Source organism: Urocitellus parryii, chromosome X (assembly GCF_045843805.1).
Source record: "Urocitellus parryii isolate mUroPar1 chromosome X, mUroPar1.hap1, whole genome shotgun sequence".
Lineage (NCBI taxonomy): Eukaryota > Metazoa > Chordata > Mammalia > Rodentia > Sciuridae > Urocitellus > Urocitellus parryii.
The window spans coordinates 68,345,952-68,490,130 of NC_135547.1; the positions used below are offsets into that span (position 1 = coordinate 68,345,952).

The 144,179-nt window shown below is 38.9% G+C and overlaps 2 protein-coding genes and 2 pseudogenes across 3 annotated transcripts; 3 read left to right on the forward strand and 1 right to left on the reverse strand.

Moving 5' to 3' along the window:
• Nucleotides 1-5,561: 5,561 nt before the first annotated feature.
• On the forward strand, nt 5,562-15,252 carry Taf9b (TATA-box binding protein associated factor 9b). 2 transcript variants are annotated; one of them, XM_026410329.2, is made up of 8 exons: nt 5,562-5,657; nt 6,288-6,369; nt 6,855-6,991; nt 7,072-7,206; nt 8,032-8,107; nt 10,743-10,823; nt 11,493-11,603; nt 12,522-15,252. In XM_026410329.2, the coding sequence occupies exons 1-8, from the start codon at nt 5,607-5,609 to the stop codon at nt 12,683-12,685; spliced, it is 837 nt and encodes a 278-aa protein (XP_026266114.1). In that variant the 5' UTR covers nt 5,562-5,606; the 3' UTR covers nt 12,686-15,252. The 2 variants fall into 2 exon arrangements, with proteins under 2 accessions (XP_026266114.1, XP_026266115.1); XM_026410330.1 differs by lacking the exon at nt 12,522-15,252 and adding an exon at nt 11,797-12,507.
• Nucleotides 15,253-16,965: 1,713 nt separating this feature from the next.
• On the reverse strand, nt 16,966-40,522 carry Pgk1 (phosphoglycerate kinase 1). The gene is made up of 11 exons (XM_026410327.2): nt 40,349-40,522; nt 34,182-34,232; nt 28,411-28,566; nt 28,150-28,294; nt 25,123-25,226; nt 24,224-24,343; nt 20,117-20,231; nt 19,707-19,886; nt 18,162-18,339; nt 17,805-17,903; nt 16,966-17,440 (listed from the first exon to the last, which is right to left on the reverse strand). The coding sequence occupies exons 1-11, from the start codon at nt 40,411-40,413 to the stop codon at nt 17,400-17,402; spliced, it is 1,254 nt and encodes a 417-aa protein (XP_026266112.1). The 5' UTR covers nt 40,414-40,522; the 3' UTR covers nt 16,966-17,399.
• A 25,613-nt stretch (nt 40,523-66,135) lies between these two features.
• On the forward strand, nt 66,136-67,169 carry LOC113197833 (lysophosphatidic acid receptor 1 pseudogene; annotated as a pseudogene).
• A 50,258-nt stretch (nt 67,170-117,427) lies between these two features.
• Nucleotides 117,428-134,356, forward strand: LOC113197816 (bone morphogenetic protein 15-like; annotated as a pseudogene).
• Nucleotides 134,357-144,179: the final 9,823 nt, after the last annotated feature.

Genomic DNA, 144,179 nt, shown 5'->3' on the forward strand with positions numbered 1-144,179 from the left:
TTTCTTTCTTTCTTTTTTTTTTTTTTTCAGTGCTGGGGATAGAACAGGATTCAGGGGCTTGTGCAAGCTAGGCAATCAATCACTCTACCACTAGGCCACATTCAAAGCCTCATTCTTTTTTTCTTATAGTCAAACCTTCCTCTGCTTCCCTATTATAAAGTCATCTGTGATTACATTTAGGGTCCATGTAGATAATATCAAATAATCTCTTTAACTTAATCATATCTGCAAAGTTCCTTTGCTATATAAGGTTAACATTCACAGGCTCCCAGGAGTAGAACATGGACATTTTTTCTCATTGAACAAGCTAGGCTTATTATTCATTGTAGCAAGAGAGAATATGCACCCTGGGGGAACTACTGGACATCTCAGAGGGCATTAGAAGATCTAAAAAAGAAACTATTATTAGAATGTGAGGACAACTTGCTGGGCATATGCGTGTAATCCCATCGATTTGGGAGGCTGAGGCAGTAGGATTGCAAGTTTGAGGAAAGCCTCAGAAACTTAGCAAGGCCCTAAGCAACTTGGCAAGACACCATTTCAAAATAAAACAATTATAAAATTATTGAGGATGTAGCTCAGTGCTAAACCACTCCTGGGTTCAATCCCCAATACAAGGAAGGAAGGAAGGAAGGAAGGAAGGACAACTTTGATTGTGTATCATAATAAATCTCATCTACAGGGAAGGCAGGTTTTCAAGGATAAAGGTGTAATTGGTAATATAGCAGTCACTCATAGTATCTGAGCAAGAGTTGTGTTTGATATTTTATAGGTCATAGTGACCTTGTTTTTGTCTGTGCTTAGACAAAGTTATAAAGAGGTCTTGGTATGTCTCAATTGTTCATACTACCAGAGTGACTTTGTCTGATATTGGTGTTCCTTGAGAGTCTGTAAAAGGGAATAACATGACCTAACTTTGCACCAGGCAAGCTACTAACAACACTGAGGACTAGCTGTGTTAGACCATTTCCTGAATGTCAGAGCATACTTTTTTGTCAGTTACTTCATTTGACCCAAGGCAGATGAAGTCAGGCCAGAAAACTTCAATCCATGTTAATCAGATTTTCACCATTGCCAAAATTTTGCTGATCAAAATGAGATGAATACCAATTAGGATACTTTGCCAAACTAACACAGGCCATTATCAGAAACAAAATGACTATTGGTCTATGTTATGGTATGGATTTTGAAACCCACCCCAAAGAGCATATGTGTTAGGGAATGTAACATTGCTGAGAGGTGAAAATATTAGACTATGAGAGCTATAACTTCATCAGTGGATTAATCCATTTGATGGATCAATAATTTGAATGGACTGCTGGTTGTTTTAATTGTTTTATTTTGTTTTAATTATTTTATTTGGAGACGTTGTCTTGCCAAGTTGTTTAGGGCCTTGCTAAGTTGCTGAGGCATGGCTAGAGGAAGTAGGTCAGTGGAGGTATGCCCGTGTGACCTACAGCTTGTTTCTAGCTCCTCAACTAGTTTTCTACTTGCCAGGTGACAAGAGCTGACTAGCTCTTCCTCTGTCTCACCCTTTGGGCCTAGAGCAATGGAGTCAGCCAATAATGGACCGAGCCTCTGAAACAATGAGTCCAAAATTAAGCTTTTGTCCTCTAAGTTGTTCTTTTTTAAAAATATTTCTCTTTAGTTGTAGATGGACACAATAATTTTATTTTACTTATTTATTTTTATGTGGTGCTGAGGATCAAACCCAGTGCCCCCCACATTCTTACCAGGTATTTTGGTCACAGTGCTGAAAAGCTGGCTAACACAGTCCTTCTAACAAACATCAAAGCCAGAGGGCCTCAATTATAAACTCCAGGCATCTAAAGGGTATCCTAGAATCCAGGTGGGTCTCTCTTATAGAGTCAAATTTTTGTTTTTTTGTTGTGTTTGTTTGTTTGTGACTAGTTACACAGTGTTATACTTGTTCTGTGGTATTTATTTACGTCAAACACAAATTTGTTTGACTATTCAAGAGGAAATCAAGGGCTATATGACTTGATGAATTGTACTAGTTTTTAAAATTATTATTATTGTAGATAATGGATTTAGACTAGCTTGTTGGACTTCCAGAGAAGAAATAGTGTCATATATGACATCTGCTAAGGTCAGAGACAAACTTAGAACCACTTTTTTAGTTGTATTATTCTCACTGAGGGAACCGCAGTTCATAACGTTCATATGAAAAGGAAATCAGTTATTTCTCTTGAAAGTTCTCCCAAATAACTTGTGCTTGCTCCATTTCAAAGGGGTTCTGGGTATCATTCTCAGAAAAAAATGATTTACTGGATCAATAGTAGGTGTAAATTGTTGGGAGCTGCTCTGGAAATATACATCCTTAAGTCCTGAACAATTATTGCACCCCACAATAACTTGGGCTTTACCTCCACTCGGATAATGAGGTGTGACTCCAAGCATAGGCATTACATGGTGGGGTCGAGGTTACACCCACCGTTCCTTTGTAATCTTACCCCTTGCCCCCCCCCATTTTTTTGATAGAATGTTCTAAGAAACAGTATCCCCCAATAAAGCCAACTCCAGAACATGTGCTCCTTCTCTCTCCTCAGCCTCTCACCCCCTTGTGGGAGCCTGAGGTTGGGAGCCAGGGAAGCCATCCTGAAGCTCATAGAAAAAGGTATTCCATGTCTGCATGGTCTTTTGGTGTCACCCCAAATTCACAGGAATGACTTTGGTTCAGTTGCCCATGCTGGATGGGGGCAGCATTAAATATCTGAAAATCTCAAACAAATACTTCAAGTACACAGGATAAGCTACTGTGCAGCAGACAAGCATAAGCTTGATGTCCCTATAAGAAGCTGTATCCTGGTAAAGTGCCAATTGTACTAGGACTATAAGTACCATTCAGTGTGATAAAAATAAGCTAATTTTGTGTCCCACTACTGGATGCTTATATATTTTTTAAAATTTTTAGTTGTAGATGGACATGATAATTTTATTTTATTTATTTATTTTTTATGTGATGCCGAGGATCAAACTAAGTGCCTCACATATGCTAGGCAAGCACTCTAGCATTGAGCCACAATTCCAGCCCTGGATGCTTGTAAGTTTATGTTGTCTTAACATCCACTTTAAATGCATGTTTAGTTTTCTCATGTCAGAGGTAGGGCTCAATTGCACTCGCAGATTACAGTTTCCAGTTCTATGCTATATTTCAATGGTTCAAGTCAAAGGACAGATATAAAAACTTAAAGCATCTCTAAGACTGGGTTCCTCACTATCTTACTCATTCAGCTGTGAACTTAGAATTATCCACACCTTTACCCTTTACCCATACCTTTACACTGCTACTTCCCCTGCTTTCTCTCCAGGCCTGTGCTCCCTAACCACGGTGAAACCATCCTATAGGTCCCACCCACACAGATGGGACCCTTGCAAAAATCCCTTTTCCTCCCACATATGATTTAATTAGTCTTAAAATTAATCAGCAATAATTGGAACTGTTAAGGAATCCTGTTATGTTTAGATAACAGTATTTACATAACAGAAAAGTAAATAATACAAAATCTGATGCTGAAAAATTACTTTCAAATAACAACATGAGTGCAATGACTTTTTATTATATTATGGGGTTTCCCACCTTGTATAGCTGTATTCCTGTTTGGCTGTCTAAATGTTGGTGACCCTAAGAGTTTAGTACAATTCAGTCAGTTGAAGAAGATATAAACTATTTGCAAATCATACAGACAAAAAACATAAACAGTGATGCCTTCTGAGAAAGTCAAATGGGTGGATGAAACAGGTGAGGGAGGATTCTTTTTCCCTTTATTTTTAATTTTGTACCTTGTATATATAGTACCTATTTAAAAGGAATTGTTGGATTTTTTTTTTTTTTTTTTTTTTTTTTTTTTTTTTACAGAGGTCTGGCATGGTTAGAAGGCAGTAAAGTGTTCCCACTGGAAACAATGTATTGAGACACGTGGTTCTTGGGGGACCTGCTCAAAGTTCAAGATGGCTACCTGGTGGGCGGATGAGTCGGACGAGTCTGATGAGGTAAATTGCTCCCCCAAACTGAAGGGCCCACTAAACCCAGGAAATCAGAGGGGGAGAGGAAGACAGAAAGAGAGATGCTATTGGGGGGGGCGGTTAAGGAAAACAATATTTTTTATTTATAAATAAGAGATCGCTCCGGTTGTATGAGGAATGTGGGGGGGGGGCTCCTATTTTAGGGTCCTCTTTCTGTAATCTTAGTAAGGCAGTTGTTTAAGACTTGTTAGCATGATATATCTGGAGGGAGATGCAGAGAAACAGATGTGTAACTTTGGGAGGTCGCCACAACATGACTTACTGCTAAATTACATGTGGCTTGTGAGGGAAAGCAGCAACATGGCTACCTGCTCCTTTTCCGGTCTGAGGCGGTCATGGTGCCTTATCCTGAAATGGAGGATGCTAGGGCATTGGTGGATACAGGAGTAAAATGGAGTTCTCTGAGCTATTCTAAGTCAGAAATGGTTAGCTGATGTTTGTCCTTTTAAAATAACTCGGGCTGGATGACTGGTTCTCAACAAATTCGCAAGGGTTCTTCTAAGAATTGGGGGTGTGGAGGAGGTGGGCAATCGGTAAGGCAAGGAAGGTCCCTGTGTGGGCTTCCTTGGGGACAGAGCTACTCTGACCAAGAGATAAGTTTCTAGGGGCTTCAGTGAGATAAGTAGTTAAAGATTTTTTTAGCTCTCACAAGCCTGTAATTCTAGCCACTCCAGAGGCTGAGGCAGGAGGATCCAAAGTTCAAGGTAAGCCTGAGCAATTTAGCAAGACTTTGATTCAAAATTAAAAAAAAAAAAAAAAAAATTAAAATGGCTGGGGATGGAGCCCAGTAGTAAAGCACCCTTGGGTTACATCCCCAGTACCTTAAAAAAAAAAAAAAAAAAAAAAAGGTTTTAGCTTTCCATCAATGTGCAACAAGAAATGACCAAAGTCCCACTGACCAAAGTCCTGGGTGTGGAGAACAGGTTATTGGATAGGGCTGCCAGACTTAGCAAACGAAAGGCCAGGGTACCAAATTAAATTGGTATGTCAGATCAACAGTAAATAATTGTGTACTCTAAGTATGGCTCATGCAATATTTGGGGCATACTTATGCTAAAGTAGATCCCAAGTGTATTGGTTGTCGAATGTAACTGAGTGTTCTGCTTGACCGGGCATTCCTAACAGTGAGGCAGGTGAGGGAAGGGCCTCTGCAGTAATTTTGGGATCTGGAAGGAGCCAGGTTGGTAGTGCAGGGTGTGAGGAAGGACCTCAGAGGGCAACCCACTCGGTGTGCTTTGCCAGTGGACAACGTTGGAAGCTTCTAGGCTCTTCTGTATTATTTAGCTCCCGGTAGGGAAGGGCTACCAGGGAAAGGCTTACCCTCCTCTTCCAAACCTCCGAGGCGGCCCCGACTCTTTGGGGCGCCGGCGCGCAGTGCGGATAGCCTCTGGGAGAGCCAGGTTTCCCATGGGCCGCACAGGCCAGGAGTAGCAGCTGTGAAACAGCCACAGGCCCGCCAGCCTGCGCGGTAACCCCGCCTTCCGCCCCTACAGAGGTGGAGCCTGAGCGAGGAGTCCTCGAGCTGCCCTCTCTCCCCGGATGACGAGAGCCTGGATAACATGGAGTCGGGCAAGATGGCGCCTCCCAAGAACGCTCCTAGAGATGCCTTGGTAAGTGCGAAGGATGAGAGGCGAGGCGTGAAGCCTGGCGAGGCCCTTGAACTGTGAGGCAGACCCAGACTGAGGGCTAGGGGGTGGGCTCGCGCGCCTGCTTCAGCCCAGCTAAGGCAACCAGGTGGAGGGGGCGATGGGGGTTTGCCTTGGCCCCAGGGGCGCTCTCCTTCAGCTCCTGCGTAGCCCCTCCAAAGGGTCGTGGTTCAACCAAGTGCGCGGCCGGGCCGCCACGCTTTGTCTCCTGGGCCTCGGGGCCACCGCCGTCACCACCTCGCCTAGTCCCGTCGTCCCATCTATAAGCCCTTACTCTTAGCGTCCAGCGTTCTGATGCTAGCTTCCCCCACCGCTCCATCTGAAAATGACAACCAGCTGGAGCCACCCAACCTCTGCTGGAAAAGCCAACGCCGACCTTTTTCTTTTGTCAGCCCTGCCAAAAACAAAAAGTTTTCAGCTAGAGCATATAACTGATCTGGTGTGATCACTGACACTTGGGAAGACAAGGAGAAGTAGGAGTTTGGAGCCCAGAGAATGGGAACATTGTCGCATAAATACAAACAACTACCTTCAGTTCAGCCTTGATTTCCAATACCTAGATTTTGCATCTGGCATTTTTATTTGAATCCACAGGTGATGGCACAGATCTTGAAGGATATGGGAATCACAGAGTATGAACCAAGAGTTATAAATCAAATGCTGGAATTTGCTTTCCGTAAGTTAAAACCCAAAACTTGCCAAATATGTGAATTTGAAAAATAAATCACTTTATTATAAGAATATTTTCAACCAACTTATATTGAGTTATTAATATAAAAATAACTAAAATGCTGGGTGTGTTGGCACACGACTGTAAGCCCAGATACTTGTCAGGCTGAAACAGGAGGATCACAACCTCAGCAACTTAGCTAGACCCTGTCTCAAAATAAAAAGGGATGGGAATGTACCTCAGTGACAGAGCCATTTGTGAAGCCCTGGGTTCACTCAATACTGCAAATAAGTAAATCAATCATTAAAAAGGAGCTCAAGCTAGGAGTAGTAGTATTTACATTGTAATATCTGTTTAAAAATTTATCCTATGTGTAGAACAATTAGCCATTAAAATCTAAATTCATACACTTTCCAGAAATTAGTGGGAACTAAGACAAGTTGCCATTAAGCTGTCTTCATGTACTTAAGAAAAAAATTTTGTTCTTAAAGGATATGTGACTACAATTCTGGATGATGCAAAAATTTATTCAAGCCATGCTAAGAAACCTAATGTTGATGCAGATGATGTGAGACTGGCAATCCAGTGTCGTGCAGACCAATCGTTTACCTCTCCTCCCCCGAGAGATGTGAGCAAATGTTTATTTCAAGTTATTTTTACTTAGAAGTTTTTAAATTGTAGTTCTAAATGAAGATATTTTTTCTTTAGTTTTTGCTGGATATTGCAAGACAGAAAAATCAAACACCTTTGCCACTGATTAAGCCATATTCAGGACCTAGGTTGCCACCTGATAGATACTGCTTAACAGCTCCAAACTACAGACTGAAGTCCTTAATTAAAAAGGTAAGAACTTTTAGTCAACTTTGCTTTTTAACAAGGTGGGATACAGGGGGGGGTGGGGATGTTGCTCAGTGGCAGAGCACTTGTCTAGAAAGAGTGAGCCCCTGGAAAGTGGAATATGATAGGAGAATTTGTAAAAAGCAAATTCGTATAGGTAACAAAGCTAATTAAAGGTTAAGATAATTTACTATTATCTTAAAACACTTTTAGAGCTAGAAGGAACTTTAGTGTTCATCTAATCCAGAAAGACATTTTTTATATCAGGAAACTGTGCCTAGACTTATTTATGGGATCAGTTTCAAAGCTAGGAATGATTACCAGGTCTCATAACTACTCATCTTTACACTATACCATAGTTTTTTAGTGAGGTCTAATAACAGAGTAAATGTTGTACTATCATAAATTAGGCCTGCTTTCTGAAATATGACCTAAGGCTGTCCCACTACTGAAATTAGTTCTCTACACATTTGGCTGCCTTTGTTTCTGAAATATTGCTATAAGAGAATTTTATTTCTTTTGCTGTTAAGACATTGACTAGTGAAGATTAAAAATCACAAGGAAGTTAGCTGTTATCCCCATTCAGATAAGACTCTAAGCACTACAGAGAATTAAGAGTCATAATTATGTTTACATAGATATGTACATGTATATACATTTGTGAAAACTCGATATTAAATATTGGATTTTAGAACACTAATAGAATAAGACATTCTTGTCATGGATTATCCACTAATAAATCACATTAATAATTGTAGTTTCACTCTTGGTTAAGTCTCCATATCAAATCTTAACAACATTGAAACTAACTTGTGTTTAAATCCCCTCTAGGGGTCAAACCAAGGAAGACTAGTTCCACGGTTAAGTGTTGGTACTGTTAGTAGCAGACCTACTACTCCTACTATAGGTGAGTAAAAGGGGGAAATGGCTTTTCTGGCTTGTAAAGTGCCTTAGCACTTGGTTTTGAACTGTAATCCAAGTAAAAATGTGACTCAAAATTCCCATGTGTATGTTGCCATTCATAATTGTACTCATCTTCTGACAAACCTATAAACATACTTTACTTCATTTTAAAATGAGAAAGCCACAAGGTTTGTCTGATCCCATAAGAGTATAAAATTCCATGTGTATAAAATTGGACATTGCCCAACACTATTGTTGGTATAAACTATGATACCAGAAACAGGAGTTTACTCTTATGCTGTGGTATTTCCATTTCCTATACAAATACAAATGTACTGATCATCCTTTATTGGTTGTCCTATAGTGGTACTCAGTGAGAGCTCCATCAATCTGTGTGCCCTATATTCTTTTTGGTAGATTTCCATCATACTTTGAACATTTCTTTCTTTCTAACACAAGATGTTCAAAGCCCATCTTATAGTTTGCTGTCAGATCTAGAATCAGCTACTTTTCCAAAGAGACTTGGTTCCTTTTAGTGAAGAATGGTATTTGAAAATCATTAATTTTTTAATATCATTATTTAGATGAGGAAAACAAATAACATAATTAGGTTCCCATGTTTTTGTTTTCAAATATCCTAATTATTTAAGTATTTTCAGAAAAATCTCCTTTCCCAATTTCATGGTTCTCATTGCTTATAACTTGTGTCCTAAAGTTATCATATAATTCTAGTGTAAGCAATTTGATTTTTGAGGTATGAACCATCTCTTGTTCTCCAAATTCACATTTCACCATTTTAAAACCAGTCTGGTATAGAATCAGGTGTACACTTCTGAATACCTACATATGACCTTTGTGGTAGAAATTTGCATGTACCGTCTGCATAACTTTTTGATCATATACTTATCTATGGATACACATGTATTTATTTTTAATTGTTTTGATGGGGAGTCCTCTAACTCCTGGGCTCATGGCATCCCCCTGATTCTGTCTCCTAAGTAGCTGGTACTACAGGAGCATACTACTTCACTTGACAATACTAATATTTTTATCTTGATACCAGGGATTGAACTCAGAGGCTCTTAAACACCGAGCCACACCCCCAGCCTTTTTATTTTGAGACATTGTTTTGCTGAGTTGCATAGGACCTCACTAACTTGCTGAGGCTGAATTTGAACTTGCAATCCTCCTGCCTCAGCCTCCCAAGCCACTGGGATTATAGGCATGCACCACCACACCCAGCAACAATACTAATATTTTAAACCCCCTAGAATGTGGTAATCAATTACATGTCATGCAAGGTAACCAACTTCAGGTCTCAATTGTAGTCATTTCTTGTACTGCTTTATTTTTTTTCCAGATCTGTAGTGAGGGTGCTACTCAAACTATTATTAAAGATGCATGTTTTAATCTTAAAAATTATTTGCATAAACATTAAGGCTTATACATCTAATCTATTCAGTTCTAAAGCCTAAATTTCAATTCCTTAAGATAATCACCAGGAAAACATCAACCAACTATAAATTTTTTCTTGACAAAATATACTACTTCATTAAGCTTCAAATTCTCTGGACTACGTAATATGAGAAAACTTGCCTAAAAATGGAGCTATATCAGGAAGATCTCACTTTCTGTTTGGGAAAGAAATCACTGGAACCCAGATTTCTGGATACCTTTGGACTTTCTTCTCCCACTTAGACATTCTTCCTCTTTGTCCCTAGAGATGATGCTAGTTATACTGTCTTTAGCAGCTCTCACCCTGGGTAGACCGCTGGTCACAGAGGGATATATGGGAAGCCTGCATCACCAAAGGAAAACATTAGAAACAGACACACTTCCACAAATTTATTTTTTGAGAGGGCATTGTCCACATAGATATTAAATCTTGTGAGGCTGGAGTTGGAGCTCAGTGGTAGACCACTTGCCTCACAAGTGTGAGGCACTGGGTTCGATACCAGCACCACATAAAAACAAAGTCACTGAATTCATACACAACTAAAAAAATACTTAAAATATTAAATATTGCAAAACCATTCATTAAGCAAACATTTGTTGAATACCTGTTAGGAAAAAGGCACAAGAGCCACATGCTCACCAGGATAAAAAATGTTAGCCAAGACTTCTATGCTAGTGAATGAAATAAGATACTAATATGACTCCTATGACACATGAGGGAAATTACAGAGGCAAGAGGTAAAACTTCTTGCCCACCTGGGGACCCAAGGTATGTATTTAATCAACCTCTTTTTATTAAGTGCATGTTGATTTACTTTCATGGGCAAGTAGACATCTAATTCTCAGCAAGTGAGACATTAAAAATCACACCTAGGATTGGGGTTGTGGCTCAGTGGTAGAGTGCTTTCCTAGCACATGTGAGGCACTAGGTTAGATTCACAGCACCACATATAAATAAATAAAATAAAGATCTATTAACAATATACATATAAAAATAAATAACACCTAAAGTAATTTATACAGAAAATTTGAGTCTTCATTCTGGTAAGCTCTACTTCATGGCTTCATTAGCTAAAATTTAGTATTTACTGTATACTAGATGCTGTTTGCAGAGTTTTACATGGATTATCTTACTTAATTGTCAGAATTTTATGAATTTAAATACAGTTCTCTCCATTTTACAGATGAGAAAACAGAGGTGCAGAAGAACTTGCCCAAGGAAAACCAGCTTGTAGGTGATAGAGCCTGGATTCAATCTCAAGCAGGTAGGCTCCATAACTTGAGTTTTTCTTTTCTTTGTTGGGGATGGGGTAGAGTACTGAGGACTTAACCCAGGGGTACTTTTACCACTGAGCCACATCCCCAGTCCTATTCATTTATTTATTTAGAGACAGGATCTAAGTTGCTGAAGCTGGCCTCAAACTTGGCAATTCTCCTACCTCAGCCTCCTATGCTGCTGGGATTATAGGCTTGTGCCAGCACGCCCAGCTCCAGAGCTCTACATTCTTTACTACTATACTATTCTGAATTTGGAGTTGTGAGCTATACTCCAAGTCCAATTTTATAGCATCTATACAAGTTTGTAAGCTTTTTAAAAATTACTTTGCTTTTATCCCAGCAACTTGGGAGACTGGGACAGAAGTATCACAAAGTTCAAGGCCAGTCTGGGCAACTTATGGAGACTCTTTCTCAAAATTAAAAAAAAATAAATAAAGGGCTGGGGCTGTTGTAGCTCAGTGTTCAAGCATCCATGGGTCCAATTCCCAGAACCACAATTTTTTCAAATAAAAATCACTTTGCTCTTGTTTCTAATGATACCTTCTCACTTTACCCTAGTTCTCTGTGCTTTGAAGGTAGTCTAAGTTAAGGAGTATAGAATATTTGTCTGAAAAATAACTCATCTAACTAACAAGATCTGTTGATTGTAACTACAGCAACCCCACAAACAGTGTCTGTCCCAAATAAAGTTGCAACTCCAGCGTCAGTGACAAGCCAAAGATTTACGGTGCAGATTCCACCTTCTCAGTCCACTCCTCTCAAACCAGGTAACACGATTGGGTGGGGGTCAGAATTCATGAATAATTGCAATTAAAGAACAGTTTGTGTTCCTGTGGCAAGAAATAAACTGATATAATATCAACAGGAAGTTGGCAGTAATGCTGTAAATCAGCATTCTTCAGAGATGGTGTATGAATCCTCTAAAATTGAATGAAGTTTTCCCTGTGTATACATTTTCAGGGGGAGGGGAGAGTATTCCACATGCTTATCAAGAATCTCAAAAGAATACAATGAAGTAAAAACCGTCAGCATCCACAAATCTAAGGCATCCTCAGGGACAAGCATTTATAGTAAAAGCTCAAAATGATAAAACTTAGTAAACTGAGTATGTGTGTGATCCAGAATGCAAATATAAATTCAAATGAAAATTGTTTTACTCGCTTCATAAAATATAGATTGTTTGGAATAATATAATTCTGATATAGCATAGTTTACTAATATGTATGTTGAGATTTCACATCCTTTGAACCCTAACTACATAAATAAACAACTTACATAAAATATTGGCCTGTAAGAGAAGCATGTTTCCTTGCCTTAAACATAGGCCTGTACTATTTTTCATGACCAATTCAATGTACTAATTGAAATTTAATGTAGTAAAAATAAAACATTTTAACTTTGCATTAGATACATTTTAGTAGATTTAATCTTTATGTATACACAGATCAAAAGCTCACATTGTACCCTTATCACATACTATTTGCCAATGAAAAATAAAATATTTTAAAAATTTAATTCAACTCAAAATGCAGTATAAATTACCTGTTTCTTCTGTGATGTAGTTGCACTCCATGCTACTGAAATTTCTATTAGAATTACATTCAGCTTTGTTGTGTACTTTTGACTGTATATTTTGGATTCTGGGTAATTCATGGTTTGTGGGGGGGTTTCTTTTTTGTTTACAGTTCCTGCAACAACTGCAGTTCAAAATGTTCTGATTAATCCTTCAATGATTGGGCCCAAAAATATTCTTATTACCACCAACATGGTTTCATCACAGAACATAGGCAATGAATCAAACCCAATGAAGAGGAAACATGAAGATGATGATGACAATGATACTATGTAAAGGGTAGAGTTTAGTCTACATCCATTTAAGAAGTGTGTAGTTGGTTTTCAGCTGATATACTGTACTAGAACATTGTAGATCTTAACATCTTTTTTCTTAGAAAACTTAAATGTAGCTGCAGTATTTTTCACATTAATTCAAACTGTTAGATTTCTTTAAGAGTACAAATGTTTTTCAATTAGGCTTAAAGTAAAAAGTACTTGTTTTTTAATAGTTCCATTAATGCTTAGTCCTACCACAGCAATTCTATTTTTGGAAGCAGTTTTCTGCTATTATTGACAGCAGCACTTACATTTCAGTTTCTACAGCCTGGTCAGTGGACTAATCTATTAATTTCTAACTTGCATTTAAAGTTCTACTTTGTTTTATAAGATAAAATAGTCACTTTAATTGTCACTAACTTTTTTGACCAAGTCTATTTAGAAAACATTTTTGGAAAGATGAATGTATTTAAGGTTTTTCTTGGTTTTCCCTAACTTCCCATCCCAACTCCCTCTCTAGATCCCCCACAGGCTTAGGTTCATCCCATTACTCTTAAATGTAGAAGGTCATAACTGGAATTTTCAAAATATCATTCCTGATAATACAGGTCATTTTCATGTTTTTAAAACATGCACGATGTTCTATGGTTCACTTGAACCTGCAGTTTTGCAGTTGCTCTTTTTCACTCCATACTAGAAAAACTAGGTTTTATCCCTTGCCTTTCATATCTTTGGAGCTTTAGTCTGCTTGAAAGGTAGTTGGGGGGTCATTTACATTCAGTCATATTCCAAGTTGATAACTCTACCATATTTCACATTTTAAAATTTAAAAGAGATGGTATAGCTTAAAATCTGCCTTGAGAAGTAATTTACACTGGACCTAGATGAACCACTGAAGAGCAAGTGTTTTATTCGTACCACATACATATATGTTTTGGTCACTACTGCTCGAGTCCTCCTATTGGTATAATTCAGATCATTTTTATAGCTTGTTGCTAAGGATTTCACACATGAGATGGGATCAGACTTGAAAGTAGAATATAATGGTTCTCCTCCTTTTCTGTTAAGGCCAAGGAAAACAAATTAGTGTCATGTTACTTGCATTTAGGTGCACTGTGTACAGGTTTCCCAGTAATATTGCTAAACACCTCCCCGTATTTTCCATTTATACACATAAAAGTCTTACTGGGAAAGATCACAAAGCTTTTGAGAATAAAAACAGACCTGTTTGGTTTCAGTTTGACATGTATGACATGGAAATATTTAGGCAGAATTTTCTGAAATAAATCTTCATATCATAATCTAAGCATTTGTAGCCAAGGATCCTCAAAACTTAATCGTAAGTTTCATCTTAGGATGGTGCTTGATACATCTAAGAAATAGTCCAGAAACAGGGAAGAAATGTCTTATCAGTTTGAATGTTTAGGCATATTAGAGAAAGGTGATATAAAAACTTACGAAAATGGATCTGATCAACATCATAGGAGAGAAATTTTCATTATATAGCATGGATATCATTACTTGAATGTTCTCAGGGAGGCAGCATGTCGGAAGGCCCAAGTTCTAGTCCTGGCTCCATCATTTACCAACTGTGTGACCTCTGAGCCTTGTTCTCATTAGTAATAGAAAATAACACCTACCCTGCCTACCTCACAGGGATGTTGTGAGGGTTTAATTGGTGTATGTGAAAGTTCTTTCAAAATTGTAAAATGCTATATATCTATAAGGAATTATTATTAATGTATTTGTCCCGAGGTTATTAATAAAAATTTAAGCTTAAAGCAATCTTCTATTTCTGACTAAAGGCATTCAAAGAAAATGAGTAAGGCTAATTGAGGGTCAAAAACTAACGTTTATTTAATGGCTGAATTATTATATTCAGGAAATTGCTAGCTTTTGACTTTTCATAATAAAGCAAAATGAAAATGAATGTTAATAATATAGGTTTAAAACTCACCTGGCACAGGGGCACACATCTATAATCCCATTGACTTGGGAGGCTGAGGCTGGAGGATCGCAAGTTTGAGATCAGCCTAAAACTTAGGCCCTAAGCAACTAAATAAGACCCTGTCTCAAAATAAAAAATAAAAAGGGCTAGGAATGAAGGTCAGTCAAGACTGTATCCGTGGGTTCAGTCTCTAATACAAAAAATATATATTTAAAAAATTAACATGCTGGGACTTTGGGGGTAATCTATACATATAATTGAGGTTACATCCTGAGTGTTCATTCACTTAACAGGTCACCCACCATTCATATTTTATATATGTACATACACACATGAATATGCTCTTCAAATGCATTAAGTAGCTGTGAACTGAACAAATTAGTTTTAAAGCCAGTAAGGAACTAAGGTAGGATGCTATCTCCTTTCTTTGTACCCTTTTTGTTCACATGCAAACCCCTGTGCTAGAGGGAAATTTGGGACATGAGAAGGAAAGCAGGAAACACTGAGCTAGAGAATATATTTCAATTCCTCATTTATAACATGTTCCCCCCCATATGAAGACATACATATGTGTTGTTAAATAGTGAATTTCATTTGGGCTGGGGTTGTAGCTCAGTGGCAGAGCACTTGCCTTGCACATGTGAGGCACTGGGTTCGATCCTCAGCACCTTGTAAAAATAAACAAAGATATTAAGTCACGTATAATTAAAAAAAAATTTTTAAAAAGTGAATTTAGTGGGCTGGGGCTGTAGGTCAGTGGCAGAGCACTTGCCTAGCATGTGCGTGGTCTGGGTTCGATCCTCAGCACCACTTAAAAATAAATAAAATAAAGATACTGTGTTCAACTACAACTAAAAAATAAAAAAAAAAATAATGTAAAAAAATAATTTTTAAAAAAGTGAATTTAGCACTTAAAATATCTTTGCAGTTATTTTCATCAGTAGTGCATAATTTTATATTAAACCAGAAAGCATATCCTCATATTATTCTACTTCATATGCTCATAAGTTGTACATTATCCACTATCTTGACTAAGTTATGAATTCCTTCAGGACATAAATGCTAGCTCACATTTCCTTCTACCATAAGCTAAGCATGTAGCAGGTACACAGATATTTAAAACTGGAGTTTCCTCAGTCTGGATTAAAAACAATCAATGAGGCATGATCTGAAAGTAGATTCTAATAGGAAGTACTTAAGAGATTACCAAGGATTGGATAGATGGATGATGCTGGCAATCATAGTCTATATCTTGGGCCTATGGGTATTTATTGTATATTTCATTCCATTTCTCTGTGTACTTGAAATAATAAAATATTGGAGAAAAGATAATCAATAGGAAATAACAGTGATCAGTTTGCTAAAGTTCTACCCCAGCTGTAACATTAATTTGCTAGACCTGTAGGTGGTATCTTTAGGTCTCATCTACAAATACAGGACTAGAATTCCTGAGCTCAAACCAGAGGGCACCCAAGTACAACAACACAGCAACAGCTATATAGCAAACCTAGAGGGTAGCCAGTACAAACTGGAGTAAAAACACCAAGAACTTCAGCAGGATGTCTCCAGTAAAAATTACGATTATCTGTATGTTTGAAACATTAATACTTCCAGCAGATTTGGGAATGAATCAGTGATACAGATACATAGGAAAAGAGAAAAAAAATAAAGACATTAACTTCCAAGACAATAAAAATTACATAAGTATGGGGCTGGGGCTCTGTGCTGGAGCGCTTGCCTAGCACATGTGAGGTGCTAGGTTCGATCCTCCACATAAAAATAAATATATAAAGATATTGTGTCTAACTACAACTAAAAATATTTTTAAAAATCACATAAGTAAATATAGCATACTACATAGTTAAGCAGAACAATATTTAAAATCATACTGTAAACTTTAATCTGTGATAAAACTATACTGTAAGAATGAAGTAGTAGGTTATGTGGAACAGAGGATATATGTTAAATCTTCAATGGTATGAAATTAATAGGTACCTTTTAAAAAAAAAATTCCAAGAAGCTCACAGGATGTTAATTAGAAACATGGAGGCAAATAACTAGAAAAACAGTGGTCACCTCTGGCAAATGGGAATCACATATGGGAGGAGTAAGCTGAGGCTCTATTTGCTGCAGTAAAACCTTGACTGTTTACATTATGACTGTGTCAAACTGATAAAAATTTAAAATAAAAACACAGTGTAATTCTTCAATAAGGAGTAGGCATTCATCTAATCCCCCCACCTCCCCACTGCTGCCATCCCATTCCTTACATTTAGAAATGTAGATATTTGGTCCCTTCAAGTTTCTATTCTTACCCTTCCTAACAAAGTATGACAGGAAAAAAATTCCAGTTTCAATGGACATGTTTATTGATCATTTAATAGTTCATCAATTGCTTCTCCCTAAAACTGGAATTTCATCTTGTTTCCATGCCGAGTAGTGAATAGTGACAAGCTAATCAAAATAAGCTACTTCAAAAAGAGAACTAAGCTAACACAGCTCACTTTGTTTTAACAGGCAAAATATAAATAGATGCACTCTAGAATGCACAATGGTTTAGTCACCAAGAAATTTAAATGAGATCTTGAAGAATATAAGCAAATCCAGGGTGCAGTAAAGATGAGCTGAGATGCTGTGCAACTGTTTAAGGGTTCCTGGTGCTACCTCTCTTGGCCACTAGCTGAACCTTGATGTGCGGGGAGGTTTTAGCTAATGCCAAGTGGAGACGCGAAAAATGCTAAGATGACTTAGGGGCCGTGCACAGGAACCAAAAGGCAGGAAAGTACTAAACATTGCTGAGAGCATCCACCCCAGGAAGGACTTTACCTGTTTTTGAGAGAGCACATACACATAGACAGCATTACTATAGGGCCAACTAAGCCAGATATGCCCCCTTCTCTCTTCCCAATAACACATCAGCTATTCTTTAAGATAATATAGCCAGGAGTTGGGCAACTTTTGCATTTTGTGTCCCAAGTCTACTAGAATGTGACATGTTTAAGAACAAGTTCCTATCTGCCCCTCCCCTCCTCAAAAGGATGCAAGAGCTTTATCTGAAGTTCTCCATTTGTACTGCCCAGCTAATAATGACTGCTAATGACAGTACTAGCTGTTAAATTTCTTTATTCCATTCTACCCACTTCTCCCCACCCTACCCCTAAATAAGCCAAAATAAAAGGAAGAACCTCACCTTCCAGGAGCTCCAAACTAGCACCACCACCAGTGCTCACATGGCTGACTTTATCCTCTGTGTTCCATTTGGCACAGCAAGTGGCAGTGTCTCCACCACCTGTTGAATGAAAGCCAGATGAAAAGGGAAAGTAGAAGAAAAAAGTTGAATGGCACCAAAACTATAAGGCAACTCAAAAGTAACTGGTGAACTCTGAACTCTTTCATTAAGATGCTCCTACATGAACTATGCACCCATTTGGCTCAAGATTCACCTAACACCATGAGGCCCAGGAATAGTCAACGATCCCCCTCTACCTTCCTCTGATTAGAATTCTGCCAGTTCACCTTAGTATTAGCTATGTAAAGGACACCTTACCTATGATAGTGATGCAGCCCCTGGCAGTGGCTTTCACCACCTCGTCCATGAGTGCTTTGGTTCCCCGGGCAAAAGCTTCCCATTCAAAGACACCCACAGGTCCATTCCATACAATTTGCTTAGCCCGACCAACAGCCTCAGCATACTTCTTGCTGCTCTCAGGGCCACAGTCCAAGCCCTGAGGGATAGAATTAAAAGAGAAGTTGAGCTGCCAAGGAAAGTTACTTTAAAGAACAAATACCACCTTCATCAAGATCAAACAAGGCTAAACACCAGAGTTTCTTGTAGAACCAAAGGCAGTCTTTAAAATTATAAATGTATTTATGACCTTTGACTCAAAAGTTCTACTTTATAAAAGATCAAGAGAAAACTTCAAGTTATTTAATACAGGCATTTTTGACCATTCTATGTAGGACAATCAAGAACAAGATGAGTGGGTCTCAACCTGGGTCAAACCTGCCTCTCCACAAGGAACATGCAGCAATGTCTGGAGACATTTCTAAAGATAAATACCTCACAATGCAACAACAGACCTCCATAACAAAAATGGAGATGTCAATAATGTTGAAATTGAGAAATAATGAACTAGATCAGTAGTTCTCAAACTCTGGCATGCATCAGAATCACCGTAGACTTTGTTCATACACAAACTTTTGGGCCCTACTCCCAGACTTCCAGGGTTTCAGATTCAGTGGTTATGGAGTAAAGCTCAATAATTTACATTTTTCTTTTTTTAAATTATTAATTTGCTAATAAAGCTTTATTTTATTTGTTTATATGTGGTGCTGAGAATCGAACCCAGTGCCTCACACATGCCAGGCTGAGCCATAGCCCCAGCCCTCAGTTTTTCAACAAATTCCAAAAATGATGCCTATACTGCTGGTCTTGGGGCCACACTGAGAAATGATGAACCCAAAGGCCTCACACCAAGAAGTAACACCCAAAAGCCTAACAAAAGAAAAATGACTTAGCAAACGGGCATGTCAATGAGACAATGTTATACAGCTGTCAAAATAATATGTGGAAAACACAATGATCAACTATTTAGTCTTTTTTTCATATTAGTCTTTAATGCATGTTTTTCATTGTGAATAGTATACTTCTATTATCTTCATGATTTCATGTGAAGTTTTCTTATACAGGTTTCTAGGTAGCAACGTACTTCAGAATAGCCCAAACCATGAAAGAATACAGCAGTGTCTCCAACACATAGTAAGTCCTTAAACATTACTTAGATGAAAAAGAAACATTCGTGCTTCATCTCATTACTGATAAAGACAGCAGAAATCTGATACCACTGCTTTCACCCCATGAGTTCTCCCACAAAAAATGCCTTACTGCAACATCTGGAACCCAACTCCTAGTGTTTTAAAATGTTTGTTGGAGAGCTGGGGTTGTAGCTCAGTGGTAGAGCACTTGCCTAGCAAGTACGAGTTCATGGGTTTAATCCCAGTACTACCAAAAAAAAAAAAAAAAAAAAAAATGTTAGTTGGTTGGCTAGATGACACAAAAAAGTTTCTGTTCACTCATACTGAAGTGACTCACCATCCAGCCAGCAGGTATTCCAGAGGCCACAGTGGCCTGGCCAGTCTTGGCATTCTCATCAAACTTGTCAGCAGTGACAAAATCAACAGGCAAAGTAATCTTCACACCATTCTTCTCAGCTTTGGACATAAGGTCTTTGACAATCTTGGATCCCTCTTCATCAAACAGAGAAGTGCCAATCTATACAAGGGGGCAAAGATGATGAACATTAGCCTCTATACTAAGAACATGACTGCTTCACAGCAACCAGATATGATAAGAGATAAAGGAACAATTGCAAAAAGAAAAACAACTTGCTAAGATAAAAATAGGAGTTTTTAGGGAGAGTTCATATCAAGCTGGTTTTTTTTTTAATTTAGATAAGTGTGATTATAATGAACAGCTACTTCACACTGGCATTGGTTTCCTACCTCCATGTTGTTGAGCACCTTAAGGAAGGTAAAAGCCATTCCACCACCAATAATCATCTCATTCACTTTGTCCAGCATATTATTGATCAACTGGATCTTGTCTGCAACTTTAGCTCTAGAAGAGAAAGAAAACCACCAAAAGAACAATCAACTAGAGAAGTAATAATATAATGGAGCCTGACATTTTATGCTAAGGCAGGAACAAAAAAAAATGTCCCAAAGTGACCAAGTACTGCATAACTTTGCCCTGTATTTCTCCAATCCAAAAGCCTAATCCATTTTGAAGAAACCTTTGAAGATATGACATCAAATCAAAAAGGGGCTTAGAAAACCTACTCCTTGGCTGAAGGTATAGCTCATCAGTACAGTACTTGCCTAGCATTCACAAGGCCCTAGGTTAATCCTTAGCACCACAAAAAGGAAAAGAAAACCTATCCTTATCTAAAGAAAGCATGGATTCCACATATACCCCCTCAAAATTCACAGGATCCAGACTGCCAACTGTATCTGCTAATCATGAAATCCCTGCATCTACTCAGAACTGTCTTAATTCTAGAGCAGGGGATAAGACTGCACAAACATATACTGAACAAAAATAGATATTTCTAGTCTCAATTCGCACCCCATACTCAATTGCTGGGGACAATTGCTTTATAGCATTTTTCTGCTGAACTGCTTAATTCAACACCTTCACTGAACACCTAGTCTGTGCAAAGCAGTATCCTAGGTGTTTAAGAAACATTAGTGGGCAAAACAAAGATTCCTGCCCTTTTGAAGCTTATTTTGCAATGGAGGAAAATAAAACATATGTACCTCTTACCTCCCTGTGAGAGAAAAAAATATCCTAAGTAAGAGATACAAAGCAATAGCTAGCTAGCCTTCCATAAACATTTCAATACATTTAAATCCCACTTAAATGGCCAAATCACTTTAGGACTATTTCCCTCTTCATTCAATAAACAAGATGATGCCTACCCTGGGAGAGATCTTATAGTACAAAACAACACTGATACAGGGGAATGGATGCCAAGAGGCTGTTTACTTCATTTGTACAGACTGGTCACTACTAAAGAAAAGAATGGATTACTTGTTTAAAATGTGTATACACACACACTCCTGAACTTGCATCCAATAAAGGCACCGTAAGTTGAAAATATACTACGCTGAAAATTCATTTAATGGATGGAACTAGAGAACGTCATGTTAAGTGAAATAAGCCAATCTCAACCAAAGGCCAAATGTTTTCTCTGATAAGTGGATGCTGATCCACAGTGGGGAGGGGATAGGAAAGAATGAAGGAACTTTGTATTGGAGAGAGGGGAATAAGGGGAGTGGAGGAGGTGTGGGGATGGGAAGGACAGTAAAATGAGACAGACATCATTACCCTATACTCGTGTGATTACACTACTGGTGTGACTCTACACCATGTACAACCAGAGGAATGAGAAACTGTGCTCCATTTGTGTACAATGTGTCAAAATGCATTCTACTGTCATGTATAACTAATTAGAACATTAAAAAAAAAAAAAAAAGAAGAAGGGAGACCAGGAGGAGAGGGAAAGGGGAGGTATTGGGGAATTAAATGGATCAAATTATACTGTTTCATTGTGTGCATATATGAATAATATTATACCAAATCCCACTGTAAGAATAATGCACCAATGAAAACGGGGGAAAACAGAAAAAAAAAAACATTTAATGCACTTAACCTGATGAACACCACAGCTTAGCCGTACATTACACTAGAGTTATACACTGTTTACCCTCATGACTGTATGACTGGCTGGGAGGTGCAACTCACTGTCCCTTCTAGCTTCTCATTCTTCTCAAGGAATACTTTCTTTGAGAAGAATTTCAAGAAATTCTTTCAAGAAATACTTGTACTGCACATAACTAGCCCAAGAAAAGACCGAAATTCAAAGTAGTTTCTACTGATCATGTATCATCTTCACACCATCTTGGCATCACTGCATACAGAAAATACATGCTCATCTCTAAGGGATAGTATATAGCTCAAATGTCCCTGTTTCTTGAACACATTGTTGGGATGAAAGTAAGAAGAGGACTATTATAGAATAAATGATCCTTAACAAAGTAATTTATGTATAATATATGGCAGTTATTTAAAAGAAAATTCCTAGTTGGGTGTAGTGGCACATGGCTATAATCCCAGCTATTATGGAGACTGAGGCAGGAGGATCTCAAGTTCAAAACCAGCCACAGAACTTAGCAAGACCCTGTTACAAAATAAAAAATAGCTGGAGAGCTGGGGATATAGCTCAGTTGATAGAGTGCTTGCCTCACATGCATGCACAAGGCCCTGGGTTCAATCCCCAGCACCACACACACACAAAAAAGCTGGGAATGTAGCTCAATGGTAGAAGTGTCCTTGGCTTCAACCCCAAGTACTGATGGGGGGAAAAAACATCCTGACCAAAATGGGGTTCACAGATAAAACAAGATTGCCCAAAATGTCAATTAACTTGTTAAAGCAGTGTAACAGATACCCAGGGGTTTATTATACAGGACATGTTTCCACAGTGAAGAATTTTTTAATGTAAAAATTTTCCAGAAATTATTAATTGCCTAGGAAGACTACACTATTAAGAAATGTGGCAAAATTTTCCATATTAGCTTCACCAAAACAGCTACAGTAGCACTCCCTTATTCAGTTTCACTTCCCTGTGGTCAACCACAATCCAAAAGTATTAAATGGAAAATTCCAGAAATAAATAACTCATAAGTTTTAAATAACAATATGTATATTGCTATAATTCTTCTATTTCATTACTGTTATTAATCTCCCAATGTGCCCAATTTATAAATTAAACTTTATCATAGGCACATAGCAAAAATATCTATCTATCTATCTGATTTCAAGCATACACTGGGAACAAAAACCTAACCATAACCACTAGGTGGCACTCTTCTTATTACAAGTCTACAGAAAGTCTACAAAGCCACACAGCTCAAATCCTCATTTTCAGGAAAATCAAAAAACTGAGCCTGATCTTCATAATCCAGTGAAGAGGGGCAATGATTCCAGTAATTTACCTTTTTACAGGAACAACACTACAACCTGAATCCCCCTGGATGATTTTTAGGACCCTGAAACTGGGCTCATAAAGCCTAGAGAGCAACTACCTGAAGTTGACAGCCAACTCCAGAGTCAATTTTCATCAGGAAATGCTGACTGTGTCCAGTCCCATGGGGGCAAAAAAACCCTGCTCACAGAAGGGTCATATTCCTGTAACCATAGAGAGGCTGCAACCTAACAGCCATGCCAAATGACACAAAGCTATCTCATCCAAGCAGTCCCAGCCCCTTTTCCCTACTTTATCATCTAAAATGTATTCTCTCAACTATCCATTCTGAAATTTCTAATCTTTACTAAGCATGAGAATCTCACTATCCACATGCTGCCTTTCCCCCTAGGAACAAACATAAAATAGGTACATAATGTGTACAAATGAAGTCTAAATGATATAAAGACATAATACTGAACACACAGGAGCAGGTTTTCCTAGTTATTCCCAGCCAGGTTGTATGTAAGAGCTTCATAAAAAACTTCAAAATTACAGATGAGCACTTTGGCAGATTTTTCCCTATTCTTCCCTCCACAACCATTTTCTACCCTTCTCCAACCTGTCCCAGGAGGCGGACCTGCACGAACCACATCAAGGGACTCCCTTACCTCTGGCCTCCAGTTGAGTTTCAGCAATTGGTGGTGGGTATGGATGCAGCATCAGGAGATTGAAGGGAGATCACAGTATTTATTTCCCTGGGGTCCTTTTCTTCCAGATATTCATCTTTCCCTTGAATAAACACTACCATTCTAACTGGAAGGCTCTTCCACATAACTCCCCTCTCTGTATTCCCTTCTTTGTCCTTTCAGGCCTAGGGATGGTGATGACTATTGCTAGCCCAATTATTATACTGTCCTTTTCTGGTGTCCCTAAATCTACCATCACTTCTATAGACAGTCCCTTTATTAAATTCTCCACAATTACTCAGCATGACTATGCTATCTGACAATAAACTACCTAAGTTATGGCCTACTGCCACACAAATACTACTTAAAGCATAATCCAAAAGTGTTTTTCATACCCGCCTAAGATGGCCAGGAAAGGTCGCTCTGGGCTCTCCAAGGCCTTGGCAAAATAGTTCAACTCCTTCTTCATCAAAAAACCACCAGCCTTCTGTGGAAGATTGACTCCCACCATGGAGCTAGAAAAGACCAAAGACAATCAAATTCTCATAAAACTCTACCATTTCTCCCAGTCCTAGGAGCCAGCTCCTCATCACTAAAATGCTTTTCTCATTCTGAGTCTCCAAGAAATCATGATTTTCATCCTGAAACTGCAACAAAAAACACTTAGGTACATGATAAGGTTTTTGACTAATAAACAGGGTCAAACCGAAAGAGTAAAAAGCAATGAACTTAGGTAGACTCTAAGATACCCAAAGTAATAGTCTTCAGCAGGCAAAGGGCTGAATTACAATATACAATAAGCTGGGTGCCATAGTGCACACCTGTAATCCCAACAGCTCAGAGGCTGAGGCAGGAGGATTACCAAGTTCAAAGCCAGCCTCAGCAACTCAGCAAGACCTTGTCTCATAATAAAAACCAGCTGGGAATGTGGTTCAGTAGTCAAAGCCCCTCTGGGTTCAATCCCAGATACCCCCAAAAGAGATATTATACAATAAGTAATCAACAAGTTGATAAGAATGTTAAGATTCTGATCTGGAAACATTCCCAAAGTAATATCCATTAGAAAGAGAAACCTTTTCCTAAAGCTACATAAAACACACTTGACAATTCCCAACGTTTTTACCTTTGTTTCCTCTCTAGATCAGGAAGAGCCACAATAGTGGCTCCAATTAGAGATAGAAATTGAAACAGTCACAATACAATGCAGAAATACTTAAAAGCAACCTCGAGTTTGAGCTGCTCAAGTAAACAAGAAAGCTGCTCTCAGCTCAGTATCCAACAAGGCCCTTGGTACCTGTGAGCTCGATGGGCAGTGCCGAAAGCATCATTCACATAGACATCCCCTAGTTTGGAAAGTGACGCTCGGAAAGCTTCTACTTTAGCTGGTTCAGCTTTAATCTGCAAAGAAAAATGACTACTGTGATGAAAAGCCAACACAGGAAGTGCTTATGGCTCCAAAGACAAATAACTGTAAAAGCATTTCATACCACTGAGGGTCCTCTTGAACATCTCTAAAGACCTTGAATAGGTGGGACGGCAAATTTTTAACAGAATTGTTTCTTTCTCCCAAATATTCCAGGTCCTTTTGTTATTTCTTCATGATCCTGTACTCCCTCACCTTCCCTCAAAATTACAAACCTAATACTCTTGAACCATGGCTTAACTTTTAAATCATTTGAAGCTAACCGCATCCCACTGGTCTCTCTTCAACCTATAGGTCAAGATTCTGACTGTTCTTCCCTTTCCTTATGCTAACTCATTTTCTTATTTTAATATATTCTCCTTGTGAAAGTATTATACTTGACTCAAGTTTCTGACTACCAAGGCCCTTCTGCAAAGGCAAAGTGGCCCTCATACATATCCCTCATAAAAGCAACAAGGAAAGGTTGGGACAGAGATGATAAATTAAATATGACAATAGAAAAATACCTCAGAGACATTTTGTTGGTGTAAAAGGAGGTATTTTACAACCTTCCCTCAAAGTTATGCATCTGAGAAATCAAGACATACACTTCTATGAAGAGAGAGGGGAAAAAAGTAGAAAAGAAATGAAACACAAGTGCAAGGTATCAGCTCACCATCCAGGGCTCCCCCAAAGGAGACAGAAACAGAATGGCAGGAGGAGCAAAATAAAATCTCTGGCAGGCATCTAAGCAAGGATACACAGGAAGTATGCCAGATGAAGAGGGACATGGCACAGAATAGTACACAGCACAGAACAGATGTTTATTTTAGTAACTGCCCACTCCCATTTTGTATGTATCAAGAGGTGAAGGAGGCCACCACAAAGAATGGCATTTTCCACTATGACCCAAAGAATCACAGAGCCATGAACACTAAAATTACAGACTGTGGAGCCCCTAAAACCTCTTCAGGATGGAAAGCCATCTACCATTGGTAAATGGAAGATGATAAATGAAGTAATGGTTAATTATGCTCAAACATCAGAAGACTTGGGTTCTAGGACTAGCTCTTACATTAATTTACTGTATAACCATTGGGAAATTACTCTCTGTCCTTCAACTATTCCTATTAACCAAAAAGGCATTCCATTTTAAGAGCTCTTTAAGGAGCCACTAGGTGCAGTGGCCCACACCTGTAATCCCAGTGTCTAAGGAGGGTAAGACAGAAGGGTTGCAAGTTTAAGGCCAGCCACAGCAATTTAGTGAAGCCCTTAGCAACTCAGTGAAACCCTGTCTCAAAATAAAACTAAAAAGGACCAGAGACATACCTCAGTAGCTCAGTGGTAAAGTGCCCCTGGGTTAAACCCCAGTACTACTACTACTACTACTATTACTACTACTACTACTACTACTACTACTAATAATAATAATATAAGAAAAATGGGATAAATCGAAGTCTCTCCACAAAAAAGTGCCATAGGAACAAACGATAATAATCATAACTCATTCCTCATTTTAAATTTGCCAATAACTAGAAGGAAGATAATGTTCATTCTGAAAGATCAATGTGGTTATACTGGATAAAATAAAAATTTTAGGTACTCACTGTATTCTTATATCCAGTTTGAACTTACCACCAGGCTCCTGAAATTTCAGGTATTTAAAGCCATCAGACACTATATGCCAAGTGAATTAACTACTAAAACATAAATCACGGAATAGCATAAGCACTTCATCATATAATAAAACATTTTGCCCAATTTGCCAGTTTGCCTCCCACCATTTCTAAGCCCTAGAGTTTGTGCATCTTGGGTTTCAGTTTAAAAGGGCACCAAATTTTAGGTCAGCATTTGACTCCTAGTACTTTATCAAGACTGTGCCAAAGGCAGGATAAGGCAAAACCTGTGCTGTGCTGCTAAGAAAAGAAACTGCTTGAAAGCAGTCACTCCCAATGACCTTAAGAAATGTCAGAAGTCGAAAGGGGACTGAGATACCAGCCTCAGAGCATGTGTTCTCAGATGCTAAAGACCAGCAGAATGGAAGAAAGTACTAAAAACTGCCTTCAGCTTCCCTTCTAGTGAATCAAATTCAAAATCATGCTCAAACATCCACAAGACGGGGATCCTAATTAAAATCAGATATATTTCATACTTGTATAAATAAATCAAAATAGATTCTACTGTCATGTATGACTAGAAAGAATAAAGAAAAAAATCATGCTCAAAGATCATTTAATAATAGAATTCTGGTTGTCAAGTCATAGTAACGTGTTTTGTGGGTTATCTATGGCTACTTTTGCATGACAATGGTAGAGCCCAGCAGAGCCAACAGAGACTATATGGCCTTTATGACTGACTGTAAGACCTACAAAGCCTAAAATATTTACTATCTAGCCACTTCAGAAAGTTTGCTGATCTAATGACCTTAGCTACAAAGTCCATCAATAGCACCATTAACTTAGTCAAATGACCACCTTTCTGAAACTTAATATTTTTTCCTGAGACTTTTCCTGAAATGAGGATAAAGCCTATACCCCCTTATCTTAAAGATGGATTCAAGGAAAATGTTTTATAGTTCTTCGAAAAATACCTTAAATCCAAGGTAATATCACCATGATCATCAAATTCACTGAATAATCTTATACCCCAAGAATGTTCACATATATTTCAAAACCATTTGAGTACCAGAAGGACTTCTGGAATGCTGGTAATATTCTATCCTTGAGCCAGGTGGTAGTTACAAAGATGCATTTATTTTGTGATAATTCATCAAGTTGTGTTTTTGTGCATTCTTACTTGTATTTTATACTTCAATGAGAAAGTGTCTACGAAAAAATACAAGCTTCTTGTATTCTTCCATCATAGTCTCTTCCAGATTCAGGACCTTATCTTCAATAATGTCAAAATCACAGGACCTACCTTGTTCCCAGAAGCATCTTTTCCCTTCCCTTCTTCCTCAACATGAAAGCGAAGATTCTCCAGCAGGATAACAGACCCAGCTGGTGGATTGGCACAAGTTTTCTCTACTTCTGGGCCCACACAGTCCTTCAAGAACAGAACATCCCTAGGGGGAACAACAGATGAAGTCACTTAAGCAGTCTGAAAATCAAAAACCAGTAACAACATGCCTGACAATCTGTCCTCCTATATACTCAACCAGCACCAGAGCCTGGCACTTACTTGCCCAGCAAGGATTTTAGTTCTGCAGCAACTGGTTCTAAGGAGTACTTGTCAGGCATGGGAACACCATCAGGCCGGCCGAGGTGGCTCATAAGGACAACTGACTTGGCTCCATTGTCCAAGCAGAATTTGATGCTTGGGACAGCAGCCTTAATCCTGAAAAAATAAAATAAAATAAATACATATAGTTGACAAAGCAATGTTATTCCTAGGGATTACTGGGACATGCTTTATTCATGACTTAAAAAACCTAAAGCCCCTTTACTTTTCCAAGTTCCTTCAAATGTACTGTCAGCAAATCAGTGGTATCCCTCAAATTTGTGTCAGGGGAAGAAGTTAAATATGATGCAAATATTCCACCTAGGATTGTAGCGTCATCACGGATGTGCCCCTTGTGCAGAAAAGAGTTAGCAAAGCAAGCCTGAAAATTCTATCTACAGGAGGACCTGCTTGGAAGGTTGACCCTTGGCAGGTGTCTAGGCACTTGGCTTTCAAAATGTTCTCTAAGCTCTCTAACTGGCAAGGCTGTTCACTGTTCCTAAACTGCATAAACAAGGTAATTTATGTTGAACATCTGCTCCCATCTAGAAGTCTAAAATTTGGGTGGTTGCTAGGCAAAGGGTACCTATGTAACCTGCTCCCCTGAGTGTAAAGTCAAAGGAAATGCAATCAGCATACAAAAGAGATCTTTGCATATCCATGTTTACTGCAGCACTATTCACTATAGCTTAGATAGGGTAATCAATCAGTCAAGATCCCCACAACGGATGAATGGGTAAAGAAAAAAATTCACACACACACACACACACACACATCATGTGTATATATACACACAAGGAAGTATTTTAAAATATTTTTTAGTTGTCAATGGACCTTTATCTTATTTATTTATATGTGGTGCTGAGAACTGAACCCAATGTCCCACACATGCTAAGCAAGTGCTCTACCACTGAGACACCCCAGCCCCGCAAGGAAGTATTATTCAGCCATAAAGAATGAAATTCTATCATTTTCAACAAAATGGATGGAACTAGAAAATATCATATTAAATGAAACCAGAAAGACAAGTACTGTGTGTTCTCTCTCATATGTGGTATCTAAACAAAGTCATCTTTAAAGTGGAATGGTGATTATTAAAGATTGGGAAGGGTGGGAAAGGTCAGAAAAGGGTGATTGGATTTGATCAGTGCACTTTGTATGCATGTATGGAAATATTACACTGAATCCCATTAATACATACAACTGATATGTAGTTGTGAAAATAAACAAAAAAATAATGGGATGAGAGTCTAATAGACTTCTTAGGACAAAATCACTGCACGCAATCACTACACTCTTCACTGTAGAGAAAGGAGCCCATTTAATATGTCCCCTCATGGTATGTTGGAAGCCTGTGCCATGGAAATCTCCAGACTCCTCCTGTGTCTTTTCCCTTTGCTGATTTTGTCATGTATCCTTTCACATTAATAAAGTCTGGACATAAGAACAATTATATGCCAAGTCCTGTGAGTCCTAGAAACTCACTATGGAATACATAGGTGTTTTTGGAGACTTCTGAAAACACCACTCTTAAGTGATGATAAAAGACATAATGTTTCAAATCCTGAAACCACAAAGGATATTTGGGAAAAAAATAACAAATATGTAGCAAGTTTTCTGCATCCATTATAGATACTAAATCACTTTTTATATACACAAGATAAACACATTATATAGAAATTGATTTCTATAATGTATTACATTTATTATATTATAATTTAATCAAAAAATTGGGACTGAGCTGGCACAGTGGCACATGCCTGTAACCTCAGCTACTTGGAAGGCTGAGGCAGGATTATCACAAGTTTGAGAGGTCAGCCTGGACAACTCAGTAAGACCCTGTCTCAAAATAAAAAAAAAAAAGTGCTGGGGATGTAGATCAATGGTAGAGTATTTACCTAGCATAAGCAAGGCCTTGAGTTCAATTCCAAGTACCAAAAAAAAATTGGGGCTGGGAACACAGCTCAGTTGTAGAGCATGTGCTTAGCATGCAGGAGGCCCTGGGTTCAGTCCCCACCATCAAAAACAGTAACAATAATAAAAAACTCCCTTTAAGCATTTTTTACTTTGAATTAAACTCAGAGGTGTTTTTTTTTTTTTTAAGAGAGAGAGAGAGAGAGAGAGAATTTTTTTTTAATATTTATTTATTAGTTTTCGGCAGACACAACATCTTTGTTTGTAGTGCTGAGGATTGAACCCGGGCCGCACGCATGCCAGGCGAGCGCGCTACCACTTGAGCCACATCCCCAGCCCAAACTCAGAGGTGTTTTAACCACTAAGCTACACCCCCAGTTCCTTTTATTTTTTTGAGATAAGGCCTTGTTAAGTTGCTAACATCTCACTTAGTTGCTGAGGGTGGCCTTGAATTTATCATCTTCCTGCCTCAGCCTCAGAAATTGCTGGAATTACAAATGTGCACCACCTTGCCCAGCTTCCTTCAAACATTTACTAAATGGTTCTTTTGTGCCAGTCACATCATTCTAGGTGCAAAGAATATAAAAGTTAAAAAAAACAAAAACAAAAAAACAGCCAAAACAGGAGGTGAAACAGGAGGATTTCTAGTTCAAGGCCGGCCTGCGCAACTTAGCAAGACCCCGTCTCAAAAATGTAGCTCAGTGTGGTAAAGCACCCCTGGGATCAACCCCCAGTACCAAAATAAATAAATAAAAATTAGAATAAACAATCTCTATTCTCATGTAAGTAGAATCCTAACACAGGAAGAGAAAATAAACTATCTGGAATAGTCTTATAAAACTATATGTAATTATTGGTATTAAAAATCCTTCTCTTGCATAGATATTTTACAAGAGAAGTCAATTAACCTAAAACTTTGATTTCTTTAAAAAAGAAGAACTCCAAATTCTTCAAATTAAAAAAAAAATAGAGGAGAGAGAAAAATCACTTTCTTAGGATGATTTTTTTTTTAGTTTTTATTTGTGCGTATGTGCAAAAACATGCAGACAATGTATGTATGTATGTGTAATTTATCAGATCATGTTAAGAGTTATAGAGAAAGTAAAGCAATGAAGGCAGATAAAAGAATGAAGAATAACAGTAGAGGGCTGGAGCTGTAGCTCAGTGGCAGAGCACTTGGCTAGCATGTGTGAGACACTGGGTTTGATCCTTAGCACCACATTAAAAAAAAAAAAACTAAACAAATAAAGGCTTTAAGAAAAAAATTTTTTAAGAATTAAAAAAAAGAACAGTGGAGATTTTATGTAGGCTGACAAGGGAAAATGTGATAAAGTTGATCAAAGAAGGGAATGATGAAACAAAAAAGTAATGTTTCTAAAATATTTTATGCTATGTAACAGATACAGAAACTTTCTTATATAAAAATAAACTGTATCATGTATAAAGTTTGCCCAATGAAATCAATAAATTTGGGCCGGGGTTGTGACTCAGCAGTAGAGCACTCGCCTAGCATGTGCGAGGCATTGGGTTTGATCTTCAGCACCACATAAAAACAAATAAAATAAAGGTATTGTATCCACCTACAACTAATGCACCCAGACATGTTTCTATGCTTTTATTCATTAAATACTTTAACAGGTAAATATGGAATCTTTTCTATATAACGCAGGATAATGAAAATCAAGACCAGTCAAAAGGGATGAGGATCAGTAGAAGAGTGCTTGCCTAGCATGCTCGAGGTCTTGGGTTGAACAACCAGCATCACAAAAAGGGGGGTGATTGGAGTTGCGGTGTACAAAGATCTTATTGCCATGATAATGCAGGGACGTTTCTCATAAAATGCCAGGTCCTATCTATTCTTGGACTAATACCTGAAAATATTCTGGTTCTAGACCTACGCTGTCCAATATGGTATCCATTAGTAATTAGCCAATAGCTATTATGGAGCCTACTGACTACTAGAAATGACACTAGTCCACACTGAAATGTCCTATATATGTGTAAAATACATGCTGGATTTTAAAGTCAGCATAAAAATGTTAACTGTCCTTTAATTAATTTTATAGTGATTACATACTGGAATAATTATTTTAGACTTACTGAATTGAATAAAATATGGCTTACATTACATTTCTTTTAGATAACACTGGTCTTGAGAAGCAACTTTCAAGCTCAAGCTTTCATTTAAAATTTAAAATAAAAGCAGTACTATTACTTAAAACTTCTGCTTCTGAAAGGAAGACTTACACTACTGGTAAGATTGTAAATTAGTACAACCACACAAAAGAATAAGAGTGGAACCACAATATGACCCAATTATACTATTCCTTGGTATTTAGCCTAAAGAATTAAAGTCATCATACTATAAAATGCATACATTTATAGCAAATAATTCACAAAAGCCAAATTGTGGAACCAGCCTAGCTATTAATCAATAGATGAATGGATAAACAAAATGTGGTATATATACACAATGGAGTTTTACTCAGCCATAAAAAAAAATGAGTCAATGGCACATGCCTGTAATCCCAGTGGCTTGGGAGACTAAGGCAAAAGGGCTGTAAGTTCAAGGCCAACCTCAACAACTTAGCAAGGCTCTAAGCAACCTAGTAAGACCTTGTCTCAAAATAAAAAGCAAAAAAGGTTGGGGATGTGTCTCAGTAGTTAGGTGGCCCCAGATTCAATTCCTAGTACCAAAGAGAAAAAGAAAATTGAAATTATGGTATTTGCTGGAAAATGGATAGAACTTGAGTACATTGTATCTAATGAACTCAGATGATCAAGGGTACTATGTTTTCTCTCTCATGTGGTAGCTAGAAAGGAAAAAGGGGAAAACAACAGTGTGAGGGAGAATCTCAGAAAAATCAAAGGGAAATCAGTGGAAGAAAAGAAAGGAACCAAGTATAGGGAGGAGGGGAGGAAAAGGGTAAATACTAAGGAATGATATAACAACAAATCCCACCACTGTGTACAATTATGCTGAACTGGTAAAAAAAAAAATGTAGACATTTTCTAAAAATAAAAAAAAAAATAAAAAATAAACAGCTTCTGTCTGAATCTAGGATCCAAGACACTGAAACAGCTAAACTGACTGAAAATATTACTGTTGAAGTCTTTTGCTTTGTTTTTTAAAAGCAAAAACAAATCAAAGCCAGTCATGGCAATGCATACCTATAATCCCAGTTACTCAGGAGGCTAAGGCTAGTTATTGAATTACCGCCCAACCTGGGCAACACAGCAAGACCATGTCTCAGAAATAAATTAAAAATAAAAGTAAAAATGAATCAAAATTCTCAAAACTGACTTTTTAAAGCTATCTGGAATAGTCTTATAAAACTATACGTAAGCTTAATAATTATTGGTATTAAAAATCCTTCTCTTGCATAGTTGAACAACTCAAATTCTTCAAATTAAAAAAAAAAGGAGAGAGAAAAATCACTTTCTTAGGATGATTTTTTTCAGTTTGTATTTTCTCATAAATTTAGAATGTTTCAGGGGCTGGGGTTGTGGCTCAGTGGTAGAGTGCTTGCCTATCACATGTGAAGCACTGGGTTTGATCCTCAGCACATCATAAAAAAATAAATAAATAAACTTATTATGTCCATCTACAACTAAAAATGTTTTTTAAAATTTAGAATGTTTCAATTCTTACATTCTCTTAAGAAAGCAAACCAGATGATAGATTGAAAGAAACCAAAATCATGGCTTAAGTTACTATAATTTTACAATATGAAAGGTAAACCATTTTATCCTATATATTCACACCAACATACATCTTAAACCCAGCCCAGATTTAGGATTTAGATTTAGAACATTACCTCTGATTGTTCGTTATCTGGTTATTCTTCATAGGAACATTGAAGTCCACTCTAAAAAAGAAACAAAAATTTCAGTTTCAGAACCAAGATCAACTTACTGTTCTCTCAAGATCAGGAGCAGCACTTTTACTGAGCCAGTTAAGTAAGCCAGAAGTTCAAACCTCACCTTCAAAATAATCAGAGGTGGGGGCTGGGGATATAGCTCAGTTGGTAGAATGCTAGCCTCGCATGCCCAAGAATTTGGGTTTAATCCCCAGTTACACACACACACACAAAAAAAACAGGGGCATTAAAAGTCAAGATAATAATTAGGCACTGGGATAGAATACCAGAGGGGGCTTCTGGTAATGTTCTACTTCTTTTTGACCTGAGTGATCATACAAATGTGCATACTTTAAAAAAATTCAAAAAATAAAGCCTAACTTAAATTATAAGAACTAGGAAAAAATTAATTAGAAGAATAAAACACATTAACCGATTAAAAACAGAAGGGAGATCAGTAGAGTAGAAGGGGATCATGAGTAGGGAAAGGGGAAATACAAAACAATGAAACGGAGCGAATTATGTTATATGTATATATAAATGTTGCAATGAACCCCAATATTATATATAATCATAATGTATTAATTTTAAAAATAATAAAAATTAAAATAAATTGGTGCACACCTGTGATCCCAGCAACTCTGGAGGCTGGGACAGGAGGATCTCAAGTTTGAGACCAGCCTCAGCAACTTAGCAAGAACTGGTCTCAACATAAAACAGGGGTAGGGGGCACTGAGGATGTAGCTGAGGGACACAGTGCCCCTAGATTCTACACCATTACTGGAAAAAAACACACACATCAAAAGAATATCATTGCCTGGTGGAGGTCACAAATACCTATAATCCCAGTGACTTGGGAGGCTAAGGCAGGAGGATCACAAATTTGAGACCAACTACAGCAACTTAGCAATACCCTCCCTGTCTCAAAATATAAAAATAAAAAGGTTGGGTGGGGGTCTGGGGCTGTAGCCCAGTGATAGAATGCTTGCCTAGCACATGTGAGGCACTGTGTTTGATCCTCAGCACCACATAAAAAAAGGTATTGTGTCCATCTACAACTAAAACAAATATTTTTAAAAGGGCTGGGTATGTAGCTTAGTGGTCAAGCACCTCTGGTTCAATCCCTGGTACTGAAAAATTAATCAAAAAAAAAAAAAAAAAAGACTATCATTCTTTTTGGAGAAAGCCTGCAGCCTTAAGACTAGGAAGAAACCCAGGGTCAAGTACCAAGCTCAGACAGTATCCTTCAGAACAGACAATACAAAAAGCCTGAAAGGAGGGCTGAAGTCAAAGCTCAGTGGCAGAGCATTTGCCTAGCATGTATGAGGCACTGGGTTCAATCTCAGCACTGCATATAAGTAAATAAATTAAATAAAGGTCCACTGACAACAACAAATTTTTTTTAAAAAGCCTGAAAGGATGAGACATGCCTTAGCCCACCTGACAGATCATTAGAAGGAATTAGCCACATGTCACAAGCTAATAATGTATCACAATCTTTCCCTTCTAACCTAACAGATCACTGCTTTACCATTTTTAAGAACCAATTCGGAACTCCCTGGAACCTCAGCCTATTTCTATGTGACTGAAAGCAATAATGTATGGCATTTTTAAAGTTGTCATCGGACCTTTATTTTATTTATATATGGTGCTGAGGATTGAACCAGGGCCTCATACATGCGAGGCATGCGCTCTACCACTAAGCCATAAACTCAGCCCTATATCACCCATTTTTAAGGTCTGTTTTGCCCACAAAGATCATTATTTGTTTTCTTATCTGTAGAATGGGAATGATAGACTTTACCTCACAGTCATTAAGAGAATTAAATTTGTAAAGTGCTTATAGAGTATCTAGCACAGTTATGTGCCACAAAAGTGTTATATGTTAATGCTTGTCCAAATTGTAATTCTGTGATTTGGAAGACAGAACCAACCAGCATTACTAAAAAAAAAACTTGCTAAGGGACTATAGAAAAGTATGAAATAGTCAAGAAAATTGCTGCTGCCCTTGATCATAAAACTCCATCTTTTTCTTCTTCCCTTTGCACCACCTGCTTCCTCTCAACAGCTGAGAGCTGGGAGATGACCACAAAATCCTTCAGAACTAGTGAGAAAACCACCACATTTTCTATATGTCCTAGGCCTGAGCCCCTATCTACCTCAGGAATAGCGGCCTTTCCAAAGGTAAAATGAGGGAAATAGTTCTATATTCAATCATTCTGAAGAAAGCCTTCAAAACTAAAAGGCAATAAGTATGCCTCTAACCAAAGAAATATACTCTGCTTAGTTTCAGGCCACTTGATTCTGATTCTAAGCATCTTCTTTAAATATCTTGAACAAGGCCCTTGCCAGCCTCAAAGTACATTCCAAAGAGAATCAAGTATCCCATTACAGTGGGTCATTTTCCCTGTTGCAGCCTCCCAGAAAGGCAAGACCTGCAAGAGGGTGAGCACAAGCTATCCATTGCATTGCTCCTCCCTACTCCTAGAACCTTACAGGAAGGAATGCCTTTGGGCAGAAATATCCAAGAATCTGTCTCATCTATCGATGTTGCCATGGCATCAGCTCACTGATGAAAATTGGATTTGTACTCTCCCCTCACTGCCCTCATCATCTCCTACACTTTCAGCAACTCTGCTTTCAACTTCTCTTCTTAGGACTCCCAACACAGTAACTGCTCTTGCCTACACATTCTACTTGTTCCATTTTATGTAAACTCTGCACCCCTTCCTTTTGCACTTTGCTGAAACATTCCCAAGCTTTGCCTCAGGAACAAATTCAGATATCACTGCATGAATATCAGAATGGCTAAAATTTAAAAAATGAGATATCCACTGCTGCTGAGGATGCATAGATTACTTGTACACTGTTGGTAAGAATGTAAAATGGTGCAGCAGTTGTGGAAAACAATCTGGCAATTCCCTCAAAAAGGTTAAATGCAATTTATGAGCATATCTCAATTGTAGAGTACTTGCATGCCATGTGTGAGGCCCTGGGTTCAATCCCCAACACAGAAAAAAGGGAGGGGAGTTAAATACAACCCAGAAATTCCACTCCTAAGCATTTACCCTACAGTAATTACAGCACACGTCCATACTTACTTCATTTGTAATAGCCCCAAATTGGAAACAACTCAAATGTCCTTCAATGAATTAATGTTTAAATAAATTATGATACAGTCATACCATGGAAAACTACTCAGCAATACCAAGGAATGGCCTATTGATATATGTGACAAATTGAATAAATCATGATGAAATCATACTGAGTGGAAAAGTCAATCCCCAAAAGTTACATACTATGTAATTCCATTTATATATTTGGTACCAGGTATTGAACAACAGAGCCACATCCCCACCCCTTTTGTATTTCATTTAGGGACAAGTTGCTTATTTTGCTAAACTGCTAAGGCTGGCTTTGAACTCATGTCCTCCTGCCTCAGCCTCCAGAGCCACTGGGATAACAGGTGTGCACCACCTCACCCAGCTATATAACTTCTTTTAATATATGTTTTTAGTTATTGATCACTGTCCCTGACTAGAAAATTGGGGTATTATAGCTGTTTTGGAGCCTTTTCTTCTCCTGCTCTTGAGTTTTTTTCTCTCTTTCCTCTGCATCAGGGCTGTTGCTTAACAAGTTACAACAAGTTAGAGAAAACCAGTGAGGTTTAAAAAACAGGAGGAAACAAGGAAAGGGGAAATGCTTTACAAGCAAGCAAAGGATGACTGGCAACCTATGAGAGAAAAGAAAGGAAATGAGATTGCAAAAAATAAGAAGGAAACTTACTCAAAGAGGCTGTAAAGTCAATGGGAGTCCTAAAAAACTGATGTAGAACCTGATAATTAACCAGTCAGGTTTCCCCCAACAAAATGGCTGATTTCCCTTGGCAATTCAAACCAGGGGACCATCAGACAAATCAGCAAACACCACAGTTCCCTTCCACAGGACAAAGGAAAGGAGACAAGTGAAGCAGCCACTACACAGGAGGCCCCATTTCTGAAACACTGCCAGCCACCACCACATAAAGGCACTGAAACAAAAAGGAATTGAGCTGAGTATGCAGGGCTGCCTGGGCTTTTCTAAAATAATAATCCCACAATGTGACTCTCTGTTCAAAAAAGATACAGGGAACAAAGTAACTTCCTGTCTTCAGCCTAAATAAATACAATTTATAGTGGGAAATATATTGACTGTAACCTTCAGCAGACAAAAGGTCTATTTTAACCTGTCCTTAGTCATTATGTTCAAGTATGTAGAGGATCTGATTGGTAGCCAAAGAGACCCAAATTATAGTCCTGGCTCTGCCACAAATTTGCTAGTTCAGTAACCTTGAACAGGTCATCTTCCATCAGCAAAATAGGACTAGCCAATCAATTCAAGGCTCAGGGTTAGAAATCTGTGTTAAATGAAATTTTACTGGGTGCAGAGGCAGAAAAGACATTTTTTTGCACCTCCTGTGCTCCCACGTGCAACCAGCCCAATTAATTCGTCAAGCCAGTTTCCCTACAAAGAGGAGATAAAGCTCCTTACTGCCTTTATAGCAAGGTGACTAGCACAATGACCCATTCCTTGAAAAAGTCAGCCTTAAGCACTGTGGAAATGAGAAAAAATGATTAAAACCCAAGATCTTGTTGTAGGCCAATGTCCACCTGACCTGTTCTCCAGTGGGACTATCCCCTTTGCTTAGGATGATGGTAGAAGGTCCAGAGAGAATCTTTATCTAATACTGTGGCTTATCTAATAATGGCTGCTGTGCCCAGATTACAAAGGCCTATACCACTTGGGGAAATATGGACATCAGGTATTTCTCATGGACATTCCTATTGGGTTCTGTCTATCTCCATAGCAAGGCAAAGAAGGCAATCTGCAAACTACTCCTGGCCAAAATGAAATGAGAAGGGGAGAGCTACATTAATTTTTAGTTCTCTAGTTCATAAATGCCTTCATGTTTAAAGCAGTTACTCCCCTACTGCCTTATGCATTCCTTAATATCCAAAAGATGGCCTCACTTAACTGGCCCACGTTGTAAAGGGGACTAAATCACACCATTCACATACCTGCCCATCAACTAACCACTTCCCTAAAAGGTCAGGGCTGCCCAAGGCAATCAATGGAAATTCTTATGGCCCTTTAAAAATATCACCTTTGAATCTTGTTAGGGTACATGAACAGTCAAGTTCATCAATTATATACCTAACCATCCTCATACACTTTATTCCTGGCATGCAGAAATATATCATAAATTACAAAAAGGATACATAAATGTAAAGTTCCATACACCATGCTAGTAATTCTGGCAGATGAGGGAGAAGCCATGTTGGTAAATGACCACGATTCCACATGCGCAGAGTAAGAGACCCCCACGTGCTTGGGGAGGCTTACTCACTTCTAATATCCTGCTTCTCTACCCACATGGCAGAATGAGGTTGGAGGATAGCAAGTACGAAGAGCCACACCCTGCGCTACCATTACCCAGTATGTGTCACAATCCTGATGCAAACCCCTTGGCCCGAAGTCCAACGACACGGTAGAGCAGCAGAGGCTTGTTACATAAACTCTGCAGGGCCTCATCGGTGCGCCCCATCCTCTCACCCTCAATTCTTTAGGAGGTTTCCACAGTTGAACATTTAAAGAAACATCCTGAGAAACATATTCTTTTGTGCAAGGAGCTTTAAAATGAGGGTAATTTTTCATTTGTCTGGCAAGGTCTAGAATGGTGGGGGAAGGGAAATTACCCAAATGACCTTTCAAGGTCCCTTTCTTGGGGCCTAAACATTTGGGGGCTAAGAATTAGGTCCCATTCGCCAATGAAGGGCTGTAAGTGCATTTCAGGAGCAAGAAAGGGGCAAAACAGGTCCCGGCAATCTGAGCCCTTTCTTGGTAGGATCTATTCCCAAAAGGTGACTACAGCCGCTTCCTGGACTAAAAGAAATACGGTTAGGAACCCACAAACTCCGGCACAGCCTCAGCCCCAATGGAGGGCAGCCTCGTCCTGCAAACCTAAGACCCCAGGGATCCCGCTGAATGGTGAAAGAAACTTTGGGCAGATGGGAAAGCAAATCCGCCCGGGGCCAACAAGGCTGCGGCAGAACCTAGCGGGCTCGCAGGCAGATTTATAAAATTACCTCATAATGACCCTCTTCCCTTTAACGTCCAGCTTGTCCAGAGTCAGCTTGTTAGACAGCGACATTTTGGCAATAAGGCGAGGGCGAGAGGTCGGAGACTGAGAGAAGGATAACGCGACCGACTTGCTGTCCAGACGCGTGCAGAATGCTGAGCACCTCGCCCACCGGGAGCGCGCCCGCACCGCCCCCCGACGCCCCGCCTCCCGCACCGCCCCTTCCCGGCCGCGGCTCAGGGCGCGCCAAGCAGAGCGGCCACTATTGGCCGCGGCCCAAAGGGGCCGGCTCGCTGCCATTGCTCCGAGGCGCTGTCCGTCTTCGAGGGTACTGGTGGGACGTGCGGCTTCCATTTGTCACGTCCGGCACGCTGCGAGCTGCGGGGAACCTTCCTGACTAGGGGCGGAGCGAGAGGCGGCATCCAGCGACCTGCAGGTAGGGCGGAAGGGAGCTGCGTCTTGCTACGACTTGGACGTGGAAAGTTTGAGAGGCCCGTAGCTTCTGCAGTCGCGGTTCAGGAGCCACACCCAAAGTATCTGTGGCGCTGCTTTAGTCCTAGGCTGCCTTACGAAAAGCGCTCACCCCCACCCGTGGAATTCTCAGCAGAATGCCACCTCCTTTTGAAAACATGGTGTCCAGGCTTCCCAAAATGGGTTTCTGCTACGTAAGGCCTTACTTAATCCCGAGACCTTTCAGAAGTCAAAAGAGACCCAGATCCTCCCCGCCCACCCCACCGTTTTTTTTTTTTTAAGAGAGAGAGAGAGAGAGAATTTTTAATATTTATTTTTTAGTTCTTGGCGGACACAACATCTTTGTTGGTATGTGGTGCTGAGGATCGAACCCGGGCCGCACGCATGCCAGGCCAGCGCGCTACCGCTTGAGCCACATCCCCAGCCCCGAATTATTATTTTTTTTACAGAGAGAGAGAGAGAGAGAAGAGAGAGAATTTTTTTAATATTTATTTTTTCATTTTTGATGGACACAACATATTCTATTTTATTTTTATGTGGTGCTGAGGATCGAACCCAGCACCCCGCGCATGCCACATCCCCAGCCCCCCACCGTTTTTTAAGAATTAAAAAAAATACAATGTAATTATTCTATGTGTTACATTTTTAATGCTAATGGCAAGCACACACACATTGCATTTTTTCATGAATTAGCTAATTTAATGCTCCCAAACTCAGTAGTAGATACTGTCATCATCATTTTACAGATGAAGTAATTGATACACAAAGAAGTTTATTGACTTGCTTAGGATTTCAGAGCTTAGTAGATTCAAGCCTAGGCAATCTGGATCTAGAATCTGTACACTTAACATTATATATGCTCTTGCTAGGGACTATGTATTCAGTGTTGAGCATGTTTACAGAGTTAGTACGAATGAAATAACTTGAATATGAAACAAATTTTTTTCTATATGTGGTGCTCGATGTCCATATAAAATATAGGAGCATAAACTGGGAATAATGCCATATACCATAATTTCTGCAACTCAGGAGACTGAGGTAGAAGGATTATAAGTTTGAGGCCAGTCTGATAAACCTACCAAGACCCTGTCTCAAATTTTAAAAAATAAAAATAAAAGAGCTAAGGATATAACTCAGTGGTAGAGTGCCCCTGGGTTCGATCCCCAGTACTGTAAGAAAATGTAGGAACATAGTAATTCGCAGTGCACTGATATTAATACACAATTATGTCTGATAATGACACATAAATTTAAAGTTATAAGATAAACATCAATTTCTTTGAATCCTGTCACTGTGTATTATGAGAAACTTCCTTGGGAAATGACTGCTTGAAGTTACTTCCAAATAAGTCTACATTTGAGGTTTGATTGGGCCTCCTGGCCATCCTGTGGTCTGTTGTGAATACATTGAGCACTTATTTCATTCCACCTGGGTTAGTATTATAATGGAATGAATTGTTTTTGGATAAGGTAGAATTGAAAAGGACAATTCAGCAAGGAAACAGAACAAGGATACGATCTGACAGCCTGGAATTAACAATTCTTCTTAATTATGGAACACTTGCTATTTGCTGAGAGCTGAACATACATGACTTACTCCTCACAATAGCTTTATGAAGTAGGCACTATTATATCCCCATTTTATGGATAATTATATTGACGCTCATAAAGATCAGGATGCTTCATCCACTACTGATCTGAAGCAGCAGCAGAGATGCAAAGATCCTAAGATAGGAAAGAGCCTGGGACAATACAGAAATTCCAGTGTTGCTAGAAAATAGTGGAGGAGAAAAGATGTCTAAAATTGTGTGAGTGAGGCAACTGCCAAAAGGGACCAAATCATACATACATGATGAAATATTAATCAGCTATAGAGAAGAATAAAATCATGGCATTTGTGGGTTAATGGATGGCACTGGAGAATATCATGCTAAATGAAATAAGCAATCCTAAAAAAACACAGCTGAATGTTCTGATTTGTGGATGCTAACCCAAAACAAGGGAGGTTAGGGAGGGAAATAATAAAAATCCATTGGATTAGACAAAGGGAAATGAAGGAAAGCAGGGGAATAGGAAAGAGTAGAATTAATTGGACATAATTTTCCTAGACTTGTATATACAATCAGGGTAACTCCACATCATATATGACCACAAGTGTGGGAACCTAAGTGGAATAAGTTATACTCTATGTATGTATATTCTGTCAAAATATATTCTACTGTCATGTACAACTAATTTTTTTAAATGAAGAAAAAAAGACAAAACAATAGTCACCTAAGGAGAACAAAAAAAAAAAAAAACAAGAAAAGAAAAAAGGAGGGGGGCGCAGATCCCTTGGAATTTATAATCATGTTAAAGATATGACTTTTTAAAGCTATAATTTCTCCCCTAAGAGAAATGGGAAACCATGTGTTGCAGTCACTATTGCCTACCCAATAGCCATTTCCCACCCATTTGCTACCTTTCTTGCTAGCAGAAATCTGACTTGAGTATTGGGGTAATGCATATGCTCAAGGAAGATAGACTTATCTGTCAGCCCCAAGGGGTGAATCTCAATTAATTTCAACTAAGCATGGTACTCCTATCTCCCTTTGTCACAGATTGGTCTGAGAATGGGCATTGATCCAATTTGGGTCAATAAGATAAAGGGAAGTCTACTGACACATCTGGAAAAAAAACCTTTATTCTCTGATAAAAGAAAAAACATAGAAGAGCAAAACTTTTATATTCTTTTGCCCTTGGCCACTGCTTCTTGCTTGAGATACTATTCTATGTGAAAATTATATTTAGAGTTTTTGATGGCTTTAATGTCCAGCCAGGCATGGTGGCACACACACCCTGCGTTCCAAGCTACTGGGAAGGCTAAGGCAAGAAGAAGATCCCAAGTTCAAGGTGATTCTGGGCAACTTAGTGAAATCGTGTCTCAAACAAATAAATTAATGAAATAAAAATATGTTATATTTGATACCTCTCTTTTGTTTTTTCAGTATTAGGGATCAAACCCAGGGTCTCACCCATGCTAGGCAAGAGATCTAACACTGAACTATATCTCCAGCCCTTTTTTAAAAAAAATTTTGAGTCTAGATCTCACTAAGTTGCTCAGGCTGTCCTCAAACTTTCGATTATCCTACATTAGCCTCCCCAGTACCTGGGATTACAAACTTACACCATAGCTGCCCAGTTTGATACCCATACTCCTTTCAAAAGGTGGACCCTAGTTCTATTCCCCTTTAGTGTGGGCTATACATAGTTGGCTCTCTTATGCTTAGTTAAATATGGTAGAAGTAACTATGGATGACTTCCAAGAGTAGGCCATAAAAGTCATTGTGGATTCCTCCTTGCTTTCTGTATCTTTTACTCTGGGGAAGGCCAGCTGCCATATCATGGGGACACTCTAACAGCTTTATAGAGAAGCCTACATGGTAAGGAGGTAAGCCTCCTGCAAGTAGCTATTTAAATGATCCATCATGAAAATGGATCCTCCAGTCCCAGTCAGGCTTCCAGATGTCTGCAACCCTGGCCAACATGCCAACCACAGTCTCATGAGCCACCATGAGCCAGAACCATGGAGCTTAGCTATTCCCAAATTTCTGACCCACATAAAGTATAAAATAATAAAGGTTTGTTGTTTTGAGGTATTTTGTTACTCAGCAATAGATAATTAATATGAAGTTCCAACAATGATTTTGACACTTTAAGGGTAAATAATCACCCAAACATCAAGAATTGAAGAGTGGACCTATAGAACAAAACTGAGCCCCTGATGACATCAGTGATCTACTGATGTAACCAACTTTCTGTTTGTAGCTGAAAGCATCTTGTTACCCAGTTGAAGTGATTTAAGTGAGAGATGTTTACATTTTAAAAATAAATTCTCAGGGGAATTTAACTTCTGGTAACCTTGGATTATCTAGTCCAATTAGGACTAATCCTCCTACTGAGAAAGAATAGAAAAACTGGATACAAAGCATTTGTTTGAGGTACTGGATAACTACCAAGGACAGTGAAGCATAAAAGATTGAGGAAGAAAAGAAGTCTGTATTTGAGGTTGTTTATCCCACAAGGGCATCTGCCAATTGCAGAAGAAGTAACTGAGAGGCTGAAAAGATAAGGATGGCTTTGGTGAGATTCATAGGACTTCAGAGACCACCAAGGAGAAGGGGATCTGACAAACCCCAGAAGTTACTCTGAAAGGCAACACCTTCTGAATAAAGATAAATAGGAAATAGAGAAGCCCTCATGAGAAATAAAGCACAGATTCTTCTCATCCAAATCCATGATCAAATAAAATTATTTTAATTTTATTAAAAATAAAATTTTTAATACCCCCCACATAGTAGTGAGGGTGGTCAGACGACAATTGTGGAGTATTTTCCTTAAACTAACTTAGCATGATTTTTCTTTGAAATAGGTCCTTCTATGACAAGGATGGAAGCTTAGTCTAGTACAGAATTAACATTTTGACCAAAGGAAAGAGTCTTTGTCAAGTTACAGTTATCTGAAGACTTGACAGAGACTAGAGGATCTACTTCTAAGATAGTACCCACATAGCTGTTGACAAGAGATGTCATTTGTTTTTTTGTTTTGTTTTGTTTTGGTACTGGGGAATTGAGCTCAGGGGCATTCAACCACTGAGCCACATCCCCAGCCCTATTTTGCATTTTATTTAAGAAACAGGGTCTCACTGAGTTGATTACGGCCTCACTTTTGCTGAGGTTGGCTTTGAAGTAGTGATCCTCCTGTCTCAGCCTCCTGAGCTGCTGGGATTACAGGCATGTGCCACCACGCCTGGCTTAGAGATGTCAATTTCTTACCATGTGTTCATCTCCATGAGACTTAGTATTATCATGATATGACAGCTGGCTTTCCATTCATTTCCAGAATGAATGATCCAAGACATAGAACAAGAAAGAAGCTACAAGCCGGATGCAATGGCACACACACCTGTAATCCTAGCAGCTCAGGAGGCTGAGGCAGGAGGATCGTGAGTTCAAAGCCAACCGCAGCAAAAGCAAGGTGCTAAGCAACTCATTGAGATTCTGTCTCTAAATAAAATACAAAATAGGGCTGGGGATGTGGCTCAGTGGTCAAGTGCCTCTGAGTTCAATCCCTGGGGGGAAAAAAAGCTACAATATCTTTTATGACCTATTTTAAGATGTCACACAACATCATTTCAGTCATATTTTATTCATCAGATATACTTATCCTTAAGTCTAGTCCACACTTGGGAGGGGTATGTGGTTTCACCTCTTGAAGGAAAATGTATGAAAAATTTTGTGGACTTTTTAAAAGTTTTTAATTTTTTCCTATGTAAAACCACATACACTTTTCCTGGCTCTTCTTTTGCTGAAGACTAGGCCAGATGGTGTCTGACATCACATATTCCTTAGTTCATGAAGAGATGCATGTAACTGAGGAATAATGAAAAGAGTAGATTTCTTCCACTCTGAAGATTGCCTATACTTCTACCCATGTCTTGCCTATGCTAATATTTTTTATGGAATTATAAAAATTTGCAATAAGTAGAAATCCTGAAAGTCTCACATATACAAACAACTACCTTCTATACTATAAAAATGCCTTTGAAGGCTTCTAGCTTCTATTTGAGTGTTCAATGATGAATGGCTACATTAAAGGGCACTTAGTTACATTGTTAGATAAATATAATTATTAGGAAATGTTTATATTAAAGAGCTGTAATTAGCAAAATCCCAGATGTTGGAAACTCTATAGAATGAGCTAGTTCTTTCAATAAATGGCAAGAAAAGGAAGAGATGGGTGAACCTATAGATTTAAAGAAACAAGAGACATTTCAAACAAGTACAATGAGTGGTCCTTGTTAGAATTCATACAAACCAACTGTAAACACATATGTACATATGCATACACATTTATGGAACAACCTGAAAATTTTGAACAAGAACTTACTAGATATTTGTTGGTCGTATGGTATTTGATAAAAATTTCTAGATATGATAAAAGATCTTTTGAAGAGGTCTTACCCTATCTACTAAAATGATTTTTTGATTTGTTTGTCTTTGGTGCCAGGGTTTGAACTCGGGGCCTTGTACATGCTCACATTTACTTTATTACTATACTGAAATGTTTTTAACTTTCTTTTGAAAATGTTTTCAAATTTACAGAAAAATTTGAAAAATAATACAAAGAACTCCCATATATCTTTGGTTCAAACGTATTAGTTGTTAATATTTTGATGCATTTATTTTATTATATATCCTGACACTAGATAGATAGATAAAGCTGGGAATATGGCTCAGCCATTAAGTGCCTGCCTAGTGTACATGATGCCCTGAGTTCATTCTCTAGTACTGCCAAAAAAAAAAAAAAAAGCCATTCTAAGTAGATGATTGATAGATAGATAGATATTCCAATGCCATTACTCCTTTACCTATGATACATCTGTGACTATTTCTCAAAATCCAAGTTATTCACTTACATAACTATAATACAATTATAAAAATCACGAATTTAATCTCAATATAATACTATTATCTAATAGCATTCAAATTTATTGATTGTCTTAATCATATTCTTTATAGCAAATATTTTGCTCCTAGATTGAATCCATGATCATATATTGATTTTGATTTTGCATTTCTTGAATCTTTTTTAACCTGGAACAGTCTCTCAATCTTTATCTTTCTTGTCATTGACATTTTAATAATACAAGTCATTTATTTTGTAGAAATAAACTCCTTTTTATTTTATTTTTTATTTTGTAGAAATAAACTCCTTCAACTGAGTTTGTCTGATGTTTCCTCATGATTCTATTCTGGCTATGTATTTTTTAAAACATCTTTATTTTGTTTATTTATTTTTATATGGTGCTGAGGATTGAACCCAGTGCCTCACATGTGCGAGGTTAGTGCTCTACCACTGAGCCACAGCCCCAGGCCCAGCCCCTGGCTATGTATTTTTGGTTGGAATACTTTGTGATGTTGCATCTTCCTCAGTTCAATTATATTAGGAAATACATGATATTGGTTGATATAATTATTGGTGATGATAATTTTGATCATTTGGTTAAGGCAGTGTCTGACAAATTTCACTACTATAAAGTTACTCTTTTCCTTACTGTAATCAGTAAGTAATTTGTGTGAAGATATTGTGAATCTATGTAAATACCCTGTCCCTCACTAGTTTCTGTATCCTGGTGGTGGTAGGAGTTGTATGAATCCATATATGTGTTAAAACTCATAAAACTGGGCAGGGACTTAGCTCAGTTGGTAGAATGTTTGCCTTGCATGCACAAGGCCCTGGGTTCAAACCCCAGAACCACACACACATACACACACACACAATAACTCATAAAACTGTCCACCAACTAAATTAGTATGGGGAAAGTGGCTCTACAGGCTAGTATTGCATGACTCATAACATGTCTGCCAGCTGGGATTCAGCCCATGGGCCATGAGGTTATAACCTCTGCTCTTTAGTTCATAGCACCCATATTAAAATACAGTGTCTTAAAATAATCTGTGGTGTTAGAAGTAAGTATAGTGGTTTCCTTTAAGAAGGAAGGGTGGGTATTCACTAACAAACCATATGAGGACTTCTAGGATGCCGGTAATTTCATATTCCTTAATCTGGGTTTTCTAGAATAATCAACAGATTGATTTGCCCAGGACCAGGATATAAGATTTTCAATGCTAAAACCAGAATAGTCCTGGGGAAAAACTGAAATAGTTGGTCAGTCACCCTGACAGTTACATGGGTGTGTTCATTTTGTGAAAATTTATTGAGCTGTATATTTATGACTCATGCACTTTTCTGTGTTCATATAAAATACTGTCTTAAACTGGCACAGATGAGGTCTGGTTAGCACAGAGTACAGTAGAACTATTATTTGCAATAACTTAGACTTCTGTTAACTAGGCTTAAGGTTGCATAATCATTTTCCTCAGCCTTATCATCGTGCTAATCTTGTGGTAAATGAAGCCTCTCAGATATTTTTCACATGAACTGCTATTTAAACATGGCTCCTCTTTCCTTAATTTATACAAATAATTTAGAAATTATTAGAAATTCCTTCATTTCTAAACGTACAGAGAGGACCTTAGACTTTTTCCCTGTTAAAGTTCATCCTGCTTCTCCTATTATATTTTACTGGAATGTATCATTGGCTTTAAGGGATTTATTATCTTAGCCTGGACTTCCCATGATTTTTTGCATACTAATGAAAAGCTTGAAAGAGCTATTATCTACCAGACTATACCCTTCAGCTTCTGCAACATTATGGCTCAATACCACCATTATTTATTCCAAGTAATCTTCCCTAGTTTGGATCTTAAGTGTCCCCCAAAGGTCCATGCCACAGTCTATGGCACTATTGAGATGTGATGGAACCTTTAAGAGGTGGAGCCTAGTAGGAGGATTTCAGGTCATTGGAAGCATGCCCTTGATATTGGGTATAGTGAGACCCTAGCCCCTTCCTCTTTCTCTGTTTTTTTCATTTCCAGTCATAAGGTGAGTATGCTCCCACTGTGATGTATTACCACAGGTCCAAAGAAGTGATTAACTGAAACATCTGAAACTGTGAGCAAAAACCAAACTTGCCTTTTTGTACATTGATTTACCTCAATTTTTTGTTACAGTAATGGTAAAGTAACTAACACATAGCCCCACACATTGACCCACTGTCCAAACAATCCTGAACTTAGAATGCTTTTATTATTTTAAATTCAACTGACTTAAAAAGTAAAATAAATAAATTCAACAGACTTTATTCACAGTGGTGGGAAAATATATGTACTAATTAAGGATATATTCTAGTTTAATAACTATTATGATTATATAAAACATGTCACCAAATTACCCCCTTCAGAAATGAGGCAGTTATTCTTTGGTTGCTGACAGCTTACAGCTGAGTCCCTTCACATAAATTGTCCTCTGTTGAAAGAAGCTCCCTATCTCAGGTTATGTCCCCATTCCCAAGGAGATCCATCAAACAATGATTGATTAATCTGGTTAGAAATCCCTGGTTTCAGTGACATTTCTAAAGGATCATCTTTGGTCCAGAACTTTCTGTGAGATTGGCTGAAATCTCTATTGCAACTTCTCCCTCTCTATCTAATCCTGATTTCCTCTCTCCGGGGTGAAAATGGTGTTGTTCCCAGAATCAATCCTCATACAAATCTCAATCTCAGAACCTGCCTCTAGGGATCTTGGAAAGACTATCCAGATGGCTCCCATGATCTCTACCCTCTAGTATTCACATCTTTGCATAATTCCTTTCTCTTCAATGTGAGTTGAGCCTGTTACTTGTTTTTTGTTTGTTTGTTTTGGACAGTACTGGTGATTGAACACAGGGTACTCTACCACCAAGCTATATACCCATTCCCAGACCTTTATTATTTTTATTTTTTGAGATAAGGTCTCATTAAGTTTCCTAGGCTGGCCTTGAATTTGCAATTCTCCTCCCTCAGCCTCCCGAGTTGCTGGGATTAAAAGTGCACACCAACACACCTGGCTTGAAACTTGCTTTTAAATCATGGTATGACAAAGTAATGTAATATCATTCACATGATTAAATTAAGATGTGAACATAAGACTCTGTCTTGCTAGTATGCACTACAGACTCTTTCTCTGGCTTTTAAGTAAATTACCATGTTGTGAAAGGGTCTATAAAGAGATCCATGTGGCAAGGAACTCTGGCAGGACTTTTGGATGAGAAAGCAGCCTCTGGTGAATAGCCAACAAGAAAACATAGACCTCAGGCTGGGGATGTAGATCAGTGGTAGAGCAATTGCCTGCCATACACAGGCCCTAGGTTCAATTCCTAGCACTGCCAAAAAGGAAGAAAGGAAGGAAATGTGAACCTTGCCAGGCAGGGTGGTACATGCCTATAATCTCAGTGACTCTGAGGTGAGGCAGGAGGATCACAAGTTTGAGCCAGCCTCAGTAACTTAGTGAGACTTTGTATCAAAATAAAAACTTAACAGACTGGGGATGTAGCTCAGTAGTAGAGGCCTCTAGATTCAGTCCCAGTACCCCCACACACACATGCAGAAAAAATGTCCAAGAAATATACTCCAAATGGAAGCAAAAATGTACAACCTATGAAAATAGTTGATCTGAAATATTTACACAGTTCTAATAAATATTAGTGTTGAGACTATCCTCCACTTAACAGATTTCTTTTTTATGCCTATAGAGAGTATTTTCTCAATTAAAACAATATGACATATAGAGAAGAGTCAATTGAAGAAGTCTATAATTTCAAATTTATTAACCATAAATTGTAAACAAATTGCAGACAATTTTATGTAAAAAATTAAAAATAGAAAGATCATATTGAAAAAACACATTTTTCAAAAAATACCAGTAACATGTATTTAAGACAAATAGAGCTAAGAAAGTGATCAAAGTATGTGAATATGTACCAAGAAATTATTCTATTTATGTTCTTTTTTAAATATTTATTTTTTACTTGTAGTTGAACACAATACATTTATTTTATTTATGTATTTTTATGTGGTGCTGAGGATCAAACTCAGGGCCTCGCACATAAGAGGCGAGCTGTCTACTGCTGAGCCACAATCCCAGCCCCTCTCTTTATGTTATTTTTAATGTTCAGGGAATCAATTATAAATAAGAGGTTTTGCTCTATCTCTATGAGATATTTTTAGTTTTATTTTTAGAAATATTTTTATTTTTGAAGTTAGTGTCTTATAGAATTATTTTGTATTCCATGAATATGAAAAACTAATTTGTCAATCAGCAGAAAAATACTTCAAATATATTGAATTACTTTAATTTCTTAAACTCTCTGAAGTTTCCCAGTTTAGATGATAAATTATATGGTTTCCCTAAGGCTATAGGATCTTTCCTTGGTGGCTTTATCCCTATCCTTTAGTTTAGCAATGTCTACAATCCAGATCCCCTTAATATGCAACTTAGCTTTCTATAAATGTGAAAAGGTCACTTCTCACTGTTCATACATTTTTTTTTTGCAAGTGTCCATCCTTTATCACATTCAAGTGAGGTATCAAGGGAAGGGAGATAGGAAGTTCAGAGGTATGAACAGGCTCTGACTTTTGTTCCTTGAGAAGCCTTTTTTTTGCCAATTAATTCATTAACAAGCCCCAAGAGTTTTCTCATAAATAGATTGATATCTCTAAGGACATGTGAGTAAAGCAATGAGAGAAGAACAAACAAAAATACACACATATGGCAACACATATAGGCAGAAGGAGGAAAAAAGAGCAAGAACTTTAACAAATAGTAAGTATAACTCTGAGCAAAAAGAACCCCAAAATTGTGAGAGCAAGAAGGGAAAGCCTATATAAACCCTGCACTCCTCTGCACCAGTCACCCACTGCCAATTCCCGAAGAGAAGGGTATACATCATTATTTCTATTGCAATGTTCCAACACCTTCTAGCCTCAGGCCCCCATTAAAATGGAAATCATTTTCCCCTTCTTTACTAAGATGTGTAACTCGTCTTGAGTTTTAGTCAGGCACATGGCTATCCAGCAAGAAACTGTATTTCCCCATCTCCCTTGCAGATAGAATTGGCCATGTGAACAAGTTCTGGGCATCTTATGTGAGCAATTTCCACATTGTGACCCTAAAAAGAAAAGTTCATGCTATCTTCTGGCCTCCCCCACACCTCCTGTATGGGAGATGGCAAAAGCTTAGTCAGGCCAGACAGGGTGGGAAACACAGCAAGACCTTATCTCAAAATAAAAAAAAAAAAAGGACTGGGGATGTGGCTCAGTGGTAAAGTACACTTGGGTTTAATTCCTAGTACTACCAAAATAATAAACCATATAATAAAATTTATACATTTTGAATACATTTATATTTTAATTTTAATCTTTTACTAGCATTACTATTGATAAAACAAAAGTTATGTAAAAAAAACTTGATTATAAAGGCTTTATTAGTAATTTGACTCAAGTGAAAGCAAGAAAAATAATCCTGATGTCATGGAGCACACCTGTAATCTAGCAACTTTGGGAACTGAGAAAGGAGCATTGCAAGTTTGAGGCCAGACTCAGCAACTTAGTGATATGCTCAGCAACTTAGCAAGACTGTCTCTAAATAAAAACTAAAATCGGCTGGGGATATAGCTCAGTGGCAAAGTACCCCTGTGATAAATTCCCAGTACTCATCCCCACAAAAAGAAAAATAGTAGTTGCCCCATAAATTTTGGATTAATGCATAAACAAAATGCAAGTTTTCTATTTATTTATTTATTTTTTTTTTGAGGTAAAGGGGTTGAACTTGGGTACTCTACCATGGAGCTACATTCTCAGGCCTTTTATTTATTTTGAGACAGGGTCTTGCTAAATTGCTCAGATTGGTCTTGACCTTTCAATCCTCCTGCCTCAGCCTCCTGAGTTGCTGATATTATAATAGTGAACCAGCTTACAAGTTTTTAAAATGTCAAGCCACTTTTAAGAATATTAAGTTTGAGTCAGGTGTGGTGGCAAACACCTATAATTCCAGCAACTCTGGAGGCTGAGGCAAGAGGATCACAAGTTTGTGGCCAGCCTAGACAACTTAGCTATACCATCTCAAAATAAAATAATAGGGTTGTGAATGTGTAACAGAGTGCTTGCATACCCTGTGTGAGGCCTTGATTCAATTCCTAGCACCACAAACATAAAAATTAAATATCGATCTTTTCTCTATAATTACACAATTGTCTCAAGACCACTGGTACAAAATAAAAGTCAATCTTTACACCTCTGATAATATTTGTGGACTTATTATATGGTCCTATTGTTCTGCCTACTCATCTTCCAATGACTCAGAATGCTTTTTGCATTTTTTCAAGGTTAGCTTAGTATGATTTTATTAGGGAGGGGGCAGATACTGTAACAAAGAGACCCAAGATTCTATATAAGTAATTTAAATGAGATAGAAGTTGGTTTCTTTTTCATGTTAACAGTTATAGAGGTGAGAGGTCCAGGGCTGATAAGGAATCTAAGATGGCTGGCCTAGTTTTTTTTTTTTGGAGGTGGGGGGACCTGGTATTGAATGCAGGGGCACTTAGCCACTGAGCCACATCCCCACCCCTTTAAAAAATTATTTAGAGACAAAGATGTGAAATAGAAAACAAAAACAGGAAAAATCACAAATTTCTATCAATAGAGTATTAATTAAATAAACTATGTTATATTGATATGGTTATATGATGTTAAAAGAAGCTGTAAGAAGGAATGAGGGAGTTTTTTTAAGTCCTGATTTATAAAGATCTTTAGGATATAGTTAGGTGAAGAAAGAAAGATGCAAAAAAGAATGGAAGTATGCTACATTTTGTGGAAGGGGAGAAATATGAATATATATTTTTGCTTGTTGTCTGCATAAAGAAAGAGAGAGTATATAAAAACCAATTAAATAGTTGCCTTAAAGAGTAGAAAGAGCAGGGTATATATGAACAGGAGTGGGTTATGGAAGTTTCAAATGTAAGCTTTGTTTTGTTTTTATGTTTGAACCATGTTAATGCATTCCTCATTCAAACACAAAACACATTCAAAACTTCAAAAGAAAAAAAAAAAACGTAGACTGGGAGAAACATGACCATCCCTAAGCTATATCAGGAAAGTCCAAGATTTGTCATTTAATTAGAGGCCGAAGGCATCTGTAAGTTCTGCTATCTGAGTGACTCCCTGAATACCAGTGTGCCAACAGTGAACCTATGGGAAGAGAAATCAAGAAAACTGGCATGTGTTTGGACTATAAACTGCCTAGAGAATCTGGATACCATAAAACCACAATAGAAATCCACAGAAGAGGGCTGGGGTTGTAGCTCTGTGGTAGTGCACTTGCCTAGCATGCGTAAGGCACTGGGTTCAATTCTCAGCACCACATATAAATAAGTAAAATAAAGGTCCACGAACAACTGAAAAAATATTTAAAAAAAAAGAAATCCACAGAAGAGATTATTCAGCATCCTCAGAAGAGATGCATTCAGCATCCTCTATGGCAGTGAGACTTCTTCTTTCCCTCTTCCGGTCGTCATAGATGATTTTATTGGATGGAACTGGAGACTATCATGCAAAGTGAAATAAGCCAAACCCCAAAAATCAAAGGTCAAACACTTTCTCTGATATATGGATGCTGACACACAATAAGGAGGGGGCTGGGGTTGTAGCTCAGTGTTAGAGCGCTTGCCTACCATGTGTGAGGCAGTGGGTTCGATACTCAGTACCACATATAAATAAACAAAAATAAGGGTCCATCGACAACTAAAAACAAAAAAAAAAATTTTTTTAAATGTTCATTGGATTAGACAAAGGGGGAATGAAGGGAAGCGAAGGGAAGGGGCATAGAAATAGAAAAGAGTAGAATGAATCAAACATAACTTTCCTATGTTCATATATGTATACATCACCAGTGAAACTCCACATCATGTACAACCACAAAATTGGGAAGTTATACTCCATGTATGTATGATATGTCAAAATACGTTTTACTGTCATGTGTATCTCAAAAGAAGAAATAAAAAATAAATTTCAAGGATGATCCCAAGCACATAAAAAATATGAGCAATTGCTTTGGGCCACATTGGAAAATAGAAAAGATCAACAACAGTGAGATCACAAAATGTGAGGAACTGTTATTGAATCATTTAGTCTCTGGGTCATATACAGACAGCTACAGATGTAGAAAAAATGGATGATGATCTTCAAATGTCTTCAGGGTAGGTTAAGTGGCCAACTTGCTCAGATTTCTTGCATTGAACTACCAGGGACAAAAACTCTACCACTTAGGGCAAAGTTTGGGTCACAGTTTGGAAATCCCTGGCTAAAGAGAGCATTGAAGAGTTAACATATTAGGCAAATACCATCCAGTAACATCATATTATGCATTAGAAATTAATCTATTGTCCTGAAATGGGAACAAGAAATTATTAGAGTTTTTATGCTGAGAGGGATTAAAAGGAATAGTGCAACAAATACTACCAGAAGAGGGAAGGCTTGGAAATACAATAATAATGGGTATTGGAGAACTAGGATGAAACATGAGAGACAAAAATAGTAGGATAAAGATGTGGAAATGGAGAGTCCATGACAAAAACTCAGCCTAGTTCCATGTAGCTTATCATACGGATGTCTGAAACACACCTAAATTTACTAAATCATAACATAGGTGAAATTCCAAGTGGAACAAAAATGTAATGCAAATTAACAAAATATGTAATGCAAATTAAAAGGGAACTATAAAAATTTTATCAAGTACTCCAAGTACTTTTTTTTAACCTATATAAGCACAGGATTTATTTTGTCCCACAACATTAGGATGGTTACTGTTTTCTATTTTTTTCTTTAGCCATTCTGGTCTTGTGGAATGCTAACGTCCTGGAGTTTCGATGTGGAGCATTGGCATATGCTACTTTGCTCTTAGGAGTCTTCTCATGTCAAGATTGTATTCTGGTCTCTTCCTGCTGCTAGCCCGGGTTTCTTGAGCTCTACCCCAAGTACTTTTAAGAATCATTTAAAGAAAGTTCATTTAGACATTGGCCTAGTCATAGAACAAAAGAGAAGCTCACAAATTTCAGTAGACTCTATTACAGTTAGAAACTGAAGAATATTCACTTATGCATAGTTTTTTGTTTGTTGGTTTGAGAGGGTGTTTGTTTTACATTGTTGGTACTGGGATTGAACCCAGGGGCACTTTACCACTGAGCCACATCCCCAGCATTTTCTAGATTTATTTAGAGACAAGGTCTCACTAAGTTGCTAAGGGCTTTGCTAATTTGCTGAGGCTGGCCTCAAATTTGTGATCCTCCTGCTTCAGCCTCCTGAATCATTGGGACTACAGTGTGTGCCCACCATGCACAGCTAAATTATGCAGAGTTTTATCATAATAACTGGTCAACCACACTTCACTCACTATTAGCCACATTATCTTTAAACACAAAGTATGATATACTATATATACACATAATTGCTTTCATGAATAAATGTGAATGGTTTCATAAATAATTCAAACTATCAATTCAAAACAATACCAGTTTGGCTCTAGAGTACATTTTAAAATGTGCTCTGTTTTAATAAAACCAAAAATATATGAAAGTTCAAATGATAAATGGTATCAGATGATTACTGATTATAAAAGGTTATTTGCTTTATAGCAAGTTTTTAGAATATGATTGTTTATAATAATTCAATTCATAGGTAGCACTTTAAATCTGTTACATTTGTTTTAATTATCTGAGGGGTGCTGGGAGAGTAGTGACTGAAAGGCACACGGGGATTCTCGTGTTCTAACAGTGTTCCATTTACCTATTGACTCTTCATTACATAGGTGCATTAAGTTTCTGAAATTTCTTTTTCTTTTTTTTTAAAGCCTAGGTTTTTTTATATTCATTCTTTAGTTACCTTTATTTTATTTATCTATTTTTATGTGGTGCTGAGGATTGAACCCAGGATCTCACATGTGGGAGGTGAACGCTCTACTGCTGAGCCACAATCCCAGCCCAAGTTTCTGAAATTTCAAGCTCATAATATGTGCATTTTTTCTGTATATGTACTTGAATTAAAAGGCTAAAAAGTGGGGCTGAGGTTGTGGTTCAGCAGTAGCACACTTGCCTGGCATGTGTGAGGCATTGAGTTCGATTCTCAGCACCACATATAAATAAATAAATTAAAGGTCTATCAACAACTAAAAAAAGTATTTAAAAAAGGCTAAAAAATGAAAGGATTGGAAAAAGTATGTCAGGAAAACAGAAAATATACACAAGAAGACATATACAAAGCAAGGTTGTTATATCTAAACATTACAGATGCTATCTCATTTTCCCGTGAGTTTGATCAGATCCCTATGACCCTGGTCCATTCACCAATCTATGAAGGACAGTGAACTATATCAGGAAGATTTGGATATGGATGGTTGAACATATGTGAATTACATTTTTGTGATTACTTTAAAAACAATAATAATAAAGATTTTTGATAAAATATATATTCTCTCAGATTTTCTAGAAACAGTAATATTATCTGCAAACAATTACAATTTTTCTCTTCCTTTGCAGCACAGTATTTATACATTTTTATTCCTCTTTCTTATTGACTGGAATTTCCAGAAAAATGTTGACACGAAGCAGGGTTGTCGAACACCTTAATTTTGGTTCTGTCTTCATTGATGCTTTCACCTTCTACATTAAAGATTTTCAGCTGTTTAAAATATATCTCACAGTAAAAAAAACAACAATAAAAAAAACACTTTTGGGAGATGGACTGAGAATTGAACATAGGACTTTTTGCACATAAGCATGCATTCTACCACTGAGATACATCCGCAGCCTTCCCCTAAACATTTTATTTTACAATCCCAGTACATTCAGAAACAGACAGACAGACAGACACACACACACACACACACACACACACACACACACACACAAACACACACACACACAGAGTTTTGTTTTAAAGAACCAATGCTCTTTCCAGGCACGGTGGTGTATGCCTGTAGTCCCAATGACTTGAGAGGCCGAGGCAAGAGGATCACAAGTTGAAGTTCAGCATTGGCAATTTAGCAAGACCCTCTCTCAGAATAGAAATTAAAAGGGTTGAGAATATAGTTTAATGATAGAGTGCCAGAAGAGGAGGAGGAAGGAAACAATGCTCTTTCGACATGCAACACGTTCTAACATTTTATATTCTGGTTGATGTTTTCATACAGGAGCATTAAAGACATTTAGGCACCATTGGGGAAATTTGAATATGACTAGGTTTTAGGTGATTCTAAGGTGTTAACTCTGTGTGTGTGTGTGTGTGTGTGTGGTTTTTTTTTTTTTCAGTACTGAGGGTTGAACCCTGGACACTTTACCCCTGAGGTCCATCCCTAGTACTTTTTATTTTTTTATTCTGAGGCAGGGTGTTACTAAATTGCCAAGGTTGGGCTCAAACTTAGATCCTCCTACTTCAGTTTCCATACTTACTGGAATTATAGCTGTGGGCCACTACACCCAGCTATTATTAATATTATTATTATTATTATTATTGGTGTTGCAGGGGATCAAACCCAGGGCCTTGCATGAGCTTGCTGTTAATTTTTTTTGAGACAGGTTATCACTAAATTGCCCAGGCTGGCCACAAACTCTCGGCTCAACTGATCTTCCCACTTCAGCCTCCCAAGTGCTGAGACTACATGTGTCATGCCACTAAACAAATCTGTTAATTTTTTACTTACTTATGTAAGTATGTATTTATGTGTTATTTATTTACTTAAATAATTGAAGTAATATCACTTGACTCACCCTAGTCCTGGCCTGGGTTATTTTATTCTGTTTATATGGCATCCTAGAAAATACCCCCCCCCCCACACACACACATTAAAAGGAATAGAAGACAGATGGATGCATGGAAGTTGGAGTGGGGAAAAACTTGACTACAAAGTAGAATGAGGAAACTTTCTGAAGGATGATATAACTATTTTCTATTCTGATCGTGATGGTGGTACTTACATGACCATATGCATTTGCATAGAACTAACTATACACCAAAAGGAGTGAATTTTACTTCATGTAAACTTTAAAAAGTATCAAAAGCAAAAATGAAATACAGGTTATGTGTATATGATAGTTCATGATACACTTTTCTCTACTTTTCTTCTCATGTGGTATCTCATGATAAAAAGTAAAATAGGGTTGGGAGTGTAGGGGGTTTGCCAAGCATATGCAAGTTTCTGGGTTTGATCCTCAGCACCAAAAATAAAGTAAAATATCAAAATGTCAGTTGCTTCCAAGTATATTGAGTCCCCAATCCACCATTTGAAAGACGATGATCTAAATATACATTCCTGAAATATTTAAATACTTAACAACATGTGTTATAACTTTGTAATCAGAAAAAGTAAAGAAAAAACAAAGATTTTGACACAAAGATGTTCATCTCAGCTCTGGTTATAATAGTGAAATATACTAAATGCTCAAGATTAGAGAGGCTAAATAAATTATGGTATAGCTATATGATGGAATCTCAGCAAGAAAAAGGAAAGAAGAAGCCAGGCACAGTGGTGTGCCTCTAGTCCCAGCTATTTGGGAGGCTGAGGCAGGAGGATCCTAAGTTGGTCAGCCTCAGCAACTTATTAAGACCCTGTCTCAAAATAAAAAAATAAAAAGGGTTGGGGATGTAAAGGACCCATGGTTCAATTTCTAGTACCACAAAAAAGGAATTAAAAGGATAAAATTATTTTTTATATAGCTTTTGTACAACTAAAGGAAATGTTCTTAATACAAAATTAAATGTAAAAAGAAGTACACATGATTGTACATACAAAATTATTTTAACCATGTTAATATTTTTTTCCTTTTGGTTCTGGGGATTGAACCCAGGGATACTTAACCACTGAACTGCATCCCCCACCCTTTTTATTTTTATTTTGAGACAGTGCTTACTAAGCTGCGTAGGGCCTTGCTAAGTTGCAAAGGCTGGCTTTGAATTCACGATCCTCCTATCTCAGCCTCTCAAGTTGCTGGAATTACAGGCATGTGCCACTGCACCCAGCAACAATATTAAATTTTCTGCAGAGAAATAGTAGAAGAAAATAAATTAAAATAGTTGTAGTTGTCTTGGGTGTTTTCATTTTCAATTTTTAAATTATTTCATTATTTTCCAAATTTTCTACAATGAGTGAAAATTTTAGTTGTCATAGACAATTCACAAGGTAAAAACAACATTATAGCAAAACACCAAACCAATAGGTAATATTGGCAAGTATAAGGGAAAGAAAATCAGTTTCCTGAACTATATATCTGCTAGTTCACTATGCCAGGTCAGTGCTATGTCAATAGAGTTTAAAATCATGCGTTTTGGCTGGGGGTAGTGGCTTATGCCTGTAATCCCAGCAGCTGAGATCGGAGGATCTTGAGTTCAAAGCCAGCCTCAGCAAAAAGTGAGGCATTAAACAACTCAGTGAGACCTTGTCTCTAAATAAAATACAAAAATGGGGCTGGTGATGTGGTTCAGTGGTTGAGTGCCCCCTGGGTTCAATCCCTGGTATCCAGAAAAAAAAAAAAGCCAGGCTCAAAAAAACAAAACAAAACCCCCCAAAAAACCCAAAAAACAGAAGTGCTAAGCAACTCTAAATAAAATATAAAAAGGGGCTGGGGATGTGGATCAGTGGTTGAGAGCTCCTGGGTTCAATACCAGTACCAAAAAAAAAAATCATGACTTCTGTTCAATAACTGAAAGCATGCTTAAATTTCAAAAGAACTTTTCTTGTTCAGTGTGGGGTATTGAATCCAAGGCTTCACACATACCGGGAAAACACCCTACCACTGAGCTTCTTAATTTTAACAAGACTTGTATTTTATACCCAGAGCCAGGCTGACAAAGATAGTTTTCTTTATCAACAGCCCTAATGGAATTGAAGACAATTATTGAGTACTTGTCATGGTGCTAAATGCTTTTTGAATTGAATTAGTTTGTGTGGCCTGCCATGACAAAATACCATGGATTGGGTGGGTTAGACACAGAAATTTATCTCTTCACAGTTCTGGAGACCAGAATTTCAAGATCAAGGTACTGCTCAATTTGTTTTTTCCTGAGTCCCCACCCCTCCTCTTTCCTCTCTCTCCTTGGTTTGCTGACAACTGTTTCCTTTCTGTGTCTTCATATGTTTTTTCCTCTCTGTACACACATATCCCTTATGCCTCTTTGAGGATCCAAATTCCCTCTTCTCATAATGATACAATCATATTGGATTAGGGTTCACCCTTATACCCTTAGATTAAGGTGATCACCCCTTTAAAGGCCCTATGTCTATGGAGATAATATAATCACATCCTAAGGTATTGTGGGTTAGGGCATCAGCTTACAAATTTTGGAGGGAAACATGCATTATCTGATTTCTCTAATATTGTGAAATACATTCATTCCTCATTTTAAAAAATATTTTTTGTACTTGTAGAAGGACACAATACCTTTATTTTATTTTATTTATTTATTTATTTATTTTTTTTTATGTGGTTCCCGGGAACCAACCCAGTGTCTCACGCATGCTAGGCAAGCGCTCTACCACTGAGCCACAAACCCAGCCCACATTCATTCCTCATTTTTGCCTCCCAAATTCCCCCTTTTGCATCAATCTCTCCCTAACCTCCAACCACCTTCCTCCGTTTCCTGCTCACATTCCCATCCAGTTATAGACACACAATAGTCTGTTTATAGAAAAGGTTAATGTCACAATTATTTATTTCATATATTTGTGCTTGCTTAATGTTAAGAGGTGCTTGGTTAACTCTTTTTCTAATTCTGACGTATTTTAATCCTTTCTTGGGTAGAAAACCTGCTGAAATTGAAGTGAAGCAGCCTACTGAATTGAACAGGACACTGCATCCTGTGCCTGATGAGAAATGCCTGGGGAGGGCCCTGGACATAGGATTTACACCTAGAGCTCCACAAAGCTAGAACTGAAGGTCTGCTCTGCCATTTGGGAATATATCCATGATTTTCTTCATTTATGATTACTTAACTTTAAAAAAAATAATAGACTCAATTTTTTTAGGGCAGTTTTTAGGTTCATGGAAAAATGGAGCAGTAATGGGGCTGGGGCTGGGGCTCAGTTGCAGAGCATTCGGCTAGCATGCATGAGGCACTGGGTTCGATCCTCAGCACCACATAAATGTAAAATAAAGATATTGTGTCCACCTAAAACTAAAAAATAAATATTTTTATAAAATGGAGCAGTAAGTATGGAAAGTTCCTATTGACCCTCTCTTTGCCCATCCCCCTCTCACAAAAAATTCCCCATTATCAAAATCTTGCATTTGTGTGGTACATTTGTTACAGTTGATGAGCCAGTATTGAATACCATATTATTATTATTGACTAAAGTTGATAGTTTAGTTTACATTGGGTACACTCTCTGTTGTGTGGTTTTTGTTTTGTTTTGCTTGTTTGAGGTTTTGTTTTACTGTTGTTTTGGTTTCATGCAGGATTTTTGTTTGGTTGGTTAGGGGTTTTTTTGTTTTTTTTTTTTTTTTTTTTGGAGGGGGTTGTTTTTGCTGTACTAGGGATTGAAAACAGGACCTTGCATCTGCTTGAAAGGTGTTATACCACTGAGCTACAGCCCCAACCTTTATTTTATTATTTATTTTTAATATTTCTAGTTGTAGATGGACACAATACCTTTATTTCATTTATTTATTTTTATGTGGTGCTGATGTTTGAACCCAGTACCTCACAAGTGCTCCACCACTGAGCTACAACCCCAGACCTCTTATTTTATCTTGAGACAGTGTCTCATCACGTTGCCCAGGTTGGCCTTGAATTTGTGGTACAGGTGTGTACCACAATGACCATCTTTATCTATAGGCTTTTACAAGTATATAATGACATGATCCACCATCACAGTATCATACATGCTAGTTTCCAAAACCTCAAAATCCCTGTGATCTACCTCTTCATCCCTCCCTCCCCATCCCTTACCTTGGGCACCCACTAATACTATTACTGTCACTAATATTTTGCCTTTTCCAGAATGTTATATATTTAGAGTCATACAGTATGTACCCATTTTTGAATTGGCTTCTTTCACTTAGCGATATACATTTAAAGTTTCTCCACAACTCTTTGCAGCTTGATAGCTTATTCTTTTTATCACTGAATAATATTACAATGTCTGAATGTACCACAATTTATCCATTGACCTATTGAAAGATGTCATGGTTTCTTTCAAATTTTTGAAATTATGAATAAAGCTGCTATAAATATTCATGTGATTTATAAAATTTCTGTTTGTTTGTTTGTGGCACTGGGAATTGAACCCAGGGTGGCTCTATCACTGAGCCATACCCCCAGCCCTTTTTATTTTATTTTTTCTTTTGGGATAGGGTCTCACTAAGTTGATGAGGCTGGCCTTAAACTTATAATCCTCCTGCCTCAGCTTCCAGAGTTGCTGCGATTATAAGTTTGTGCTATTATTCCCAGGTTATTCAAAGGTTTTTGTGTGGATGATTTAGCTTTTATTTGAAAACAGAATTCTGAAATAATTTAAAATATTTTTTTTAGTTGTAGATGGACACAATAGCTTTATTTGTTTATTTTTATGTGGTTCTGAGGATTGAACCCAGTGCCTCAAACATGCTAAGCAAGCACTCTACCACTGAGCTATAGCCCCAGCCCCTAAAATACATTTTGATGTTAGTTTTCATTGCAAAATAATACATGCTTGCTCCTACACATTCAAACATTACAGAAATGAATAAATTAAAAAGTGAAAGCTGGTCTCTGTCATTCTACAACCTTTTAAAACTATCATAAAATAATATATACTCATTATAGAAAATCTGGAAGACACAAAAGTAAAATAAAGAAAATCAATCCCTAGTGCCACCTCACAAAGACAACTTATCATTAACATTTTGGTGCATTTCCAGTGCTTAAGGATATAAAAAAAAATTTGTCATTATAATTGTCTTAGAGCCAGGCGTGGTGGCTCATGCCTATAATCCCAGTAGTTGTGGAGGATGAGACAGGAGAATCACGAGTTCAAAGCCAACCTTAGCAACAGTGAGGTGCTAAGCAACTCAGTGAGACCCTGTCTCTAATTAAACAATACAAAATAAGGCTGGGGATGTGGCTCAGTGGTCGAGTGCCCAGAGTTCATCCCAGTACCAAAATAATAATTGTCTTAGAGACTCACTCACACACACACACACACACACACACACACACACACACAAATAGCATAGACTAAGAAAAAATTGGAAAATAAAGATATATTAACAGAAAAATAATTTAAACCACTCAAACTTTTACCACCCAATGATAATCACTGTTAATATTTTGGTGTGTGTGTCCTTATAGATTTACATCTTTATATAGGGATGTGTATATATGAACATGGGATCATCCTAGACATACTGTTTTGTAATTTTCTTTTTTCAGTTTATAATACTTTGTAACATCTTTCCATTTTAATAAATGCATAAATTTATACTTCATATATGAGGCCTGCCATATATGGGGCCAATTCCACTTAATGGGCATATCATAATTTATTTTGTCAGTGTACTATTGCTGAACATTATACAGATTCCAAGTTTTCACCATTATGAATAATGCTTCAGGAAATAGCCTTGTATATCTTTAAGTGTTTGTCCAGTTATTTCTTGACTATAAATACCTAGGAGTCAAAATACAAGGACAAAGAATATGGGCACTGAAAAACTATTAAATGGAAAATACATACATATGTACATACATATATAGGTTGACCAAGATTTAAATCATACAAAAATATACACAATAAAATATAAATCTCCCTCTTACCCCATACTTTCCAAGTCACTCATTGTTTTATATATAAATTATAGCATAATATACATATAAATTTGCATTTTTTCTTTGCTGACTATGTCTTGGACAGATTTCCCTGTCAGTATAGATGTCTTATTTTTATTTTATTTTGCATATTAAAAATGAACAATGAGGGCCTGGGGTTGTGGCTTAATGATAGAGTGCTTGCCTAACATGCGTGAGGCACTGGGTTCGATCCCTGGCACCACATAAAAATAAGAAAAATAAAATAAAATAAAGATATTGTGTCCATTTACAACTAAAAAAAATGAATAATGAACCTTGAAGACATTATTTTAAGTGAAATAAGCCAGACAAAAAAGGACAAATATCATGATTCTTCTTATATGAAATACCTAGTCATTAAAGTCATAGAAATAGAAAGTAGAAGAGTAGTTACCAGAGGTTGGGAGGATAGGAATTGGAGACTTATTGTTTAATGGGTACAGGTTTCAGTTTAGAATGATGAAAAATTTTTGGAGACATGTGATGGTGATGGTTGAACAACAATGTGAACATACTTACTGCCACTGACCTATACACTTAAAAATATTTAAAATGGGGATTTAGGCTATAGTTCAGTAGTAGATGAATTTTCTAGCATGTGAGAGATCCTGGGTTCAATTCCCAGGTGTATAGAAAAAGTGCTTAAATGGGGCTGGGAACATGGCTCAGTAGTAGAGCACTTGCCTACTATGAACAAAGCCTTGGGTTCACTTCCCAGAACCAAGAAAAATAAATGGTCAAAAGCAGAAGACAGGGACTTAGGTGAGCCACCCAATTAATTGTTGAGCTTCCACCATATACTGGAGGACAGTAGAAAACGAGACATGTAAGGCCCCCCTCTGACATGGAGTTTCCATTTGTCCTGAAGTTTGTTTGAAATTCCTTCAAGTAGGGGGTCCACAGTTTCTCCTAGTATGACTCTGATCTGGTTAGCAACTACAGAAAAAAAATGAATAATGAACCTACAGAATTGGCTCCTGTGTGTGGCACTATAGTGCTGAAGCATGATCACTTCCCACAACCACAGAGCTATCATGGCTGCTGCATCTACTTCTACTCCCTGTAATTTCACAGTTCCAGTTCATAGCCATGAATCAACCATGGCCTTTCCACAATGAGTCCATCGCCTTCTTCTATAACCAGGGTGGACAGTATGTTGCCACAGAATAGAACACAGTCAGAAAGCTGGTTTGTGTCTTCATCATGTTGGCCAACCTACTCATCATGGTGGTAATCTACATCAATTGCTGCTTCCATTTCCTATTTATTACTTTAATGGTTAATTTGGCTGCTGCAGATTTCTTTGCTTGGTTGGTCTACTTCCATGTAATGTTTAACACAGGTCTTAATACCATTACCACATGGCTCCTCCATCAAAGCCTCATTGACACCATCCTGATAGCATCTGTGGCCAACTTACTGGCTATTTCAGTCAATGAACACATTACAGTTTTCTGCATGCAGCTCCATCTACAGATGAGCAACTGGCAGGTTATGGTGTCATTGTAGTCATCTGGTCTATGGACATTGTTATGGGTGCTATACCCAGTGTGCATCTGTGATATCAAAAATTGTTCCAACATGGCACCCCTCTATAATGACTCTTACTTAGTCTTCTGGGCCATTTTCATTTTGGTGATCTTTGTGGTAATGGTGGTTATCTTTGCTTATATCTTTGGGTATGTTCCCCAGAAGACTATGAGAATGTATCAGCACAGTTCTGGACCCTGGCAGAATCAGGACACCATGATGAATCTATTGAAACTGTGGTCATTAAGCTTGGTGCTTTTATCACCTGCTGGACTCCTGGATTGGTCTGGTTACTACTATATGTGTGTTGTCCATATATGTGTGTTCTGGCCTTTTCCTCCTCCTTGCTGAATTCAACATGAACCCCACCATGTACTCCTACCAAGACAAGGAGATGAGTACCACCTTCAGACAGATCCTCTGCTGCCAGCACAGTGAGAACACCAACAGCACCATGGAAGGCTCAGATTTCTCTGCTTCCTTCTTCAAACACGCCATCTTGGCTGAAGTTCACGGCAATGACCACTCTGTGGTTTAGAAAGGAAATTAAGATACAAAGTCAACTGTCCTTTACAGAGAGATGGACTGCCTTCCCCCAGGTAATTGCCAGGGCAAAGTGGGGAGTGAGAGAGGAGAGGAAGAAATTCTTGTACTTCAACACTAATTAATGGCAATATTTGTTCCTAGACCCCAAGAGACTTGATATTCATTGACGTGACAACTTTCTTCCTGATCCTCATTCCTTTGAAAGTAGAAAGTGTAGTTCTTGTGATGGAATTGAGGAATGGACTCTGGAATGTCCATTTAAATTACACTAACTAGACTTGAAAAAATTTTCTGTGGTTTGGTGCAAGTCAGAATAAATTCTGATGAATTAAAGCCACAACTTCATTTACATACAGGCTTCTCTTTTTCTTTTTTAAGGATGCATTTCATTTAATAAACATGTTTATGTCTACCAGTATGTTTATGATGGATAAGAATAGTCTGTTAAACTACCATAATTTCATTTTCCCCTTATGTAGGAAAACTGTAAAATAAAATTAGTTTTTTGTTTAAAAAGTATGCATTAAATGCATTTATGCATATGTTTTGCTTAAAAAGATAAAATAATTTTAATTTTAAATCTTCTAGGAAATAAAAGATCCTAGTTGTCAAAACAAGTATATGGCTATGAAAGAAACAATGTTCTAATCATAACACTATATTTTTATTAAAGTGTTGTGATAAAACAAATAGGGAATATAAGTTTATTATTGAAATAATATGTACTCTAAAAAAGTCATAGAAGATGAAGCACAGTAATTTTGTGCTTGCACATTTACAATATCCAAGTACATTTTTTTTTAAATTTTTGTAGTTGTAGATAAACACAATACCTTTATTTCATTTGTTTATTTTCATGTGGTACCAGGGATCGAACCCAGTGCCTCACACATGCTAGGCAAGTGCTCTAACACTGAGCCACAACCATGGCCCCTCCAAGTACATTCTTATTGCCTGTACATCAAAGGAAATTTTTAAAAAAATATTTTTAGTTGTAGATGCACACAATACCTTTGTTTTATTTATTTATTTTTATGAGGTGCTGAGGATTGAACCAGTGTCCCATACATACAAGACAAGTGCTCTACCACTGTGCTACAACCCCAGCTCCAGAGAAGATTTTTAATGGTCTGTTTTTCTGGGTTATAAAATAATATTTGTTGTAGAAAACTTGAAAATTACAGAAATATGTAAAAAAGAAAAAAATTATCATTAATATCACATGCCAGAAGTAACCATCTTTAATAGTTCCCTCATGTATACCTATATGTATATTACATATGTTTTACAAAATTGGGATCAGACTGTAAACAGTTTTGAAACTTGCTTTTTTAGGTTGCAGAATTGCCAGATTTTCCTATGCATTAAAAATTTTACCCCCCCCAAATTATTTTAGTGGCCATGTAATATTCAATTTAATGGATGCAACTCAGTTAATTTAACCAACCCCATATTGTTGACGATTTAGATTATTTCTCATTTTCACTATTATAAAGTGGCAAAAAAATGTATACATAAACCTTTGACTATATTCATCATTTACATGGGACCTATTCCCATGAAGAAATTTTTAAAATGTAAAATGTCTTCTTGTGCATTTACTTTTAATATAAAAAAGGATTTCCTGCTTTTGTACTGCACGGGATAGCAATTGTGAGTAAAACCAGTTAATTTACCTTCTTACAAAAGAAATGCAGAGGTTACATTAGTTGAGAGTGATTTATTTATTTATTTATTTATGGTGTTGGTGATTGAACCCAGCAGCAATCAACCACTGAGCTACTTCCCCAGCTCTTTTTATGTTTTATTTTGAGACAGGGTCTTGCTAAGTTGTTTAGGTCCTTGCTAAGTTGCTGAGACTGGCTTTGAATATGTGGTCCTCCCTCCTCAAACTCCCAAGTGGCTGAGATTACCAGCATGTACCACCATGCCCAGTTAGAGTGAGCTTTTTAAAAAAATATTTATTTATTTATTTATTTATTTATTTATTTATTTATTTTGCATTACAATTCTTAATATATCATTATATCATAATTTATCATATCTTTGATTATATTAGAGTGAGCTTTTAGTATTACAAAATGGATTAGAAACAGTCAAGGATCACAATAATCAAGATACCCCAATATACCTATCAATTCCAAATTTTGTTTGCAGACTAGTTTTCTCTCTTCTGGTGACCACAATTGTAATGAGAATTGAAGAAAATACAAAGAAATCCAAAGTGCCAGGTGAATAAAGTATTGGTGGTTAAGTAGCTTGGGCCCTTCTGTCTATAGCAAAGAGATTAGGTGTGTCTATATGTGACTGGCCATCCTAGGTGATACCTGTTTAATACAGTGTCAAGGTTAAGTAGTGATTTGCATCAGTTTGTTACAACATGGAAACAGGAAGTAACAGAATATTGAAGCAGGTACAAGGAGGTCAGGAGGACATCTAAGAGAAAGAAGAATGGCGTCTAAGAAGGAGGAAGTCAATACACAGACAGCATTGAGAGGGCAGACTTGTGAAAGAAATATGGAAAGTGAAGAGAATATGGAGAACCAGCTAGCAGAAAGGTGTTTGCACATTATACAAAATGCAAAACATCTTAAATTGGAAGTGAAAGAAATGAACTTGGACTTTTACTGATGTGCCAATTTTTATTGAGGAGATATGGACTATTTGAGATTAAAAGCAGTATGCAATTCAGTTAATAGCCATTGTATTTTCCTTTTTTTTTCTTTTTTTCCCTGGTCCTTTTTAGTTACACATGGCAGTCGATTCTATTTTGACATAATTATATAAGCTTGGAATATCTCTTGTACTAATTCAGACCCCAGGACCTCTCCTTCCCCTTCCCTCTTCCTACCCCTGCTCTCATCCCTCTATTGATCTTTCTGCCATTTACCCATAGCTATGTTTGAAAATTAATTTCTGGATATACATGATGGTGAGATTAACTGTGGTATATTCATATATATACATACAAAGTACATAGGAAAGTTATATTGAATAGGTGGCCAAGTCACTGGGTCTGGCAACTACAGTCATGGGAAGCAGAGAAAGAAAAGTCTAGATAAATAGGGACAGAGCCAGCAGTTCAATTGTGGTGGTAGTGGGATAAAACACTTTGTCTCTGAGGCTCAAACACATGATGCCTGGTAAGAGTCCACTCCCCAGATACCCAGGTGATTGTTAGTTTCAAGAATCAGCTTGGCTATGCTATGGTGCCCAGCTGTTTGTTAATGGTTAGTCTAGATATTGCTATGAAGGTTTTCTGTAGATATGATTAATATTTAAAATCAGTTGTCTTTAAGTAAAGAAAATTACCCTCATTAATGTACATGGGCCTGATCCATTATTCATTTGAAGACCTTAAGAACAAAAAATGAGGTTTCTTAGAAAGAAGGAAATCTGCCCAAGACTCTAATAGTGAAATTCTACCTGAGTTTCTAGTCCACTCTCTGGATTTTGGATTTGCCAGCTTCCACAGTCACGTAAGCCAATTCCTAGATCTCTCTTTGTTCTAGTTTCGCTTATTTTTTAATAATATTTTTAGTTGTAGATGGACACAATACCATTATTTTATTTTTATTTTTTTACCTTTATTTGTTTTTATGTGGTGCTGAGGATCAAACCCAGGGCCTCGCACTTGCTAGGCGAGCGTGCTACCACTGAGCCACAACGCCAGACCAAGCAACTGTTTTTTTTTTTTTTTCTAACTATTATTTTTTTCGAGCGTGCTACCACTGAGCCACAACGCCAGACCAAGCAACTGTTTTTTTTTTCTAACTATTATTTTTTTTTTAGTTGTAGATGGACACAATACCTTTATTTTGTTTATTTATTTTTTATTTGTATGTGGTGCCAGGGATCGAACCCAGTGCCTCACACATGCTAGGCAAGCGCTCTGCCACTGAGCCACAGCCCCGGCCCCCTTTATTTTTTTAACATGGTGCTGAAGATCAAACCCAGTGCCTCACACATGCTAGGCAAGTGCTCTACCACTGAGCTACATACAGTTCAGTCCTTCTCTTAATTTTTATTTGTTCTTTTTAGATATACATGATGGTAGAGTGTATTTTGACATATTATACAAACATAGAGTATAATGTATTCTAATTAGAATCCCATTCTTGTAATTATACATGATGTGGAGTTTCACTGGTCATATATTCATATATGAACATAGGAAGGTTTCTGATTTATTCTGTTGTCATTTCTATTCCCATTCCCCCTTACTTCCCTTCATCCCCCTTCATATAATCCAATGAACTTCTATTCTTCTCTCACCACCTCTTATTGTGTGTTAGCATCTGCATTCAGCCTTTTTTCAGGGGTGATTAGCTTATTTCACTTAGCAGGATAGTCTCCAGTTCCATCCATTTAACCAGCAAATGCCATAATTTCATTCTTCTTTCTGGCTGAGTTATATCCCATTGTGTATCATACTACATTTTCTTTATCTATTCATCTGTTAAAGGGCACTTAGGTGGTTCCATAGCTTATCTATTGTGAATTGAGCTGCTATAAATAATGATGTGGCTGTGTCACTATAGGATGCTGGTTTTATATGCATTTTATATGCTAAGGAGTAGGAAAAGTGTGTCAAATGGTGGTTTCAATCCAAGTTTACTCAAGAATCTCCATACTGCTTTCCAGAGTAGTTGCACCAATTTGCAGTCCACCAGCAATGTATGAGTGAACCTTTTTCCTCCACATCCTTTACAACATTTATTGTTACTTTTATTCTTGATAATTGCCATTCTGAGATGAAATCTCAGTGCAGTTTTAACTGGCATTTCTGTAATTGCTAGAGATATTGAACATTTTTTTCATATAATTTTGGCCATTTGCATTTCTTCTTCTGTGAGGTGCCTCTTCAGTGTTTTGCCCATTTATTGATTGGGTTTAAATCTCTTAATTTATATATTTCCTATGGTTCTGTTTCTGTGGAGAACTCTGACAGATATAAGTCCCATGGCCTGTTCCCTTTGGCAGTGACCACTTATTGTGGTTATAGGAAAATGAGCACGACCCTTTCCCTTCCACCTGTTTCATATCTGTGTACCCTGGGGCAGGCTCTTGAGTCTCTCTGGACCTTAGTTATTCTTATGTCAAACGGGTATATTTGATCCCTACCTTACTTGCTGGTATTCAGAATAGCTTCCAACTGGAATGGCATAGGTCCCAATCAATCAGAATGCATGCTAGTCAAAAACCAACTGATCACCCTCACCGTTGAAGAATCAGCAGCTCATTGTGAGACTCCCTTGTATGTGAGCACTTGTTTTATATTCTTACTCCAAAGCTGTGCTTCTCAATAACTTGTAGGAATATGTGTTTTTAACAAGTTCTCCAGAGATTCTGATTATCAAAGAAAACTGGGAAAGGCAGAAATCATGCCCGGGACCTAATAGGCATGGTGGGTTCTTACTGTATTTTAGCCATAACTTCTTCCCATCAAGATCCCTCAGAAAAGGTGTTAGTTAATGAGTCATACCATCCCTGGAACAAGAACAAACAACTGATGGGATACTCAGATTCAGAGAAAATATGCAAAGGTTTCTAGTCACACTATATTGTGTAAACATTTTATTAATGTGAACTGCAGTTGATGGGGCTGGGGCATTTTTTCCCATAATGAAGAGAATAAATAGAGTGATATTATATTGGCCAGGTGGCCTCTGAAGTTCCACTCTAGTTCAGAAACCTGGGTTCAATCTGACTTTCTCAGAAAGTAGCTATGCAATTATGCATAAAACATCAACCTCTCTAAACTCCCATTTGTTATGTGTAAAAGAGACAATAATATTTGCTCAATTTCTCTCCCTGTATGTTTTGATAATCAAATGGAATGAGATACCAAAAAGGTCACTGAGATCAGCTAGTCCAACTCCCTTATTTTAGAGATGGGGAGACTAAGGCCCCAAGAGAAAAAAGAAAATGCTCAAGGTCTCCGAACTACCATTACTATGGTCTCTCAATGATTACTACATAGAATAAGGACAACTTTGAAGTCAGTCAAACCTGGGTTTCAATTCCTGTCCTTGTACTTACTCTGTGATCTTAAACAAGTAACTTTATCTCTCTGTTCCTCAGTTTCTTTTTTTTTCAAAATGGTATAAGAATAGTAGCTACCCCATAGGGTTGTGCTGAGTGGTGAGTGGCATGGCACACAAGAATGGCTCAATGTGGCCTGGCCATGCTTTGCTTTTTTTCTCTAATCCTACTGTCACCTCAAGAATATCTCCAGATCTCACAGAGTCCCTGCATCTTCTTGACAACATGGCAAGTGTTACAGAGGGATTGCATTATGGGGGAGGAGGCTGTGTCTTTCTGCAGATAGATCACCATTTTCCTCCAAAGAGTAGATCTATGCTCACATATTCAAGTAGGTGCTAAGGTCCATTGTGCCAAGAAAATCTACTGAGTCCAAATGAATTGCCAGTCCCCCCAAATAATTGGATTAGTGATACTTGGGATGCCTGTGAGTTTTTCTGGGCCCACTGCCATGAAAAATCTGTTTTCCAAAGAACATATAATACATCTCTTCTCAGCCTGGCCTTAGTTCAAACTTTCATGTTAAATGGGGAAACAGTCCTTCCTTCCTCTAACTAGACAATTTTAGCGTGGGCATTACATATGAAATCAGGTGCTGAATGTGGGTCACAGAGGTTAAAAACCCAAGTACTACCTCCAGAATCACATGATAATGATTCTGGTTGAAGGTCCATTTGGCCAGGATATATGTGAAAAAATCCTGCTATAATAACTTGCTCAGAAAACAATTTTTATGCCCTTTAACTCACTGCTAGGAATTAACTCTAATAGAGTAATTTTAAATTAATTAATTAATTAATTGTGGTGCTGAGTATTGAACCAAGGGCCTTGTGCATGTGAAGCAAGCACTCTACCAACTGAGCTATATCCCCAGCACCAAAATTTATTTGTTTGAAAATATTTATTGGGAATTTGGATGCATAGGTGATAAGAACTTTGGGAGGAAAAATAAAATAAAGCAGATTCTTTACATGGAGGCATTTCCAAATTGTAGCTTTTGCATAATTACATTAATTTTCTTACATTCAGGTATCAAGTGCATTTTGGTATATTAATTGGGAAGAATTTATACATTCATTAAAACAATAAATACAAAGACTATGGAACAAAAATATCAGTGTTTATGAAATAATATTAAGGAAAAAAGTGGCATCAAGCTGTGTATACACTACAATTACAATTATGTAAAAAGTGTCTGTATATATGAATAAAGATTGAAAGGCGGTCTAGAGAAAAAAATCAGGATGTGGGATTATGGGTAGTTCTAATTCCTTATAAAATATTCTTTAATTCTATGTTAATTAGACATTATTTAAATGGAAAGTCAAAAATATTCCCAACTAGGGTAACAGGAATAAAAGATGTGAAGCACAATGTTTGCCTGAATGCTAAGTTAAAGAGCTGTGTAAGGAAAATGATTCTCTATGCCACTTATTTGAAAACTAGCTTCCATTTGTGTTTGGGGGAATAGGTATTGGTAACCCATAATGATACATCTTAGAATTTTTTAGTGGGGAGCAGTACCAGGGATTGAACTAAGGGGCACTCAACCACTGAGCCACATCCCCAGAACAATTTTGTATTTTATTAGAGACAGGGTCTCACCGAGTTGCTTAGCTGCTGCTGAGGCTGGCTTTGAACTCGCGATCCTCCAGTCTGCCTCCCGAGCCGCTGGGATTACAGGCATGTGCCCCCACAGTTGGCTAATCTTAGAATTTTTCTAAGAACCAACTGAAGCTTAAGGCCATGTATATTGTATGATGTACAACTTTAAGAGGATGTCTTTTACATTGTGGCCCATATAATGGTGTTTCCTGGGGTTGTAGAGTACACAATAAAAAAAATTTAATATATCGCAGCCCTGCCAAGTCCTAATATTACTAACCATGACTGGTTTGGGGCATGCCTTGTTCATCTAGATTGTAAAAGCTACATTGAGATATAATTCAAGTACCATAAAAACCACCCATTTAAAGTGTGCAATTCAATGGTTTTACTACATGTACAGAATGGACAACCATCAGGATAATTAATTTTAGACCATGTTATAACCCCATGAAGAAATCTTGTATCCTTTAACTATCACCCCAAGTCCCCACCCCCTCCAATCCTAGGCCATTATCATTATAATTTCTGCCTCTATAGATTTGCCTTTACCAAACATTTCATGTAAGTGGAACCATAGCAATAGCTATTCTTTTGTTATTGGCTTCTTTCACTTGTCATAATATACTGATATATGGGCTGGAATTGTAGCTCAGTGGTAGAGTGCTTGCTTTGCACATGTGAGGCCCTGGGTTCAATCCTCAGCACCACATAAAAAATAAACAAATAAAAATAATGTACTGATATATTCTACAACATAGATGGGACCTTGAAAACATAATGCAAGTTTTTGAGTGGACATGGGTTTTCATTTTGCTTGGGTGTATACATAGGAGTGTAATTGTTGGGTTAAATAGTAATTTTATTTTCTTTTTTTTTTCTTTTTTTTTATTGGTCGTTCATAACATTACATAGTTCTTAATACATCATATTACACGGTTTGATTCAAGTGGATTATGAACTCCCGCTTTTACCCCGTATACAAATTGCTGTATCACATCAGTTACCCTTCCATTGATTGACATATTGCCTTTCTAGTGTCTGATGTATTCTGCTGTCTGTCCTATTGTCTATTATCCCCCCTTAAATAGTAATTTTAGGTTTCAATTTCTTTTTCTTTTTTTTTAGCGAATTTTATTTTATTTATTTATTTTTTATTGGTTGTTCAAAACATTACAAAGTGTCGCGACCCCTTGCCCGCAAGGAAGACGCAACTCAGGAATCTTCTCTCAGCAGTTTATTCAGGTCCTTGATACTTTTTCTTCTTCCAGCTGTTTATTTAGGCCTTTGTTTTGACATGTCTTTTAGTTTCTACTTCTACTCCTACTGCTACTTCTACTCCTACTCCTACTACTACTACTCCTACTACTACTACTACTACTACTACTCCCGTGTGCCCCAGCCTTAATAAAGCAGATAAAGCCCCAATGCACAACTGCCACGTGGACTTTTCTCATAGGGTGCCAAGTCACAGCGTGCCAACTCATTCTGATAAGGAGTTGTTTGTCACAGACTACAGGGGAAACCAGCGCCATCTTGTAATGGCGGCCACAGTTCACAGAAACGGCTCACCACAACAAAGCTCATGACATATCATCTTTCATACATTTGACTCAAGTGGGTTATGAACTCCCATTTTTACCCCAAATACAAATTGCAGAATCACATCGGTTACACATTCACATTTTTCCATAATGGCATATTAGTGACTGTTGTATTCTGCTACCTTTCCTATTTAAAATACCTTTACAGTTTAAAAAAAAAATTAGGTGTAGTTGGACACAATACCTTTATTTTATTTATTTATTTTTATGTGACACTGAGGATTGAATCTAGCACCTTGCATGTGCTAGGTGAGCGTTCTGCCACTGAGCCATAACCCCAGGCCTTAGGTTTCAATTTTTGAAGGACTACCAGACTGTTTTGCAAAGTGGCTGTACTAGGTTTTTTTCCACCAGAAATATATGAGGGTTTGATTTCTCCACATCCTTAATAACACTTGTAAAAACACGTTGTGATTTGTATTTATATTTCCCAGTGACTAATATTAAACATCTTTTAATGTACCTGTAGACCATCTATAAATCTTCTCTAGAGAAATATCTATGCAAATATTTTGTTCCCTTTTCAGTTGGGTTATTTATCTTTTATCATTAAGTTGTAAGTGTCCTCTATATATTTTAGATACAAGTCTTTCATCAGATATATGGTTTGTATACAGCTTCCCTCACTCCTTGGATTTTATTTTTACTTTCTTAATAGCTTCCTGTGAAACATAAAACTATCTTCATTTTGATGAAGTCCAATATATCCATTATTTTTCTTTTGATCTGTGTGCTTTCAGTTTCATGTCTAAGAAACTATGTTTTCTTCTAATATTTTATAAGGTTAGTGCTTACATTTAGGTCTTTTTGCATTTTGAGTTAATAGTTGTATACAGTATGAGACAGGTGTCCAACTTCATTTAATTGTATATAGATATCCAGCTGTTCTTGCACTTTTTTGGGGGGGTACTAGGAATTAAACTCGGGGCTCTTGACCACTGAGTCATATCACCAGTCCTATTTTGTATTTTATTTAGAGAAAGTATGAGTTGCTTAGCACCTCACTATTGCTGAGACTGGCTTTGAACTTGTGATCCTTCTGCCTCAGCCTCCTGAGCCACTGAGATTGCAGACATGCATCACTGCTCCTGGCTGTTCCTGCACTTTCTGTTGAAGAGACTATTCTTTCTCAATTGAATTGTTTCACACCCTTGTCAAAAATCACTGGACTATAAATATGAGAGTTCATTTCTTTACATTCAATTTTATTTCATCAATTTATATCTATCATTATACCACTACAACAGTGTCCTGATTGTTTATAACTTTGAAATTGGAAAAAACAAGCTCTTCAATTTTGTTCTTCTTAATCAGACTATTTGGCTTATTCTAGATCCCTTGAGTTTCCATATGAATTTAAGAATTCCCTTGTCAATTTCTGCAAATAAACAAGCTGGGATTTTGGTAGGATTTCTATTGAATCTGTTACTTTGGAGGGTATCACCATATAAACATTAGTAAGTTTTCTCACCCATGAGCATGGAATGACTTCCCATTAATTCAGGTGTTCTTTAATTTCTTTCAACAATGTGTTGTAGTCTTCAATGTATAAGTCTTAAACTTTTTTGGAGGGGTACTGGGGATTGAACTCAGGAGCACTCAACCACTGAGCCACATCCCCAGACCTATTTTGTATTTTATTTAGAGACAGGCTCTCACTGAGTTGCTTAGCGCCTTGCTGTTGCTGAGACTGGCTTGACCTTTCGATCCTCCTGCCTCAGCCTCCCAAGCTTCTTGGATTATAGGTATGTGCCACCATGCCTGGCTAAGCCTTAAACTTTTAATTGGACATTTGAAGTTTCAGAATACAGTAATGGTAAGGTACAATATAGCACCTTATCAGATCAACACAATGCATGTTGAGATGACAAGTTGATTATTCTGTGAAGACCTAAGTGTTATCCTAAGGTCAAACACAATCTTTTTTACTACACTGTGGCTGTGGGACCTTGGAAAGTTACTTATTCCATTGGAGCCTTAGTCTCCTCATTTTCAAAAAGAATATTTTATTACCTCATAGGGTTGTTGAGAAATTTTAATATGAAAATGCATCCAAAACACCTAGTGGAGTTCTGGTTCATGCTAAAACAACAAAAATATTGATTTCCATTCCCATTCATTACCCTCAGAAGTTGTTGTTCGATAACCCGTTTGGACAGTTCAAGATTTAAAAAAAAAACCCTTTCATTTCTATTCTAACTTTTTTGATGACACAATACATATACATGCAGTTTCTCTCATACTGTATATATCATTTCAGTTTTACAAATACTGAAAAATATTTAAAGATCTATATGTTGTAAATGGGAAAATATCCTATGTTTGTAGAAATGATGATTTAATATTATTAAGATGGCAATGATCTCCAGAGTGATCTACAGATTCAATGCAGTCCTCATCAGAGTGCAACTTGTTTCTTTGTACAATTTGCCAAGATGATGTTAAAATTCATAGGGAGACTCAAGGGACCCATAATAGCCAAAATAATCTCAATAAGGATGAGCAAACCTGGAGGGCTCATACTTTCTAAGTTTGAGTTACTACAAATCAAGAGTAATCATAAATAGAAGTAAATTGAGTGTCCAAAAATAAACTCTCATATTTATAATCAACTGATTTTTTTACAGGAGTGCCAAGGAATTAAATGGGGGAAATACTAGCATTTTCAACAAATGTGCAGAAACAACTGGGTAACTACATACAAAATAAAGAAGGCAAACTCTACCTCACATCATATATAAGAATTAGTATAAAATGGACCAAAGACCTTTATTTAAGAGCTAACGCTATAAAACTTTGAGAAGAAAGCAGGGGTGAATCTTTTGTGGCCTTAGATTTGGCAATAGTTTCTTAGATGTGATATCTAAAGCACCGGCAACAAAAGAAAAATACATAAATTATCTGTTTGCAAGTTTGTAAATTCTTGTTTTCTAAAGGACACTAGTGATGAATGTGAAAATACAACCCACACAATGAGAGAGGTTTACAAATTAACATCTGGCAATGGTGTAACATCCAGAACATATAGATACTCACAAGTCAATAATGAAAAGACAGAAATGGACAAAGGATCTGAATCAATAATTTTCCAACAAAATAGTCAATAGGCACAAGAAAAGATATCCAATGTCATTATCATTAGGAAAATACAAATCAAACCACAATGACATACAATTTTACACCCACTAGAATGGCTATAATTAAAACAGATGGATCAAAACAAGCATCGGTGAGGAAATGAAGAAATTTGAAGCCTAATATGTTGCAGGTAAGAGTATAAAATCATTCAGCCACATTAGAAGACAGTCTGGCGGTTCCTCAAAAAGTTACACCTAGTGGCTAGGGCTGTAGCTCAGTGGCAGAGCACTTGCCTAGCAAGTGTGAGGCACTGGGTTCGATCCTCGGCACCATATAAATTGAAACAAATAAATTAAAAGGCATGCTGTCCATCTATTTCAACTACAAAAAATTACAAATATGAAAAAAATGTTGTACTTAGAATGATCATACAGTCCAACAGCAATTCTAGTGCTAGGTGTATACCCAAGGATAATGAAAGCTTATGTCTGCAAAAAACTTGTACTGAGATGTTTATAGCAACACTATTCATAATATTGAAAGGTAGAAACAACCCATTCATCAACTGGCGAGTGAATAAAGTATGGTAGAAGCATACAATCAAGTATTATTCAGCCATAAGAAGAAATGACATACTGACATATTATGCAAAATGAATGAACCTTGAAAATATTATGCTTAATGAATGAAACTGGTCACAAATGATCATATATAAGATCCTATTCATATGAAATGCCCAGAAGAAGCCAATCTGTAGAAACAGAAAACAGATTAGTAATCACTGCTAATGGCCAGTGGGCAAGAAGAGTGAATAATGACTGCTAATGCAGGTGGGATTTCTTTATGGATTGTTGAAAATGTTCTAAAATGGATTGTTCTAATGTTTGTAAAACTCTATGAAAATTTAAAAAAACCCACTGAAATGTAGACTGCAAATATGGGAATTGTAATAGTATATGAATCATATCTCAAAGGTCAGCACAGCTCACCTGGAGAAGTGGCAAATTAAGCAGGTAAATGTAATTTGTTGTACTCTAAATTCTAGAAACCAAGATTGTGTCCTTTATGCTTTGGCAATGCATGTGCTTATTAAAGTTCCCTATGTGGCCAATGTTAAAAGTAATCATAGTAAAAATGATGCAGACTCTTAGAATCATTCATTGGTTTTTAACTAGGTAGTAGAGAATATTCAAAATAAAGAATTGTCAAAAAAATTTTAATGTTAGTTTTTATAGTGTCAAAAACTAAATAAGAACCTTCAGGAAAAATAAATTATGTAAGTCTCCAAGAACCTAGATATGTGAGAAGCCCATCAATTGAATAATGCAGGTCCCTTTGACTCAGTGCGAAAAATGTTTACTTCTGAGATTCCCTGGGGTTTGGACAACTGACAGCTAGGCCTGGAGAAGTTAAGCCTGCTCTAAAGACCCCAGAAATGGTAGCATGCTTGAAACAGCTTCAGGGAAGAACTAACTAGAAAATCACAGAACAAACCAGTTTTCCCTAAGGATCGTAGAACTACTGAGAAGAGCACTAGAATTGGAGTCTTCTTTTTTCAAAGTAAATATATCAAACACTGTTTCTTATTGAAATACAAAGAGATATTTTTCAGTGATTTTTCTCCCAACAAGATCCCAATGTCTGATTTGAACCCAGTCTGGTGGGGTATATTCAGAAGCAAATGTTGGAAAGTCATGATCCCCACTGAAATCACAGATGGCTTCCTCTAAGGGAGAATTCTAAGCAACTGTTGAAAACTTTTGCAAAGAAAGGTACAAATGTTCTGGTCATTTCTATGACATGTTGATTATTGTAAAGAACACTGTTGGACCTCCAGTGCTACCAACTATCAGCTCTTGGTTATATGCCCATTCTAAGAACTCTATTAGAGCCAGCCAATTTAAGGTGGGTCTGTCAAGTATTCTTATACACACCGATTATTAAAGAGCTGATTTCTTAATTAGGAAGGTCTTAGGTAGATTTCCTGAAGTTAAATATTAGCAAGAAAGGCTTCAACACCAGGTTTATTAGAAGGACCCTATATTAGGCTATGAAAATGGCAAAGCATGGTTCTCAAATTTCAGTGGGTATGTTGAAAATGCAGATTATGTATATTGGGCACGGTGGCACATACCTGTAATCCCAGAGGCTCAGGTGGCTGAGGCAGGAGGATCTTGAGTTCAAAGCTAGCCTCAGCAATTTAGCAAGTCTCTAAGCAATGCAGTGAGACCCTGTCTCTAAATAAAATATAAAAAGAGGGCTTGGGATGTGGCTCAGTGGTTAAGGCCTCCTGGGTTCAATTTCCAGTACCAATAATAAAAAAGAAAGAAAATGCAGATTTGCAGATTATTTGGCCAAATGCTCAGAGGTTCTAACTAAATAGGTCCGGAAGTAGGGGGCCAAGAAATATGCATTTTTCAATAAAGATTCTGATGTAAGAGTTTTAAGAACAACACTTTGAGAACTACTACTATCTCTGAAAGGAAGAAGTTTCTAAAGGTAGGACTTGGGAGTTATTTATAATGCTAGACTCAAGGCTGGAGCTTCTGCAAGGTCTTGTGATAGCTAACATTTTCTGAGTCTTAAAAGTCAAGCCATTCCAGAGCATATTATAAAAATTCTCATTTGTTCCTTATGGTCCTATGCTCACTTTGCAGATGAGGAAACTGAGGCACAGAGAGATGAAGTCACTTTCCCTACGGCCTACAGCTAGTTAGTACCAGATGGTTTGGCACTTGAACTTATACACATAACCACTTCACCATGCTACTACAGCTGGTGTTCTTGTGTATTGATCACTTCTCTCTGAGTTTGGAAAGTAGTAATTGTGAAAACTGAGGCTCTTCTGAGCATCTAATATAGGACCAAAAGACGCCTTGCCTTTTCATTTCTCATGTGTTCTCTTTGATGGCAGCCCTTTTCACTCTTCAACTGATAAAGACAATGGGATTGCTTTGGTGTAATGGAAAATACATAGATATTGAAACCAAACTTTGTTCAGATTCTGGCTGTGTCTAGCCAGCTATGTGACGTAGGGCAAATAACTTTCTTTGGAGCTCCGATTCCTCACCTGTCCAATTTAAATGACAATAATATCCCCCTGTCCTGGGGATAATTCATATAGTCTATCATATTTTATGGCAAATAGTAGAAGCCCATAGATGGTAAGTAGTTACTATTTCTCATTTCTTTTCTCCTCCTGTGGCATGTTGAATAGGAATCTGCTTAGAAATGAGGAGGTTGTCTAGCGCCCCAGTGTACTTGTTATGCTTGACATTGTTCACTTTCCCATTTTGAGAAAAGAGGTATCACCCTTTTGGACATTGTGTTTGAAGTAGAGATTTCAGGTCCTGTATAAACATTGTCCACCGAAATCCTAATATTACATGTAGCTCCCTCAGGAACTTTAAGCACTAAAATTCCTAACCCTGAAATGCTTAACTAGAATAATCCCATTACTCCATAAGCTAGATTTTCTATCCCAAGAAAGCAGAAGAACAAATAGGATGGATATTTCTATCCAAGGATAGACTCTCAATGGAACATCCCATTTTTCTAAGCAATCAGATTACCATTGTAGAAAACTTAAGAAGTACATAAAGCCAGATTTCATCTTAACTAGTAGGCAATTGGCTTGGAACTATTTCAGTAAGATTCTGTGGAAGTACACCTTGCAGAGGACTTCTGGTTATGTTATTGGGTGTTTTGTTTGTTTGTTTGCAGTGCTAGGGATCAAATGCAGAGCCTTGCACATGCGAGGCAAATGCTTCACCATGGAGCTACACCACCAACCCCTAGTTGGTTGCTTATATCTCCTTACATCTACAAACTGCTCAAGGGGTATTCAGGTTGTGTGGAATTTCCACACTTTTCTCTTGCCATAAGAGCTCGGAAGGAGTTAGCTGGGGCTAAGATTGGAATTTTCTCCAGTGGTGCTTATAGAATTTAAGAAACGGTCTATAAGTAGAAATGCCCTCTGCTTTTGCCCTCACATCTGTAATCAAACACAGCTTACCGGTAACCTCATTGTAGCAAAAAGATAGGGCATCTGCTTCATTTTTCAACTGTAAACTTCAGCTTGCCATATACTAGGCAGTTATACAAACATTAGCCATAGAACCAGATAATCCTAAAGCAAAGGGCATACAGGACTCTGCAGATTCCTTGGATACATAATTCTCTTTGGAATGTGACAAAATGAAATTCCCCATGTAAATGCAGAATTTAAGTCTTATAAAGTACTGCATGGTGGACACTATTCTATACACGATACATTTATTTACTCATTTAATCCTCACGGCACAACTTTCAAGAAGATACTATTATTTTCATATCTGTTTTACAGATGAGGAAACAGAGGCAGACAAACTAAGTAACTTGCTCAGGATCATGCCTCTGATAAAAATCACAGTACTCAAAATTGAACATTACTGATTGCAGCAAGTATGCACTAGTTCAGTCTTTGTTTTTAATAGGTTATTCTCTTTTGTAGCTGTACCAGAATCTTAAAAAATTGGCAGTGCTGAGTGTGTCAGAAAGGTCAATATGTGTTAAGAGTCAGAGGAATGCTTTCTGCACTGACTAAGATTCAATCAGGCCCTCAGCAGTGCAGATACAGTCTGTTATTTGTATCCTTCTAGTCAGGGTTCATGAAGATGATTTGGGTATCTGTTCTCATTTGGACAATTTTATGAAGTCAATATAATCTAGGCATCCAAAGGCAAGCAGAGCACTGGTCAAGCCATCCCAAAGCTTCCTGTCTTTCCTAATCGCGACTGAGGAAATGTTTCCTCTGAGGACTGCTATGGAATTTTTAAAAGCAAATCTCTAACCAGAGACATCAAGAAGTATAACCTAGTCTCAGTAACTTCCTATTGGAGATATTCGAGGAAATATCTATTTATATCTGCAATCTAAGGATTGATATTTGTTTATTTCATTATTTAACATATCTATTAAGTGCCTACTACATGGGGACCATAGGGATATAGTCAGAAAGAAGACAGACAAATCTTGGGAATTGCTCACTTAATGTTCAGCATGTTTTTGAATTCTATTCTTTTTAGAATTATAATCTATTTTTAGAATTATAATCTCATATATCAGTCATATATCAGGCAAAATTAACTTTTCCTCCTCTAAGTTATTCTTGTTAGGTATTTTGGTCACAGTGATGAAGCTGACTAACACACACTTAGGGATGGCAGACTTGGACAATGCAGCTTTCTTAGATGAATGGAAATTCCCAAAGAGCTGTCTTTAAGCAGCACCTCTAGCAGCTAGGGGAACATGTACTTTAGTCCTCAAAGGAGATTTGGACCATGCATGACAGCATCCACTATAGAAAGATAGGACTCCAATCCACGAGACCTTGTCCAGATCTCACATTCTATGATCCTAAGGATATAGGGGGCTGGTAATGCCACTGCTGCCTGCTGTGCTAACCAGACACCATATATATGGTGAATGCCCAGTGATAATGGTACCCTAGGAGACTGATTTCTAGGAGGTTATACAATGCTCCAAATACACAAAACACTTTGACTTAAAGGCTCTACTACTTTCTTCAATCTTCCACATGCATCCCATGGGCTCTGTGGGCTCTCCCTACCTAAGGAACTTCAGAGTCTATGTTGATGCTTTGAGTACCATCAGAGTCTTCAGTCTTCTCCAGAAATAATACAGGTGCAACTACATCCTCTACAATCTTGGAGATCAGGATTTTGCAAACCTTCTTGAGAGCTGAACCTGGTCCTTGCAATATTAATCAAGAGGTTCCTGATTTGTGAGGGAGCTGTAGGCAAAGGAATGCCGCAGCTGAGATAAGCAATTTCTAAGTTGGCCCTGTCACCTGGTGGTCATATATCAGACACGCAAACTAGAACCCTGGGATTTGATTAATACTCAGGAAAAGGTATCTTCTATATGGGCTCCTTCCTTACACCTGGCAATGAATAAAACACTTCAAAGTTTGGATTTAAGTTATCTCAAAACCTGTCTCCATGAGTTATTCCTTCCTGGGAAAGTCTACCAGTGTTTCAAGCCCCAACTCAGATACTTACTTTCAAAGAAGCTTTCCCAACCAACCCAGCAGTCAGACCTTCCTTCCCCTGGGCTTCCTTGAAACAGATGGCCTAGTTGCACTAGGATGAACTGCTTTGTGGGACATCTGGTGAGGCTGAGCTCCTGTGATACTTTGTGTGTGTGTGTGTGTGTGTGTGTGTGTGTGTGTGTGTGTGTGTATTTATGCTTGTTTTTCTTGCTTCATATGTAATGTTTTCTCAGAAGATTGAGGGTCAACTCTGCCCATTCACATCACTCTGCTCCCTGCCTTCAAGTGTTTTAGTCTTACACAAAGGCATATTGGGAGTGACGATAAAGCTGTCAGCACAGTTGGCATTTTGAACCATCATCTTCCTGTCTTTTCTTTCTCACTTTCATCTCACCCTCAGTTTTCATGGTGCCTCTACCTGTCAGAGGCAGGCCTTCACTGTCCACAGGGTCCCATGATTCATGATCCAATTTAGACATCCTTCTTATACCTTCATTGTCCCTGCTAGTTTGAATAATAAGTTGGGCTTGCTTCCAGACTCCTTGCCTCTTACTTATATGCAATCATTATTTAGGAATATCAAAACCTTATTTTGTTGGGAACCTAAGAAAACAACCCTTTCCATTCTTGTACCCAACAACTTACCACTTGGGATCATCCAGGTCTCTTAAGTGCATTAAGCAACATGCACAAAGAATATGGTATTTCTGGTCAACCCAGTGTGACCCAGGAAACTCACTCATTCACTCATAACTCTGCTCTACTCATAACTCCCTCTTTTCCTGCAATTAAGGATTTTGATCTTACTCTTACCTCTTATCACCTGGCACCACTGCCACTCCAGCCATTCATTAGTACTTGGAGAAACTATGGACCGTCAAAGAGGCTCCTTGGCACATCTTGAACTAAGGGGGAGAACATCAGAGTGTGACCTATCATTTGGCTCTTTCCTTTGACACATTATTACCTTCCACTCTATTTGATCGTTAGTGCTGAACCTTATCAGGTGCTCCATATTTGTCAAATAAATAAATGAGTCTGTTGAGTGGGGGACTTGAGGGTCAATAACTGTGATGCTCAGAGATCACCCTGGCCTTTTGGCTTCAGTTGTTTACCTGCAAGCATATTAGCTCTATTTTTTATTGATTACTAGGCAAGAGTCAGACATACCATAATCATTTTGTCCTTATCATCAGAGGTTATATTTATTGAGTATGTTTTAGGCATCAAGTGTTTTTGCATGATTTGATAATTGAAGCCTAATGAAAGTCCTGCAAACTAGACACTATTATTATCATTACTATTTTACAGTTAGGAAAACTGAGAGTTTCCTCAGAAAATATCATAATGGTTGAGTGAATGCTTGTAAGTAAGGGGGCAGGACTCGAACACAGGTAGTGGGGCTCCAGAGATTCTGCTCCTACTCACTAGACATTCCTACCAAAGACTCATCATGGTCATTGCTGTTGGCTTCTAGCTCCCTGCTCCACTAACTTTCTTCAGTTACTCTTATAAGTTCTACATTTTATAGCTATGTGCCTACTTAGACAAGGCCCTGAATTTTCTTTTTGTACCAGGGATTGAACCCAAGGGGATTTGACCACTGAGCCACATCCACAGCCCTCTTTTATAATTTAAAGACATGGTCTCGCTAAGTTGCTTAGGGCCTTGCAAAGTTGCTGAGGCTCAGTTTGAAATTGCAATCCTCCTGCCTTGGCCTCCCAAGTCACTGGGATTACAGGCATGTGCCACCCTGATGGGCTAATGCCCCCAATTTCTGCACATTATGGCACAAATGATTTTACCTGTAACTTTAAAATATATATATTTAGTTATAGTTGAACATAATACCTTTATTTCATTTATTTATTTTTTACGTGTTGCTGAGGATTGAACCCAGGGCCTTGCACGTGCTAGGCAAGTGCTCTACCACTGAGCAACAACCCCAGCCCCAATGACCTGTAACTTTTAAACGTAGATATTAGCAGTCATCTTCGATAACTCTAGAAAAGACTCCATAGTACATTCAGGGAATAATTAATTTGGGTTCCATTATTTCCATATGATTCCAGTTGGATAAAACAGTTGCAAAACATATGCAGAAAAATGAAAAAAAATATGGCTTGTGGTATCAGCTAAGATAAAGTAGCTATATTTTAGAAAACATGTGCTCTAAAAATATTAGTTTTTGTTTTAGAAGTGTTCAACAACATTTAAGTGGATTAATTTATCCACATCCAATGCTAGATGCTGTGGATTTGAATGTGAAGCAGATATTGCCCTGGACTTCAAGGACTTCACATAAATTCCAATTTTAACTTCCAAAAATAAAGGAGATACTTACAAAACACCCAGACTGATCAGAGAAAGTGAAGGAAAACTTCCAGAGGAGGTGATGGGTGAATCCAGTGTGACATCAAAAAGGGCATTTTACCAGGTGGACAAAGGACAAGGAGGAAGGAATTGTAGGAATAGGGAACTAGATCTGCACAGAAGTGTAAGAAAACATGACATGCTTCTTCTCCCCATTGTTTTCATGGGAATAGGAGTAGTTTAGTTTTCCTGGAGTAAGGTAGAAAGGGATAAAGCAGGGAGAATGCCTAGAGAACTGTCCTGATAGAATTGTGAGATTGTAAAAGAACAAATAAATGCATGAATACAAATCATTCACTCCTTTCTCACCAAATTTAGAATAAAATGCAAATTCCTTACCAACGCTTACAAGACCCTGCATGACCTAGACCCTGCCTCCCTCTCTGACCTTATCTCCTACCCGCCCCACTTCTCATTCTGCTCCAGCCACATAGGCATCCCTGTAAGTGAAGCAACTTCCCGAAATCTAGGGAACCTCCTTCAATCTCTAGCAGCCTCACCAAGGACTCAGCTATTTCTGTAACCATCAATGTCTGCCACACCTCTTTTCCTTTCTTCAAGCTCGCTTGTACTCTGTTCATCGCTAGGCCACATGTGCTACCACTTTCTTTTCTCCTTTTCCAGATAGCAAACCTAGATGACTGACAGCTCACTGGTAATTTCACTGTGAAGCTTTTTCTCAGGGAAATTTGTGGAAGGGAATCATTCACTGGGTGGGATTACATAGAGGTCTCTTAAATTTTTAAATATTTAATGAGATCGATATGCTATTTACTCTGGTTTGATCATTATATATTGTGATATGTATCAAATTATTAAACTGTACCACATAAATATGTGCAATTATGACATATTGATTAAAACTTTTCAAAAGATGTTTTTCTAATTGCACATAAATGCACACACAGTTTCAATTTTACTAAGGGAATGTAAAGTAGGAAACTCATGATTAAGCAAAATAACACAAAATATTAATTTTTCCAAATAAATAAATAAAGTGCAAGGGGATGTGGTTTGTAAAACAGATCAACATGGGATTACCTTAAATAGAATCCTAAAATATTAGAGTTAAAGGGTCTTGGGTCACTTCCCTCTCAAGACAAGAATCCTTTCTAAGTAAACTTTTTTTTTTTTTTTTTTTAGCACTATTACATGTGCTTAGAATACTTCTTGGTACATATTGGAAGATAAATAAGTATGTGTTGAATGAATGCATAACTAAAGGAATAGGTGTTATTTATATAACTTTCAAGAATATAGGCATGAGGCAGGCATGGTGGAGCACATCTGTAACTCCAGCTACTTGGGAAGCTACAGCAGAATTATCACAAGTCTCAGGCCTGGCTAGGCAACTCAGCAAGACCCTGTCTCAAAATAAATTAAAAAATCAAAAGCTGGGGATGTAGTTCACTGGTAGAGTGCTCATGGGTTCAATCCCCAGTACTCAAGACAAAAACAACAACAAACAAACAAACCAGACATTATTCCAAGTGATGTTCCAGAATCCAGTTTAGGCTGGGAGGACCCAGTTTGAGAGATTGCTATTGGCTGCAGATTACAATAGTGGGAGGGGTTTTGTTTAAATTTGGTTTTGCTTTTAGGTAATTCATGGGGAGATAAAGGCAAACAATATTTTCTAGTGACAATGATTCCCATCTAAAAATTCTGGATCACCAGTAAAAAGGAAAGAAAGCATGTTCTCACAGCCTTAAGCCATGCAACTTTTCAGACAGGTGTTTCAGGGAAGACTTATGCATTAGTCAGTTTTCCATACTGTGACAAAATACATGTGCTAATCAACTTAAAGAGGAAATATTCATTTTGGCTTATGATTTCAGAGGTTTTAGTCCATGGCCACTAGGTCCTGTCTCTTTGGTTCTGTGGTGAGGCAAAATGTTGTGGCAGGTAGAGTGGGCTTCACCAAAGCTGTTCACCTCATTGCAGTACCATAATGCCCTTCAAGGGCACACCTGGTGATCTATCATCTTTTTACCGTGCTTCCTTATGGTACCACGACCTCCTGATAGCACCACAGGCTGGTGACCAAGCCTTTAACACATGATTTTGGGGGGACAGTCCAGATTCAAAATATAACAGCATATTTTCTCATCCAGTATATTCTTGTCCCCCTTAAACATTTGATTCATGCCCCTTACCGCATCCCAAGACTCTCGCCGTCTTCATCTTCTTATAGGTGGAGAAGATACCGGTCAAGGTCATTATAATCCTCACAAGCAAAGCCCAGACAGTAAATGACAGATATATTGGGGGTCCATGGACCAGATTATGACATTTCTGCTCCCTCAACACCTTGGTGACCAACCTTATGAAGAAAGAGGAGAGGTTATCAAATGGGTTCATCAGGCAGCTTTTAGAGTCCCATAGAGACACTTGCCTGTGGCTTTATCTTATTCTGTCCAACATATCTGTGTGTCATATAAATTGATGCCTCCAATACTAGGATGGGTTCTGTACTTTTAGCAGTGGGCTCATCGTACACCTACATGTTAAATAAAGGTGATTCTATCTAATATCAGCTATTTGTAAAGAAATATTGGTCTTTCCTCAAATAAGCTATTCTTGTTCCCTGGTACCTTAAGTTGTCAAGTCCCACATGTCACAGACTGGAACAACTCTGGAGAATTACAAATCATATCTACATATTAATACAAGGAGCAATAGGCCCTATTACTTTGGCAATTGGAAATCTTGATTTTATAAGACTAGAAAGCCAAAGACTTAGTGATACTCAATGAAAACCAATACAAAAATAGCCTCTCAGCATACTTAATGTTTTCACGACTATAAATTTTACATACAATTGCAAAATACAAAATTTATAAAAATTAAATAAGAATTATCCATAATCTATATATTTTTTACTTTCTTCTGTGTATCTGTAATTTCCATTTTTCTGTAATGTACATGTGTTTAAATAATAATGATATCCCTATTATTTAGCCCAATGCCTATAGAAAAAAGAATGTATGCTTTCCCATACTAAATTGATGAACACTATCATTATAGGGAGATAACAGGCTTAAACTACAATAACATCAAACAAAACTATTCTTTCTTTTTTTTTTTTTTTTTTTTTGCAGTACTAGAGTTGGAACCCAAGGGTGCATTGCCACTGAGCTATATGCCTAGATGATTTTAATTTTTTTTTTAATTTTCAGACAAGATCTCCCTAAGGTGCTTAGGCCTCACTAAACTTCTGAGGCTGGCTTTGAACTTGTGATCATCCTGCCTCAGCCTCTGTAGCCCCTGATATTACAGGTATGCACCACCACAATCAGCTTCTAACACTATTTCTACAAATCTATAACTAACTATGAAGTTGTGGTAACTATTACATTAAGAAAAAGTTCAGCATGCATTTTTGGCACAATTTCTTTATTACTTTCATATTGTATAATACCATTGGATGCCACAATATAAGAACAATTTATAAAACTTGAACATGCTATGGAATATTTTCAATTGAAATATGTGATACACATATGCAAAAGAATCACTACTGAACTTTTAATCCATTGTTATGGGAAAACCAGCCTAGAAAAGAATATAACACCCACCTATTTAAAGATTATTTTGTGGTACTTGATAAAGATCAGAAAAAAAAATAAGGTGAAATCAGCCTGACAAAGCAACAGCTATTCATGTAACAAGGAAGGATGCTAAAACCCCATGAATAAAAGATGACGTGCTGAATGTCAGTTTATACTTAGTTGCCTTCAAAGAAACATGGGTGGTCCATAGGATCCCTCATGACTTTGATTCACTGTTCAAGAAGAGGCAGATTGGGGTTATGATAATACAACTTCCATTTGAGTGTTCATCTTTTCATGATATCAAATGAAGAAATGGGCAATGAAGAACAGTCAGGAGCTTCCCTCAATTAAGATCCCTTTAAGTCCTGATGCACCAGGGTTCTGAACAATTATTGCCTTTAATCTAGCAGGATAGTGGCAGGTCGCAGTAACTTGGGCGTTATCCCAGCTCAGATAACATGGTGTGGCTCCAGGAGTAGGTGTTACCTGCTGGGGTTGAGTTACACTCATCTATTCCTTTGTAATCCAACCCCTTTGCCCTTTTGGGGATAGAATGTCCATGGTATAGCCTCCCCCAATAAAACCTGGGTTCCAGGCGTGCTCTCTTTCTTGCCTGGCTTGCCTCCTTTGTGAGAGCTGGGTCAGAGGAGCTGTTATAGAACCCAAAGAAAAAGGTATTTCTCTGTCTCTGTGTAATTATTTCATGCCAGCCCAGATCACCCTGAGTGACCCTGACTGATTTAGTCATGTGTTGTGACAAATGACACCTAAACAGGCACTCCAGTGTGAATTTTAGAAATTTAGTGGGTTTAGAATTTTTCTCCAGAAGTTAAGTGCACTTAGGATTTCAGTATTGTGGGCTGAATTGTAGAAAATAAGTGAATTAAAAGAAAAATTTGTGATGTTAAACTCATAATATCTGGGAATTTTTTATCTTTAGAAAGATAAAAAGTTTTATTTTTGCAATTTTAGAGATCACAAATAAATGTAAACAATTATTGAGGGGATTAACAGGATATGTTGCTAAGTTCAGTCCTCTCCCACGGGAAAAGCATTTTTGTGGATTTTTTGTGAATTTTTTATATTTCAAAATATTAGATAAATATTTTGGCAGGGGGGAATTCATATGCTAGGAATCAATGTTTGGAGAGTGAGAGGAAAAAGGAAAAATTTTTCATGGTGAGACTTGATATGAGGGATTTTCTACTTCTAGAGAGGCAAATTTTGGTTTTCTGCTGTTTTTTAAAGGTGCTCAAACAATTTATATTGCACCTCTTCACTGCATTCTTGTCCTACAAGACTCTAGCCACTGTTCCCTATAGGGTCTGTGACTAGATTCCCCACCACCACCACCACCACCCACCCCACCAGTAGTACTTTTGACCCTTAAACACCCTGACTTAGATGCCAATTGCAGACTGCCTTAAGATCTGAAAGTAATGCTGACATGTACCATTAAAACCCACTTTTAGGGGCCGGAGATGTGGCTCAAGTGGTAGTGTGCTCACCTAGCATGCATGAGGCACTGGGTTCAATTCTCAGCACCACATAAAAACAAAATAAAGATATTTCTTAAAAAAAAAAAAAACAGTTTTAAAGTGCCCACGCACTGCGAAGGGAAAATACAAAAGGCAAGCCACTGCCCATTCATAGGATCCTTCCCGGGGTGGGAATGTGGACAAATCAAAGGAGTGCAACCCACTGGGGAAGCTCTGGGAGCCTCTGCCCCAGACAATGGGAACCAGGAGGCTGGTTGCAATGGCCACGCCCACCAGCTCCATGCTCTTCCATCACCCTGGTAACTGAGGAGCTGGCTTCCTGATCCTGCCTCCTGTATATCTCAGGCTTCCCATTGGTCATTCCACTGTCACTAAGACAGGTCTTCTAGACCTGCCTCCCTGCCACTAACCTATACTTCCTGCTTCCCACACTTCTACTGCCAAAGTTACACAGAGCCTGCATTTTTAAGAATGGCCATAAATACTAACAAAAGGTATCTTTTTCAGGCAAAATCTAATTTCATAGGCTTCTACCTTGCAGCCCTAAGCCTGACTTGATCTCAAAGCTAAGTAACTTGATTTTTTATCCCTCAACAGATTCCTTTAAATCCTTCCTTTTTGTTGGTCTTCTTCTCGTGCTCTTCTTCCCTAGTCTGTTCTTAGTTACTCTCCTTATATCAAAGAAGACATTTGGCATTTGCTTTTTAGGGCTTGGCTAGCTTCGCTTAGCATAATCTGCTCTAATGCCATCCATTTCCCACCAAATTCTATTATTTTGTCATTTTTTAATGCAGAGTAATACTCCATTGTGTATAAATGCCACATTTTTTTTTTTATCCATTCGTCTATTGAAGGGCATCTAGGTTGGTTCCACAGTCTTGCTATTGTGAATTGTGCTGCTATGAACATCGATATAGCAGTGTCCCTGTAGCATGCTCTTTTTACAAGAATGAGAGGTGGGAGGGAAAGGGAGAGAGAAGGGAAATTGCATGGAAATGGAAGGAGACCCTCAGGGTTATACAAAATTACATACAAGAGGAAGTGAGGGGAAAGGGAAAAACAGTACAAGGGGGAGGAATGAATTACAGTAGTGGGGGTAGAGAGAGAAGAGAAGAGGGGAGGGGAGGGGAGGGGAGGGGAGGGGGGATAGTAGAGGATAGGAAAGGCAGCAGAATACAACAGACATGAGTATATCAATATGTAAAGCAATGAAGTGTAACTGATGTGATTCTGCAAGCTGTATACGGGGTAAAATGGGAGTTCATAACCCGCTTGAATCAAAATGTGATATGATATATCAAGAACTATGTAATGTTTTGAACAACCAACAATAAAAAAAATCAAAAAAAAAATCCTTCCTTTTTCTCTCTATGGTTGTGTTACTAAATAACGTTACACTGATGAGAAGTATCATATGCTTCTTTGTAGTTTGAGTTTAATTTTGGAGATTAGGAGGATGCATTTTACTCATCGCAGGAACAAAAGCCTCAACCTAAGACAATTTTCTCACGATATTCCTGTGACAACTGAGAAATACTTATTCTCCTCATTTGTGATTATATTACAAAATAAATAAATAAATGTATACACAAGGATTTTACTTTAACCACATTGCCTGACGTCACATACATAAAAAGTGCACTACTAATCCAAGGTAAAATAAATGGATCCAAATACTTTTAAGAGCCACATGGTTTGATGGGGCTTATTTTAAAATTCCATGGTTGTATAATAGTAAGTTATACCTTTATTCTTAATGCATATTTTTTCAGTTATTGGATAATCTATAGTCTTTAATTCATAGAACAATTAACATATGTGTCTAATTGTTTAATTAATGTATACCTATTTGCTTCTAATCATTTTCCTTCAACAGAAAACACCTAATTTATATTTCTTATATATGCATTTATCTGATGCTATGCCTTTTATCATTACAGATATTTGAGATAAATGTATTTTACTATAAATTTTTTTCTTTCAAGAGATAATACAATCATCAAGTAATCTCTAATTCTCAAATTATTGTACAAACTTTTATAAGATGATAAATATTATTCTGTCAACAAAAATGTATAAGAGTTTTAACTATATTTTCATTGAGATACTTCTTCTTATCAAGGTATAATAATTTGTTTAGATTCTAAGATTTACAGAAATTGTTCCAAAATATAACCAAAAGAAAAAATTCAAAAAAAAAAAAAAAAAAAAGAAAAGAAGATACGTCGACAGAGAGGAAGCACACATTGGCAGTCCTAAGAAGAAGATAAAAATCATCTTTGGGTAAAACAAGATCTTTATATTCTAGACCTTAATGATAAAAGAATTTTCATAAGTAAGGCAATCCTTATATCATTATCTAGACAGATGATATAGAAAGTTAACATAATTGAGAAACAAATTTATGTATAACTGAACTGACTATAATAATTTGAACTGATTAATTCTAGAATATTTCAGACTTCTTCCCCTGATTTTATTATACTAATATAAGCCAAGATTTTGTCCATATTTTGACATGATAAAAACCTATTAAAATGTTAAGTTTATTTCCATTAAGTAAGGTCTTTGTCTAGTGATTCTTAATGTTTAAGACAAGGATTAATTTTAGTGAATAAATTCACATCCTTTATTAAACAATAAATATTTTAAAATGCTGACTTAAACTCCAATTTGACACTTCTCCTTGGAAACTAAAGTTGATTGATTCAAAGACACTGCTGATTCTTGCATATTCTATTTGTTGGCTATTTATGGGATTTAGGAGAACATTTTATTAGGACTGGTGTTCTCTAAATTAAAGTTGTACATTAGTTTTGAACAATAAAAGTTGCAAACTTTGTTGGAAATTCATTGGTATTATACAATTTCTCTCACCGGACCTATTATCCATAAAAAATATGATAAGACTTATATACTACTCCCTACACTGGGAAGTAACCTCAATCATATTTTTTAAAGACAATTAAGAGACACCTATTTAAAGAATAATATTCTGAGATATAGAGATACTTTGAGACCTTCACTCAGAAAGAGATTGAGGGTTCTTTTTGAGTTGTTAGGATGGATCAGTTAGTCTATATGCTGAGAAATTACAATAATCAATAAAAGATATCTCAGTTTCATATCTAGCCACACTACTATCATCAAAGCATGCCTTTAAAAATTACCTACTAGAAAGAAAGATTGAAGGGAACCTCTCAAACTTAATATAGACTAAAACAAATTCAGGGAGATTTCCGAGAGATCCAAATTCATGTATTGTAATATTTCAAAATTTATGCCAGATGACTAACCTTATCTAAAGAGGCACTTAGCTAAACTTTAAAATAGAGAGCCATCTTAAAAACAGTTTTAAAAGAGATTTATCTTAACCATGTCCCAATAATACAGAATAGGAACAAACCTAATAATCTATTTGGAGCACAGACAACTCCCCAAAACAGATATCTAACAGGTAAACAAAATATCTAAAAAAAATTTTTTTAGTAAGCCTTTAGAAAAAAATCCTACTATTTTCATGGAGAGACTTAAAGAGATAGTACAGCACCGAAACTTATAGGGGGTCACCCATTTTCAAGGGATGAGTTTATCATTCAGTTAGCCCTAGACATTCCAAGGGATTTGCAAAGGTTAACATAGTCCTAGCCAAGTTTAGATGTTATAGCATAGTTAAATGGAGCCCAAATAAGGAAAAAGAAATGAAAACATATAGCCAGAAAGAGATTAAAATCCTAATCTTACCCCAAGAACAATAAGCTTCATAGTTAAAAATTTTACTCCTCTTCCAAGTTAAAAACAGATTTTGGAAGCCTCTAAACATTGAAACAGGGCCTTACTTAAAGCCCTTGTCAATAATTTGTTATTGAGGAAAATAACCCTAAAAATAGTTACCCCTAAAATATTAGACAGGCAGCCCTAAATAAATCAGCTCAATAGCCAATAGCTAATTTCACTAAGAAATTTAACATGATAGACCTTTTTTCAACTTCAATAATATGAGGTAATTCCCTCCATACATTGATATTTTTAAAATTGATAAAACCATAAATTATACATAATTATTTGAGCTAATTTCACTACATTAAATAAAGCTATTAAGGATGCTCATGCTTTGCTTCTTTTTTTTTTGGAGAATTTTAATATTTATTTTTTAGTTTTCGGTGGACACAACATCTTTATTTGTATGTGGTGCTGAGGATCGAACCCGGGCTGCACGCATGCCAGGTGAGCGCGCTACCGCTTGAGCCACATCCCCAGCCCCATGCTTTGCTTCTTTATACACAAAAATTACTTTGACATAAACCCCTCAAAATGCCATTGCTAGCTCAATGTCCTATAAAATTTTAAATTAGATCACTGTCTTAAACAACACTGTTAACTTGTCTTTATCCATTAACATTTGAGATATTAACTCCCCCTACTTAGGTCATATTGTTTGATAACAATAATGACAGTTTTTTCATGGATTCATAGATAAAAGACTATTCATTTTTCTATTTCATTCTTTGTTAATGGTAAACAGAACCAAAACATCTTCTCTAGGCTTATTTAGCATATGTACTCCCTATTTTGGATAGATGTGTATATAATTTCTCATGCCCCTAGTAAAGGCCACAGCTTGTAAGATAAAAACTCTGTCACTAGCCTCATCCCAAATTAAGATGATTATTTAAGTTAATCTAAGGCTAAATTTCAAAATATAAAATTTCCATGTACAACTTATTATATTTTCTATTTTTGATAATCCCATGAAAGTCAAAATCGAGTCATACAATTAATAAAGACTAAGTTTCCATTTGCCATAGTCCCTTTAAATAACTTTTGTCAAGTTTCATGGCCAGCTAGAGATAATAAATCTTTTCTTATTATTTAAATACTGTAATATTGTCTATTATTAAACTAATAATATTATGACTTGTGCTAGCGTTTCATTCAATGTAAATATATTAAAAATGGGAGGAAACAGGACCCTACAGGCACATAATAGATCTTACAAAATATTTTTAAAAATTTTCTCTTAATTGTGATACTGAGAGTCTTACTGCTGCTGAAAATGATTTAGTAAGTTAAATCAAATTTCAAAAGATAGAGTTTAAACCAATCATCATGAAAAGGTTGAAAATCATGACACAGGCAAGGTAAATCTCCCAGCTGCAGAGCTTACAGCCATGTAGCTACACAGGCTTGTCACATAAGTAAAAATTATGAAGAGACTTCTGTAGACCTATCTCTCAGGTCCACCTTTAATGTGCATTGCAGTGTGGACTGAAAAATCCACCCATGTAACTAGATTAATTGTACTGAGAATAGTATCCAGTTATATCTATATGTCGATCCTATGGTAAACAGGCTGTCTGGGAGTATCTTTTGAGAAAAGACAGCATATGAGAAACCTAAACCAGCCAATCATGCTGGTCCTTAGAAATTAAGACTATATATCTGGACAATTGTCAAGATAGAAAGATCATTGAAATAGAACTTTTCTATACAGGCCAGTTATTTGCATAAAATATCCACCAATATATTATTGCCCTAATCATTCTACAGTAGAAATTGGCACTTTACCTAAGTGGAGGAATTGTCAAACGTCCTGTCAGTATAACGAAAAGTGTCTAGAAATGGTGGATATATTTTAGGCTCCTCTCCAAGAATCACACGAGGATGCCATAACTTCTATAAACCTCAACCCTCAGCGAGATGGCATCCCAAAGGATGTTTTGATGTTTCACTTCTGCCTTCAGAATATTTACATTACTGACAGACCTAAAAGACTCCTTAAATGTGAGAATTGAGAGAAAGGATGGTTAAATATCCTATAACTTATAAAATGTACAACTTGCCTAATTTTAGCACTAGTTATAGTAGGGGAAAGGAGATTGGTCCTCCATCAATGTTCCTTTGTCCTATGCTAGCATGCTGAAGTTAATGTTCAGGGCTTGAAACAGGTGCATGCCAATTAACCAGACCTAAGCAAGTTCTTGATCTCATAATCCTTGAAGGGACTATTTAAAATATTATTCATTGTTTCTACAATCACAGCCTTTATGGCTATGTTTTAAAACTTACAACATACGGATTTTCTTAATAGACTTAAATTACTTTCAAAATACTTCATAGTTAAGTGCTGATGGAAAGATTGAAACTAAGTTAAAATGCTCTAGAAGCCATTGTAATAACTGATGCAAATGAACCCTCTTCTCTATGGTTTGTGGAAAGGCTTAAATGCCATGCCAAATAAAAATTTATGAAGACTAGCAAGGGAAAGCTATTCCCCCAAGTTTTTTGACTGTGGAACATAAAGAATTTCTTCATAATAGTGATAACACCAGAAAAAAATCATCTGTATGAATTCAATTGTATTGCTCAAGGGATATTTTTGCAATATATTCTACATTTAAACAGCCTTAGCTTATCACTCCAGGGCTTAAATATTCAATATGAGGATTTCTTTGGGTGACATAAATGTGGTACAAATGGTTTAATCACTGAGAGTTTAACTTGGTGATTTTTCTCCCTTATCAGAGAAAAAAAATGGCATATTCTAAAACTACATCCACATGCTGAAATGAAATGGGAAAAAATGCCTTTCAGAGCTGAATACAACCAAAGAAAAGATTAGATCCATTTGCTAGTATCTTCCAAATTGAAACATTTCAAACTTTCAGCTTGTAAGCTAGAACATTAACTAGTCTTTAGTGGAAATTGTTCCACAATTTCTAGTTAATGTTCTATTTGAATATAAATATCTAAGACTATCTGCCAAAGCCATCAAATCCTTTCTGCCATTTCCAACAACTTAAATTTGTGAACTGGGACTTTCTCTTTACAGAGAGTCTACAGAATCATGGCTGGAATTATAGGTATGTGCACACACACATCCATTAAAAGCTATAACTAAAAACAAGGAGGCTGACATTTTACAAATGTGGTGATATATTGCAAACAAATTATTGTTAGTAGCACTACAAAATGATGATTGACATTGATTGAATTTGGGTCTGGGAAACTTTCAATCCAGCTGAATCCTCCCATGCCTGAATTTCTGCTTTAGGAATTTTCTTTAATTTTTTTCAAATCATAAATCAATCCCCAGTACTTCCCCTTTCCTTCCCTGCTCCCTCTCCCCATACTTTTCATCTACTCTATGTCCTTCCTTCTATTTATTTATTTATTGTTGTGACATTGGTGCATCAGAGTTATACATAAAAATAGAATTCTTTGTGATATAGTCATATAAGCACATACCAAATTATGTTAAATGCATTTAAGAATATATAAAAATGAGCTCTACCATTATGTAGGACTAATGCACTAATAAAAAAACTTGCAATCAAAATAAAAAATGCCATCCACAGTTAATATACTCAACTTCTATTAGTTATGAATGCCTTACTGCAGATGAATTTATTATATCTTTTCCCAAGTAATTGATAGATAAGTATACATTTTGATAGGGGAATGGGAGCAGTTAGGGAAGATAGGCCCAGAGAATAGGAATGGAGTCACCATCTAGGAAGCTATAAAGCAAGATTGATGCCCAAGCCCCTTCCTAGACAATTGATTTTTCAAAGTCCCTAGAGGATTCCATCAGGGAACCAGGGTTTAGCACTAGTGACTACTGTTCTACATGCCTCCAGCCAGTGTTGTTTTATGTCAGGGCACCCAGTAGGGCTACAGAAGGGAAAGATACTGGGCAACCGAAAAGGGGAGATGCTGGGAAGAGAAGAAACACTAATAAAAAGGAAGGTAGGGGGCCCTGTAGTAAAACTCATCGAATATTCAGTTCAAATTTTATCCAAATTATTTAGTTCAAATGGAATACATATGGTTTCTTTCAATGTTCTGGAGCAGTTTGTAAGTATGTCAGTTCTTAAGGGCTTTCAAGGGAGAACTAGGTAAGAAATTGAGCAGTAACCTCAGAAATGTACGTAAGCAATTCCCTGCTTGAGGCACTCTTCTGGATGGATGGAATGAAGAGTGAACTCCAAAAGGTAAAGATGGGGGAAACACACACACAAGAAAAACCATCCAAACTGGGTGTAGTGTTGCATGCCTGTAATCCCAACAACTCGGTAAACTGAGGCAGGAGGGTCACAAGTTTGAGGCCAGCCTCTCAGCAACTTAGCAAGACCCTGTCTCAAAATAAAATAAATAAAATATTAAAAGGGCTGGGGATGGGGCTCAGTGGTTAAGTATCCCTGGGTTCTATCCCTGGAACCAAAAACAAAACTATGAAGACAAATGACTATAAAATTTTGTATGATTAGCATAAACCTAGTAAGTGGGGTATTCTGTCTTTCACTCATGGAAAGGAAGAAGGGAGAAACCTTAGGGAGATCATCACCAGTCTTTTTCTCCCCTACTCCCTTGCCTTCATGTAAGGTGTTCATTCTGATAAGAGATGGATAGGAAACAGGAAGGTGAGTAGTATCTGATGCCCGGGATGAAAGCTGAAAAGGTTTTGATGCTGAATGAGAAGTGTGGGCTAACTTTCCAGGAAAGGGTTTCCTTCTCAAAATATGGCAAGGAAAAGTAAAGAAGGATAGGAGAAAGGGAACAAAGATATCTAATTTTATCCCATGATTTGCTTTAAAATTTGACTTAGCCATGTGTAGTGTGGTATGTGCCTCTGGCCCTGGGTACTCAGGAGCTAAGGCAGAAGGATCATTTGAGCCCAGGAGTTTGAGGACAGCCTGGGCAAACAGAGCAAAACTCCACCTCAGAAGAAAAGAAAAAAAAATGTTTCCCTAAAGTATCAGCTTTAAAGCAGAATTATTTATTTTAAGTTCTCTTAAAATAAGCCATATGTTTGATATAAGTAGGTGGGGCCATGAATTGTGCTTTTAAATCTTATTGACTTCAGACTCTCCAAATCGCACATGCCCTCCTGCTTATCCTTTAACACTGTACACAGACCACCCTCTCTCTCAGACTAGCCTTCCCAATGGAGAGGCAGCTCCTAAGACAGCATGGGGGAGTGGGAAAGCATCAGAAACACCTGGCTTCAAATACCAGCTCTGCTCTCTTAAGCTGTGGGGTCTGGTGCTAGGTACTTAACTTTGCTTCTTGGACTTGAGATGTTTTTAATTTTAAAATGGAAATATAACTGTGCCCAGTGTTTCTGAGAATCAAATAAGATGATGTATCCATACATGTACATAGGAAAGTGAGATTCATTCTACTGTGTTTCCAATTCCTGTCCCCCACCCCTTCCCTTCATTCCCTTTTGTCTAAAACAATGAACGTCTCATTCTTCCCTCCCACCTGTTATGTGTTAGCATCTGCATATCATAGAGGAGATTCGACCTTTGGCTATTTGGGAGTGGCTTACTTCACTTAGCACTTGTGCACATCTATGAATGTGAATCTCCACAAGACTAGAATCCTAATTAGAATAAGACATACTTCATGTTTGTACAAATATGTCAAAATACACTCTACTGTCTATCACTAAAAAGAACAAATAAAATAAAAACTAACATGATGTATGCAGTGTGCTAAGCATGTGCTATTATAATTATAATACCAGGTATTCAGCTGTATTTCCTCTTTGTTCTTTTCAGTACTGAAAATATCCTGTGAAGGTGGAGCCCAACATTAAGTTAGACCAAAAATATGTTGAAGTATTAAACGACTACCATGTTCAATTCACTGCAAAGAGACTTCAGTTTGGAAAGGTGAAGATTTCCTGGCCAACTATAATTGGTACTTCCTTTTTTGCATGCATAAAATCTGAAATCAGAGTCAATGTTCTTTATGTGAGTAATAGAGGAGAATTTAAGAACTGGATGTTGAGCACCAAAGGCCAAGCTGTTCATTAAACAAATTTCAGAGAACAGAGCTCTCAACATAGCTCTATAAATACAGGGCAGTCCAGGGATAGTCAATGGATGCTTTTAACAGCAGTTGTTTTTCTCATGATCAATCTCAATTTCAAAGTCGATTTCCAGCAATGGAAATGATTATACAATAAATCTGAAGTGTTCAATGTTAGAACTATCTAGTATTTAAGGCTACCAAGTATAATTTCTCTCCTGGGAACCATGTCACCTAGCAGACCTGGATGCTCTGTGGATTATATTACTAAAATTGGCCAGAAATTCTTATCTCACCTTGATATACCTCTGCCTCTGTGGGCTGCTCCTGATTCCACAGGTAGCCCAGGGATAGGGCTGCCTACACTGATATACTACTGGCTCTCACCCACTCTCAAGAGCTCACAATTAAATTTTTAGGAATTTTGCAAGGAAGGTATTGAATAGGACCAAAATGAACATATATAAACTTAATTACTGATCATTTTTTGTTTTAATACACTATTACCTATCATTTTGAAATTATCTCTGTTTTATCTACATGGTGGAAATCCTAGATAATAATATAGTACAGAGTGTCTCTTCTTAACTCAGCATTCAGTGATACCACATTGGTACCTTGAAATTGGCCATGTGGGATTACTTACAAAAAGTAATGGGGACAATTTTACAAATTAAGGCCTTCCCCTTAGAGGGAAACAACCTGCCCCAAAGAGCTGTTTGTCAAATATTTACCAATATACCACTGGACTCACCTTCCTTACATCTCTAAGGAATCTATCTCAAGGGGAACACTAGGAATTCTCTCCATATCTCTGTGCCCCAAATGGTATTTCCTTGTACAGCTCTGTAATGGGCAGTTACTCCTCCTGACCTCTTTACACTCTGTCTCCTCCCTTACATGCTTTCTTTTACTTTCTATTCTGTCTTTTTAAAAGTATCTCTTTATAGTACTTCTTACTGAAGGCATATGTTGGATTTATTTCTACCCTTTAAGTGTGTATGACCATGAGCTCCAAACCCTTTTAAATGCCAGGAAGGAAAGAACTTAAGCTTTCACCATAATTAAATGAAAATATGCTGGCAGGGTTATAAATCCCTACATTCATGTAAATTGGTTTTTTTTTTTTGTCTTTGTTTTCTGCTGACTGCAGTTTAGACTTTTTTTTTTTTTTCTTGGTACTGGGGATGAAACTTGGGGGCACTCAACCACTAAGTCACATTCTCAGCCCTTTTAGTATTTTATTTAGAAACAGGGTCTCACAAAATTGCTTAGTACCTCACTTTTTTTGAGGCTGGCTTTGAACTTGCAATCCTCCTGCCTCAGCCTGCCAAGCTGTTGGGATTACATGCATGCACCACTGTACCTGGCTCATATAAATGCTTTGTAAATCAAGCATTCATTATGGGCCAAGATGCTAGGTACTGAGAATCCAGAGAGAAAATAAGACATGGTTCTACCCTCAAGGACCTCACATTCTAGAAGGGAGAAAGACAAGTAATGGATAAGCAGATATTATGATAAGTACTGAAAGAGAGACATTATGTAGTATTATGGGAAGCCAGAGGAGATAAGCAACTGGATTTTCTTGTCGAGAAAGGGGATTGGGAAGTTTCACAGAAGATTTAACACTTGGATTTGGTATTGAAGGATGAGTACATATTCTTAATGCCAAGGAGGCATGGAAGGTGGATGTTTTGAGGATTGGAAACAAAGACTTGGTGTATGGGGGAATGGTAGGCATTGTAGTTAAAAACTGTAGACTTAAGTAAACTTGGCTGAATAAAGGAATTTAATGGAAGTATTAAAAGAGGCTTTGGGGAAGAATTAAATATGAACTGGAGTATTTCTGAGAATCTGGGTATATAGGAATGGAGTGCATGGTCTTTTCAAGGTACCACACTATGGCTCAAACAGTTCAACTATTTTCTGTCTTTGTGCTCCAGATTCAAATTCCTGAGAGAGGATGTGTTTGGCATACTTAGTATTACCTGCCCACCCATGACCTGGTTAGGATTGGCTAAAGCATCTTGATTGACAGAACCACCAATTTTGTACCAAATGGAAAAGGGGCAAATCCCTAGAAAGGAAAATCACAGTGTAGGAATGGATGCTGGCTGAACAACTACAAAAGATATCTAGCACTGTCCTTTAATTCAAGTGGCATCTCTAATTGGACACCCTCCTAAGTTCTAGCTTCTTCTAACAAGCCCTCCCTCCAGTGTATGCCCTCTACCTTGCAGCCTCTATGATGAAATTGGCACCTGAACTACAATAACATTACCTCCTCCGTGTCTTCTCACAGCCCTTAGGGGTAATAGGCAGGTGTCTACTATTGCTAACCTCTGGATGCCCTCACTTTTTCCTGTTTGGTATTTTGACTTTCCCAACTCGTTCCCCCTATTAAATTGCAGCTCTGTCCAGGTATGGTGCCAGATGTCTATAATCCCAGTTACTTGGGACACAGGAGGATTCCAAGTTCAAGACTAACCTCAGCAACTTAGCAACAACCTGTCTCAAAAATAAGAAGAGCTGAGATATAGCTCATTGATAGAGCACCCCTGGGTTTGATCCCCAGTAGCAAAATAAAACAACAACAACAAAAAGCCACTAGAATAGCCCAGTGGTAAAGCGCCCCTGGGTTCAATCCCCAGGATCACACATACATAAAATTTCATCTATGGACACTTGAAAAAGGCTGTGTTTTCTTAACTGGCATAGTTCCTACTCCCTTTGCAAGGGTAACTGCTGACAAAAATCAACACAGAGGTTCACTGGGCTCATAAGAGCCCACATATCAAGGTGCAAATAGGCCCAATCCACTCACATATCTGGATTTTAATCTTTGTACTGAGCAAGATTGGCAAAGGAGGCTGAAAAATCACAGTAGTGTATCAGGGGCAACAGAAATAGCTATAAACTGTAACCAAACATTCACCAAGTTGTTGTTTTGTCCTAAAAACTGGATTTTTAAAATGACTTTTCCATAGATTTAGTTAATTATTTAGCAGGCCTTTTCTTGTGACCTTGTCCCTTTTGGGGGAAATAAATGCTTTGCTGCTGTTGTTTTAGAGTAGAACCATGCTACATTTTGGCCCACAGCATGTGTGTGTGGGGAGTGTGGTATGTGGGCTCTCAGGGGACCACGTGAGTGCAGGGGGCTGGGGGTGCATGCCTATAGATCTGGTGACTGCAGTTTAGACTTTTCATCTCTAACACTTATAAAGGAGAACCCTGTCCCTGGACAGCGAAGCTGGAGAGTTTTGCTGACTCATAGAACTTATCCTTTCCTTTACCCCATTAAGCCCATTTATGCAGATCATTAGTCATTATTGGCCAAGAGAACTAAGGGCCAACCAGAGTTGAGAAACCTGGGTTCACATTAGGGGAGAGCTGGGGCTTTAAACTCCACAAAATCTCCACTAGTCACTGGCAAAATCCCCATGAAGGCATATGACCTGATTCAAAAGAGTATGATTGCCATGCAAATGGGGTGTCCCAACAGATCTCCCACTTTGCACTCACACTGGTCATTTACAAACTGAACAATTATCAGAACTTCTCCTACTAGTAGAAACTTCTTTCTACTATGTAAGAAAATTATTTCTTTGGGATTCACTTGAATTTCCTTCAGTCTTTGAATGTGGGGTCTATGTACTTTTACATGGCTAATAAGACCAGTAACCCTACCTCTGAAGAATGGTATTAAGCCAAGATCTGTATCCAGCCATAGCTGTTTGGTTTTACTTAGACTGTGATTCACTTAGGTCAAAGTTCATTGGTATAAGGAGTGTAGAACCAATTGTGAGTGTCCATGAGTGTCTATTGTTGGGGAGAAGAAGAAAGGGAGCTATAAGTGGAAGTCAATTCACTCTAGATGCCTGCTGTGGATTTCTCAAAGAATTCAGACATAGAGATGCCAGAGTTCCACAAAAAAGCTCCAGCTGCATCCCCAGGGAGATGAGCCATGTTTGAGGGCCACATGGTATTTTAGACCACAAGTTCTCAACTAGAGCTTACATCAGAATAATTTATAGGGCTTGTGGGTGTTCTGCCCTCCCATAGGAACATTGAAAATCAAGAAAAAAAGAACAGAATCCAACTTTATCAGGATTCTGAAAATCACGCCAGATGTAGTGGCACATGCCTGTAATCCCAGCGGCTCCAGAGGCTGAGACCAGAGGATCACAAGTTCAAAGCCAACCTCAGCAGAAGTGAGGCACTAAGCAACTCAGTGAGGCCCTGTCTCTAGATGAAATACAAAATAGGGCTGGGGATGTGGCTCAGGGGTTGTGTGTCCCTGAGTTCAATTCCCAACACACCCTACCCCCCAAAAAAAAGAAAAAAAAAGAATTCTGAAAATCAGTCAAAGCTTTACAACAACTGAGTGAATGCTTAATTAAGAAAATCAACTTCGCAGTAGTAGGAACGCTCAGTGGCATTTTGGTTTGTCCTTCCCTCATCTTTCCCTTTGTGCAGCAGCATCTTAGTCCACATTCCCCCTGTGCAGGATCCTGTTATTCCCTGGTTCTAGAAAGAGAAGACCTTATTTGTAAACTCTTGAGTATATCTGTTCTAACCTGTCTGGGGCTACACGAGGATGGACACAAAGTGCTTATCTCTGTTTCCCTTCACTTGTATCTCAGGCTAAGAAGCGTTTGCCATCACTAAAAACTTTGCAAGCTGAACTGAAAACAGATTCCTCGGGCAAAGGATTGCCTGAGGTCTGGGGAACCAAAGCTGGGGAAAGTTTCCTTGGGAAATGAAGGCATTTGAAAAACACTGTGCATATTAGAAAGCCACAGACATAGCCAAGACAAAGCACAGAGGGATACATCTCCATGACCTTGCATTTGGTACTGCATTCTTAGCTATGACACCAAAACCATAAGCAACAAAATGAAAAACAGCTAAATCAGAATTTGTCAAAGTGAAAAAGACAACATAAAGAACGAGAAATAATATTTGAAAACCATATATCTGATAAGGGTTGAGTGCCCCTGACTTAATATCAAGAATAGGTAAAGAACTCCTACAACTCAATACATAAACAACCCAATTCAAAGACATGGGAAAGGAATTTGTAGACATTTCTTCAAAGGATATATATAAATGGTAATAAGCATATAAAAAGGTGTTCAGGGATGGAGTATAGCTCAGTGGTAGAGTGCTTGCCTAGCATGTATAAGGTCCTGGGTTTAATTCCAACAGCCAAAAGAAAAAAAAATGTTCAACATCATTAGTCATTAGGGAAATGCAAATGAAAACTACAAAGATGTACCTTTTTATACCTACTAGGATGGCTATAAGTTAAGAAAGTGAAAAGTTGTAAGTGTTGGAAAGAATGTATAGAAACTGTACAGAACCCTCATACATTGCTGGTGGGAATGTAAGATGGTTCAGTCAAAAAGTAGACAAAACCCTAGTGTCCATCAACAGATAAACAAAATGTGAAATATATACACAGTGGAAAAGTATTTGGCCATGAGAAGGGAATGGAGTTTGAATACATGCTCCAAAATGCATACATGTGAAAAACACTATATAAAGTAAGATAAATCAGATACAAATGACACATTTTGATTTTGTCTATTGTAACTCAATAAAGCCTTTTTTAAATTAACAGCTTATTCAAAACCAGTTTTGTTAAAGACTGAGTCTACATTAATCAACAAGATAGATGATAGACCCAGTCTCTGCTGTCATGGAGCATCACCCTAGTAAGAAATATATTATTTAATCAAATAATCATGAAATCACTGCATAATTATAAACTGGGAAAAGTTCTATGAAAAAAATTATGGGGAACTCTGAAAGTATGTTAATATGGAGTCTATTCTAGTTTGGGCTTTCCTTAGCAAATGATGTTTGAATTGAGGGTTCATAAATAAATAGGCATTGATTATGTATGGATTGACGGAGATGCAGGGATGGGAAGCGGGCAGATTTTCAGTATGGAGAAGAGTTTATGCAAAGGCTCTATGGTATTTAGAGTTGAGCATGTTTGAAGAAATAAAGGAAGGCCAGTGTGGCTAAGGCAAAGTGATTGGCAGAGATTGATAAGAGAAAACTCTGTGAAGATAGGCAGTGTCAGATCAGGCAGCATTTTATAAATCATATTAAGAGTTTGGCCTTACTTTAAAAAAGTGAGAAACTGCTGGGTGTGGTGGCACATGCCTGTAATCCCAGTGGCTTGGGAGGCTGAGGCAGAAGGATGAGAATTCAAAGCCAGCCTCAGCAACTTAACAAGGCTAATCAACTCTGTGAGGCCCTGTCTCTAAATAAAATACAAAATAGAGGGAGATATGGCTCAGTGGTTGGGTGCCTCTGAGTTCAATTCCTGGTACAAAAAAAAAAAAGAAGAAGGAGAAGAAGAAGAAGAAGAAGGAGAAGAAGAAGAAGAAGAAAAAGCGTGAGAACATTGAACGGTTTTAAAGAGAAGGGTAACAAGATCAGATGTTAATTTTGAAAGGAACACTCTGGCTGCTATGTGATGAGTGGACTGTAGGACAAGAGGAGAATCAGGGGAAACTATTGGGAGAGTCCTGAAATGAATGGTCCAGGCAAGAGATGATAGAGGCTTGGTCTAGGGCAGAGGTAATTGAGTTGATGGAAAGTGGACAGATCGGATTTATCGATTTATCGATTTGATGAAAGAATGGATTTTGAGCAAATAGTTACAGTGTGCAATAATAATTCTTATCCAACTATAGCCTGCAGGCCGAACTTGCCCACTGCCTACATTTATAACGTTTTATTGGAACACAGCCACACCAATTCATTTGTGCACCTTCTATGGCTGTTTTGTGCATGTTCTAATGGAGACTGGGGTCCTCAGAGCCTTAGGCATTTACTGTCTGGTACTTTATAGAAAAAAGTTGATGATCCCTGATCGAGAATGATGACTTTTAGGTATCTGGCTTGTATGACCCAGTGAATGGGTAGTCAATGTAAATAGAGGGAGAAGGCAGAGAGCGAGAGAAGGGAGTAGGGTTAGTAGCCTCCTGGGTAAAGAAGTTTGGTAATAAAGGCGGCGTCAAGGATATGCGGAATGGCCCTAGATTAGGGCAACAGGGGTGAGAGGTGTGACCACAGCATGTAGTCGTGAAGAGGCCAAAAGTATTGTGACAGTTCAGAGTATGGAATGGAAGGCTGGTAGAAGGGAAGAAGAGATTGCTTTTTGTGAAAACATCATTTTTCAGAGGCTTAGTTAGGGACATTTGGAAAAGTCACAAAGCAGGAAGGACTAGGATTAAACTGGATGATGAATCTGAATCCAAATCATAATGTTTACTGAGGCATTAGTACCTGCTAAGCTCTGTTCTAAGGACTTATTTTGGGCTGTGATTCCTTGCAACAATCCTAGGAGGCAGTTGCTCTCCTTATAATCCTTCCACAGATGAGGAAACTGAGTCACAGGCAGGTGAAGCAACTTGTGACACTGACATAGCTAATAAGTAACAGGAGTAGAATTTGAACCCAGGTAGAACCCTCTGCTCTTATTTACACTATGAACTCAGATGAAGTAAAAAGAGATTCTAGCCTGGGGGACGTGAATGCATTCTGGAGAAAAACATCCAAACTATACGGGGGTATACAAGGGTACCCTTGCCCTGTAAAGCAGTGTTTCAATAACAAGTGTTGAAAGCACAAGGTTTAAGAGAGATTTGGATCAGAACTAGCATCAGTAAACATCAGCTCTCATCAGATCTCACATCTCCCTCCCTCTCATATCTCTCTCTCCCTCCCTCTCTCTCATCTCTATCTTGCTCTCTCTCTAACTATCTATCATCTATCTATCCATCCATCCATCCATCCATGTCCCTCCCTCTGTGCAGTTCTGGGGGTTGACCCCAGGGCCTGGTGAGGCAAGTGCTACACTGCTGAGCCACACTCTCAGCCCATCTTGGAGTCTTTTGAATACCTGCTCCCCACCTTACAATACTGAAATGCATTTCTATCTTTTCCTTCTCTGAGCTGCTCCACTAACTTCCTGAGGAGAGACTCTTTTTTTTGTACTTGGGATTAAACCTGAGGTCTTGTGCATGCTAGGCAAGTGCTCTACCACTGATCAACACCCATACCACTTTTTATTTTATTTTGAAACAGGGTTTTTATAATTCACCTGAACTGCCCTCAAACTTACCATCCTCCCTCAGCCTCCTGAGTAGCTAGGATAAAAAGTGTGCACCACCATATCCAACTAATACTTTTTTTTTCATTAAGATCCCCAGATGCCAACAGCCATCCTGAGCATACCAGCTGCCTAACTCAGAAAACCCCCAACTTCCTCACTAGACAGGCTGCCCACATTGCCACAATGGCTTCTTGGATTATCTGCACTCAACCCAGATGGAGTAAGCCATGTCCCACTGTTGCCACCAGCTGTCCTCTTCCTCCCCACTTGCAGCGCCAATGAGAGACCACCAAGACCCCAACCCTCCAAACAAGATTTGAAATACCTTGCTAGTCTGGGTTCCAGTGAAAAGGTCCACCTGCATTTTCCTCCATCACATTTACTAGTCCTTGTCAAACACATCCATTTTTTTTTGTTTCGTTTTTTTGTTCATTTTTGTTCTAGGGCTTGAACTCAGGGTGGCTTAACCACTGATCCACATCTCCAGCCCTTTTTGTATTTTATTTTGACACAGTGCCTCACTAAGTTGCTGAGGCTAAATTTGAACTTGCAATCCTCCTGCCTTAACCTCCCGAGCTGCTGGGATTGCAGATGTAGGTTGTTTCAACTGGCTTGAGGATTTTAATCACAGGATCTTCTGTAGTGTGATGTGGACATCAAAAATCAGTGAGAACATAACTGTGTGACTAGAAGTTTGTTACCCATAGCAGGTAGTATGGTGGTATTGCTCAGAAATGACAGTACATGACGTTATGAAATCAGCTGGGCATGGTGATGCAAGCCTGAAATTTTAGCTACTCAGGAGGCTGAGGCAGGAGGATTGCAAATTAAAGGCCAGGCTGGACAACTTTTGAGACACTGTTTCAAAATGAAAAATGGCTGATGAGGGGCTGGGGTTGTGGCTCAGTGGTAGAGTTCTTGCCTAGCATTCGTGGAGCACTGGGTTCAATTCTCAGCACCACATTAAAATAAAGATAGTGTATCCAATTACAACTAAAAATATTTTTTAAAAATGTCTGGTGATGAAGCTCAGCCATAGGGAACCCCTGTTTTCAATCCCTGGCAAAAATCATTGAACTTATTATATACTGATTGACATGTAGCAGCATCCCAGTATCCTCCAAGGGCCTCCTTTGGTATCCCAATGACTCCCTGGACCCTGGGTCTCTACACCATTCAGAAAGAAGAGGGTAAGTGTCAGGCCTGATAGAAAATGTATAGCTTCTACTTCGGTATTCAGCCCATACTTATGGGTAATGTCCATTCTTTAATAGGTTATTAAGTATGCTGATTTCTGATTTGCTAAATACTTGCATTGTCACCCTTCTATTCCATCCTAGTGAGAGGAGAACGCACCAGTGGAAGCTGAGAGCAATAATCAGGAAAATCACTTTATTAAAAGCAGCAATAAAAGCAAACACTGTACTAGGTGCTTTATATGCATTAGTTTATTTAAGCTTCATTATGACTCTATGAGGTAGAAACCAATATTGTTTCTTTTTATGCTGGAGAAATTGAATCAAATTGAAGTGAATCGACTTGTTCAAAGTTTCACAGAGTGGGATTCAAACCCATGCTACCCAATCTTCCAGCACAGTAAAATCAATAGAGACATGAACTAGATAAATGGCTACATAGGATCTGGGTGCTAGTGAGAAATGGCTAATGGCAAATACTATACAAAGAGGTATAGGATTTCTTTTGGAGTTAAAGTGAAGACAGTTTTCTAAAATTGACTGTATTAAGTGTTGCCCAACTCTGTGAATGAACTAAAAGCATTGAATTGTACCCTTTGAATGAGTGAAGTGGATGGTGTGTGAATAATGGATCAATGAAATGATTTAGTGGGGGACTGGCTGAGGAGCAGGAATGGCAGAGTAAGCTGTGTTCATCTAAGTGGAGTATGCTGCCAGGAATAAGGAGCCATCCTGTGTGGGTGGGGGTCCTGAGGGCAAAACTTGGGTGAATAGGAGGAAATCATAAGGGGCAGGCCTGGCTCACCAGAAGGCAGAACATTCCAGCAAGTAGATTTCTGTGCCTGCAGAGGCAGGGAGCCTGCAGGTGCTGTCCAGTTCACTTGGGAGCTGGGTGGGGAGTGCTTGGCAGGAAGGCTGGGGAGGGGAGTTCCACGGCAAGTGGAAAAGGGAGGAATGGGTGATCTGAGGGATCTTCTAACCTGTGTCTGCTGAAGGCCTGGAGGAAGAAGGTCTTTAAAAGTAAGAGAGGTGGCCTCTTCAGCCCTTTGTATCTGACACTGGTGCTCTGAGTGGGCCCTGTCTGCCATGTTTTAGTCCTACCTATTATCCAGCTTGCTAGGAGGAGCCTGAGGGGCTGAAGATGGGAGATTGGAACCTGTCTCTCTAAGACATGGAGGCACTTCTTCAGCAGCAGTTAGGTCCCAATTCTCATGGTGGCCCCTTCCCTGTACACTGTCATAAACGTGAGGTCCAATCCTGAGAGCAGAATGGGCTCAGTAACATGAGGACTTTGGCTCTTGGTGTTATTGCCTCTGATTAAATCTGTGAAACCCTGTTTACTTCATGGGGCTCTTCTCTGGGTTCTTCTGGAGTGTGCTGTCTTGTTGGGAAAGTGTGGATATGGGAGAGGCAAGCAAGAGGGTTGTCCTTCAAGAGTCTGTGTACCTGATCCAATTCAGTGGCATCTCAGGCCATCGCACCTGAACATTCCTAGACGCCCCCTGCCTGGGGTATGACCAGTCAGGATCATGTCCCCATATGTGTAGAAGATAGGGATCACTCTGCCATGACACCCTATAGCTGAGTGGTCCTTGTAGATGCCCCTAAATTGGGAGTGACAGCTGATTCAGAACTGGCATTGAGGATGGGGAAGGGAAGGTCTGTGGTTCCTATTATAGCCATTTAGAACCCTGGAAACAGACTCCAACACCTGTTTGAATGAAAACCTACAGGAAATTTGGCTTCATAGTCTGTTCTGTGAGTCATGTGTGGCAGAATCACTTGTGTTCCTTGTGAGAAATACACTTGTCCAGACCTCATCATAAATCGAAAAAACCCCAATCTCTGGGAATGTGCATGCTTAACAGGTTCTCTAGGTATTTTGGAAGAATGCTGAAGCATGGGAAACACTTCTGTAGATAATTAAAGCTAAAATGAACTTTCAGGACTTTCTTGCTTCTATTCCCTGTCTCCCATTGTTGCTGGTAGGAAAACAGACCCCACAGAAAATAAGTGAATTATCCAAGGTCACAGAGTCCACTAGAGACAAATCCAGAGAATTAATCTGGGTTTTGTTTTCTGGCCCACGTCTACTTTCTTATCAATAGAGTATTTATTCATTTAGCCAAGCCTTTGTTTGATCAAAGAGCAAAAGTATCTTGAATAGGGATATGTTATCAGTATTTTTCAGGAAACATTTACTTTAGGTATATATGTGTGTGCATGTGCTTCTGTTCTGAGATGCAGTGTAAAGTATATTCATTTTTGTGAGTCACAGACAAAAACGCCTATAAACTGTTACTCTCCAAATAGCTTTGCTGTATTGAACACCTTCCACCTTACTAGAGATAATGCCAAAATTGCTCTTTAACACAATTGTACCAAATCTCATTCCTGCCAGCAGTATAAGATAATTACATATGTCCTTTCTCACTTTAACTTTAGTAAGTCAGACTTTTATTGTACTGCCAATCCAGTAGATGTGGAATCATATCTTATGTGATTTTCAATTGCATTTTTTTCTGATTTTTATTATATATATTTATACAAGTTTTGTTATTCAGGGTTTGCCCACTGTGAATCATCTGATCTTATTCCTTACTTGTGTGTGTGTGTGTGTATAATTTTATATAATAACAATATGTACAATACAATCTTCACAACAACTCTTTGAAAGAGCCAACGATTTAGATGAAGAAGACAGGGAGAAACCTTGCTGAAAATCACCCAGCTAATGGTTTGTTGAGCTAGTCCAGATCTAGAGGCACCCTAAATCTATGGCTTTTGTTTTACAGCATGTCAGGGCCCAAGATCAAGTTAGAAAAAAAGAGAAAGGGAAAAATAGCTTCAGATGTGTAACCATAAGTCATATGTCTAATTAGGCTTTATACAATTAGGACTTTATTTACTAAAGTCCTCACAACCATCTGTGAGGTAAAATATATTGTTTCCATTTCATAGGTGAGGAGACTCACTACCCAAAGAAGCAAAGAAAATTTCCTTGGAAAGGATAAATTGCTGCTAATTAGAGATAGATCTGTGCTTGGGTTGTAAGCCTATCAGCTTACAAAGACTATGTTTAGTATCCATTGTGCCAGAAAGGCCATCCTTGTAGTGGTCCGCCAAAATGAGGAACACAAAGGGAAGAGGAGGGCCATCTAATGGATGTGTGTTCTCTAGACCTTTTAGAAAATGCAGACTTGCCAGGTGCAGTGGTACATGCCAGTAATCCCAGTAGCTCTGGAGGCTGAGACAGGAGGATCATGAGTTCAAAGCCAGCCTCAGCAACAGCGAGGCACTAAGCAACTCAGTGAGACCCTGTCTCTAAATAAAATACAAAATAGGGCTAGCATTGTGGCTCAGTGGTCCAGTGCCCCTGAGTTCAATCCCTGGTACCAATCCCCCACCAATGCAGACTTGTTCCTTTAGCCACATACATGTAACTCTAAAATCAAGGTGATATATAAACATCAATAGAATTGGTGCTGTTTAAAAAGGGATGCCCTGAAAATGTTACCAAGGCAGAACTGGAAGTCTATAATGTTACCCAGAATGCTGTTGGCATTGTTACAAACAAACAAGGGCAAGATTTTTGCCAGAGAATTAATGTGTGCATTGAGCACACCTAAAAGCCAAGATACCTTCCTGAAAGGCATCAAGGAAAATGAGGAGGAAAAGAAGGAAGCCAAAAAGTACCCGAGTTTAACTGAAATGCCAGCATGCTCCACCCAGAGGAGCACACTTTGGGAGAAATAATGGGAGGAGGCTGAACTTCTGGAACTATTTTCTTTGAAGTCATGGCATAATAGGTGTAAAAAAATAAGACCTCTGGTCTGCTAAAAGAAAACAAAACCTCCATGCCTGGTGGCACATACCTGTAATCCCAGTGGCTCATTAGGCTGAGGCAGGAGGATCTCAAGTTTAGATCCAGCCTCAGTAACTTAGTGAGGCCCTGTCTCAAAATAAACTATCAAAAATGTCTGGGGATGTGGCTCAGTGGTTAAGCACCCCGGTTTCATCCCCAGTACCAAAACAACAACAATAACAACAAATAACCAACTGACCTCCACCATCACAAAAAACAAAATAAAAAAAAAATCTCTAAACCAAAGTCTATGCTTTTCCATAGTCACTCACGTTGTCTGTCCATAGATATTCTTGTTTGGAGGTAAAGGCGTCCCACAAATCAGGCCAGACTGATCAACTCTTAATGCCCAATCTTGACCTCCCATTCTACCTTCTCTCCAGAGCACCAACAAACTTGGGCAATGTCAAGTCTATTCCTACCATCTATCTGTAGAATCTTGGCCTGGGGCAGCCTTAACTACAGGCTCAACCCTGGAGGATCCTATTAAAGTGATTAGAGTAGAAGAACTCCCACAGATTCATCTTCCACTCCCTCAGGTTTCTCTGATGAAGCCCATTCAACACTCCTCATGGTAACCAGAAAATTTGAAGTTGGAGTTCTCAAATCATCTGCAAATTTAGAAAACAATCCAAAATCCCTGTTAACTCCTTGGACCCATTATGTCAGGATGGCTGGGGATGATACCAAACACCCAGAATAGTTGAAGCTCCCCTGGTGATTCCAGTTTACAGTCAGGATTGAGAACCCCTGGGAAGTCATCTTCTTCAAGCTCCAGCAGCCGTGCTCACAGTGATTTCCACATTTGAGTAGTCAGAAAATCCTCAAAAAAACTCACTCAACCTACTACCCCTAGAGAGTCCACATTTGAGTCTGGACCCAGGAGTCTGCATTCTTAACAGTCATCTCAGATATGTTCACTTTGAGTCAGCAGTAGGCCACATTTGGGAAATGCTGCCTTTAGAGGCATGGGAGTGAGATGGAAGCAGGAGGACTCTGGCCCTTTAAGGTCTGATTGAGGGATGGCATTTACAACAGCTGTGAGGCAGAGCAGGTCCCTACTCTTTCTTTCTTCCTTCTGGATGAGGTGAGGGAGGTGGTCCTTCTCCTTGACTTTGGCCTCTTAGAGAAAGAGTGGGACAGGCAGGCTGCCTTACCCACCTCCTCTTTCTGCTCATTTTGATGCTACTTTGGCCTAGGAGGTCATCTTGGGAAGTAATATAGGGCCTGCCTTTCTTTCATTCCTTGTCTCATCCTTGGTCCTGGAGCCTGGGTGTGGTTACTTGCATGAAACGAAGGGATCAGAGTCTTCAGGGTCAGGTTAGAACTCTATGCTGAACACCAAGTTTTCCAGGATGGTCCTCCCAGCATTCTTAGAATACTTCTTTGGGGACTGGTGCTTTCAATAGAACATGGGGTCCAAATGGAAGTGGTAGACCATTCTTCTGTCACCCCCCTGCCCACTGAAACCCCTCCCTTGTCACTGCTTTGGGAGCTGGTAGAAGCTCCAGAGAAGCAGCAGAGGGAGCCACAGCTTGGAGGGTATCCTCTACAGTACATGCTGGAGTTGTACCAGCGTTCAGCTGACCCCGATGGACGTCCTAGGGAGAATCGCACCATTGGAGCCACCATGGTGAGGCTGGTGAGGCCTTTGGCCCATGTAACGAGGCCTAGAAAAGGTGAGTTCTTGTGTCCCCATTCTACCCTAGCGTTGGGAGAAGGGTGGAAGAGTGTGGAGAACAAGGAATCGGAGTTTACTGTCAGGCCTCAATGCCTGGTGTACATAGGCATGGCTTCATTTTCTTTTTTCTTTTTTTTTTTTTTTTTTGGTGCTGGAAATTGGACCCCAGGGTGCCCTACAACCAAATCAGTCTCCAGCCCTTTTTGGGGGCTGGGGGAGTACCAGGGATTGAACTCCGAGTCACATCCCCAGCCCTATTTTGTATTTAAATTGGAGACAGAGTCTCACTGAGTTGCTTAGCGACTCTCCATTGCTGGCTTTGAACTTGTCATCCTCCTGCCTCAGCCTCCCAAACTGCTGGGATTATAGGCATGCAACACCACGCCAAGTCCCTGCCCATTTTATTTTATTTAAAAATTTATTGATTTATTTTTTGGTACTGGGGATTGAACCCAAAGGTGCTTAAGTGTTATACCAATACCATGATCCTCAAATAACTCTCAGATCACAAATTGCAATTCCAATTAAGCCTTTATTGCTGGCTAGTGGTGGACCCTCTACCCTAAAAGTGAGATAGTCAGAGTGGCACACCCTCTTTGGTTTGGCCTCATATTTAAGCCAAACAACTACAAAAGGGACGTTTGGGGGTTTACCCAATGCAAGCAAGCCAAGTTACAGAAGCGGAAGATTGCAGTCAGGTGGTGGGAGGCTTAGCCAATCAAAATAAGCCAAGTTACCCAGTTACAGAAATAGGAGCCCAGATCCCCCAGTTACAGAAACAGAGCCCAGTTAGATAGTTCAGTGTTCTTGAGGGTTTCCACAACAAAAGGAAAAAAAGAAAAGAAAAACTTGCCCCAGTCGTGACCTTTCTAGTTGGCATGGCTGTTTCACAAAAAGGAGTTTCTAAACAAAATGGAGTCACTATAGTCAAGACTTTGTCTCATCATTTTAGCACTGAGCCCCATTACCAGCCCTTTTTCATACTTTATTTAGGGCCTTGCTGAGTTGCTTAGAGCCTTGCTAAATTGCCAAAGCTGGCTTTGGACTTGCAGTCCTCCAGCCCCAGGCTCTGGAGCTGCTGCAATTACAGGCATGCGCTACCACACCTGGCTGATCTTTAAATTTTGAGGCAGGGTTTTACTAATCTGCTGAGGGTCTTGCTAAGTGACTCAGACTGGCCTGAAACTTCTGATCCTCCTGCCTCTGGAGTCACTGGGATTACAGATATGTACCACAATGCCCTGGTTTTCAAGGGACTGCAAGCTCAGGAAAGTTGGCTCCAAGCTTGTTTTCCTTTGGGGACCCCGCTTAAGACCAGATAGCTTGGAGCCTACTTTCCAGTCTCCACGACAACTGACTAATGTGTTAGCCACTTTCTTTCATAAAAATCTTATTGCTTGTTACCTCTGAAAACTGTAATTGAGTTGCATTTTTGTGGAGGGCTGTTTATGTGGTGGTTTGTAAGGTCAGGCCATGGCAACCAAAAGGAGGCAGATTTAAAAAGGCTGCTGAATGAGGCTTTATTGAGATTTTGCTCCTGGGAGGGACCCTCAGACCAACAGGGTGGGTCTGAGGAGAAGTGCATGGGGCTGGACAGGACTGGAGTTTTTTATTGGGCTTAGGGCAGGAAGGGAGGCCTTGGTACAGGAAAAGGGGGTTTTTAGAGTCCCTTGTCCTCCTGGGGTTGGTTGGGGGGAGCTGGCTAAGATCCAGAATTGCTCAGGAAACCCCACTGATTGACAGGTTCTGTCAGCACCTGGTTGGTGGTTCTTTTGCACCTGAGGGTTGCTCAGTGCTTTGTTCTGAAATCGCCTCAAACCAACCTAAGGGTTTGCTCTTAGAAGGCAAATAGTACAGGATGCTGTGTTGGAGACTTCTAAGGCCTCAGAAAGGATGAGAGAAGCTAACCCCTGAGGATATGTGAGTATCTGCTGATACCACCGGTTATTGATAATGAGTCCTGCTTCCTCACATGCTGAAGTTTGAACATTAGAGAAGCAAGCCGAGGAAAGAATATAAAAGAGGGCTTATTTGAAAAGGACTAAGGTAGACTTTTCCTGGGAGGGAGAAGGGGGCCATAGCTGGTATCCTGGTATCCCGGGAAGTGAGGTGTCCTGCCCTTTTTATATGTCCTAGGCTCCCTTTGTTCTCCTGCCCTCTTCCCCTCTTTCTCCTTCCTGTGTATGTGACTAGGCATTTGACTAGGCCAAGCAAATGCTCAGTGGGATGGCCAGATGGTGGGAAACTGGTGGGCTGAAGGGGAAATGACAGGATGGAGCAGCCAAGGACACATTAATTAACAACCTTACACCTTCCTATAGGGATGAGCAATTCCTGGGACATGTTACCTTAACAACAGGTTGCAGCAGGGGGAGTTCTTGATAAGGCTGGAGGAAGGGATCTGAAGGAATTAGCATTTCAATCCATCAGAGGACAGTCCCCAATTTCCTGGGACTCACTCAAAATTGGCCTGACTTGATCTGACTTGACTCAATTTACCTCTCTATACTGACTGTTGAATTCTGGCTTCACTGTTACACTTAATTAATGACAGCTACTGCCAGCTGTAGTTGTGGGGCAATGGACAATTTTAGAGACAAGAAAACTATGGCATGGAGAGAGAAAGCAACTAGCAAATGTCACACAGTGGGTGGCAAAGGTGGAATTTGAGCTCAAGTCTGATTCCAAAATCTCTGTTTGTAAATCTTTAAATGCAGTATCCCAACAGGCCAAGAAGTTCTCCTATTTGGGCCATTCTGCTACTTTGAGATTTTTGGCACCAAATATGCTTTGAGATTGTCTTTGTCACCATCATGCTCAATTCTACTTCAAACATCTGCATTAGAGACTCTTCCAGGACAGTAACAGGTGTGCAGGGTTCTCCAGGGAATGTAGGCAGCCATCAACTTCAAGGAACTCTTGAGAACCTGATGAGATTAATCTGGGGTGTTTCACTAGTCTCCAATGACAATGGACAGGATTCACACTCTCCTTCCAAGTAAAACCACCAATACTCTCCTAGCTATCTCTTACCATGGGCTTTTTGTGTGTCAGGCATTGCAGAAGATGCTGTACAAAACTATCACCCTTAATCCTTGCCATTACCAGATGAGGTTGGTACTTATTAACATAAAGATTTTATAGATGAAGAAACTGAGGCTCAGTAACTTTGCCAATGTTACACAGCTAGTAATTGTTAGTCAGGGGTCAAACCTAGGCTCTCAGGTCCAGAGCCTGTGCTTTTAATCACCATGCTGTGCTGAATTTCCAATAGATTTTAATTGATCACTAGGCACTAAATATGGGTTGGGTATATGTGGGTAAATAATTGTCCCTGATTTCTAGGAGCTTCTAGTCATCATGACAGGCAAAAGGTGAGACTTATGCAGTCGAGGGGGAGAAATAAAGAATGTCCATGCGTTTCTGCCCTTTTTCACTCAAATCACTCAATACAATTTCACTCTATAGATTCTTAAGAAAATGAAAATCCTTAATGCTAGGCATTGCAATACAGAAATCAATTCACAGCAAACAATTCTAGATTAATTCTAAGTACTGCAAACACACTTATTCATAACAGGTTCATGACAGACATTTCTTCTGCATGCTAAGTATGAGGTCAGGCAATGGGTGGTGACCAAAGGAGGCAGATTTAAAAGGCTGCTGTAGGAGGCTTTATTGAGACTCACTTCTGGGTGGAACTTGATCAGACCCACAGAGTGGACAGGAGAAGGGTATGAGGAGAAACCACGTGGGGGCTCTACAGGACTGGAATTTTATAAAGCTTATGGCAGGAGAGGAAGGGCTTGGGACAGGAAAAGGTGTTTTTAGAGTCCCTTATCCCACTGGAGTTGGTCTGGAGAACTGGCTGAGACCAGGATTGGTTGGGAGACCCTGCTGATTGACAGGTATTAGCTAGGAGATCCCACTGATTGATGCCTGATTGATGATTCTTTCCAGTGCTTAGGCTTCTTGGTGCTTTGTTCTTAAGTCACCACCACTGACCTGACATCCGGACTTTTTTGATGTAGGGTTGCGAATTTCATCTGGATACTTTCTTCTGGCTGGGGGGAGGGGAAGGGGAGTGGCCCCGGTGTTGGTTCCTTAGGAAGGCAACTGCAGGGGTGTAGTATCATCTGGTTGTAGGTCACTCTGGCAATTTCACCCATGCACTTTGGAGCGAACCTGAGGAGGCAGGGAACAAATATTAATAGAAGTCCTATTACTAATATAGGGGTGAGAATGGGAGCCAGCCACATAATGAGGGTTGAGTTTAGCCAGCCTGACCAAGGGTCATTTGATTGTTGCTGTTCAAGCTTTTCATCCAAACAACAACAGAGGGTGTTGACATTCTTTTCGACCAATCTAGTTTCATTGATATAGTAGCAGCATTCTTGGTTCAGGAATAGACGGGTTCCTCCTTTTATCTGCTGTCAGGAGATCTAGGGCTCAAAGGTTCTGTAATGAAACTTGGGCAATGGATGTTATTTGCCTTTGTAGGGATGCCAGGGATGCAGCTGATGCCTCTACTGCTTCCCAAAGTTGTTGTTCAAGCTTCTGAGTAGTGGTTACTGCATAACCAAGTCCTCCTGCCCCCAGTTTGGAGGCAGCAAGGGAGGAGGCCAGGGAGAGTCCAACTACTACTGTTAGAAAGACAGCCTGTCTTGTCCATGAAAGGGAGGTAGTAACAAGCCATGTTAATTTAGCCTCACTGTACAGAGTTAATTGAGGGACCAAGGTGGAAGGAACACAAAAAGCAAAGGGCGTGTTGAGGCTTAGATTTTTTTTTTTTTGTTAGGGCACCATTGCACCAGAAAAAGAACCCCAGTGGAGCAAAGTTTGGGGAAGAAATTTGAATGATCTGGTCACAGGGAGCTGAACCAGAGGAAGTATAGCAGCAAGGGAAATTTCCTGATGAATTACAAACAAGAAATACTTCCTCAAAGGCTGGAGAGGGGGGTCCGTGGGATCTAGTTGAGGTATGGAGAAGAAGATCAATGGGAATTGCAGTTAATGGAGTAGGATCCAAACCTGTGCCGAAGAAACAGTGTGAAATGTTGTTAACTTTGGATAAATTGAGAAGCTGAAGGCCCTGATGTATTAGGGCCACCCATGAGAAAGGGCAGCTTTAGGACAGGCAACTGCATCCAGCTCGTGTTGGAGTTCTTCTCTTGCTCCTGGGTGGTTATGTGAATTTGAGGGAGCACTTGTATATAAGCTCTCCATATTCTGATAGAGGCTGAGGGGTGCTTGGCAAAACCCCCAAAATAGAATTTACCATCAACACCCAAAGCCCACTTTGGGTCCCATGAGTTAATTTGGTGCATGCTTGATTCTCATAGCAAGGCTTATCTAGGAAGCGTTTCTTGCATGAATTATAAGGACACCTGCCATAGGTGTCAGGCCAGCACTTACAAGATTCCTCAGTTTGGTCTGCTATTAAGCATAGCATTGCTAAACATAAGTGGGATGAGGTAGCAATCCAGTAATGTTAAGGGTGACCGCCCGATTGCAGCCAGTGGAAGGGCAATCACCTTGACCCATAAACTGAGAGTGGGTGGTGCCATCCTGCTGCCATGTGGCTTGGATATAGAAGCACCTTCTGTGGGTTGGGATAGAAGCTTGAGAGAGATTATAATAATTAGTAAAAGAAGGAGAGGGTTGGTGAGAAGTCGTGTGTTTGGTGGGCCTCAGCATGGTGGAAGTCCAGGACTGGATATTTGGAACAGTGCTTTTCTAAGGTGAGAGACATGGTACCAAGGGGAGTGGCCCAAAAGCTTGGCCACTGTTGGGGTAGTAAGTATGACTGTATGGTGTCCCTGTCCAGCGAGGTTCCAATGATTGAGGATGCAGCTGTCAAAGTAAGATTCACCTGGTTGAAGAGGGTCCGACTAAGTTCCTGGTTGTGCTGGGATTGAGGTAATGGATGGTGCAAGAAGGCACTGGTCTGCATGCTCCCTTAGGAGTTTGTGTAGAAGTATGAGATAGGGCAGGTAGGACACAGGGGAGGAGTAGTGATTGCAAAGCTGTGGTTGATTAAGAAAGGATGCCCATAGAGTAGCTCAAAGGGAATAAGGCCCAAGGGGGCTCAAGGCCAAGGTTGCCCAAATTTGGGTGAGGGCCAATGGCAGGAGATTGGGCCAGGACAATCTGAGTTCAATAGCAAGTTTAGTGAGATAATCCTTGAGAATGCCATTAGCTCTGTCAACCTTACCTGAGGATGGGGGTCAGTAGGGGATATGGAGCCCCCAAGTGATGCTGAGGCCTTTGGAGACTAGTTGAACAACTTGAGAAGTGAAGGCTGGACTGTTGTCTGACTGAATGGAGGCAGGAAGTCCAAACCTGTAAATGATCTGCTCAATGAGGATGGAGGTGACGGTGTCAGCAGTTTCCCTTGAGGTAGGGAAGGCTTCTCCAACTATAAGAGAGTGTTATCCCAAGCCACAAGCAGTTAGATCCTGTGCCAAGGCTTGTCCAAAGAGGTGGGGACTGTCCATGTCGCCTGTTCAGACCTCAAGGATGTAGGCTCTTACCATGGGAAGGCAAAGAAGTAATAAGAATCCGATTGGAGAGGCACTATAAAGAAGGCATCTTTAAGATCCATGACAATAAAGTGAGTGGTTGAAGGGAGGATATGAGAACAAAGTGTGAGGGTTGGCAATCACTGGGGATGGATGGGAATAACCACCTCATTAATTAGGTGGAGATCCTGGACTAAGCGATAGGCTCCTGAGGGTTTGTATACCTGCAATATGGGAATGTTGCAGGGGGAGTCAGTAAGGATTAAAAGTCTCTGGGCGAATAGCTGGCCTATGATGGATTTAAGTCCCTCCCTGTGGGTTTTGGAGATGGGAAATTGGGGTCTCAAAGAAAATTTAGTTTGTGGTTTCAGCTGGATGTGGACTGGCTTGTGGTGAAAGGCTATGACCGACTTGGAGATGTCCCAGACCTGGGGATTGACTAGGTCAGGGGGCAATGGCACAGTAGGTACTGTTGGGTTATTAGGGTAAGGATTAGAGGCAGAAGGAGATGGGTGGTAGTATTCTTGGGGTGCATTTGGGGGTACCTCCTAGTAATTGGAGAACATCTCTGCCTAGGAGAGGAACCGGACAGGATGGAATGACCAGAAAAGAGTGTGAATGGGTGTCCCTCCAGGCCACAGGCCAGCATAGCAGTTTGGTTTGGGGAGGAGGGTTAGCAATCAATCCCCATAACTGAGACCTGGGAATGAAACAGAGGCTCAGAGTGGGCAGGCAAGACAGAATAGGTAGCCCCCGTGTCCACAAGAAATGTTATGGACTTACCCGCTGCCTGGAGAGTTACCCTGGGCGCGGTGAGCGTGATGGGGGTCATGGAGTCTGGGCTTCTTCAGTCTTCTGTGAAACCCAATATTTCAAGAGAAGAGATGGCCTGGCAGGTCATACCCCTGTGTAGAGGCACCAAGGAAGGGCCAGCCATGGGGCAGTCACTCTTCCAATGTCCTGTCTGCTTAAAGGTAGGGCATGACCTGGAAGGAGGCCATGAGTTTGGGCATTGGCAAGCCCAGCGACCTTCACATCCTCATTGGAAGCAAGCCCCTGGCAGAGAGGAATGCTAGATCCCCTGTGAAGCTCTCGCTTGAGCTATAGGCCTCAGGGCCACTGCCAAGGCCTGGGTTTGGAGTGTTACTTTTTTCTGCAATGGAGCCTGCTTTAAAGGATATTCTCACCAGATCTCAGGTGTCTGAGGGCCCTCCTCAGCTTGTTTGAGCTTTTGTCTAATATCATGAGCTGATTGAGTAATGAAATGGGTTGCTAACACTGTAGCCTTGGTGGGAGACTCAGGATCCAGCTTAGTATATTTGGTGAGGGCCTCTGTAAGGTGGTAGAGAAATAAGGCTGGATTTTCATCTGGATTCTGGGTGATTTATCTCAGCTTATTAAACTTAACCACCTTATTTGAAACTGCCTACATGCCTGCTATAAGGTATTGGACCATGCAAGCACAGTGATGGCAACCTTGTTGGCCATCTTGATAGTCCCTGTTGGGTTGGGTTAAGAGAATGGCTGCTTCACCCTTGGGGAGAGTCATATCTATTAAATAAATATGATCATCATGATCTCCTGCAGCCTGCTGGATGCAGGCTCACTCATTGAGGGGTAAGGGTGGAGGACAGAATGACATAGAGGTCATGCCAGGTAAGATCCTAAGTCAGGGGGAATTATCAGAATTCCTTAATATAAGTAGAAGAGTCAGCAGAGAAGAACCCAAGGCACTTTTTAATTCGGGGAAGATCTTGAAGTGAAAATGGGATGTGCATTCAAATGATCCCTTCAGCACCAGTCATTTCCCTGAGAGGACAAAGGAGTTGGGTTAGCTGGTGGGATCACCTGGTGGGATCTGGTGTGGGAACTGATAGAAGAGAGGAGTGAGTGGGGGGAGGGGGGGAAGTTTCTCAGTAGAAGAGGGGAGGGGAGGAGCTGTGTCAGCAGGATAAGGGGGAGGAGGCTTGGAGGGATCCCGAGATATTCCTGGCAGGACTGCCCTGACTCTTCCCCACCCACTCCCAGAAAGGCAGGACTCCTTCTGCCTAACTGATGAAACCTGGGTGGCAGACCTGAAACATGCAGAGAGGGCTGCCACAGTGGCGGGGGTGGCTGTGGTGGCTGTGGCAGGGCGGCTGTGGTGGCTGTGACTGTGGAAGCAGCAGCAGAGGCGGCAGGGGACGGGACGTCAAGCCATACCTCTGGCAGGGGGAGCACAGGAAGGTGAGGCTGAGAGAAGCTTGGGTATCTGAGAATGAGGAAGAAAAAGTGGAACAATGGGAAAGTGGCTCCCCAGCAAGGAAAACTTTAGCAGTAGAACAGAACAGAGAGGAGGAGCGGAGAGCAGAGGGAAGGACGGGGAGCCAATCTGAAAGCCTGAACGTTTTTGCCCTCTTCCCTGTCTGGCAACAGAAATTGTTCAATTCTGTGAGGGCTTAAATCAAAAGGTCCTTCTGGGGGCCATGGTGACCCATTGTACTTTTGGGGTCTAAGGAGAGGACTCTGTTTCCCATGACCTTCCTGCACCCTCAGGGGTGAGTGGGAACAGAAAAAGGCGTCCCAAAGTTTGCTTGCACTCACCTGAGGAATGGATAACGGCCGGTCAGGGGTTGAGGCATCCCAGCAACCCACTTGGGGGCCCAAATGGATGGGGGGGGGCTTGCAGGAGGACTGGGGTGTCTTCACAGTTCCTGGAGACTTGAACGGGACATGCAGGGTCTATGGCATGCATGTGACTTAAGGATAGACCCCACAGTCAGAAAGGGGCTGTAAAGTCGGGAGAGACAAGGGAACTTACCCCACTCCTTTTGGCCCCAGAGAAGGAAAGAGCAGCTCAGGAATTTTCCAGGTTCATTTGAAAGGGGAAAGGATGGACTTCAATCCCCTTCGGGAGAAGCTCAAAAATCTCTCCCAGGTTTAGGCACCAGGTAGGAGGTCAGGCAATGGGCGGTGACCAAAGGAGACAGACTTAAAAGGCTGCTGAAGGAGGCTTTATTGAGACAGAGTGGACAGGAGAAGGGTATGAGGAGAAACTGCATGGGGCTCTACGGGACTGGAATTTTATAAAGCTTATGGCAGGAGGGGAAGGGCTTGGGACAGGAAAAGGTGTTTTTAGAGTCCCTTGTCACATTGGAGATGGTCTGGGGAACTGGCTGAGACCAGGATTGGTCAGGAGACCCTGCTGATTGACAGGCATTAGCCAGGAGATCCTGCTGATTGACAGGTGTTTCCATTGGTGCCTCATTGGTGTTTCTTTGTGGTGCTCAGGCTTCTTGGTTCTTTGTTCCTAAGTCACCGCCACTGACCTGACACTAAGCTCAAGTGTCAGATCAAAAGTCTCAAACCTTAGGCTTTAAGACCAGTGGAGGCACACTCACTCAGACCATGGTAATCAGATCAGGAACCAAGGCAGGCTTCTCCTGGGGTGGATCTGGCAGCCAGTTTAGGAGAGAGTCCTAGGGAGAAGTTGCAGCTCTCACCAGGGTCAAGATGTGTCTGTAGAGTTTGAGAGCGTGAGGATGAGGCAGAAGATCAGGCAATCCATGAAAAGAGTTGGGTTGTCAGTCCAGGTTCTCATCAGGCTCTCCAGTGTGAGGGCATCAGTGCGGGCTGGCTGAATGTCTGTTCATTTGCTCCACCATTTATACTAAATTTGGGGGCTTCTGACAACCCTTTCAATCCCTATCAGCTGCCACCAAATTTCTCAGTAATGTCATTTGCCCTGGGGTTAAAGCATCTGGTTTGTGGTCCCCATCCTGATTTTTCTTGCCTCTCCCCCTTATTGGGATGAGGACAGCATGACAGAGACTTCACTCTGAGCTTCTCAGGGTAGGGAGAAATGACTTGTTTGGGCCCAAAGGCCATACTCAAAGGCTCTGTAGGTGTGCCCGGTAAGACTTCAGGTTTCAAACTGGAATTTTAAAATGGAGTTGCTTAGGCTAAGGCCTAAGGCCATCCTTGCACTAGTATAATAGAATAAGTAGATAATGTTGCAAGTGCTTAGAAAAGGATAAGCAATTGGGATCCCAGGACTCCAGAGAAGAAATGGCTCAGGCCTGGGGATATAATGCAGTAGGTAGAGTGCTTGCCTCAGATGCACAATGCCCTGGGTTCAATCCCCAGCATCCCCCCCCCCATACACAAGGCTAACTGGAGCAGAGAAAGGGAAGCAGAGATAATGCTGGAAAGCCTCATTGAGAAGGTAATATTTAAGCTGGCATTTAGGAAAGGAAGAGTAAGGAGCTGATTACATTGGCAGTGAAGTTCATCCTGATTTAGGAAAGAGAAAATAACTTGGTGTGGGTGGAAATTTATTCAACAAATATTTATTCAGCACCTACTGAGGGCTGAGCATGCAAATGTGATTAAGACAGGCAAAGCTACTGGCTTGGAGCACGTGTTCTGGTCGGGAGATAAATGTGCAAACAGTTAAGTGGCAAATTGTGGCACATGCTGTGAAATGATGAACTAGGTTATGATTGAGAATAGCAATGAAGTCGTCTCTTTCCGTGGGGTTATGTGAAGGTACCTTTGAAGAGGGAACCTTTGAGCTGAGGCCAGTTAAGAAGGGAGACATGACAAGAGTGGAGAGACACCTGACTTGGGCTTAAGGAACAATGTGTGCGAAGGCCTAGCGGGTGGAAGGAAGAATGTCCTATTTGTGGCTGGAGTCTAGAGAGCACTGCAGGGAATATGGCAGGATATGAGGCTGGTGAGAGGTGGGGTCTCAGAAGCCCTGAGGAGGGCCCCAGATTCCATTCCTAACTGCAGCACAAGGCAGACCAAGTCAAGTTTGTACTGATGCTGTGAGGCTGAGAAGGAGGATGCCTACAATTAGGCACATATCACAGGCTGACTATGAAGCATACTGGTATCTTAGAGCCTCTGGAATGGATACAGAAGCAGATGACAGATTCAGTCATAAGGGATGTATGAGTCCTTCCTTTCCCTGGAAAGTTCTGAGCAGACCCTTCCTGGCTCTGATCCTCAGGAACCCCACCCTGCTTCAGGAAACAGCTGAGTTCAAGGTCTGAAAGGAAAGGGCAGTTCCTCACTAGACAGCCTGCTAGAGGTTTGGGTTGGGTTCCTTTTCAGGCAGGGTGGAGCAGGTGTATGGGTGGGCCTCTAGGAAAGATTATTGTAAGATGGGAGTGTGGAATAAAGTAAGAAAGCAAATACAGGTCTGGCTTGGGCCTGTGTGAATGATGGCTAGTGAGTGCCCCAATCCTGAGGGTGTGTTTAGCATGAGTTAGAATATAAACTTTTAGAAGTACTCTGGAACATCAAAATATTAAAGAGTTCTGTTTAATCCCCAGCACTATTACAATCCAAGGCTTGTGGATTCAGTGGAGGAGGAGGATTAGATGAATAATACATAGATTAATGTGGACATACTTACTAAGATGTTTGTAAAGGAGAGAGAAGACCTTTTCCTGAGATAACTGGTTTTGTAGTCTTTGCTCTTGACCTTTACCAGGAGGGGGAGGAGCACAAGTTGGGAACTCTGCAGGCCCAGCCTTCCTACCCTTTGGCCACTGGGTGTCAGCACAACAGTTTGGATTAAATCTCTCAATTGCTAAGGGGCATGTAGTTTTTAATAGATAAGCCAGCAAACAAAATATTGGTGATCAAGGCCTTTTTGAGATGGTATTTAGAGAAGTGATGGTAAAATGAATGGGGAAAATGAAGAGCCATTTCTAGAAAGGAATGGAAAAGGGAGAGATGGGGAGTTAAAGGAAAAATGGCCAAAAGATACTTAAGCAATTAAAAAAAAAGCTTCTTGTCGTTGTAGATGGACAGAATGCCTTTATTTTATTTATTTTTATGTGGTGCTGAGGTTCAAATCCAGTGCCTCTCACATGCTAGGCAAACACTCTGCCACTGAGCTACCGCCCCAGCCCAAGAAGCAATTCTTGAAGTTGTTGAAAGACAGAAATGGCAAAAATAGCTGTCCCTACTAGTGACATGAATATTTTGTGGTGCCTGGATTTAAAACAATGACAGAATAGCACCCAATACTGAATTGTTGCCTCAAACCTGTATCTGTATAGTGATGTGAAATAAGGACTCCTTTTAAAATATTTTAAACTCTTATTTTTAGTTACACATGACAGTAGACTATGTTTTGGCAGAATATACATACATGGAGTATAACTTATTCTACTTTGGATCCTACTCTTGTGTGTGTTTTTCCTGGTCATGTGTACAAATACAAGGCTAGGAAAGTTATGGCCAAGTTTCTAGTGTCTTTCCTATTTCCCCCCTCCCTTTCTTCCCCCTTTGTTGAATCCAATGGATTTCTATTGTTCCCCTCCCCAACCTCCCTGTGGGTTAGTAATCAGAGCCAATCCCAAGAAACGAAAGGCCACATGTTCTGTCTGAAATAAGGTCACTAAATCCATGCATGTTTCAACATGTCTTTTGGTCACCTTATTAATCAATAATATAATTGATCTTCTAAACTCTTCGATGCTTGAGTTTCCCCCCCAAGTCTAGAACTGTAAAGTTATCTATGTTTTTTATTTATTATTTTTTTATTGGTTATTCAAAACATTACAAAGATTGCAGAATCACATTGGTTACACATCCACATTTTTACATAATGCCCTATTAGTAACTGTTGTATTCTGCTACCTTTCCTATCCTCTACTATCCCCCCTCCCCTCCCATCTTCTCTCTACCCCATCTACTGTAATTCATTTCTCTCCTTGTTTATTTTCCCATTCCCCTCACAACCTCTTATATGTAATTTTGTATAACAATGAGGGTCTCCCTCCATTTCCATGCAATTTCCCTTTTCTCTCCCTTTCCCTCCCACCTCATGTCTCTGTTTAATGTTAATCTTTTCTTCCTGATCTTCCTCCCTGCTCTGTTCTTGGTTGCTCTCATTATATCAAAGAAGACATTTGGCATTTGTTTTTTAGGGATTGGCTAGCTTCACTAAGCATAATCTGCTCTAATGCCATCCATTTCCCTGCAAATTCCATGATTTTGTCATTTTTTAGTGCTGCGTAGTACTCCATTGTGTAAAAATGCCACATTTTTTTATCCATTCATCTATTGAGGGGCATCGGGGTTGGTTCCACAGTCTAGCTACTGTGAATTGTGCTGCTATGAACATCGATGTGGCAGTATCCCTGTAGTACGCTCGTTTAAGGTCTTTAGGGAATAGTCGAAGAAGGGCAATAGCTGGGTCAAATGGTGGTTCCATTCCCAGCTTTTCCAGGAATCTCCATACTGCTTTCCATATTGGCCGCACCAATTGGCAGTCCCACCAGCAATGTACAAGTGTACCCTTTTCTCCACATCCTCGCCAGCACTTGTTGTTGTTTGACTTCATAGTGGCTGCCAATCTTACTGGAGTGAGATGGTATCTTAGGGTGGTTTTGATTTGCATTTCTCTGACTGCTAGAGATGGTGAGCATTTTTTCATGTACTTGTTGATTGATTGTATGTCCTCCTCTGAGAAGTGTCTGTTCAGGTCCTTGGCCCATTTGTTGATTGGGTTATTTGTTATCTTATTGTCTAATTTTTTGAGTTCTTTGTATACTCTGGATATTAGGGCTCTATCTGAAGTGTGAGGAGTAAACATTTGTTCCCATGATGTAGGCTCCCTGTTTACCTCTCTTATTGTTTCTCTTGCTGAGGAAAAAACTTTTTAGTTTAAGTAAGTCCCATTTGTTGATTCTTGTTATTAACTCTTGTGCTATGGGTGTCTTATTAAGGAATTTGAAGCCCGACCCCACAATATGTAGATGGAAGCCAACCTTTTCTTCTATCAGATGCATAGTCTCTGATTTGATATCAAGTCCTTGATCCATTTTGAGTTAACTTTTGTGCATGGCGAGAGAAAGGGATTCAGTTTCATTTTGTTGCATATGGATTTCCAGTTTTCCCAGCACCATTTGTTGAAGATGCTATCCTTCCTCCATTGCATGCTTTTAGCCCCTTTATCGAATATAGGATAGTTGTAATTTTGTGGATTGGTCTCTGTGTCCTCTATTCTATACCATTGGTCCACCCGCCTGTTTTGGTACCAGTACCATGCTGTTTTTGTTACTAATGCTCTGTAGTACAGTTTGAAATCTAGTATCGCTACACCTCCTGATTCACACTTCCTGCTTAGAATTGCTTTTGCTATTCTGGGTCTTTTATTCTTCCATATGAATTTCATGATTGCTTTATCTATTTCTACAAGAAATACCGTTGGGATTTTGATTGGCATTGCATTGAACCTATAGATAACTTTTGGTAATATCACCATTTTGATGATGTTACTTCTGCCTATCCATGAACAGGGTATATTTTTCCATCTTCTAAGGTCTTCTTCTATTTCTCTCTTTAGGGTTCTGTAGTTTTCATTGTATAAATCTTTCACCTCTTTTGTTAGGTTGATTCCCAAGTATTTTATTTTTTTTGAGGATATTGTGAATGGGGTGGTTTTCCTCATTTGCAGTTCAGAAGATTTGTCGCTGATATACAGGAATGCCTTTGATTTATGCGTGTTGATTTTATATCCTGCCACTTTGCTGAATTCATTTATTAGCTCTAGTAGTTTCTTTGTAGACCCTTTTGGGTCTTCTAGGTATAAGCAAGCAGGGGTGTCCATACTTGTAAAGTTATCTAAAAGTGAGACAAAATTACTTTCTTTAGTGTTTTATTTTTAATTTGTATTGGTGCACTATAATTATACATAATAGATTCATTATGACACATTTTACATGGACATGACATAATTTGATCAGTTTCATTCACAGTATTTCCTTTTCCCTTACCTCCTCCCTCCCCTGACCAACTTCTTGGCCACTGGTACAGTTTCTTTTCTTTTTTTTTTTTTTTTATTGTTGGTCGTTCAAAACAGTTTCTTTTCTTAATGGCAACCAGCTTGAGTTCAAATTTTAACTTTACCATATACTGGCTATGTGTCCTTCATGGTTTTGGTTTCTATGGTGCTGGGATTGAACCCAGGGCCTTACATATGTTAGGCAAAAGTGCTCTCACCACTGAGATACATCCAGCACTTGGGTGTGTGTCCTTGACATAGCTTCTGTGAGCCTCAATTTACTTGTCTGCAAAATGGGAATAATAAGTATCTCATAAGACCATTGAAGATTCAAGAGTTTATAAATATAAAGCATCTTGTACATTTGCAGGTGTTCAACAATATTAGATATTATTACCTTGAGTTAATTTCAGGGCTGATTACAGCTGTGTTTCTCTTGTACAGTTTTATAAAGGATTTTCAGGCTCCGTATTTAGGCAGGACACTAATCCCCTGACCCTGTTCTGTCTTATGTGTACAGGTTCCAGGCATATGCAAACCTTGGACTTTCCTCTCGGACCAAAGCGGGAAGTGTACCAACTAGTCAGAGCCACTGTGGTTTATCATCAACAACTCCACCTAGCTCACTTTAATTTATCCTGCCATGTGGAGCTCCGGGCCCCACAAAGCCCAACCAACCACTTTCCTTCAGGAAGAAATTCCTCAAAGCCTTCTCTGATGTCTAAAGCCTGGAAAGAGATGGACATCACACAACACATTCTGCAGACACTGGAATAACAAGTGTCACAGGGTCCTAAGACTCCGCTTTATGTGTCGGCAGCAAAAAGGTAGCATGGTTCCTGGGATCCAATGGAATGCACTTCACCCTTGGACACTGCATTGGTGCTACTCTATTTCAATGACACTCATAAAAGTGGCCAGAAGGCTAAACTTCCCAGTAGACTAGAGGAAATATTAGAAGGGGGATCTTCTCTTTTGAGGAGGGTCTGGAAAGCAGGCAGCATCCTGCCTAGGGTTTCTGACTCTTCCCAGAAACAATATGGGTCTGCAAATAATCAGTGTTCCCGTCATTCTTTTAAAGTCACCTTCCAGCAGCTGGGCTGGGATCATTGGATCATTGCTCCTCATCACTATACCCCAAACTACTGTAAGGGATCCTGTCCTTGGGTACTACACCGTAGTCTCAATTCCCCCAATCATGCCATCATTCAAAACCTTGTCAATGAATTGGTGAACAAGAATATTCCCTGCCTCTCCTGTGTCCCTTATCAGTATGCTCCCATGAGCATCCTTCTGATTGAGGAAATGGGGGATATTCAGTATGAGTTTGACGGTGTGATTGCTCAGTCTTGTACATGTAGATAATGGCACAGGAATAGCTAGCTCAGGTTGTCCATGTAATTGGAGAATGGCTGGAAATATCAGTGTGAAAGATGTATGTGACCTTAAATCTATAGGTCCTATCCCTTGCCCTAAGTATTGTTTCTTTAGTCTCTTCCCCCATTTGTAATCTACTCAGTTGATAAGAACTGTGCTGATACCCATTTGACTTAGTCAAATTTGGTCACTAGAACAAATCTGACCACTACTATTGGTCAGCACAATTGGACCACCAGTTAGAGCCATTACTGCTTGGGTAAGATGGTCATTTGGAGATGTTCTCTATATTTTGTCATTTTAATTGTGACTGTTTCAAGTCATTGGAAGCTGATAGAAGTTTATAAAGTATCCCACCAAAGCCTGGGAAAGGTGGACTTTTGCTAGTGTTGAGCTTCTAAGGCTCTGGAAGATTTGGAGTGGTATTAGTAGCCTGAGATTTTTGTACCCTCTTCCTCCCCTCCTGTCTCTTGTAAATGAATTTCTCCTATTCAGACTGCCTGCTTCTATGCTCCTTCCACCTTCTAATTCTTGGACTGGAGAACTTTGTAGGTAACCGTCTTTATAGGAATCTTCATGTAAACGTGTAGGGCTTTTCCTCTCGGCCTCTGCATCTGGGAAAAGGCCCACAGGGAAGCATCACCATGGAGTTGTCTGAGATGGCAAGTGCTTCAAAACAACCAGCATTTGTGGTAAAGAGGAGAAGAGCTGTCATTGCTGATTAGGATGAGGGAGATATTTCAAACTTTCTATGGAGCAGTAGGTTTATCACAGGCTGTTTTCTTTTTTAAAATTATTTTCCTTTTTTTGTTTCTTACATGATTTAAAGAAAGTTCCTTGGTGGCTCAGAGAACAGGAGGCCTGTTTGGGGAGGGAGAGGAGGAGAGGACTGTGGTGGGAGGGGGGAGAGAGACATGCAGAGGCCTAGAGCTGACTTCATTCTGGGCTTACCTGTTTCATGTATCCATTTGGGCTCTGGACATTAGACTTGGGGAGATGGGGATGAATGGAACTCAGTCGTGGGCTGACTGATGCTTGTGCTGTGACTCTGTTCTATATTCCTATGCTGTATTTAAGTGATGGGATGGGGATGTGTTACAAATACCTTGAGGGAAAAGTCAAATATGAGAAAATGAAATTGTTAAAATATATTGTGCATGTGTACAAATATAACAGTGTAGAATTATAATACATTAATAATAATTAAAAATAATTTTTATGAAGATCATGAATATTTGGGGAATTGGGAGAACAGGTGGAAGGAATTTGTTTGCTTTGTTGGCTTTTAGCTATGATTGGGATCTCATCTCTAGTCCCTATGGGGCAGGCTCTGCAGAAGTCTGTTTTCTTAAAGGCATACTGCTGGTGAACAGGACTCACTGACATGCCCTGTTGAGGAAGCCTGGTAAGTCTTTCCCTCTGCCCAACTCTTCCTCGATAAGTTAGTACCATTCTTGGTGGGATGGGATTGATTAAGGGTGGGTACATGTGTTTGTAAATGTTAATCCCTATCTTTCTTATCCATCATAAATTAACTCATTTTTACCACTCCCTTCTCAACAGTTAATTCTAGATAGACTAAATATGCTGCAAGTAAGTATCTCACAAGTCTATGCATACATAAATGCTATTCTTCCCTTTAAGGAACTGTTCCTTAATATTCTTTTGGCCATCTACCTCCCGCAGCTTTAGGAATCAGCTAATTTTTTTTTTCTTTTCTCCAATCTCGATAGCTCCCATGCCCCTCCAGACTCATGTAGGTGTCCACTTTGTGTCCACATAGCATTACATGCTCTCCCTCAGTATACACTAGTATAACTGTCTATTGCAAAAAAGGATGGAGCCCATTTTGAGGGATTTCACCCGTGTCATACTCCTGTTCTCTATTGCCAGACCCTAGTACCTAGTAAGTCATTAACAGAAACACAGAACACTAACAATACTTCTTACAGAGGGGGAAATCCAACCCAGGGCCTCATCCGTGCTAGACAAGTGGCCTACCCCTGAGCTTTGTACCCTACCTAACAGTGACACTTTTGTGGGGGATGCATTCTTCCTGATACAATAATTCAATATTTGCATAGTTCACTAATTTTTCATTGGAATAAATGTAATTTATGCATATACTTTGTACATAAATTAAGATGATTAATATTTGTGCCCCATTTCAAAAGCATGCTACAAATGTCAATAGAATGTGACAGTTTTATTACTGAACAAGGCAGTTTGTGAAATCGTATGTACTTCAATTTGAACTGAGAGATTCGGGCTTTCAGTCCAGTCATTTTCCCAGTCTTCCTGGGTTACGCACAAATACATAACAGGCCTGAAGACAAACCTTGGTTATGGGATCAGATCCTGAGTTCAGTTTCTTGGTTCTTTGGTATTTGCAGAAAGTCCTGATCTCCTAGCTTTGAGTCCTGAATACCTGTGAAACAATCTATTTATGGAGTACTCAGTTAATTGGCCCTATTATCCACTAAGTCCAGATTCATCAAAACCCCCAAAGAAATCACTGGCTGTTAATATAATTGAGGTCCCCTGCAAAAATCTCATGTGTAAGATGAGATTTAGAAGAGAAATGTTTGGGTTTAGAGGAGAAATGATTGGGTTAGAAGAGCCTTAGGGATTAATGGAATGTCAACCATAGGCTGGTAGGCTGGTGGCTAGAGGAGGTGGGTCCCTGGGGCATGTCTTTGGGATTCTATTTTGTCCTTGATGAGCAGAACTCACTCTCTTCTGCTTTCTGGAGGGATGTCTTGAGCTGCTTCCTTCTGCCACACTTTCATGGTGATGTTCAGCTGTCCTTGAGCTCTGAGGAACATAGCTGGCTCTCTGTAGACCTCTGAAACTGTGAGCCCCCAAATAAACTTTTCCTCCTCTAAAATTGTTCTTGTCAGGTCTTTTAGTGATAGTGGCAAAAAAGCTCACTACAATACTGGCAGAATGGGGTAAGTTGTGATTGATGTGATGGATTCTCTTTTCTTTTTGAAATATGGCTTTCAACCAGCATTGTTTCTCAAATCTGAAGAGATCTCTACTCTGCACGTGCATGCGTACTGTGTACTGTGGGGGATCTGTCTGTCCAGAGAGATCTAGTCCGGAGAAGGAAAGCAGGAAGGAAAATCCAGAAACTCAGTGAACAGGCCAGAATGCCATTTGATGTATGGAAGCAAAAGGAGCAAACATTTGAACTTGCTTCTTGCCCTGGAACCTTGGGGCAAAGTTGAGGAGCCGGGCAAAATTTATCTTCTATTCCACCAAATAATTGGGCACTTAATCTTATTAAACAAGATTTCACATGTCTTCAGTTAATTCTCCCAATAGTACTATGGAACAAGTGGTATTAGCCCCATTTAAAAAAGTTTCATGAACTAAATTTCATATACCATAAAAGTGGCCACATTAGGTATACAGTTCAGTTTTTAGAATATTCAGTCATGCAAATATAATCGTAGCTGGGATTACAGGCATGTGCCATCACACCTGCATCCCATAGGAGCTTAATTCTGTTGATATCTTTGCTGCACAGAAGCTTTTTAAATATACTTTTTAGTTTAGGTGGACACAATACCTTTATTTTTGTGGTGCTGAAGATCAAACTCAGTGCCTCATGTGTGCCAGGTGAGTTCTCTACCATTGAGCCACAACCCCAGCCCCTGAACAGGAACTTTTTAATGTAACCTCATTTATCAATTTTTGTTTTTGTTGTGTGTGCTTGGGGGATCATATCCCAAAATTCATTATCCACATGAACATAATGGAGCTTTACCCAGAGTTTCTCATAGTAATTTTAGTTTCAGGTTTTAGCAGTTTAGTATGGTATGAGATAAGGGTCTAGTATTCTTAAGTGTGTGATTATTCATTTGTCCTAACACCATTTGAGGAGACTATCCTTTTATCTTTGGGTGTGTAGGGCACCTTTGTCAAAAAATTGTTTGTATCTAAGCATGTGGATTTATTTAGAGGCTCTCTATTCTGTTGTATTAATCTGTGTCTGTTTTTATACCAGTGCCATAATGTTTTGATTACTACAGCTTTGACATCAAACAAAAAGAAAACTAAGGGCATAACACTTCTGGCTTTGAAATATACTACAATATATTTATGGCCTCTTGTTACATAAAAATTTTATGACTATTTTTGTATTTCTGTGAAATAATGCCATGGGGGTTTTCACAGATATTGCATGGCATCTGTATGTTTTGGGTAGTATGGATGTTGTTGAAAGCTTAGTCCTTGTCCCTGATGCCAATCCAATAATGAGGACATGGTTTTGAGAAAAAGAAGAAAGATTTATAGCTTTGCTAGCAAAGGAAAAACACAGGGGACTCCTGTCCCAAAGACTGTGGTTCCTCCCATCAGCAGGAATGGGGGGCTTTTAAAGAGGTGACTCAAAGGCTACATTCCACCTGTTCTCCATTGGCCTGGTGATTCACTTGTTAATTTGGGAGATAGTCATTTCTAAATATTCTGTACCATCCCCAAAGTCTGGATTACTTCATTCCTCTAGTGGGCCTGTACTCAGGGACAGATAATTCTGCCACAAATGGGGAAAAAAGCTAATCTTGTTTCCCCTGAGATTAGGGAGGGGAAACAAGAAAAGGTCAATTTTAAAAATCAGTTGCAGTGGCAGAGCAGCAAGGGTTACATTCAAAGCATAAAGTGGGTCACTGTTACATTTCCCCACAGTCAACTTCTACCTTCCATTTCTATGGAAAAATGGGTGACAACACCTCCAAACTGATTCCTGCAAAAAGGGGGCAAAGTTGAGAGAATAAGCCAAAGTCCTTGTTCTCTGTCGGGTGGGGCGTGGAAACTTGAGGGTATTCAGCATCAGAGCAGTCCAGAGGTCCATGGTGGCAGATGTCAGGTGACTAGACAAGGCATACATAGAGCAGGGATCATGCTAAGACAACAATAAATGAGACAGCAAAGCATTACTCTTTTTGTAAACAAATAGCACCAATGCAATTGGTATTTCAGCCTGTTTCTGAAAACCATGAAGATGGTAACTCATAATCATGTCAGCAGAAAACAGATCAAGGTTGTCGATGTAGAAGGTTAGGAAGGTATGTAGGTCTATAAAATGAGGCCTAAATTAGGACAAAATTGTGACTCTAGAGTCCTTTATGATCAGTATTAGGCACTCTCACACAAGAACCTTCCTTTATAGCCTCCAGCTTTACTTTTGGTAGAGGTGACACACGTGTACATCTTAAGTTACATTAAAAATATTTTGTAAATGTAGAACTGTGCTTAAGCTATACTCTTGTACTAGGTGTTTAGGACCAAGTTGATCAAAACTGACCTTTTTCCTATCAAGAGTCAGCTGAGATTCCTCAGATCAGTCTTGGGGACATGTGTGAAGTTTCCTGGCTCCTTCAGCTTTCCTCTACCAGTGGTGCCACCTGCCAGGATGGGTTGGGGTCTGGCTGACCACATATGGCTTCTCTTGGAAGCATCAGGGACATTTTGGTCTCCAATGCTGCTCCTCTTTGTAGAAATTGCACTGGTTGGCTTCCTGTTCTCTAGGGTCCCCTTGATCTCACTGATCAGCAGCTTTGGTGACTTATCAGAGTTGCAGGGCCCAGAGAGGGGTCCCATCATTCTCTGGGTCCTGGATGACCTTAGAGGACAAGGGCCGAAACGTTGGCTGCTTTTTCCTTGGCACTTTTATTCCTCACATTGGTCTCCAAGTTTGGTTTAAAACACCCAGCAAGCCAGTTTTACCAGTCTTCAAGAGGGAGTTATAGGTTATAACTTCAATATCTATAATTTTACAGTTACCTCTTTCATTTAATTAGGGTTAGTATTTAGTACTGGAAGTCAGCATTTTATATTTTCTGTCCTATAATGGATGGCTTATATCTCAAGTTTTGTTGGTTCTTTTTTTTTTTTTTTTAAGAAATACCTCTGCAAAACACTAATGGGCAACATTTATAAATTTTATAAGGAAAATACAAAATGAAATTAAAAGAGCAAAAAACACATTCATTTTGTTTAATAGCTATGAACCAATAAAAATGGCTCTTTAAATCTTGAAACTTTAGTTAGTTTGTTATGCTCAAATTTGGGACCCCCCAAAAGACCACCAGAGACCAAGATCGATGTAAGCAGCAAAGAGGTGTTTACTGTGAGCTAGCTTGGTCCTCTGCCCACACACAGCAACTGGTGACACTGAGAGGCCCTGAGGTCAGGATTTGCAGCAGTTTTATACACTCTTTGGGGAAGGCAGGGACTTCACATACATCATAGCATCTCTTAGCAAATCAACACACACAGTGGAAAATCATCAAACAAATCTAAAACATGATTAGCACATTCACTGGTGGGAACAAGTTGGGTAAGGGTGATTGGTTAGTACAAGAGGGGGATTTGTTTGAACTGATTGGTTTAAGCCACGAGGGGAGTATGTGCTGATCTACATGGTTTCCCAACATGTTATCAATCACCATAAACTACTGGGAGGGTCATCTGGCATCCCAGCTATTTTCCCTGTCTCATGCTGATTGGTGGTTGCTAGGGGGTTGCTATGAGTCCTCACCTAGCCTTACTGAGTCAGGGACACCTGGTGCAGCAGATCTCTCCTGTTATTTGTAGATAAACAACTCAGCAGGGTGGGTATGTGCCTAGGAGTGCTCTGTGGGCCTTTCCAAGGACAAGGGTCACACCCCCTTCCTTGGACAGGCTTTGCTCTGAAGTAGAAGTTGGTTTCTCAAGTTATACATTATATCCCCTGTCTGAGATCACAGTAATCTTTACAACAGAAATCAAATGAGTTGAAGTCTAGCCTAGTTTGGAGCCCTTCTAACATGTATTAAGGTTGAAGGCAGAGGTTTGGCTCAGGTTAAGGCGGGGCTCTTTACAGGTAACAAGATAATATTATATCTGAAACATGAATCAAAGAAAAGCTAAGACCTTTTTGCGGAAAAAGTACAGAATACTTCCATATTTTACGGTGTCACCTTTAAACAGATCCTTATCTTCCAAAAATGGACTTTAATTCTAATTCCATTCTGAAGAGGAACACAAAATTCTGTATATAACTTATTGACAACTGCTAACTACATCCAGCTATAAAACATCAAAGGACATGAATAGATACCAATCAAGTGTGTTATTTCTAGACAAATCCAAGATTTTGCTATAAGTGATTTTTAGTTTGGATAACACCATCTTTGCAAAGGGCTGCCCTAAGCTTTACATTTACCCAAGTTTAACTTTTTTAAAGTAGAATTTAGAATCCAGAGTATATGGTAACAAGAATCACAGGTCTGCCTGGGTTAATAAAAATCAAAGAATAGCCTGAAATCTTATACTCTTAGGAAACAGTGTTAATGATCAGAAATTGACATAGTTAAAGCAAACGGATGTAAGGTCTTCAAATGACAGTGTGGCCCTCCTATGTAAGATACAATGCATAAAAGACCACTTATTGGTTATGTTGCTGGTAAACTTACATCAACTTTCATTTTGTAAACTTTTACATAACACTTAGACAAGGCTTAGGCAGATATACTTCTCAGATGCGTACATATACCTAGTCACATACATTTAGGTTATAACAATATAGTGGATACACTAAGAGGTTTCTTTAACCAGTTATAAAGTAATCATTTGACTTTAAAAGTAGAATTTAGAATCCAGAGTGTATGGTAACAATATTTTCTCTGACATGCCCATGCTAATTCACAATGCCAGGAGCTGGGGAAGAGTAGTTACTTTAGACTCCATAGAGGGGAGTAAAGGGAGGGGAGGATCACTGGGGTAGGAAGGACTGTAGAATGAATCAGACACTATTATCCCTATGTACCTATATAACTATACAACAGGTGAGAATCTACATCATGTACAACCAGAAAATGAGAAATTATGCTCCATCTATATAATATATCAAAGTGCATTCTACTGTCATGTATAACTAATTAGAATAAATAACAAAATACATTATCAAAAAAAGGTACAAACCCTAATTCCTTTAAGACTTAGTTCCTCCAAGTAATAAAACCTAACAAGTACAAGAAAATTGGCTTGACAGTTAAGAGCAGATCAATGTTTCAGACTTTGCTTTATATCAGTACAATAACTTTAAATAAATTTGTGCTAATTTAGCCAATTTAATCTCAAACACAAACTCGTTAAGGTTTACCATCCATGAACCTTCTGCGACTTAAACATTCACAACTTATTTACTATCCTTATTTTTGTCCTCTTTCATCCTGGACTTTAGCACAAGAATATTACTTTACCAGACAAAATACTTTCTCATCCCAAAACGTTGCTTTTACCTTCCAATTTTCTGCACTAAAATATATTTCCATGCCTGTAACTGTCTTTCATCTTTTCTAGTTTCCAATCCTAGGATCCCAAAGTTCTGGAAAATTTTCTTCAATTATTTCCTTCAGTATGTCCTCTGATCCATTCTCTTCACTATCTTTTTCTGGAATTCCTATCAAATGGATGTTGACACTCTCTCCCTTAGCATTTCTTTATTAATTATCTGCTTGGCCATCTGTATGGCATCCTTAGAGAATTCTTACATTTCATCATCTAGATTGCTCAATCTTTCTTCAAGGATGTCTATTCTTCTACTCATATCATCTATTGAATTGTTAGTTTCCAAGATATCTGGAAGGCATTTTTTAATTTTTCCAATTTCTTCTCCCATCTCTTTGAAGATACTGATCACAGTTGTTCTAGTTTCTTTCTGTTTCCTGGATTAGGTCTGTGTTTTTGGATGTTTGTGTTTGAAGAGTCCCGTGAAAAAACCCTCCTACTTCCTCTTCCTCCTTATTCTCAGAATTCCATACCTTACTGAAAACCATAATCTCTTCATCAGCTCCCATCTTTCCCATTACATTTGTTGCAGGAACACGGCGACAGGTTGAGTCCCATTTCTCACATAATATTGAGTTATCTTCACCCTCCTCCTCCCACCACTCCTCCTCCTCTTCCCCAGAGGTCTCCTCTTCTTCCATTTCCTCTTCTCCCTCCTCTTCCACGTCACAGGACCCTTCTTCCTCTTCGGCCCTCACATAGAAGATGTCGTCCTCGTGGGTCTCTGAGTTACCTCAAAGGTAGGGATTCCTTTATCCTTCCACTCCAAAAACTCTTCCACCCCAGTCTTTAAGCTCTTCACTTCTGGCCTAGAGACTTTTAAGACTTTTAACTCTTTGATGAATAAGGAATGCAAGCCATCACTTGCTGTTCCTCCAGCTTCATGTTTTGAATTTACTAGAGCTTTACCCCCTTTTATGGGGGGATCCCACATCCTCCTCTTGGATTTGGTTTTACCTTATATCTGACTACACAATTCAGTGATTCTTCTATGACAGGTTTTTGGTTGGTAAATTTTTGTAAACTTTGCAGGTCTGAAAATCTCTTCATTTCATCATCACATTTAAATGCTAATTTGACCTCACACAGAAATTCTGGTTCAAAGCCATTTTCTCTCAAAATGTTGAAGATGTCGCCCCACTGCTTACTGACTTCCAAGGTGGCTGATGCCATAGGGTCTGCAGCCAGGGTGAGCATGGTTCCTTCATCCATCAGCGTTTCTTCTTCTCTTGATGCTTTGACAGTCTTCTCTTTGTTACTGAAGCTCTGGAGGTTTTCTTCTTCCATTTCTTTTGTAGCTCCATCCTCCCTTTTCTTTCTCTTCTCTTTGTTGGGCAGTTGTATGTGGTGACTGCCATTTCTACATGTGTCATCATTAATATCTGAGGCTTCTGCCATCCCTCCAATGGCTTGGTAACTTTGGGGCTCCTTCTGGGAAAATTCCTTACCTTGATTGCTAGTGGACATCTTG

Coding starts and splice junctions, on each gene's coding strand:
- Taf9b (XM_026410329.2), top strand. CDS start 5,607: ATGGAGTCGGGCAAGATGGCGCCTCCCAAGAACGCTCCTAGAGATGCC. Junction 6,370..6,854: donor AATGCTGGAATTTGCTTTCC/GTAAGTTAAAAC, acceptor TTGTTCTTAAAG/GATATGTGACTACAATTCTG. Junction 10,824..11,492: donor CTGGATTCAATCTCAAGCAG/GTAGGCTCCATA, acceptor TTGTAACTACAG/CAACCCCACAAACAGTGTCT.
- Pgk1 (XM_026410327.2), bottom strand. CDS start 40,413: ATGTCGCTGTCTAACAAGCTGACTCTGGACAAGCTGGACGTTAAAGGG. Junction 34,233..40,348: donor GGGAAGAGGGTCATTATGAG/GTAATTTTATAA, acceptor TTTCTTTTTTAG/AGTGGACTTCAATGTTCCTA. Junction 19,887..20,116: donor AGGTGCTCAACAACATGGAG/GTAGGAAACCAA, acceptor CCCCTTGTATAG/ATTGGCACTTCTCTGTTTGA.